The following is a 121,896-nucleotide window of genomic DNA, read 5'->3' as shown; positions in this document are numbered from 1 at the left end:
AGAGCACCCTCGTCAATGAGCACTGTCCTCACGGGTTCCATCCAGGATGACCTAGACTCTGGGTGCCTCCAAACTGATGAGTAAGGCTGGGGCCACATCTGCAGCCCCCTTCCCTGAGTTGACAAGAGGGTCCCTGCTTTGCAGTTGCACCTAAATATCGCCAGGAAAAACCACGGGGAAGCTAACCCCCAGCAGAGCCAGCATTTGGCTCCAGGTATGGAGCTGCTGTGAGCCCCTGTGACGTGTGAAATGGCATGTGTATTTTCCAGCAAAGACACTCTGAATTTAAACAGATTCTGAACTGGGTTTGTGACCTTCCCCATGACATGGGCCTCCCAGAACTCTGCAAGGGAGAGGCTATGTGGGCACGTCCTTTTAAAAAACTGACTTTATTTTCTCAGTCAATTGCTTGAGATATTGTGGGAGAAACTCTTTAGGAGGCCGAATAAAATCAGGATATGGTCGCAAGCAGAATTTGTGCTGTAACCTGCTTCTGTTAAAAGTCCCATATAGAAATAAATACTTCTCAAAAAAAGTTTACTATAGCAAATACAGTCATTTAAAACACACACACACACAATAGGGTTTTTAGTTGCCTTGTTTTCAAAGTCACAATGTAAAAGACCCACAAACCCTACTTCAGCCACAGATGGCTGGCAAGGAGGACTGCTTTAATCTCGGAAGTGGTACTAGTCTTGTCAGCGAGGAAATACCAGGCAGCAAATGTTGAGATTTTAGAATATTTTAATGTTCATTTCTTTGGGGCAGTGGGGGGTGGGGTGCATTTTGAAATTATCAGGGTTAACAATTTAAAAAGGGTAGAGCAAAGGAAAGATGGAGAACTCAAACAGTTGGTTCTCAAGAATTTGATTTCAGATTCTAGGCATGACGTGATTTTCCGAAACGACCACCAAAAAGTGCTTACCTCGAAAACCTAGAAATGCAAACGCGGACAGACCTTTGGAAACTACAAATCACGACAGCCCATGTAACGGGAAGCACGCGGCCCTTTGGCTCTCAGTGTCAAGTGCAAGTGTGCAGGCGTCTCCACAGCACGGTCAGGGTCACGGAGCCGTGGGGAGCCTCCAGGCTCTGTGAGGGTTTCATAACTGATGCTCTACGTTTGTCTGCATTGGATACAATTCTGTGTGCTTGTTTATATGGACTTGTACATGGAGAATTTGATCAGACCTGAGGCCAAGAAGAAAACAGCGACTGCAACTCAAAGCAACTATATTTACACACATTCAATTCTGAAGTATTGCTTCCTGCCCTAAGTTCACAGGAGGTATGCCGCTCTGAAGGACACCTCCACCGAATCGAATCGGGAGTGCCTGAGCCTGCTGCTCAGCAACTGGCTGTGTCAGAGGCCCAGTGCGGCCCCTGCGGACACTCCGTGGTTCTGCGCTGAGGTACGCTTCTGAGCAGTGGCTGGGAGGGACCCGAGTCACGAGTGGAACACCCAGAGGGAACACCTGCACTGGTTGCTTAGGAAGGCTGGGGTGTTTTTTAAAGACAATTTAAACCGTTCTTTGAAGGATCCCATTTGCACAATGCTGAACCGGACCAGCGGGGGTCACCATGCTATCCCTGTATCTGCAGCCCCTTGGCTTCCTAGGAATCACAACCAACCTTTGCAGGAGGGGAAGGAAAAAAAAGAGTTTGCTAGGGAGGAAGTGTGTGCAGAGATGAGCTTTGTGGAGCAGAACAGCAGAAAATTCAGCAACGGCCCAGCAGCTCCTGGCCAACGCGGTTGCTGCAGAGCCTGGAGCCCAGGGGTTGGGGGGCAGAGGGTGAGGGCCATACATGACACACACCTTAATACTGATGGAAGGAACCCCTGATGTGCCCACAACCCCGACGGACAGGCAGAGCATCAGGTAGTGTTTTTAAGAAAAAATAAAAATTCTGCAATATTTTATAAGAATACATTCTTTAGAAGCAAGAGGTATTGTCACAGTCATCCTTTCTCTGGCATTGGAAGACCAACAGTCTGACAGTAAAACCTGAAGGCAAATCCCCCTGGACGTGGAGCTCCTGGCTTATTACTACGCTGCTGGGGGCCATCCCAGGCACGTCACTGGGGACCTGGCTGATCCAAGTCAATACTTGATGGTGCCAGGGAGGGCAGATTCTGTGCGAGTTTGGCAAAGAGGAGTGATACAGGGACTTGGTGTAGATGCAAAAGCTACACAGAGATTTGCTGGGGATGAGAAAATGCACAGGGCACGTCGGTGAAGGCCTCACACAGACAAGGACCTAGCCCTCCCCTACTGCACGGGCTGCAGCCACCTTAAGAGGGAGGCGTCATGTGACTGTGACAGGACAGCTCTGGCCTGAGCTCAAGTCCACATAAACTGCAGACTCAGTGTAGCAAAACAATTACAAGGGGGATTATGGGATTAGTAACAAAGGGCACAGAAGTGAGTCCCTTGGGTTTTCTGTACTCCCCTGGGTTCCGACGCCTCATTTACATCCAGACGATTCTGCCCCTACTGACAGTGTAAGAGCTCCACCTAAAGAGGACTGGGGTCCACTCACCAGGCCTGATCCCGCCACAGACAAGCGCTGCGCAGGCTGAGAACGGAAAGCATGGAGAAACTTCCCGAAAGTGGAGGCCAAGCATTGCCTGCCAGCCCTGGTGCTCAGCCCAGACCTGCTTCACACTGAGTCGTTCTGACCCAGTTCCTGCCATGGGCAGACCCCATGGGCGAGGGGTAGGAGCAGAGCTTTTGCATTCGAAATGGTGGCCGAGGGTGCCCCGACCCAGAGCACGGGCCATGCCCACTGGGGTCCTCCTCCTCAGGGGAGACGGCCCAGGGTGGCTGGGGCTCTAATGGCCCCATCTTCATCCTTCCGCTGTGACCTACCCCCCACTCCAAGCCTAGTTTCCTTCGCTAGAGAGAACAGCCCAGCAACCCTCCCCGAGACACACACGGTTCCTGATAAATAAATAAATAAATAAATGCAACCCTCGGATGTTTATTTTCTGTTTCCCTCTGGGACGAGTCACCTTCAAAGACGAGCCACTGCACTCCAGCTGGAAGACCCCTCAGGGCGAGGGCAGAATGGAAAAGGGCTTTTAGATACCTGAGGCCGGGGTTCACAAGCTGTGAGACCGGTTGGCGTTTGGAATCTTGGCCTGCATGAGGAGGAAGCCCTAAAGCCGCTGGGTGTGGGGGGCCAGTGGGTGCAGCCACAGCCCCCAAGGGCCCGATCGCCCTGGAAGGTGCGGGTAGGGGGTTGCCGGCTCCTTGTGGTCCTCAGCCTACACCCCCAGCACCCAGCCCAGTGAGTTACTGGCACTTGATCTCATATTCATGAATACAAGTGTGTGTGCGTGTATGTGTTTACATAGAAAGGTCAGGTCACTGGAAAAAAACACTAGTATGTATACAGGAAAAAAAAACCCTCAAAAACATTATATTAGCAAAAAAAAAAAAAATAAGTGTCTCGTGAGAAAAAGCAATAAAAATCTGATTTTAACCACAGCTTCTGCTTTAACGTCCGCCACCATCCAGCGCCACACCCTAGCTGTGCCTCCCTGGACTCCAGGTCGCGCCAGCCCCTGAAGGCACTTGTTCTCCACGCTTCTGACGGTCACACCGAGTGCGGGAAGGGGAAGGAGGCGGATGAAAGTGAACCCTGAATGACTGTGATCCACACAGGGGTTAGGGCTGCAGTGACCACACGACACGCCGTCCGGGGACGGGGATGGTGGCGCCTGGACGGACAGAGCACCGCGGGTGGGCTGGGCCGCGTCACGCCCTCTCTGAGACGTTGAGCTTCGTGAGTTCGTTGGCTTCCTCCATCCCCGCTTCTTCACAGTCGCTTTTCTCTATGGCTTTGCCGAACCGACACCTTTCTTCGGCTCTGACGGGCTCCTTCCAGGGTCTCTTAGCAGACGAGTGAGCGTCCCTGGTCTGGGCATTGTTCTCGGAACCCGGGGACACCTGGTCCGGGTTCTGAACGGAAGGCACCAGGCTGGCTATCTCGTCTGTGGGGGAGCGTCCGATGCTGCCATCCACCTGGACCCGGATGTCGGGTGAGATGGACAGCTGGTGCTGCGGCACCAACCCACTGTCTGTGCACTTGGGGTACAGGTAGGTCTTCATCTGGCCTTTGCCCTTGACGTTTACCGTCCCTCGGTAGTCAAACTCATAGCCCATCTTGCTCAGGACGCGGTAGCTCTCCTCGCTGACCTGGATGCGGCACTCCACCCCCGTGGTGTCCATCCTGCTGGCGATGTTGACCGTGTCTCCCCAGATGTCGTACAGCAGCTTGGTGGTGCCGATGACGCCCGCCGTCAGGGGCCCATGGTTGAAGCCCACCCTGAGCTTGAAGTTGAACCACAGCATGTTGTTGTTGAAGTCATCCACCACACGCATCATCTCCTTGGCGAACTCAAAGAGGATCTGCAGGTGCTCCTGCGGGTGGCTGCCGTCGCGGCACTGTGTGGCGTTCAGCCCGGACGCGGCCATGTACGTGGCCCCGATGGTCTTGATCTTCTCGATGCTGCTGTAGTCCGGCTTGCTCAGGAGCTCATCGAAGTCCCCGATCAGCTCGTTGAGGACCCTGTAGCACTCCTTGCCGCCCTCGTAGTTCTCCTCGTAGAACTCACTGAAGTTGACGATGCTGGCGAAGATGACGCCGCCGCTGTCGTGGTTCTTGGAGTAGGTCTGGGACACCTTCAGCTGCTCAGCCACGTGGTAGGGGATGATGTTCCTCAGCAGCCAGTCGGCCTGGTCCCTCATGCTCTGGATCTTGGTGCGGTGCAGGTCCGCTTCCACGTTCCCGTGGTAGTGCAGGCGGTAGCTGACTTCGAACTCCCGGTTCAGGAACCAGACCAACAGGAGCAGGAGGAAGAAGACGAGAATCACCTCCTGGCCGATCAGGGTGGCTGGGCTCCTGTTGTCATGAGGCAGCGAGGCGTTGCACAGCTTCCTCGTGGAGCTGGAGGGGAAAGAGAGGAGAAAGGGCGTGCCTCCTGAAGTGTATCTTTAAGTAAAGTTTACTGCCCAGCACTTCCAGGTCCGAGCCAGCCCTGCCTAACCAGCATCCTGCACAGAGCTCTGTGCAGCTCGAACCTTCCATCACCTGCAGCTGCTGAGTGACCTCTTTCTGTTTAGAAAGATGTGGCAAGGTAGAGTCACTCTTGTAAGATTTCTATATTAAGTGCTCTGTTTTTCAGAAGTCTTTAGCTCCTTGATTTTTAAAATCTTGTCTGTTTTCCCAACTTTCTATTTTGAAAAGTCTCCACCTTACAAAAAAGGTTTAGGAGACTAGCAAAACACACATTTGTATACCCTTCTCCTGCATGAAACTGTTGTCAACATCGTGACAACTTTGCTTTCTCCCCCTTTGTCAATACACACTCCATCACACAGGCACACTTTGCTGAACATTCTGAAAGTAAGCTGCAGACACCAGGCCACTTCAGTCCTGCACAGCTCAGGACCTGTCTCCTAAGAGCAAGGCTATCTCCCTGCGAACCACACCACACTGCCATACCCAAAATATTTCCTATCCTCTGATACTTTGATACAATCTGCCTGCCCCCTCCTTCCCACCCCCCCTCCCCCGAGTTAGTTCTGTTTTGCCAAAGTCATTTGAGACAATTTTAACATTTTTTTAAAAATATATAAAATGTATACTTTTAAGAGTAACATACTGTAAGAAACTCAAACAAATTATAAGCAATGGAAAATAAGTGTCTTTCCTATGCAGTGCCCTTTTGCACTATTCTAACCCTTGGCTGTGCTGTCACAACCAGACGCTGGCTGAGGTGCTTGACTTCGCCCATCTTTGGGCTTCTAGGAACAAGGTTGCAGCTGGCATTCTGAAGTGCATCTTTGTCCATACGAAGCAGCCTGTCTGTGGGATATACTCCTGAGCATGAACCTGCTGAGTCATGTAAAATACCACACACTTAGAATTCCAGTAGAAATGTCCAAACTGCCCTTCTAAGGATGGAACCCATTTCTCTTCCTTCTGACGACTGAGTCTGCTCAGTCTGTTCTGCGGCTCCACGCAGTGTCGTGGAAGTGCCGTAGGGACACAGCTAGCACCCGAGGACTGAAGATGAGCCTGGGCTACTGCCTCTTCTAAAGTTTATTCTTTAAATAGATTTTTTTTCTCACTTAAAAATACTACAAACTCAGCACAGAAAGGTTAGGGTAAAAGTAGAAAGAAAGAAAAGATTCACCATCATTGCACTATCCAGAGGCGATCACTGTTAACGCTTGCTGAATTTCCTTCTCATCCTTCTTCTATCAGCTTACATGGCTGTGATTGCTCTGCTCATGTAAACTGTTCCCTGCTGTACTCTAAAATGCACAGAGTGGGCTGCTGGGTCACTTTTAGGAATATAATTATGTACAAAACAGATGGATTCTGAGTGTAGACAGAGCTGTGGCACAGAAAGCTCAATTCTGTAACCAGAGTCCTTTAAATGAGTTTTACTGTTAGCAGTAACTTAAGGATATTAAAAATAATGAAATTGACCAATCTGCCCATAACGCCTTCCATGAAACATAGTCCCAAAAGCCCCAGCCTTGGTGTAATGGCCAGGTTGGCTCCCTCTGAAGAGCTCTGGGACCCTTGGGCAGGTCACGCCACCTTTTCAGGTCTGTTTCCTCATGTGTAAACGGAAGATGGGCTGGAGTATGGCCAAGTCTCTACTGGCCCAAGGGCCTGTGCAGAAAGGGCCTGAGGCTGTGCCGTAGAGAGGCCCACGGGCAGGGTGCCCTAGGTTAGCATCGGGAGCTTGGCTTTGGGGCATTCCCACCAGTCCCTGAGGAGAGGGGCTCACTGTGCTCCTCTTTGTTTGTACAAACAAGAGTGTATGCTGAGCACTTGCCCTTTTTCCAGAAATCTGGGATTTTGGAACATGCCAGGCAGAGGGTGGCCACGTGATGCGCTTCCCTGTCACAGCTCATTGCTGGGGGATTCAGCGCATCCTGCACGACCCCACTGGGAGCAGACTCTTGAACACAGGCATCTGGTTTCCTCTGGCCTTTGTCTTATGCACCCTTGCCCCCTGATGATTGTGCTTTCTGTCATTTTTGCTGTAATAAACCATGGTCATGAGTACAACCATATGATGAGCTCTGAGTCCCCCAAGAGAATGATCGCTGGGGGTGCGTGGTCTTGGGGACCCTTACTTCATGCCTAAGAACCAGGAAACAAAAAAGACCTCTGTGGCAAGATTCACCACACTTAACTCATTAATTTTGCCAATTGTCACTTAAATGAATGGCAAAACATACTATGAATCACAAGCACGAAACATAACTATTTTAGGTACTGAAACAGATCCACGTGCAGCCCCTTAAGCCCTCTGGCTGGCCCAGAGGAGGGGAGAGTCTGCAGGGAAGAGTCTTCCCTGCGTGAGCTTCTTTCCTTGGCTGAGGAGTTGGCCTTTCCTTCATTTCTCGGAAGAGGTAACACAGAGGAACAGCATCTTTATGAGGCGATGTCACCAAGGCTTCAGGTCACCTTGGAACCAGGCATCGTAGAATCCAGAGGGAGAAGTGGGCAGGGTGTAGACACTGACTTCGCTGCAGCCAAAGCCAGCAGTGTGGCCTGAGCCTGGGACGGGCATGAGCCAGTCTGCTCTGGATGGAGCAGGGGAATGTGAGACGTGGGTGCTGGGAGAGGGAGAGGGAACCATGGCACTGCCAGCTCTGGCCTTTGCTTAAAAAGGAGGGAGGTTCAAAAGGGAGGGGATATGTATATACCTATGGCAGATTCTTGCTGAGGTGTGACAGAAAACAACAAAATTCTGTAAAGCAATTATCCTTCAATTAAAAAGAGAGAGAGAGAGAAAAGGAAGGGTCCTAGTGCACAGACTGTCATGTCGTGCCCTGGCTGCCCTGCAGCCAAAGAGATCTGCCGCCAGTGGGTGAGAGAATTACCTCCACTCTACACCTGTGTTTCTTCTACTGTAGAGGGATAATGAAGGCAATAGCTCTACTCCTAAATTCAAATAGTGAAGGGCAGTCCCTAAAGAAGGGATTTGATATGAATAAACGCAAGAGACAACTCAACAGGTGGACAAATGGAAGTTACAGTAAGGGTAGAGTTCATTACCATGGAAGAAAGGGATTACAGAATAGAGAGAAACAGAAAACAAAGACCACTGGTCATCCTAGCCAGCTCAACATGGGATGTGTCAACATTCTGGTGTATTTCAATGAGATTTAAAATCTACGCCTAGGACGGGTGCAGGGACCCAGGAGGAGACGTGATGGGGAGCTTCCGGGCTGCGGTACTGTTCCACTTCTTGGTCTGGGTGTCAGGTAAACGGGTGTGCTCGCTTGTGAAAATTCACTGAGCTGTTCTCGTCATCTAGGGACTTTTCTGTGCGTATGTATTCTACTTCTATTGTCACTTTAATTCTTCTTCCCAACATCTAAATGTACACAGATATTTAATTTTTAAATTATAGAAATAGAAAAAAATTACCACTTACCATTAGATCATGAGGATTACATATCTTACTTTTTAAAATATATAATGAAATACCTACCTGTAGCTATAAGACATATGCAATTTTACATAATAAATGAAAGATGAAAAAATCATGAATGCTTTCCATAACTTCCATATTTTAATGGCTGTAATATTTGGGTACATGTTTCATAACTAATTCTCTTTTACTGACAACTTAACTTGCTGATGAACTTTCAATATTATAAAACACTATGATCAATATCTGGGGGGATGTGGCCTTTACCAAATGCTGAATTATTTCCTCAGCAGATAAGCTTAAAAAATAGAATTATTAGGCTAAAGGTGATGAACATTTTTAGGACTATTTTTCATAGACTGTCAAGTTACTTTCCAAAACTACGGTATCATTCTGAAAAGTGTTGAAGCATGGCAGAAAAAGCATGGCCTGGCAGTGAGGTAGGCAAGGGTTTAAATACTGCCAGTTACTAGCTGTGTGTCCACAAGCAGGTTCCTTAACTTCTCTGAGCTTCAGCTTCCTTATCTGGAAAATAGGGACAAAGTCTCCTAATGTATCAGGTTATTGTGCAGATTCAACAAACCTGTATTAAACACCACCATCAATTCATAAATGTGCCATACCCTGGCCTACACTGGGTATCCACTTAGTAACATTTTGAAGGAAAAATTTAGATCAGGTCTTAATTAGTTCTTTATGTAACAGTCCCACAAATACTTTTCTCACTCTGCTGGTAACCATCCACTCAGTCAGTCTTATTTTTTTGTGAACGTGGTTTTATTTATTTAAGACTGGAAAGTTGTCTCTGTCTTAGAGACTTAAGAACTGATTAATTTTATTTTTTTCTTGATATTGACATACTTTTAGATAATTTTTAAAAATTTTGAGTTCAATTTATTTAGAATTAAATTTGACATTTATAGTAAGGAAAGGACCCAACATATTTTTTTTCAAATTTCTAGTCAGTTAATTTAAAATATTTTAGTGAATAAAATACTTTGATTTGTGAGATTTCCTTTGTAACAGTCATATAAAAAAGGTCGTATATAAAATTAAACCAAATCTAATACCAGAATCCTTTGCTTTTTGAAAGTTCGCTTTTTGCTGCTTTGCTTGGATGAAAGATCTATATTAGTACCTGTTTTTGCTAATCAAATAAATCTGAAGGGGATTTTGGCCTTTAGGGAAAAAGGCAAAAAGTAAAAATAGTGTTCTGCGTCTGTTCTGCAGTGAATGTTAGACAGCCAGCGCCACCCTGAACAGGGGGAGTTCCTCCCCAGGTACGACTCAGCATCGCAGCATCGGCCACCACAGCTCTGAGCTGTGAGCATCAGTGCTTTACCTCAACTCATTTTGTGCAAGCTGTGTCCTAAGGTAACTGCTTCTTCACAGTTAGGGTTAGCAAAGTTTTCACAAGAATGCTCCACTGTCAAGAGAGCAGGAGAAATCTGCCTACATCTTAGCAATCATTTATTTTCCCAATAAGGTATTCTAAATATGATCTGTTATTTTAATAAACAGATATTTTCCGCTTACTCTTTTTTAAGAGTGAGTATTTTGTTCTTTTTGTTCAAGACACAACTGTTTTCAGGAAGCTTAGAAATAACCAGCAATAATATAGTTACTCTCATTTATTCAGATATAGGCACAATGTTAAAAGCTTACCTGAAATTCTGCACTGCATCAAGGTGTGAAATTACAGTGGAACTGAAATTAAAATGCAGAAAACTATGATTATAAAAAGCTAGGAAGGCACTATACAAAGCAATCTGAGAACAGTTTAAATAAAAACAACTTTCCTATTTTCAAGGTGGAGTTCAAGGTAGACAGTTAAGGATAGTAAATTTTAATTATAATTTGATGCTGTGTGCTAATGAAGAAAAACAAAATGGTAAAGACAATGATGTAAAAGCTTTTATCAGGACTTCCCTGGTGGTCCAGTGGATAAGACTCCTCACTCCCAGTGCAGGGGGCTTGGGTGCAATCCCTGGTCAGGGAACTAGATCCTGCATGCCACAACTAAAGATCCCACGTGCTGCAACAAAAATCAAAGATCCCACATGCTGCACTAAGACCCAGCACAGTCAAATAAATAAATGAATATTAACAACAACAACAACTTTTATATTAGCCATGGAAGGTATGCACAGCCAACAAAGAGCAAAATCAGGAAAGGCCTCTAAAGCCTTCATTTTGTTGCTAAGAACGCATCCACAGTATCTACAGGCTGGAAACCTTGGTCATTTTCAGACATCGAAGCCTACTGAAAGAGGATCAATTTCAAAAGGCCCTGCTAGAGGTGCTGCTGAATCATTTACTCTGGAAGCTGAACTTTGCTATTGGTAGTGCCCAAAGCAATCAAATCCCAATTTTAGGGCATTGAACCACACGTACCTAACCTCTCTCTTGGTGCTGCTGGGGAAGGTGCCCAAGACACACAGCCCATCCTCTCCACAGCTTCCTTTGGGGTCACCTTACACCCAGCATCCAGTCAGGCCCACAGATCACCTGAACCTCGCCTCTCCCCGCGGCAAGGGCCCTGACACTTCGCTCTCCAGGGCCCCAGCCTTGCTTCCTGCAAAGGGGACCTCTTGGAGCACCTGGGAGCAGCTCTCCTGGGCAGCACAGGCCAGTGAGGGCTCAGAGTGGCTTACGTGATTATAGAAGCTGCCTTCACAGAGAAGGAAAGTGAGAGCTACACACGAAATGCAAATTCTAAGACTTTATGTCCCCTTCTCATCCAGTCCAGACAAGACTGTGACACTGCTATAACCCACGTGTGTGTCCCCCGCCCCCAGAGCTGGAAGAGCCTCCCATCTCCTCAAAGCTAGACGAGTCGTCCCTGCTTCATAGGAATTGAGTTCGTGTTTTGTTCCCTCTATGAACAAAGCTAGTGGAGGTGATGGAATTCCAGTTGAGCTATTTCAAATCCTGAAAGATGATGTTGTGAAAGTGCTGCACTCAGTATCCCAGCAAATTTGGAGAACTCAGCAGTGACTACAGGACTGGAAAGGGTCAGTTTTCATTCCAATCCCAAAGAAAGGCAATGCCAAAGAATGCGCGAACTACCACACAATTGCACTCATCTCACATGCCAGTAAAGTAATGCTCAAAATTCTCCAAGCCAGACTTCAGCAATACGTGAACTGTGAACTTCCAGATGTTCAAGCTGGTTTTAGAAAAGGCAGAGGAACCAGAGATCAAACTGCCAATATCCGCTGGATCATCGAAAAAGAGAGTTCCAGAAAAACATCTATTTCTGCTTTATTGACTATGCCAAAGCCTTTGACTGTGTGGATCATAATAAACTGTGGAAAATTCTGAAGGAGATGGGAATACCAGACCACCTGACCTGCCTCTTGAGAAACCTGTATGCAGGTCAGGAAGCAACAGTTAGAACTGGACATAGAACAACAGACTGGTTCCAAATAGGAAAAGGAGTATATCAAGGCTGTATATTGCCTGCTTATTTAACTCATATGCAGAGTACATCATGAGAAATGCTGGGCTGGACGAAGCACAAGCTGGAATCAAGATTGCCGGGAGAAATATCAATAATCTCAGATATGCAAATGACACCACCCTTATGGCAGAAAGTGAAGAGGAACTAAAGAGCCTCTTGATGAAAGTGAAAGAGGAGAGTGAAAAAGTTGGCTTAAAGCTCAACATTCAGAAAACAAAACTCATGGCATCTGGTCCCATCACTTCATGGGAAATAGATGGAGAAACAGTGGAAACAGTAGCAGACTTAATTTTGGAGGGCCCCAAAATCACTGCAGATGGTGATTGCAGCCATGAAATTAAAAGACGCTTACTCCTTGGAAGGTAAGTTATGACCAACCTAGATAGCATATTCAAAAGCAGAGACATTACTTTGTCAACAAAGGTCCATCTAGTCAAGGCTATGGTTTTTCCAGTATTCATGTATGGATGTAAAAGTTGGCCTATAAAGAAAGCTGAGTGCAGAAGAATTGATGCTTTTGAACTGTGGTGTTGGAGAAGACTCTTGAGAGTCCCTTGGACTGCAAGGAGATCCAACCAGTCCATCCTAAAGGAGATCAGTCCTGAGTGTTCATTGGAAGGACTGATGTTGAAGCTGAAACTCCAATACTCTGGCCACCTGATGTGAAGAGCTGACTCATTTGAAAAGACCCTGATGCTGGGAAAGATTGAAGGCAGGAGGAGAAGAGGATGACAGAGGATGAGATGGTTGGATGGCATCACCGACTCAATGGACATGAGTTTGGATAAACTCCAGGAGTTGGTGATGGACAGCGAGGCCGGGCGTGCTGCAGTCCAAGGGGTCGCAGAGAGTCGGACACGACAGAGCGACTGAACTGAACTGAACATGCCCCCTATCCTAGCTGGGCTCAGTAGTGACAGGGCGGATGGGCTGAGAGGATCCTGCGAGTATGAGGGTGGACTGGATCAAGCAGAGATTCAACCACCAGCCCTACTTCAAGATCTGCTTGATTTCTGGGTTCCCCATAGCTAATGCCCTCCAGATCCAAGTGGAAAAGGTCCATCCCTGTGACTGAATGGCTGATGGGGTAATTATGATGGACTTAAATAGGAAAAGGGGTATGTCAAGGCTGTATATTGTCACCCTGCTTATTTAACTTATATGCAGAGTACATCATGAGAAATGCTGGGCTGGAAGAAGCACAAGCTGGAATCAAGATTGCCAGGAGAAATATCAATAACCTCACATATGCAGATGATACCAACCTTATGGCAGAAAGTGAAGAGGAACTAAAAAGCCTCTTGATGAAAGTGAAAGAGGAGAGTGAAAAAGTTGGCTTAAAGCTCAACATTCAGAAAACGAAGATCATGGCATCTGGTTCCATCACTTCATGGGAAATAGATGGGGAAACAGTGGAAACAGTGTCAGACTTTATTTTGGGGGGCTCCAAAATCACTGCAGATGGTGACTGCAGCCATGAAATTAAAAGACGCTTACTCCTTGGAAGGAAAGTTACGACCAACTTAGACAGCATATTCAAAAGCAGAGACATTACTTTGCCAACAAAGGTCCGTCTAGTCAAGGCTATGGTTTTTCCAGTGGTCATATGTGGATGTGAGAGTTGGACTGTGAAGAAGGCTGAGCACAGAAGAATTGATGCTTTTGAACTGTCGTGTTGGAGAAGACTCTTAAGAGTCCCATGGACTGCAAGGAGATCCAACCTGTCCATTCTAAAGGAGATCAGTCCTGGGTGTTCTTTGGAAGGAATGATGCTAAAGCTGAAACTCCAGTAGTTTGGCCACCTCATGTGAAGAGTTGACTTATTGGAAAAGACTCTGATGCTGGGAGGGATTAGGGGCAGGAGGAGAAGGGGACGACAGAGGATGAGATGGCTGGATGGCATCACCGACTCGATGGACATGAGTCTTGAGTGAACTCCGGGAGTTGGTGATGGACAGGGAGTCCTGGCATGCTGCAATTCATGGGATCGCAAAGAGTCGGACACAACTGAGGGACTGAACTGAACTGAACTAAAAGGTTAAAAAGTGTATTACTGAATTTCATACTGTTGGAAAGAGCTTTATAAAGACCATAATTCCAGAAGGCTGAACACACCTTCAGAAGGAAAAAGGACACTTTGTTTTGCTTAAAGTAATTTAACTGTTCAGTAAAGTTTCCTTTCACATGCTGGATAGCAGTAAATTCCCTGAATAAAGTGAATGCTGAATACTTTGAATTCTCTTTTTGATCTTAATTTGCAGAGAACTTGAACATCTTTCATGTCGCTATTATTTTATTAAGTAAATTGAGGGAGGACACTCATTCTGTCCATTACTGACCACTGCTTTGGTAATATCCCAAACGCACTATGGTGATTTTATGTGGATATTGAAACAAATTAGACCATTTTCTACTTTTGAATTTATGAAAGCAGTGATTCTCAGTGGTAATACCACTCCTAGGGGAGCATTTTGGAGAAGGGAAAGGCTACCCACTCCAGTATTCTTGCCTGAAGAATCCCCATGGACAGAGGAGCTTGGTAGACTTCAGTCCATGTGGTCACAAAGAGTCAGACATGACTGAGCGACTAAGCACAGCACAGCACAGGGGAGCATTTTGGGAATACTCGAGTTCCTCCTGGTTACCATAATAATTTGGGGAGCCAGGAATGTTAGATGTCCTGCAGAGAACAATGGAGAAATGTCCCATGTAACTTTGAAATATCCTGCTAATCTAAACCCACTGTAAATATAAATAAATGGTTATTTAATGTGTGCTAACATAAAACATTTTCATAAGCAGTTACACAAGAAGTCCAACATTTAGAAACAGAAGCTTAATGATTTGAGACATTCCCTCCAAATTTCTGAATAAATTACTTACTATGTGCATTTTGCTGTCCAAGGTAGCATCATATTTCCAACTATATATTTAGTTGAAAAGGTTAAAAGCCACAAAGCCAGTTGCAAATGTGCAACTGGTAATTTAGGAGAATCAAAACACGACTTAATCAGTAGGACACATGGAAAGCAGGAGCCTTGATGGATTCATTAACAGAGGCTGTTTTAAACATAGCACCTATCAGCGCCATCCTATATATTTTAATTTTTATATTTTTCATAGCACAGAACAGATTCTGTCCCCAGGGGTCTTCACAAAGCTCCTGTTTCTTTTCCCCACATCACCAGTGAGAAAGCTTTGAAGGCCATTTTGAGTAAAATGTATGCTTCAATATGTGGAAGGATTCAAGATAAGAGATGTATTTCTCGTGATTTCTCGCTGCCCTAACGTTTCATGTCACAAGCTGGAGAACTGTTCCGATACCGGGCTTATGAACAGGGCCAGGTCCCTCGCGAGGCCATCGTTATTCCGCTCCTCCACCTCGACAGTCTGGGGCCTGTCTCAGCACACCAGCCCTACCACAGGAGGCCAGAACCAGCCACTTCTTCTCATCTGTGCGTCACGTCCACCTCTAACATTTTGTTTTCTTGATAGTCTTGTATGCAATGGCTTCTGGTTCTACTTTCTTAAATTCAAACTTCCTCATTGTGAATACAAACGGCCTTCTACATCCACAGGTTCTGCATCTCTGGATTCAACCAACCTCAGATCAAAAATCCCTTCTCCAGTGGATCTTCCAGACCCAGGAATTGAACTGGAGTCTCCTTCATTGCAGGCAGATTCTTGACCAACTGAGCTATCAGGGAAGCCCGGTAGCCACTCCAGTATTCTTGGGCTTCTCTTGCGGTTCAGTGGGAGAGACCTGGGTTGGATCCCTGGGTTGGGAAGATCCCCTGGAGAAGGGAGGAGCTACCCACACCAGTATTCTGGCCTGGAGAATTCCATGGACTGTATAGTCCATGGGGCTGCAAAGAGTTGGACACAACTGAGCAACTTTCACTTTCAGATCGAAAATATTATGAAGAAAATTTCCAGAAAGTTTCAAAAAAGCAAAATTTAAATTTGCTGCATGCTTACAACTTACAACATAGCACTTGTACTGTATTAGGTATCATAAGCAGTCTAAACAGCTTTGTAGGTTATATGCAAATGTGGTGCCATTTATAGGAGGAACTTGAACATCCTTGAATTTTGGTATTAGGGCAAGGGGTCTGAGAACCAATCCCCTGAGGATATCGTGGGACAACTGTGAGTTCTAGCATGCGACTACTGCATGACGTTAGCTGGGGGTGGTCACCCCATGAAGTCTACAGGTAAATACATATTTTGCTATTAAAAATTATTTCCTTTTTCTTTCCTTTGCATATTACTCTTTGGGCATTTCATCAAGTTGTTGACTTGATGAGGCTGAAAGCTATTTCCTGTTAAGACACTAAATGTCTGTTGGGGTGGAGGGCATTAGTACTGATGAGAAAGAACAAGTGACAGACACAATTCAATAGCAAAACCCAGAAATTTAATTGAAAAACAGGCAGAGGATCTAAATAGACACTTTTCTAAAGCAGACATAGAGATGGCTCATAAGCACATGAAAAGCTGTTCAATACCCCCCTAATTATCAGGGAAATGCACATCAAGCAAAACATCACCTCACACCTATTAGCACAGGTATAAACAAAAAAAGGATAAGAAGTAACAAGTGATGTTGACACATGGAGATAAGAGAACTCTTGTGCACTGCTGTGCTGGGCTTAGTCGCTCAGTCGTGTCCGACTCTTTGGGGCCATAAGCTCCTCTGCCCATGGGATTCTCCAGGCAAGAATACTAGAGTGGTTTGCCATGTCTTCCTCCAAGGGATCTTCCCAACCCAGGGATCGAACCCAGGTCTCCTGCATTGCAGGAGGATTCTTTACCAGCTGAGCCACCCGGGAAGGCTAAGAATACTGGATCAAGTAGCCTATCCCTTCTCCAGGGGATCTTCCTGATCCAGGAATCAAACTGGGGTCACCTGCATTGCAGGCAAATTCTTTACCAGCTAAGCTACCAGGGAATCCCCTGTGCACTGCTAGTGAGAAGTAAACTGGTGCAGCCACTATGGAAAACATTACGAAGGGTCTCCCCAAAATTAAAAACAGAAGTTAGCAGTTCTTCAGAAACATCTGAAGGGAACACAAACGCAACTTGAAAAGACACCTGTATCCGCATGTCCATTATAACACTATTTACAATAGCCAAGATGAGAAGGAACCTAAGTATCTGTCAAAGAATGAATGGATAAAGAAGACATGGTATATATGCAAGAGAGTATGATTCAGCCACAAAAAAGAAAGAAATCCTGCCATTTGTGACAACATGGACAGACCTTGGAGGCATTAAGAGAAATAAGTCAGACAAAGACAAATACCGTATGATCTCATTTACATATAGCCTCTAAAAACAAGCCAAAAAACACCCACCATGAACAGACTGGGTTGCTAGAGGCAGGGGTGGAAGGTGGATAAAATGAGTGAAGGTTCTCAAAAGGTACAAAGTTCCGGTCATAAAGTAGGTAAGTCCTGGGGAAATAATATACACCGAGGTCAGTCAGTTCAGTTGCTCAGTCGTGTCCAACTCTTTGCGACCCCATGGACTGTAGCATGCCAGGCCTCCCTGTCCATCACCAACTCCCAGAGTTTACTCAAACTCATACACCGTGGTAACTATAGTTAATAATACTGTACTATATATTTTAAAGTTGCTGAGAAGGTAACATTTTTTCTTTTTTTGGCTTCACATCACGGCTTGTGGGATCTTAGTTGCCCCACCAGGGATTGAGCCTGGGCCCCAGGAGTGAGAGTATCGAATCCTAACCACTGAACTGCCAGGAAATTCCCAAGAGTACCTTAACTAGACTTATAGTGGTCATCATTTCACACAGTACAGAAATACTAAATCATTACATAGTGCACCTGGAAACTAATACTTCTGTGTCAATGATATATCTCAATTAAGAGGAAAGGTGTGAGGGGGACAAAAGCAGTGTCAGGGCGGGTGACCCCCTGCGGGGGACCCCTGCGTGGCGAGCAGGGCTCACGTACCTGTCCGGGCACAGGGAGACGTAGAGCAGCAGCAGCAGGGGCCCGGCCCCGACGACAGTGGCCAGGGAGGACCGCATCCAGGAGCTGAGCTGGCAGAAGTTGCAGTATTGCACCACAGCGGTCAGCACGGCCGAGCCCGTGAACACGGTGGACTGAAACGAGGGGAGGGCTCGTGAGGACCCCAATGCGCCCACCAGCCTCCCCTCCACGTGGGAACCCCGAGAGCAGATGACACACTCGCTTACCTGTCCTTCTGTGAAACAGAACACCCTCAGTTCAGGGACAGATCATAAACCATGGGATTAATTAAGTTCCCACAGTATTCTCGCTTACAGGTGTGTGGGAACCACACACATCACCTTGGCGGGGAGGAAAGGTAGGCTGCCCCCATGAAGCCACCCTGTCATCAGTTCCCGCCCCAAAACCCATCCTCCAGGCACCCTGCTGCATGTCAGCGGAAATGAAACTGGGGTGTGTAACTATCGAACGCAGCCAGCCCTCCAGCACTTTGTGTTACACTTGCCGGCACCAGAAATACAATCTTGCTACAGCAGCGTGAATTCACTCTTTATGGGTGTAACTTGGAAGCGGCTTCCATGATCAGCAGCAGCCAGCTGAGGTGCCAGTGGAAGGCTGGTGCCAGTTCTACAGACTAAGGTTATTATTTTTACTTTTCTTTTAAAATAAAGTACAGTTGACAGACAACAGTGTATTACCCTATATCATCTGGATATGTGGGACAGATGCTTCCTCATAAAACATGTAAGGAAATAACTGACTTGGGATTTAGCGACACTCAGCCAGTGGGAGAGGACCCAGCTCCACGGGGGACTCTCCCCAGGCAGGCTGTGGTCTGACCACCCGGCCTGCTCCTCTGTCCTAGGCAAGTCTTTTAAAAAGACAAGTTCAAAGGACTGATAGGGTATGGGCCTCTGTGTTTAAATTCTTGTCCCAAGCCAGGAGACTTATTTAAAAAAAAAAAGTGATCCGTAAGCCCAGAGGAACCTGGACACAAAATCACTGCGACTCTACTTACGTGTATGTTTGTCTCAAATTCAGAGGTGACGTGTGAATACACCGACAGGGCAGGGAGGGACACCAGGATGGCCCCGATGAAATGGCGCGGGAGCCAGCCGGCTATCCACTCCAGCAGGCGCTTGGTGCACGTCATCACGTCCTCCAGGAAGAACACCATCCTGGGGAGCAGGGAGAAAAGAAAATCAGCATTTGGGTCTTTTTGGTGCCCCCCAGCTGAGAGCAGGCCCGCACAGGGCGCAGCTAGTTTGGGAGTGGGTCCCCAGCAGCTTGGCGAGGAGCTTGGAGCCAAGACATGGAAGGAGGCAGGCCCCAGAGCAGGGCTTGCTGTGGGCAAGGCAGCAAAACCCTTTGGCAAAGAGCTGAAGGGGCCTCAGGGGAGGCTGGAGGTGAGCGAGGAGAGGAGGGATCATGCACTGGAAGCTTCAGGGCCAGACCCGAAGCTATAGTTTCCTGTCCTGGGATGCTGGGGAGGTGCAGGGGGGATGGACAGGTGGGAAACAATGCCCCTGGGAGGCTCACAGCCTAATGGTGGGCAGACGAGGGTCTGAGATGGTGGTGTGGTCAGTGTGACAAAGCGACACACACGGGGTACTAGGGAATCACAGCAAAAGGGAAAAATGATGACAAAGCCGGAGTCCGAGAGAGAGGCCAGCTCCAAGCATCAGGTGGACCCTCGTGGAGACCGGCCTCACTCCACGCTCACACAGTTCTTGAGGAGGAAATGCTCTTTGTCTCGGGGCACAGGTCAGGGCCAGTCTCCCTGTTTCTCTCTGACCCCCAGTGTGGGGCCGTCCTGCTGAGAGCAGCAGGGCTGGAGGAAGGGGTGGGTCTGGGGCATTGATGGCATGGATAGAATCACTGTGAGCTCCTGGGGCTGGGGCTGCCCTGAAGGCAGGTTGGGCGGGTCCTGAGGGCCCTGCCTCCTAGAGGGGCCCTGATGTCTCTCAGACACTCTGTCCATTTTTAAACAGAGTGTCTTTTTATTATTGAGCTAACATTCTAGACCCTTGTTGTGGACACGAATACAAATACTCTTCTGTTCTGTATGTCCTCTTTCACTTGGGGGTGAAAAGTGATGATGGTGTTCTTTGAAACATGAAAGTTTTAGATTCTAATGAAGTCCAGCTTAGCTACGTTTTCTTTGGCTGCTTGTGTTTCCATGTCACCTCGAAGAAATCGCTGCCTGACCCGAGCCCATGGACTTGGGCCTGTGCTTCCTCTGGGGGTTTAGGGCTTCACTCTTGCATTCAGGAGAGGCCCCTCCCAGGGGCACACTGCATACCTCCTCTTCTCTCTCTCTCTGCCTTGCTTTCTTGCCCCTTATCTTCCCACTTTCTAAGTGTCTGGTTTGGGAGCTCAAGGGACTTAACTGGTGGCGTCGAGGCTGCAGAGGACACTGACCTGCAGGTAAGGAGGGAGACCCCCTGTGCTGAGGGGTTCGCGAGGGAGGAGTCTATGAAGCAGGGCTGGGCCAGGGAAGAGAAGAGGACTGTCCAGAAATGCACTCACGGAGCCGGCTGGCAGCTACGCCAGCAGAGGGAGCTGAAGGCTAACAGCTGTGGAGCTGCCTGCAGGTGGGCCTTTACCTGACAGAGACCACGAGGGACAGGATCTCCAGCAGCAGGGCCGCTCCGAAGACTGCCACAGCGGCCGGCGGGGGCGGCGTGGAGGTGGCCCCGTACTTCAGGAAGCAGGTGATGGAGAGAATCAGAAACACTGTTGCCGACAGAAGCACATCCAGGAGGGAGCTGAAGGTGGCACTGGCAAAAGTCTTCACGGGAGAATTCTTTATAACCTGTTTGGGAGGTGGTGGTGGGGGAATGTTAACAGACACTGCTGGACGTACCTACCTGGAGGAAGGCGATCCAGGCGGAAAACAGTGATGTCTGCTAAGCACTTGCCTCCTACGGACCAGGTGCAGGGTGAGAAATGCTTCACACAGCCATCTCCCTACTACTACCCCCTGCCCAACAGTGAGGAAACTGAGGCACAGAGAAGTACAGAAATTTGTCCAAGGTCACAGAGCAGCTGAGTACAAACCAGTAAATTCTCACAGGCGTGTGACACACTGAGCCCGAAGTATGCTGCTGACAGGAAAGTCACGTGCTAGAAGCCAGGTCCCAGACTCGGGGCTTCCTGACAGAGGCAGAAGGCGGGGCTAGAGCAGCAGCAGGTCAGCAGTAACAGTGATGGCAAGAGTCTGCTCTGGGCCTGGGTCTGCACAGGGTGCAGGGGGGATGGACAGGCGGGAAACAATGCCCCTGGGGGGCTCACAGCCCCATGGTGGGCAGACGAGGGTCTGAGATGGTGGTATGGTCAGTGTGACATGCACGGGGTACTAGGGAATCACAGCAAAGGGGAGAAATGATAACAAAGCCAGAGTCCAAGAGAGAGGCCAGCTCCAAGCATCAGGTGGACCCTTGCAGGGACCGGCCTCACTCCATGCTCACACAGTTCTTGAGGAGGAAATGCTCCTCGTCTCAGGGCACAGGTCAGAGGCCAAGGTGAGGGGCCACCCAAGGTCACACAGGCGAGGAGGAGCCCAGCCAGGGCTGTGGTGCCTTGACCACGTCACCCATTGTACCTGGGCCTCGTTTCTTTATCTGGGAACAAGGATGAACTCTGGACCAACACCTTATGGGCGATGGTGAAGCTTCACTGGGAAAACACTGAGTGCAGTGGGGGCCTAAGCGGGGACGGACCAGAACCTTCCACTGCTCCTGCAACCCTCCCCTCCTCGCCACCCTGCCCCAAGTTCCAGGGGCAGCACCCCACCTGCACCCTAGACTACAGGCTCATCCACTCTCATCACCTTCTATGGCTCGGCCACGTGACCTTTATACAGTACAGTCTGATGGTGCCACCCCCTGTTCTGGATTCTTCCCAGCTCCCCCTGGCCTTTGACATAACGTCCACCGTGCAGGAAGCTGCCCACCTGCCACCTCCACCCCATCTGCCAGATGGAAGCGCCCCCAGATCCCTGGAGGTACCCAGGCTCCATCTCATCTCCAAGGTTTGCAGCTGCTGGCCCCTCTCTGCAACGTTTCTTCACTGGGTTAGTTGCCAGCCCTCCCAGTAACAAGGGCTCCCTCTAGGCCCTCAACCTGGGGTCAGTGTGCTCTGAGGGCTTTTCAGGACCCAGGGGTCTGGGTTCTGACTTCTGCCAGGTTACTGCTTCCCTGAGAGCATCTGTCATCTCTCTGCCTCGGTCCCAGGAGCAGGATGCTCAGGGAGCATCTGGTGACGAGAGGGGTGGGTAGCCCGTGCCTGCTGCTAGGGAGGCTCTACACTCAGTACTGGGGTTGGGGGGTATTCCACTCTAGCGATGAGGTCTCAGCCCTCAACCTTCCCTGGCCTTGGCTTTCTTTTGGCAAAACGGGGATCATCGTAAACCTGCTTGAAAGGACTAAAAATGAGATGATGTTCTGCTCTCCAGGCATCAATCAACTGACTCGAAAGTCCACACGAGGAGCCCCGCCTGGGGTGTTCACAGGTATTCAGGTCCCAAGAGGCTCATGAAACCCAACCCCACAGGCATGGCCCACCCTGTCTGGTTCACCAGGACTTTTGAGCCTGGTCGGGCCCTGGATGCAGCAGACACTAAGGGCTGATCCTCTGGATGAACAAATGGAAGTCGAAGGAGAAATCCTTTCGGCTCTGGGCTGGGAGGGTATGTGTTTTTGACCTTGTAACACTAAGCCAGGTTAGGTCTGGGAAGACTGCAGGGGGCTGGCTGCTTGTAACTCAAACCAGGCCCTAGGCTACTGCTTCTGTCCACTGCTCCCATCAAGCCCCACCAAGCGCTTGCAGGTTTGAGGACTGGACACCATACAGAATAGAGAATAAGAGATGGGCTTCTGCCTCCCCAGGCTGAGAGTCCAGGGAGGGAGGCATATGATTCAACAGTCCCACAAGAAGAGGTTTCAAAATGGGATTCCAGCTGTGAAGACACGGTATAACGGAGGGGAAATCCAGTCTGCAGTCAGGGACTTTCTTGGAGGAAGTGAGGTTTGGGCTCAGAGTTATAGGACAGCAGGAATTAAGGCAGGGGAAGGCAATGGAGGGGAGCTCAGCCCTGAAGCATCTGGGAAAGCCCAGCGAGGTGGCAGGCCTCTGACTTGTGTCCCACCTCAGTGGGAAGAAAGCCAACAGGGAACAGGGAGAGAAGTCCTGCTGGAGAACAGAATAGGTGGGGCTGGAGCCCCCTCGCCATACTAGGCCTCCAGGGGCTGGAACACGGCCGGGGAGCCTGGGCACCCACCAGCTGAAGGGAAAGGAGACCAAGAGGTGACAAGCTGAGCTGCTGTAGACAGATTTAGGGTTTTCTCCCTTGTGGTGACATTCACATACAGATGAAATTCAGGGCTTACATACATTTCAGGGCTTACGTACAGACTGTGGGAGATCAAAATGAGCCTTCAATTTCCCATTGCTCAGGAAAATGAAAAAAGGCTGCCCAAGCACAAGACTAAGAACTACTGAGTAAAACTGGCATGTCTTCAGTAAAACTATGAGGAAACACACACCTCTTCTTGATAGCTGGTCCTGTAGGCCCGCTCGAGCTCCGGATCCAGGAAGTTCAAGCTGAACTGGTTAATGGGCGGCTTAAAAAAGTAGTCTTTCATCAGGCTAGAAGAGATGATAAACGCAGTCAATCAACATGCAGCACAGCTGCCACATTCATTCTCTCAGAGGATCACCGTTAGCTACGGAGATGCCATTTGTGAAGCGTGTCACAAAGGCTGCACCTGAAAGTCACTGCACAATAGACATTGTTCGACCACCCCTTTAGAACTCTCTGGAAAGTCCTTCATGCTTCTATACAGAATCCCATTTCAGGCTGCACCTCCATGAAAGAATGCCCATTCACCATAAATATAACAGACAGCAGTAGAACTGTGCTTTTGAAAACATCTTCTGGCATGCAGAATTAGAAGGAGGTGGCAGCTTTTTTTGTTCCATGAAACGCTCCCCTCTGAAGGACCAGCAGGTCCCTGCATGGATCGTGCTTATGTGGATTCGGAGGCTTCCTCGCACACATAATTCAGAACCGGCTGTCCTGTCACTCAGAGCACTGACAGTAATTACCACTGTCACCGCTAACAGGTTGTTATCACAAAATTGTGTTTACAGTCAGTGTAATTTTGGAGCTGTTGTCACATATGCAGATTGCGTGTGAAACCTGAAAAATGATAATGCTCGATGATTTTAATAGCAGAGAAATCAAGCCTGCTTTACATGGCTCTCTCATTCTTTTACGGATGGCTAGCAAATAGTCATATCCTTTCTATCCTGCAGAAAATTACTATAAATCTAAGGGGATGTTAATATAATTTTAAAACGAAAATATAGCTGTGGGCTGTCTCTCTGCTTCACACAGTAACTACCAGAATGATTAAAGCAGATAAAATACACGAAGTGCCTATCAGGCGCCCAGCACACAGCAAGGGCCACTGCACTTCCTCCTTTCCATGCTCAGACGGCTCCTGGTGCTAAGTGTGAGACTCCTTACTGGCTCTCAGGTTCAGAAGAGAAAAAAATGCCAGCCCCAAGTGTTGACCGCCACCCCATCTTCCCTTTCACTTGGTGAGTGTAGACAGAGGGAAAAGCAACAAGGCAGCTACAAGGAGGAAACATAATGGTTTTATTTCTGCAGTCAAGAGGCAAAGTGAAAGTGGCTCAGTCGTGTCTGACTCTTTGCAACCCCATGGACTATACAGTCCATGAAATTTTCTAGGCCAGAATACTGGAGTAGGTAGCCTTTCCCTTCTCCAGGGGATCTTCCCAACCCAGGAACCAGACCCCAGTCTCCTGCCCCTGGTGGCTCAGCTGGTAAAGAATCTGCCTGCACTGCGAGAGACCTGGGTTCAATCCCTGGGTTGGGAAGATCCCCTGGAGAAGGGAATGGCTACACTCCAGTATTCTGGCCTGGAGAATTCCATGGACTGTATAGTCCATGGGGTTGCAAAGAGTCAAGAGGCAGGATCCACACTGTAAGCCGTGCTGCTCGTTTGAAATGAATACTGGGCCGTCCCACTTCTGGGAACAGGGATGAGCTCGTGTTGGATCAATCCCTTCTCAGATAGCGACCACACACCCTGAAGTGTTAGTCACCCAGTCGTGTCCAACTCTTGACAACCCTATGGATGCTAGCCCACCAGGCTCCTCTGTCTAAGGGATTTCCCAGGCAAGAATTCAGGAGTGGGTTGCCATTTCCTTCTCCAGGGGATCTTCCTGACCCAGGAATTGAACCTGAGTCTCCTGCATTATAGGCAGATTCTTAACCATCTGAGTCACAAGGTAAACCCTGAACAAAATATAAAAACAACTGAAAGCACTGGCGATCGGCCGAAGGCAGTGAGAAAATGGAGCTACACTTGGAAGAAGTTGAATTTGTGGGGTTTTTTTCATCTGCAGAGAGCCATTAGTCAGCACCATGTGTAGGACGGCTACAACTCAGATAGGAAAGCTCCCATCTCACTGACTTGGAAAACCAGGAGAGAGAGTTCAGCATGCCCACAGATGGAAAATGAGGTTGGACATCCCAGAGGGAGAGGACCAGAGAAGGGAGAGCCCTACATTCTGCACACAGGCTCTGCTCCCATCCCTGGCAGACCCTTGAAATGCACGTGTGCAGCCAACTCCAAGCAGCCTAATAAAGGCAAAAAGAACAGCTGCTGCCCACCTCAGGGGAGACAGAGTTTAGCATTTGAGTTCAGATCACTTATCTGGCTGCTGAAACAAACAAAAAGTTGATACTCTTCAAAGCAAAGTAACAGAATGGAGAGTTTTGTATACAATGTGCACAACATAATCCAAAATTACTAGACAAGCAAGGAATCAGGAAAACATGGTCCCTCCTCAACAAAAAACAATCAAGAGAGAACAACCTGAGGTTACCAAGAAGTTGGAATTGGAGGTTGTTGTTTATAATGTATATATATGTAACATGTGAAAACCATAACATAAGGGATGAGAGGAGAGGTGATGTACCTACACTGATATAAGATTTCTACATTTAAAGTGAAATGATATAGTATTAACGATAGGAAGACTACAAAAATATAAGACTGCCTAGAGCAACCACTAAAAGAAACATAATGCAAAGAGGTATGGCTAAAAACAAAATATATTAAAATATAATAAAAAGGCAGATATTGTCAGAGCGATTTAAAACACAAGACCCACAGGAGATGTATTTCAAATATAAAGACGCAGGTTTTAATTTTTTTTAATGGAAAATGATATAGCATGCAAACAGTAGCTAGAGTGACTGTTAATATCAGATAAAGCAGTCTTCAAGACAGAGTATTACTAGGCACAAAGATGGACACTTCAAAATGATAAAAGGATTAATTACCAGGAATATATAACACTCACAAGTGTGTATGTACCTAAAAAAGAGCTTCAAAATACTTGAAACAAAGAGACAGAGACACAGACAATTCTGTGAGATAGATACAGACAATTCCATAACCATAGCTGGAGATTATTTATTATCTCAATAATTGATAGAAATAATCTTAACAGTTATCTCCATAATGGGTAGAAAAACAGCCCAAATTTTCAGTAGAGAGACACATGATCTGATCACTGCTGCCAATCACCTGAATCTAATTGAGGTTTATGGATTGCAACATCCTGAGAATGCAGAGTTTTCATTCTTTTTAAGTGTGTATCGTACGTTGACCAAAACAGACCACATGCAGAAATCACAGAACAAGTTCTAATGAATGTAAAAGGAATGAAGTCACATAGTGAGTATATGCCTTTGATTACAAAGACAATCAATCGAACATTAATAACTAACGTATATAAGTGCCATTTTTCACTAAAAGGAGCCAAGGCTCTTTGGAGAAATAGCTGATGCTTGTGCTGGGGCAGGGAAAATATAAAATGAGTTGTTGTGCTGGAAAGTAAGAAATGGCTCAAAACAAATGAAAGAGCTATGTCAAAAGGATGCAAGAGCCAGCCTGAACAGGGGCTTCCTATGGTCAGATTCAGGACGACTAGGGCATCACACTCATTAGGACAGTGATCAATGATGCCCTGTTAAGTAAACCAGGACTCCATGCGGGTTTACATGGATTTCTATGTCCATACATGGAGAGATTACGTGGTAAGTGGGGAGAGGCTGCTCACTGCAGAATGCCAAGTGTTACGTGGTGAATGCGCCGTCAGTGCTGCAGCAGGACAGTCGCCATGCTGCCCAGCACAGTAAGGACTATTACAGGCAAGAGTCATCAGTGGAGATGAGTCAAGTGAAGTGCGATGAGGAATGGGATCTCTACATGATCCCATGGGTAGCTGACTAGTCACAGGGAGAAAACAAGCACAGACTGCAGAAGCTGGCAACACTCTCCCAGATGATCAATTTCACTGCCCAACAAAGGTCATCACAAGGGTGCCTTGGGCCTCTGGGGCCGGAGAAGGCAAGTCCCCTCCATTGGGTGTGGACACACTCACAGCCCAGACAGAATCCTGAGGGATTCAACACAAATCCAACCTCAGGAAGATTTTATATACGAGCCTGGCCTGCATGCTTCAAAAACATCAATGTCTTGGAAGATGAAGGATGGCTGAGGAACTGCCTCCAGATTTGAAGATGGAAGAGGCCTGACAACCATGTAACACAGCATGTGACCCTGGACCAGGTCCCGGACCAGAGGAGAGGACATGCTGTCAGGGACACAGGGGGCCACCTGACAAAACCGGAACAGGAACTGCAGCCTGTAACTATGATCATATACAAGAACGCCCCTGTTCTCAGGAAATACAGTTTTAAGGGGTAGAGAGCACAATGTGTCCAATGTACTGCAAATGGTTTAGGAAAAAAAAACACCACACATAACTTTCACAGGGAGAGAAAAGAGGATGAAGCAAGCACAGTAAAATGTTAAACGTTGGTAAACTGGGTACAAAGGGAGTAAAGGGAATCCTCCGTATTATTCACTGTGTTAGTTTCAAATTATTGACACACTGACACTGGAGGGCAAACACATTGGGGGGCAAGGGAACTCAGAAAAGCAGCAGCGGGGGCGGGGGTGGGGGTGGCACGGTGCATCTACCTATAAATCTTGGCTCCCTCTTACCTGTCTTCCTTGATAACATCGACAAAGTGGGCGTCTGTTTTCTCCCGGATGTTCTTGAACCTCAGCGGAAGGAGAGCCGACTGATCCAGGCTCACGCCTGCCCACCTGCCCTTCTCCTGTAAGATCTCGCACAGAGAGGTCTGACTGTTGGTGAGCTTCTCCTCTGGGGGAGGGCTCAGAAGTCCATTTTGCGTTTTGGAGCTGGGTCCTCCGGAGGCCTACATCAGGACAAGTGGGGTGAATGCAGAGGCTGGCACGTGGGCCACAGTAGCACCGTCCCCCCGACGCAGCCACACCAGAGGCCCCTGGACTGTGCCCCACACGCCGCAACCTGCACCTCTGGGTCTCTGCTCTAACTTGAACAACCGTCTGCTTCTCCCCACTCCCCCTGCTCCTCCAGGCAACCAGGATGGTGGTGGGGACAGACTCCTCTCTCACTCTGAGGAGGCCCCTCTTCTCTTCCACATCCACCTTCCACCAGCTGCTGAGTCCAGCTTCCAGCCCCACAGAGCCTCCCAAACTCCCCTCAGCCACACATCCTCAGGCCTCACTGCCATCAGGGAGTCCCATCAGGTCAGCATCCATCCTGCTCTTTATCCGTCTGTCCAAACCCAGAGGACTAGAAGGTGTGCAGTGATGTTACCCAGGAGGAGTTACCCTCAGAACTGAGAAGCTGACCCGACAGGACATCCCCTCTGGTGGGCACACTGAAAGAGGCGCTGGCAAGGGACCAGGGTTGAGAGCCGGTACCTTGGTGCTGTTCTTGGGCTCCTCCTGACAGCCGTTCTGGACCGCTCCGCCTTCTGCACCAGCTTCTGGCTTGGGAGTGAACGTGATTCCACATGACGGGCAGGTCTACAAGAAGAGCACAGAGCGTAGAGCTCACTCGGGCAACACAGCTCACTACGTGACTCAGATGAGTCCGCTGCTGTTGCAATCTGTCACACAAGAAGGGCACAACCCAGTGGAAAGTTTACCAAACGTCTTAGGCAGCGTGAAAATGGAAACACATCCACACAGAGGCCTGTACGTGAATGCACCCTAACAGTGGCTACTCTTTAGCAGAAACAACTCAAATGTCCATCAGTGGATGAGTGATCAATGAAACGGGGGATGTCCATAGAACGAAACATTATTCAGCTCTCCAAAGGGATAAAGCCCTGATATACACGTCAAAATGCATGAACCTTGAAAACTCGCTCAGTGAAAGCAGCCAGACACAAGAGGCCATGTATCGTAAGACTCCATCCGTATAAAATGTCCAGAAAAGGTGACTCCACAGAGACAGAAAGGAGACTAGTGGTTCACAAGAATGAGAGGCATAAGGGGATGATGCAGAGTGACTGGAATGGGTGTGGGGTTTCTTTTCAGGGGAATGAAAATGTTCCAAAATTGACCATGGCGATGGCTGTACAACTTTACGAACATACTAAAAACCACTGAATTAGATGCTCTACAAGGGTGAATTTTATTGTATGTGAGTTATATCTCAATACAGCTCTTGTTAAACTAGCCGCTAACCCACACTCGAACCCTAAGTGAAGGTTCTCAAGCTCCCTGGGAAGGTGGGCTGTTCTTGTAAAGCAGAGGGACGAGCTTACAGACCCAGCCCTTCTCACACGTTTGCAGGAATTAGCTGACCTTGAAAAGACCCAACACTGCCAGGTATAGTATGATACCACACAGGGAATATAGCCTGTAGTTTACAATAACTACAAAGAGAAGATATGTCAACCGCTATACTGTATACCTATAATTCTTGCCTGAGGAATCCCAGGGACAGAGGAGACTGACTCGCTGCAGTCCATAGGGTCACAGAGCTGGACCCGGCTGGAGAGACTTAACATCACAACTTGTATCATATCGTACAACAACCATACTTCAATTTGTAAACAAGTACCGACCAGGACAGTATTGCATTGGCCAAAAAGCTTGTTCGGATTTTCATACCATCGTGCAGAAAAACCCAAACGAACCTTTTGGCCAACCAAATAGAAAGGGTAGGGATTTCGTTTCTCACAAACCAAAGTTCAAATCCCTTTTCTTTTCTGGGAGAAACTGTATTGATTCTAAGTTTAAAACAAATGAAACAGAAACCTTAGAGAAATATGTCTGCCCTGATGGAGATGTTCTCATATCTCGACATTCCCTTGATCTCTGAGGGGAGCCCCTTGTGCTCCATGAGGGTCTCACTAGGTAACAGTGGGTGGGTTTGATCCCCTGCCCCCTAGACACACAGCAACTTGAACTATTTGCCTGCTTTGCTTTAATTGGATTAAAACACCTTACATACTGGGTTTTGTCAGGCACACAAATACCCTCTGTGAAACGTTTGCTAGATCATTAAAGGCCTGTCTCTCCCCTTGAACAGCTGTCAGCATCTCTGACCCCAAGAAGCCCTTGCTGGGGGCTCTGGGGGCACGCCTGAACTGAGCAGCTGACATGCAGGGCAGCCTCTCTGCAGGCGCAGTAGGTCAAAGCCACTGTTCTAATGACAGCAGCTGCCAAGACATGGAGACACCTCAGTGCCTAGCATGTGCCAATGCACCCTGTCAGGTGCTTATCCATGTGACACCCATGATCTCGTGTGCCTGATCTCTGTTAATCCTCCTTTCACTGCTGCGAGGCAGAAGTGACTGGCCACAGTGGGGGGTCAGACCATGGGGCTCCTGACCCCTGACCACCAAGCAACAGCCTCTCTCTGCCTCTTTTCTTGGCACAAACGGGACCCAAGAATAATCCTGGCACTTTGATCTCCTCTGCTTTGTTCTCCTGAAGTGACCCGGGCAGTTATAGCCACCTCCTGGCTCTTTTAAGTGGCACCAAGCTTCACCAAGACCAGCTAAGGTCCCCGGGACAAGGGACTGTTCGCACCAAGCAGCGTGCTGGCTGTTGCCCAGGAAACCCAAGCTCCCGTGGAGACGGCCAGGAGCAAGCTCTGCATCTTCCCAGGTTACTCCTCGGCCACCCCCATCGGGACGAGAGCTCTGGAGGGGAGGTTGGAACTATTTCTCTAACACACTTGGGTGCCTCTGTATTTGTTTTTAACACATTTCACATTTCAACACACACACCTTACATTCTCTTTAGAATGTATGGCACGGAGCTATAAGATAGTTTCTTCTTCAAGACTACTTCTCTTCACAAGATAAAACCAGCTCTAAGCCAATAGCTGTCAGGGAAGGGGAGGGGGACAGGGAGACCTCTCTTCTGAGAATCAAGGAGGAAATATGAGGAAAGTCCTGCTTTGCCTGCTCAGTCTCAGCAAGCCTCCTAGGACCAGGAGAAGTGTCCCTTGCCTCCTAAACTCGAGACGCAGGTAGAACATGGCAGACAGGAGCACGCACGCAGCAAGAGCATGCATGACCCACAGGGGCCTGTGCTGAGTCCTCACAAGCACCTGGGTAACACTGCAATCAGCCCATTTCCCACCCGAGGGCACTGAGGCACAGAGAGAAGGGACCGGCCCAGAGTCACAGGTGTGGACCCCAACCACACACGTGACACCTCTGGGTGAACAGGGGCCACCTGCCACGTGGGGCAGAGGCTGCCCAGGCTGCAGCCTGTCCCGGGAGGGCCAGGCACTCTCCCCAAGCTAGTGGGTCGACACAGGCATGCACACTCCCAAATGGATGACTGCTGTTAACAAAATCCTAGAGAAAAGTAGAAGCCAAATATTAGAGGAAGACAGAAGCAGTAATTATTACAGAAAACGAAAGGCATCCAGAAGCGGTAAGAACAGCAAGCGGATGGCCTACAAATACTGGAGGCAAAGTAACAAACAAACGAAACACACAGCTGTAGGAACCAGGTGCGAAACCTCCAAGTCAGGGAGTGCAGAACCCTGGAAACCTCCTCAGGTTTCTGAGCCCTAAACGATCACTGAGTTTAACGACCAAGGCTGATAAGGCAAGAAGAGTGTCATTGTGCTATGATAAAGTTCCATCAGAAAGTCAAAGTAAGAAAATATTTGGTGTTTGGGGAAATTCCCTACATGTGCAATACTCTACCACCTGATGATGCCAACTGAGTGAACTGGACTAACCTTCCCATTTCAATTCACGTGTAGTGTAGTATATAACAATAATACCTATATTTGTAACAAAACAATACAAACATAATATTTTGTATGTGTATACTTAATGTTTTACTTTGAACACTTTTAGACTTAAACAGAGTGGGAAAGACAATTCAGAGAGTCCCATACGAAAACCCAAGCTTCACCGAAAGTTAGTATCGTACATGAACCGTGGTCCAGTTATCAAAACTAAGACCTTAACACTGGCACCATACTATTAACCACACTGCAGATTAAAAAAAAAAAAAAAATACTGATTTGTCAAAATTCATTCCACTATTTGCAACAGATTTGCTTTCACTGTATGTATTTTACTTTATTTATTTATTTTGGCCATGGCACATGGCATGTGGGATCTTTGTTCCCCGACCAGGGATCGAACCTGTGGCTCCAGCCATGGAGTCCTAACCCCTGGGAGTCTTAACCACTGGGCCACCAGGGAAGTCCCTGATGCAGTTTTCATTCAGATGTTCTTTCCCTGTTCCAGGATCCCACGCACATTTAGTCTCCTCCAGTCTGACGCTTTTGATGAGTCCTGGCCCTTGAACTTGGATTTAGCTAATGTTTTCTCAGAAGCTGATGGAGGTTTGGGGTTTGAGGGAAGAATCCCATAGAGGGGATGCGCTCTTCTCTGCACGTAACATGCGGTGGTGGGGGTTGGTTTCATTCATCGTGATGCTAACCATCATTGAAGGCGGGCTCTGCTAGGTTTTCCACTGCCAAGTTACTCTTCTTCCCTTTATTTGTTCATTTATTGGCTGAGCTGCACAGTTTGGGCGATCTTCAGTTCCCTGACCAGGAACTAAACCTGGGCCAGGGCAGTGAAAGTGCAGAGCCATAACCACTGGGTCACCAGGGAACTCCCTCAATATCCTTCCCTTTAAAATGAATAACTACCTGAAGGGATATGCTTGGAGGCTATGCAAATGTCCTGTTTGTCCCTAAACTTTTATCCACTTCAGTTAGAACTCACCAATGGATCTTGCCTGAAGCAATTATTACTGTGATGCTCTGAAGCTGATTTTCTTTCTCTCATTCTTTTTATAATCTATTAGCTGGAGTTGTTCTACAAGGAAGAGCTATCGATTTATATGTGATGTGCTTCCTCCTAATTGAAGAAAACATGCACATGACTAAAAATATAGACGCAACTTGAAAAGTCCTTTAAAAAAAACAAAACTGGCTTTGCATCCACATTTCAGAGCCAGCATTCAGATTACTATGTCCTTATTTGTACAGCAGCTTCATGGAGGTACAATTTACATTGTATCTATCCAACTCACCATCTAAGGTATATAATTCATAGTCTTTAGTATAGTCACAGAATTGTGCAACCATCACCACCAGTTAACTCAGACAACTATGGGTTGCCATTTCCTTCTCCAGGGGATCTTCCCAATTCAGGGATTGGACCCAGGTCTCCCACATTCCAGGCAGACGCTTTAACCTCTGAGCCATCAGGGAAGCCCTTTTACAATAAATATTTAATGTCTAAACTGACGTGAGTTCAATCCCTGGGTCAGGAAGATCCCTGGAGGAGGAAATGGCACCCACTCCAGTATTCTCACCTGGAAAATCCCATAGACAGAGGAGCCTGGTGGGCTACAGCCCATGGGGTTGCAGAGAGTCACACAGAACTGAGCATTCATGCACAAACTGCACACACAGACAGAGAAAGAGAAAAGTCTGTTACTTTTTCCATCTACTGATACAATGAAATAAAAGGCCCTCATGTCCTCAAACTGGATTGAGCCTATTCATAATGACTTCACATATAAATAACAAGGAGATCAAAGAGGTGATCATTTTCTTAGAGTCATTTAAAAAGCCACAGCAACTGAAACAGCAGGGTGGTCCCAGGTGTGTGTGTGTGCATGCTAAGTCGCTTCAGTCATGTCTGACTGTGCGACCCTATGGACTATAGCCCGCCAGGCTCCTCTGTCCATGGGATTCTCCAGGCCAGTATACTGGATTGGGTTGCCATGGTCTCCTCCAGGGATCTTCCTGACCCAGGGATCGAACCCACATCTCTTGCCTCTCCTGCAAAAGCAGACAGATTCTTTACCACGAGAGCCATATAAGTATAATATAACCCTTATGAGCTGGAACAGGTCCTGTCTGAATCGCCCCTACGTGGCCAAATCGATACCACTAGCCTCATTACCAACTGCAAACAGGGAAAAAGGCCCTGTGAGCACATGCCCTGTGTTCTGAATAAGGGACTGAGGCAAATGCACGAAGATCAGCCAAGCAGATATCTCCTGGGGAGGCCTTTCAGAGGCAACGTAAGATGCTCTCACAGCTCATGGGGCTCAGTGGGTGAGCGCCAGCACTCTAGGGCACCCCCTTCCCCACAATATGGGATGCCAGGACCTTCCTGAGCAGCATCACTCACAGCCAGTCACTCAAGAAGCCAAGGCCTGGGTGTGAAGAGTTCCCTCTGACCTAAAACCTCAGGGCCAAAGCCCTTGACCTCTGACACCACTACTGTTTCTTAGCAGGTCATCACCGTACTCAGACTATTTGATGAAATGTCAGGTGGCAATTCTCCAGCTGTGAACAGGCTGATAACTTACAGACACATGGGGTGCGAGTGACAGGAGCAGAAAACAAGACCTCTGCAGGCATTCGCCTTGGCTTGCTCAGCTCTGCCCAGGCTTCCAGTGCAGCCCTCAGTCTAGCTCTGCAGAGTTACAGAGCTAGTGCATCATGAAAAAGCTAAAAAAGCCAAAAGGAAGCTATACTTATCTACTTCATGCCAGGCACCATGCTAGGCACTCAGGAGAAACTGAAGTTATGTAACACATGGGCCCTGCGTGCAAAGAGCTCACAGGAAGGTGCATAAGAAATGAAAGCACATATTTCAGGTTGCGTGTGTTATAACCAAGTGGTACAGACTAACTGAGCTAGACTTCAAAGACAGGGAGGTGGCGCCACTGGCTGGAGGAATCACAGGAAACTAAGGGGGCTGTAGGGCAACAGCAAGAGGGGAGTCTGTGGGGACAGGAAGCAAGCGCATCACAGGAGAGAGGCATGACAGGACCAGAAGCATGGATTCACTCCCCGAGAGTTTATGCAACCCCTTTCCTCTAACTCCTTGGTTCTTTCTTGAAACTGCAGCTGAGTCACTCCAACACCGAGTTCCCCTGCTGAGTTTATGATCATTCTCTCTATCCAAAACCTTATTCTCTTTCCTGCGCCCTCTGACCTCGATGCTGGGCTAACTGAACACGCCTCAGCCGTTGTCAGGAGACTAAGACGGTGTTGCCGACAGCATCATCAACGCGTTGAATCGCTGCTGTTGGCGTCACTGTCAGGTTGCTTTTTCCAGGGCAAGATGAGCCACAGACCCCAGCCACAGGCCACCAGGGACCCCAGGCCAGAGAATCATGAGCCAGAGCCATCCTGACTCCTGAAACCACAATTAAGAAATGCCGAACACAGACTAACTCCAGCTTCACTAGTCTTCCCTCTTTAACTCAGAGACCAAGCAGGAGTGGGTCTGAGGCTCATCTCCCACCATATTGCTTGGCAACTGCAGATAAACCCTGACTCTGTTGCAGACACAGGAATCCTTGGGCTTGGTTATAGAACCCCTTCCACTAGACAAGCAGGCCCCCAAAAGGTACAGCTTGAAAGAAGAAATCTGTGGTGAAGAAGCCAGAGAACTCTGCATACCACTTCACTCTCTGGAGACCTATCTGTGCACGTTACTGTGCTAAGCTCTGAGCAGGCCTAGAGCAAAGAGACACTTTCAGTGTCACTTAACCCACACTGACTTGACTGCAGAACACTTTTCCCATACTTGACACCTATGCCATCCTGAGAAACTACTGCTCAAGGGAACCTACCTGGGGAAACCCTCTCTCTGACAGGCCCCTTCAGCTGGGCAGGGTTTCCCGTGCTGGGCAGGGGTCGGGGGATATAGGGAGATAGAAATGCCCACGGGAGCCAACTCTTGATGGCCAGGGTGGCAGCAGCCACCAAGGGAAAGAAGCCTGTTGACAGAGAGAGTCTGTAGATCCTGGGAAAGGACAGGGAGGAACTTGTCTGTGACCCAGTGAATTAGAAAAGCTCACGGTAGTGTGGATGACACTGGCGACAGGCCAGGGACCCACGTGAGGCACTGCCTGCTCACAGGAGGAATCCTCCCAGAGGCCTGGGCCCAGTGAGTGCTCATGCACTTGTGCCTCGTTCACAGACCGAGGGGAGACCTTGCCTGCCAGATCATAATCAACGTATTCTTTACAGCAAACCTCAGTTTTCTGCCTTTCAAGTCTAGGATGACAGTTCACAGGGACTCACTCTGGTCTCCGGAGCGAATGACTCTCAGTCGCATGCCCTGGCCCAGCTGACGCCCAGGAACCAGGGCCCAGAGCAGGGCTGTGAGGAGGCACCCTGAGTGGCAAATCCTGGCATAGAGACCAGGCCTCCTGTCTCCTCCTGCTCCTTCCACTCCGTGAATCTAGGAACATTACCTTAAGGGTGTCCTCGTCTCAGGATGGGGATATCCTGTTCTCCTCCCAAAACTAATTTGAGAGGACACTTCATATGCTCTCATCGTCCCCTCCGGGAAGAGGCACAGAGATCCTTCAGGGATCACAAGATTATCTGGAAAACTTACACATGGCAACAGAGTATGCTAAATTGCTTTTGCCTAACCAGACCCAAAATACCTAAGTATATAAGTAGATTTAGAACTAGAATAAGAAATGTTGTCGGGAGGACAAAACACCTTCGTAAGGCAACTGAGTGCAGAACCGCTGTCACTAATGCTGCAGGCATGTGGCGCACCAAGGTCCACGAGGGCCCCGCCTCACAGACACACGCGCACATCATCTTAAGTGGCACACAAATGCAGCGAAGCGTCTACTTCTGGCTTGAGCTGTTTCTCTACTTGGCTATAGCCCAGCTGGAAGCCTGAGGAAACACCTTCTCCTCCAGTAAGAAGGCTGGGCTTGGAAGCCACGTTTTTGTCCCCTGCCTGCTCTTCCCGGCCTGGCCTTGCTCAGTGCTGGCCTCTGAGCTGTGGGGTGGCGTGGGAAGGGGGTTCCTCTCTCTGATTCCTGGAAGACAGCCACCCAGGCAAAGGAGCTGGCTCCAAAGTGTGCAGGCATTGTGGAAATCTCTGCCACACCCACTGTGACACACCCGCCAGAGAGAGTGGGGGAGAAGCGGGGCTAACACCCTCTCCTCAGCAGGGGTGACTGCACCTTTCCCCTTCTGCTAGGGGCCACGGGGCTAGGCCTAGAGACCGGGGCTGACACCCTGGGAGGAGGGGGTGCTCCTGGCATTCAGTAGGGGGAGGCCAGGGAGGCTGCTTAGCATCACACAGTGCACAGGGTGCCCCCGTCCAAAGAGTTCTCCACCCAGAGTGTCGATGGAGTCGAGGCTGAAGCTGACACCAGCAGTATCGAGACTGAGAATCCCTGCACCAAGGAAACAAGTGATGCGTGTGCAGTCCACAAACCTGAACACGGGACCCACACGTGGTACCTGGAGGAGAGGCACCACGGAGTCCAACACAGTGAAATAAGCTGGAGACTGCAGCCAAATGCCACACCATGAAACACCAAGACCGCTAGCTTTCAACTGTGTTAATGGACGAGGACACGCGGGAATGTGCTGGTCACAGCCACACCGGCAGGCCATCATCCTGACCACACATCACAGTGTTATTTGAGAGCACAAAACAGTGAAGTGAAAAAGTGTTAACTGTCTCTTAAAAAAAAAAGAAACAGCAAATATGTAAACTGTAAAAATAAACAAAAGGTATCAGTGCAGTACTGGAACTACATCAACTAAGGAGCGACTCGCACATTAGAGTGATTTTGGAGGCTCAGGGTCCATTGTGTTAATTCCTTGGTGGCTTGTTAGGACAGGAATGGGTGCAGCGGTGCAACCACCAGGCCATCTCTGTCCCACTGATGAACTACTAGAATGTTCTTGGCAAGCCTGCACTCTTCCAGGGAGCTATACAGCACAGGCTTTACCCACACCAACAAACCCTAATGATATAAAACATTAGATTTCAGGAGACGTATGAGTAACTTGAGAAAGTGGTCTCTGAAATAAGATACGAACTAGGCCTCAAAGCAAGAGGCTGAGAGAATCACCTTGACTATCATCACGTTTCGTGATCTTTCAGAAATCCCCCCAAGACATCGTAGCTCATAGAGAAAGGCAATAGTAACTCAAGTTAGAAGCAAGTCTATGTGTAAAAAGAAAATGGTGGTGCATAAAATATCATAAAAGCAAAGGTATTAAAAACGCAAAATGCTGCTAACCTTATACTAAATTTTAAAATGTTAAAAAAAAAAAAAATGAAAGGGCATTCCAAGTCTCTGCCACAGACCTGAAGGCTGCTTATTACTTCACATGTTCTACTGCAGAATTAATATCATGTTTTAGAAGTAGGAAAAAAAAAAAAAAAACTAACCTTAAGGTTATCAAAGGTTTTGACAGTCTGCGCCAAGTCACTGACACTCCCTGGCGACGCTGTCCCCTGTCCCCTAGGGCCTGAGGACACCCGTGAGCCGTCAAGGACCTCAAAGCCAGAAAGTAAGGCCTCTGAACAGCTGCAGTGAGACTCCTTCGCTCTCTGACCCGCTATCAGGTATGTCTTCAAACCTATGGATAAAAATTACAGTCAGCACAGGTGACACCAGCGGTGGTCGAAACGCAGCTCCGTCTTGCTCTCTACGCAGGACACTCTCCTGGAAAGTTAAGAGTAAAGTGAAAATGAGAAAAGGTCATATTTTTACTACTGCACCCGTGAGCTTCCCAGAGACGCACAGCCTCACGGAGAACACCCGCCTCCAGGACACACCATGTCTTCCAGCTGTGTTTGCTCTGAGTGGTGGCAGCTCGTGTCACATTCTGGGGCTGAAATGGGGGTTAAAAGTCCCTCCTTGGAAGGGTCTCATGGCCTCTTTCTGCCAGCGGCAGAGCCCACTGATGGTGGACCCTCTACAATTCTGTGGTTTGTTTCTATCTGTATTGTTGCTCTTCACATTGGCCACTCTAGACGTGAGGGTCATTACAGACCGTGTTACCTACATCAGGGACTGCCAAACACTCTGAAGGGGAAGACCAGGATGTGTGCCATCGGGGAACTCAGCGCCCCCTCGATTCACGTTCATCGAGTCTCTATGGGATCCAGACATTCATGGCAGGAACATCAGCATATGTCAAGGTGCCGTCTATGGGAATTTTATTCTCTCACCAAATCCTCATTTAAAACAAACAATAAAAGCTGGTTAAGTGGACACCTAGCCTACAACTTTACAATGCCCACTGAAGGCTGTGGTAGCAGTATACACTCCCCTGGGAAGCCGCTGTGACGGGTGGTGGGCCCTGCTCTGGGTGTGCAGGACTATCTGATGGGAAGGTAACAAGGAACAGCTTTTCCAGATGGAACCAAAGGGCTTTCTGTAAAAGAAGCAAGCCTGACTGAAAGAAATCCATTGTTAGTCCTTACTGGAATTTGACCCAGACTGTGAATTTATGAAAGGGAGTGACAATATGATTTATTCAATAAATATTTATTTTAGGCCTGGTGTATGCTGTACACAGAGAATAAAATAAGAACAAAGCAGGGTTCCCATCTTAAAGAGTTTAAGCTGCAGCAGAAGGTGGTAAAGAAAAGTCATCATCAAGAGACTCAATCAAGAGGTGGCCAGTGTCTACACTTCTGAATCCATAGTTTCTCACAATCAATTCATATTTAATAAATACTCTAAAATTAATCAAATGACCCTGGACTACTTCCTCAATAATCCTTAACCATTTTATAGCTAAACCATCTTGCCACTTCACCTTTCTTTCTCTCCCTCCCTCCTTGTAAAGTACTGTATGGTGTACTTTTTTTTTCATGTATGTTTTTAAGTCAACTATTCTGAGAATCTGTCGACGACCTAAAGACACCCAGGAGTGCAGCCAACTCAGAGGTGGGAATCCAAAGACTGAGATGAATAATTTTAGATACTGACTGATTCCAAGGAGAGTATTAAATGCTCACTCTTAACCTGAGGTCCTGAACGTCCATGTATTTTTCCAAAATATACATCCCAAATATGTATAGGATTAGTCACAGTCCTGACTGACTGCGCATAAACTAGAGAGGTAACGTTAACTAGAATACCTCTGCCCAGGGATGCAGGGCACGGTGCCAGCTCCACAGCGTAAGCTCTGACTCCTGCCTTGGGGGGGACACCCCTGAGGCTTGTTGCTGTTCTCGCTCTGAATTATAGCTACCGAGCTGCCACTCACCGAGCAAACGTGTATCAGGAGCCTCTGTTTACGATACACTCTGATCGTGCTGGGGGGGACAAGTGTGAACACAGTGGCCATGGCCCTCCCCACACAGGGCGGCTCCGCAGGGGGACCTCAGCAGCGGGTCCAGGCCCAGGAGGCATGGGACGGGGTGCACCTTGCAAAGACTCAGTGGCTCAGGGAGCCTCCTGGGTGACGTCTCCTCCATGCTGAGGAAGACATGATAAAGAGAGGCCTGCCCCGTGAGAGCCACCAGGACCAGGGGCTGGGGCAGCCATGGTCAGGCCATGGGTGTCGACAGAATAACTGGGGAAGTGGCCTCCAGAAAGGGAGTATTTGGTGGGCAGAGTTGGGGGTGGAGGTTGAGTGTTGTGTGGCTGGAACAGAGGACATGTGGGGGAGAGGGGTGGTCACAGAGGTGCTGGAGTCCATGCCCTGTGCAGGGCAGGCCAACTCCAGGAACCTTCACGCTGGGGCCATGGGGAGAAGGTGGAAGAAGCAGGCAGGAGGCTGAGGAAAAACCGGGGAGCCCTGGGAACACTGGCCACAAGTGGGTGCGGAGGGACTCGGGACAAAGGAGGTGGGAGACAACGGCAGGGGCAGAAACCTCCCACCCAAAGTGTGGGGCAGCGGGCAAGGCTTCATGGCCAGTAGGTGGGACGGGTGAGGGCACGTGGCTTCCAAGGGCAGGGGAGCCCAGGGCTTCAGGCTCCGTCCCTTCGACATGCGTGACAGAGTGAGACTCTTCATGGCTCTGCGTCCCGCTGAGAACAGGACTCACCCCACAGGGCTGACTGGAGGATTAAATGATTAGCACACGTGTGGCCTTCACAGCAGCACCTGGCACATGGCAAAAAGTCAGTAACATTAGCTACTACTATCAACCAGTGTGTTTGGCCTGCTTATCGCTGGGAGTCTTTTTTTACGCTCCTTCTGTGTACAAAAGCATTTGGAGGACTGTTAAATCAATAACTCCTCCGAATTTGCTCCTAACTAGAATTTTCCTCTGGTGAGCCCCTAGGGAACCTGTATTAGTAAGACAGCAGTGCTAGTATGCCAAAGGTCAGACACATGGATGTGTGAGCAAATCGGTAACCAAGTTAAGCAACTTTCAATTTATGCTTCAATATGAAAAGTTTAAGTTTAAAGTGTACCCTTCTGCTGAAACTGGAGTGGCAACAGTGTGATACAGCCAGGCCAGATGTGACCTATCCCAGGGAAGGTACTTGGGCCAGGTGACTGGGCTGCAGCCCCTTTAAAGTCTTCAGTCAGGAGAGGTCATAAGACATAAGGATTTAATGAGTAACCACACAGAGAGAACCAGGGGTCCAAGTTCGTTAGGACGGCTCTCTTTGAGCGGAAGGTCAAAATAAGGCAGCTGAATTATTTATTTTCTTACGTACAGTGTAAACAGGAGAACAATTAATAAGATTTCTTATACTCTTTCCTGGTAATTGACTTTGAACCTCACCAGTGTGGATGCCTTCCATTGGCTTAATTTCACAGCAGCTAGAGAAGGTACCCGGAGCTTCCAACAGGCAGAAGTGCCCTCTGTGGCGGCATGTGCTCAAGAGGCTGACGTGGTCAACAGCCTTAACTATAGCAGGAGGAGGAAACCTAAGCCTTGCACACAACTCATGTCTAGTTTTCGTGAGCTGAGTGTAATTTGAGTGAGTGCCAAAGTTCATTTTGGAAAAGAAAGACGATTCTGGCCTCTTTATTTCTGTCTTTTTCTGCAGGACTTTTGCTCTGGAGGGCGATATCCCAACCCAAGAACCAAGGACAGGAGTGTCAACCCGAAAGAAAAGAGGAGACTAATCAGGAAGGAAAGAATGCCTGGAGGCATGACCTTGGGAGTTAGAGGCATGACACAGCAGATGGCTGGGAGCTTAAAACAATAAATATAAGGGGAGGCCATCGGCTTGGGCTAATTCACAACCAGTCTAAAAACTCACTTCACTTTGTAACAAATTTTTCCTGCTAACTAGGTCTGTGATGACCAAGTAACACGAGCATTATTTAAACTAAAATGCAGTCAGTCAACACAGAAAATAAAGATTAAAACTGTTCAACCTTAATCTACCAAATAACCAGGGCCTACAAAATTATAGATATTTCATAACTATCTATTGCTTCTGCTTAAGACGACCAAAAGTTTTGGTGGGGAAAAAAATTTTTTTCCATCTTGTTAACATCAAAACATTGTGGATGGGCCTAAGCCCTCTCTACTCCTACATGAAACAATTAATTAATTGCAAGGAGGTGATTCATCTTGATTGTCGCAACACTTGACAATAAATCACAAGTTCTCAAGATAGCAAATGGCTGTGGGTGAGACTTACCCTCTTCTTAAAAATTGAAGTGATGGGCACTGTGCCTACGTGGCTTGATCCTGACTACACATTTAGCCCAACCCGCAAACTCTTACAAGAACACACATGTGCACACACTTGCCCCATACCTGCTCCTGCGGCTGGCACCCCATGTGCCAGCCTTCATTGTTTTCGTAGGAATGGGTACATGTAACAGCCAAAGGTGAGTGACCGGGCAATCACCTGGTGACCACGTTCCCATGAGCTGTCTTCTGAACTTTCCTACTTGGCAAGAGGAAGTGCTACCCTGCTCAGTGTTGGAAACCAGCGCAGGGAGAGGCCAGTGTAACCACCTTCAAAGACCCACTCCCTGCACCTCTAAGAAGCTCCCGAATTAGGGTTTAATACTACAGGTCTTCAAAAGCTACAAAATGACTTCTTTGAAAGATAGCATTTGGCTCTTTATGGAAACAGTCTGCTGGGTACTAACCATCTCTTTCATTCATTGGCTCATTCTCACATTCACTTACCCAGCAAACAAAATATTTATTGAGTAACCTACTGAGGGCAGGGACCTGGGCTGAGTATTGAAAGAAATGGATAAGAAAAAGGACTGCTCCAGTGTTCGCAACAGTGCAGATGAAAACCGTGACCTAAAATGGAAATACAAGTCACCTAATGATGACCCACTTCACAGGGCTGATGTGAGGATTAAAGAAGTCAGTGCTTCCCCTCGGGGTAGCTCCAGGAACACTCAAGACGAAGTCAGAGTGGAGCGAGGAAGGGCATGCAGTAATGCTCACGAAGAGTTAAATGGGAAGACGGGAAGCTGGCAGTGAGGGGGTGAGGGGGAGGACAGAGACCACCAACAAGAAGAGAGAATCACATGCAGTCAAGTCTGTGCTGGCAGGAGGTTCACCAGTGACAAAAGGCATATTTACAGTTAGAAAACAAAAGGAAAGTGAGGGTCTACGATAACTATTCTGGAATACTACATATGACAGAATTTAACAATCAGAAGCAACTACGAAACAAGACAGCTAGAAGGAAAGGTGTCAGGAACTAAGACGAACTGACAACTAATGAACTGTTATTCACCTAACGGTGACCCTGAGTGGCCATCAGACATAGGCGAGCACGTCGGGTCACATCTGTGGCAGTTACAGGAGACACAGACTGTACTCTTCCCCCTGGAGACCTGAGAAATACTAGCTAATTTTAAGATTTTAACTTAATAGTTAAACTAATAGTTTGAAAATTAATTTTAAGAGTTGCAGATTTGCACACAGAACACAGATAATGGAAGATAAGTTCTAGAAAATAAATAATAGAGATTTAATTTAAGATCTGGGAATAAGCTAAATAATTGAAAAATAAAACCCCAAAAGGGGAATATATTGAAATGGAAATAAAGCTATAGGACACTAAGCAAAAGAAGCTAGACACAAAAGGCTGCGTCTGACATAGTCCCACTGATGTGAATTGCCCAGAATAGGCAAAGCCACAGAAAGCAGCCTCGTGGTAGCCAGAGGTCTGGGGGTTGAGGGATGGGGAACGACTGTTAATGGGCCAGGGTTCCTTTTGGGGGGAATGATGAAAATATTCTAAAGTTAGATGGTGGTGACGATGGCCCTGTATACTTTGGAAGTGTGTACTGTACAGTATGTTAATTACACCTCAATGAGGGTGCTTCTTTTTTAAAAAACAAAACCTACACAAACATTAAGATGCAACAGTCCTGAGATTTGAAGGAGAAATGAAAAAAAAAGTCAGTAAGAAATACACTGTCCTTGGGAATTCAAGGTAAAGGAGCAGGCAGTAGCAGGTGAAAGAAAAATATTACAAAGAAAGGCTTGGAAGTAGATAACACAGTAGAGCTACGGTGGAAAAACATATAAATAAGAAATAAGGCTAAACATCCTTGAAGAACTAAAAATTCAACATGGCAAGAGTTCAGAAGTCTGAGAGAGATTAAACAAAACACAACAGAAGTTTGACCTTCACGAGATATCTCCAAGAATCAGCAAATTTGCAACACTCACTGCTACAGGCCAGTCCAGAAGAGCTGGGCTGACACTCAGGTTGTCTTCCCAGACCACTGACGCAACATCCATCAGACGACAAGTGCTCACCGCGCTGCACAGCAAGCCTGCCCGAGCAGCAGGGCTACAGCCTCGCCACGCTGTGGCAGACGGCGGGGCTCTGCCAGCCCCCCAGCACTGCCGCTCCCCTCTCACCCACCAGGACCTTCATCTGCAGAGGCAGGGGAGCCACCACTGAGACATTTCCTGGGAGCATCTACAGCTGGGACGGAAGGCAACGCTGACACCTTCACCCTCCCTCACCTGGAGACTTCATCTTATGCAAAAACAAAACCCCACAGTTCTTGCCACTCCTGACTAGCCTTTCCTAGGAGTGATGGCATGCACCTTCTCCACCTGTTCCTTCGTGGGAATGTTTATGCAGCCTCTGGCAGACTCCCAGATCACACTTCCAGCACAGTCACACGCCTGCTGCGAGTGTCCTCACTTTCCAAGTCAACCAGTTTTCAGGTCACATCAAAGTTTTCTCTCTTTCGATGAGTGTTTTGCATACCAGCTGGAATGCTGCCAGAAACGGTTTCCCAGATGGCATTTTCTTGCCAGAAGCAGACTTGCGCAAGCCCAGAACTGGGAAACCCCAATCTCTACTTCCTGATCAGGAAGCAATATCGTCTTGGACATCTCCGGCTTCTCTAATTTCACCTCAGCACTAGAGGTGGTCTTCCTTTCTTAGATCTTTCTCAGCTGTGTTTGTGTGGTCTGTTCTTGATAACCTGAAAAGTATTGCTGGGCAACAGAAGAGAGGTCAAGAGCAAACCCCTCCACGGGGTGGGGGATCACCAGCCAGGGGTTCCTTCTCCCATGCTAGCCTCCCACTATAATTCCTGCCTCAAGAAAATCACAGCTATGCTGTAGACTCTCCCAGAGGCAAACTGGAAGTGAAACCAAGGCAGGGAGTAGTAAGTGCCCACCTGTGAGAAGAGGTCAAGGGACAATGCAGGGGGCACATGGACACGCAGAGATGCGACCTACATAAAAATGTGGCCTGGCACTGCAGCAAACAACCTCTCATGCCCAAGAAGGGTGGATGAACCTTGACAAGTCCCCTCATCTAAGGGTGGAGAGTGGGGCTTTACTAAAGGAGAGGTAGACCCGGGCAGAAGGCCAGGGGTTCAGACTTTCTGGGGAGCGGGGGCAGACACTCCAGCAAGCAGGTCCCTATGCTGTAGAGGCGCTGGCCCAAAACCCCACAGCAGAGTTCCTGGACAAGAGGAGGCATAAAGAGCAGCTGGCGTCACAGGAAAGAAAAATGTGTTATTCCCAACACCACCAAAAAATGGGCTTTCTGGGTAGCTCGGTGGTAAGGAATCCACCTGCCAATGCAGGAGACACATGTTCAAGCCCTGGGTTGGGGAGATCCTCCAAAGAAGGAAAGGGCAACCCACTCCAGTTTCCCACCTGGGAAATCCCATGAACAGACAGAGTCTGGTGGGCTACAGTCTGTGGAGTCACAACGAGTCAAACATGAAACTAACAGCTAAATCACTATGTTAAAAATACAGAAATACAGTTTGAGGAGCTAACGTAAACTGTGGTGACCACAGCTGACAATACCATATTATATAACTGAAATCTACTAAGTGACTAGAACGTAAATGTTCTCTTATACACAAACACAAAAGATAAATACATGAGATGATGAACGTGCTAATTAACTAGACAGGGGAATCCTTTCACAACATATTCATATATCAAATCACAATTTATACTTTACATATCTTACAATTTTATTTGTCAATTATACCTCAATAAAGCTGAAAAAATTTAAGGAAAGAAAAACACACAGAAATGTACCAAAAGCCATATTAGATTTTTTCTTATTTACATATATTTTAAATAAGCACCAGGTTTTGAGTTTATGATAAAATTTCTCAGACATAGAAACATGTAAGGAAAAGCAGGCTGAAGACTTGCAGTCCCTCCAGTCCAAGCAGCACAGGGTCGTCTGCAGCACCCAGGTTCCCTGCAGGCCTTCCCCACCTGATTCCTCCCCCCAGCAGAGCATAGAACCATCCTGAACACCACGGTCAGGGGCTCCTCCTCAAGTGTTTCTTTAGGTTTTCACTAAGTACATATGTAATGCTAACAATACTCAGAGTTAATATATTTTTTTTTGCCTTCACCTAAATGATATTATTTTACAAGTATTCTTCTAAAAGTTGCCTTTTTTTTTTTTTGGTGCAGCAATATGTTTGAGAGTCCTCCATACTGATACATGTGATCCACATTCATTTATTTTCAATACTATGAAATGTCCCACTGGATAAATCCATCATTATTCAATAAAGAAAATCTCTAAGTATTACATTAACACCAATGATAAATCCTGTGTTCTGTTAAAAATAAGAGAAATATGATAAATCAATAAAGACATATTGAATGCAAATATGCCACTGATTCAAAGAATGCATCATAAATATACATTTAAGAAAGAAATGGAACTTATGAAAAGAAATGGAACTAGTTAAAAGAAAAAAAAAATCAGGAGAGGAGCTCAAGAATGGAAGTTGCCCCCCAAAAGTCAAAGAAATCCACCTCAGCTAAGATGGCAAGCCAAGCACCACAAAACCATACGGAAACAGAAAAAAAGAAACTAGAGAAATGAGAGGAACACAGACTGCCTCAGACTGTGACTTAAGGAGGCTGAGGGGTGACAACTCCGTTTCCCTGGTTCAGAGACCCCCTGGGACTGCTACAGAGTTAGGTCGTGTGCCTTCCACCCTTCAGCCACACACAGCTGGGCTGGGAGGAACAGGAGGAAAAAGTCCCGGAAAATTGAAGAGGCTTTCAGGGGGTTGATGAGATAATACAGGAAGAGCACTACTGGGGTAAGAAGGTACCCCTGGCAGTCCAAGAGAACAGTCTCTGACAAAGGAAATGTCCTACAGCCATTGGTTCAGCAGTCACAAGCCACCAAGCACTCAAAATGTGGCTACATGAGTGAAAAACTAAATTTCTAATGTTCTCTCATTATAAATTATAGACAGCTACATGTGGCTCGCTACTAGCACACTGAACAATGAAGATCTAGACGCTTCCTTATTAGAGAAGCAGTTCAGGCAACAGAAAACTCCTTATCTTTATTAACTATAGAAGAGGTATAAGATTAAAAAAAAAATGGCTAGAGAAAAGAGGAAAACTAAATGTGAAACCAGTATGAACTTTTTTATAGATGACATTTAGTAGCAAAGACAAGGGGCACATTACCCTCCACACTAAGAGCAGCAAAGGCAAACTGGAAAAGCAAGGTAGAAACAGATACATATAGAGACAGAAATTGAAAGCAAACAAAATGGTAGGCAATCTTTAAGAATAAGGAAATAGGAGAGCTTGGAAATTTGCTTCAGGATTCCTAAAAGCAGTTTGTAAAATGAACACTGAGCTCGGTGATCCTTCACACTCATTAAAAGCAACACATGTAGTAAAACACGCCCCTGAACAAATGACCATCCAGCGGGGGGTGGCTTCTCTGACTGCACTGGCCTGAATGTTGAATTAGGCACGTGGCCATGTTGCTAATGGGTTTGTCACAAGCGGCCAAGGCCAGGCCGGAGAAGGCGTCTCATGAGCCGTGTTGCTGACCGGCCCCTGCAACCCCAGGCAACTTGTGAAGCAGGTAAACTGACTGGTCACCTCGGCCAACCTCCCCTCTTTCTTTTCCTCCCGGGTCCCCTACGTCCTGTCACCTGCTGTCCAAATGTCCACTGGCATCCAAGGGATCAAGGGTCCCAGGGGGCCATGACATCACCTGTGACAGGAGGGCGGGGTGAGCCCCGGGGACCCCACTCTTGCCTCTGCTCTCACAAGGCAGCTGCCCACAGTGATCAAGAAACTCACCCCTGAAGCTGGCTGACCTGCATGGTATGCGTTCCTGGTGCAAACTTGGTGAAAATATCTGGTCCCCCGTCACAGCCCAGAAACTCTGGGGTCACCAAGAGTCAGGTCCAGATTCTGCCAGGTACCGTGGGAAGGGACCTCCACGCCAAGGGCAAGTCCCAGGTCCCAGCATAAAGCTGAGCTTCATCTGGAATCATCATGAAACACAGCATTCCCAGTGGATCCTCTGAAATACTTTAAGTTCCCTGAGGACCCATACTGACACCTTCCAGAAACCAGATGGTTCTCAATCCAATCCACCCCAATGGCCCTGTGTTATCCCATTTCTACTATATACTTCCTTTGCAGTGCCCTCTTTATCTTCCTGAATAAAAATAAATTCATGGACAATATGCAACCTTCACCACCAAGATCGTCAGCCACACTTCTACCTATCTCCCACCACATGGCCTTGTGTCAAGCCACCTTGGGACACAGCAGGGGGTGTCCAGGAAAGTGGGTGCCAGGCCACAGCAGGGCCCCTGCCCCACAAGCTGCCAGAAGTCCTGCAGTTCTCTTTCCAAACCTCCCCCTGCCAAGAGAGAACCAGCTGAAAGGATATTAAAAAAAAACTGAAAAATTCCACAATGCTGCATATGCGTCTATTACATCATTGTACATATAATGTGTGTGTGTGTGCATGTACGTGCATATCTGCAGCAATTTTAAAAGGAAAAGATTCTGAACTTATCCTCCTCACTCCGTCACAAATAGTGAGCTCCTGAGATCTGCCAAGCATGAGGCAAGGCCCAGACAAAGGCTCTTAATACCGTACATGGCCTCTCCCTTACTCATCTGAGGACTGACAGCACTGGCCTGGAGGCCTGGCACACACGGCATCCAAACGCGGCAGGAACTGACCGCACCCCTGCAGCAGTGGTTCATTTACATGGCATGAAAATCAAGCTGGGACAGAACAAAGCACTGAAAGTACTGTACTTGCTCTGAACAGGAACAAGAAGCCACTTGTCTACTGATTCTATCTGAGCACCCACTATATGCCAGGCGAACACTAATGACAAAACTGCGTGCAGGAGAGACCATTGTCCCTGACCCCCTGGATCTGGGAGTGAAGGATAAACAATCAGCTGCTCCTCACTCGAGCAGAGTAAGGGAGGAGTGTGGCCTGGGTGAGGCTGGACCCCCGGGCAGGGTTGGACCCAGCGGGCGCACCCTGAATCAGCGCATGGAGACCTCGGCGGAGTTTTAAGTGCGGATGCACACAGCCCAGTTTTCCCTGTTTTTATTTTCATTTTCATTTTTAAAAACTTTTAGTTTGAAGTAATTTTAGACAATACAGAAAAGTTACAAAAAGAACTAGGAGTTCCCTTTTATTCCTCACCCCTCTTGTCCCAGTGTTACTATCTTATTGTGCAACGTCAAACATAGAACAAGAGGAGGGAGGTGGGAGAGGGGTCCAGGACTGGGAGACATGAATACCAATGGCCAATTCATGTTGCTGTATGGCAAAAACCATCACAATATTGTAAAGTAATTATCCTCCAATTAAAATAAATTAATTTTTAAAAATACAGACCAATAATCAAGAAAAGGAAATCAACTTTGGTATAATACTGCTAACTGGACTACAGACTTTATTCAAATGAAATGTCACCAATGCTTGATCTGATTTTTGCTCCAAGACCCTACCCAGATCCTGGCTGGCTGGGACGGGTGAACGGCTGGAAGGTATCGAGAGCCAGCAGTGGCTCACCCTGACATTACTGCTGTGACCCAAGCAGAGGGTCAGAGCAGCCTGGCCTGGGGTCATCACTGGGTGGAAACAGGCAGATTCATGAAACAAGTTCCAGGCAGAACCAACAGGCTGGACATGGGGGTGAGGAAGGGGAACAAGGCTGACTCCCCGTGTTCCACCCTACTCAATGGCTGAGGAAAACCGGGGTAGGCACAGGTTTGAGGGGTAAGATCAGAAGCTCAGTTCTGGACCCTTTAATTGTAAGACACTTGCAAAATCCCCCAGTGAGGACGTCAACAAGGCAGTCACAACATCCCAATCAGAGGGGAGATCCAGACCAGAGATGGGATGTCCCTGCTACACCCATGGAGAGGATGACGAGAAAGGAGGGGCCAGGAAGGGAGCCTGAGGACCTCTGAGTCAAGAAGTGGTAGGGGAGGGAGTCCAGCAAAGAAGTCCAAGATGACAGTCAGACAAACAAGATTCTTGAGGAAGCCAAGCCAGAAGGAACAGGCCACTCTGTCAGTTCAGTTCAGTCGCTCAGTCGTGTCCGACTCTTTGCGACCCCAGGAATTGCAGCACACCAGGCCTCCCTGTCCATCACCAACTCCCAGAGTTCACTCAAACTCACATCCATCGAGTCAGTGATGCCATCCAGCCATCTCATCCTCTATCGTTCCCTTCTCCTCCTGCCCCCAATCCCTCCCAGCATCAGAGTCTTTTCCAATGAGTCAACTCTTCGCATGAGGTGGCCAAAGTACTGGAGTTTCAGCTTTAGCATCATTCCTTCCAAAGAATACCCAGGACTGATCTCCTTCAGAATGGACTGGTTGGATCTCCTTGCAGTCCAAGGGACTCTCAAGAGTCTTCTCCAGCACCACAGTTCAAAAGCATCAATTCTTTGGCACTCAGCTTTCTTCACAGTCCAACTCTCACATCCATACATGACTACTGGAAAAACCATAGCCTTGACTAGACGAACCTTTGTTGGCAAAGTAATGTCTCTGCTTTTGAATACGCTGTCTAGGTTGGTCACAACTTTCCTTTCAAGGAGTAAGCATCTTTTCATTTCATGGCTGCAATCACCATCTGCACTGATTTTGGAGCCCCAAAAAATAAAGTCTGACACTGTTTCCACTGTTTCCCCATCTATTTCCCATGAAGTGATGGGACCAGATGCCATGATCTTCGTTTTCTGAATGTTGAGCTTTAAGCCAACTTTTTCACTCTCCTCTTTCACTTTCATCAAGAGGCTTTTGAGTTCCTCTTCACTTTCTGCCATAAGGGTGATGTCATCTGCATATCTGAGGTTATTGATATTTCTCCCAGCAATCCTGATTCCAGCTTGTGCTTCCTCCAGCCCAGCATTTCTCGTGATTACTCTGCATATAAGTTAAATAAGCAGGGTGACAATATACAGCCTTGACATACTCCTTTTCCTATTTGGAACCAGTCTGTTGTTCCATGTCCAGTTCTAACTATTGCTTCCTGACCTGCATATAGACTTCTCAAGAGGCAGGTCAGGTGGTCTGGTATTCCCATCTCTTTCAGAATTTTCCACAGTTTATTGTGATCCACACAGTCAAAGGCTTTGGCATAGTCAATAAAGCAGAAATAGATGTTTTTCTGGAACTCTCTTGCTTTTTCGATGATCCAGCAGATGTTGGCAATTTGATCTCTGGTTCCTCTGCCTTTTCTAAAATCAGCTTGAAGATCTGGAAGTTCACGGTTCACGTATTGCTGAAGCCTGGCTTGGAGAATTTTGAGCATTACTAGTGTGTGAGATGAGTGCTGAAAAGCCATCCTGGGGTGGGCAGCATGGAGACTGGCAGCACCATGCCAAGCAGGGATGCACCTGAGTGGTTAGACTCGGTGGGCTGAGTGTGGAAAGTACAAGTCAATCCTTCAGAGAAGTGTGGTCATGACGTGTAGCAGAGAACTGGGGTGATGTGGCATTCTGGCGGGGATTTGTGCAGGGCGGAAGCACTCGAGAAAGCTCTGGCTGATGGGGTGGTCCAGGAGAGTGGGGAGGTTAAAGGTGCGGGGAAATGAAGGCAGCTCAAGGAGCAATGCTGCTGAAAAGGGGAGAGAAGACAGAACCCATAAGTCAAGTGAAGGGGCTGGGGAATTACCAGGAGGAAGCAAAAGTCTTCTATAAAAGGAAGAAGAACCAACTAGATGTAACCTTTCGTAGGCTTTTCGGGAAGGGACCAGGAGCGGGTGCAGGACTCTCAAGGTTTGGCTGTGGCTGTGAGGATGTCATGTTGGGTTCAGGCTGGCATACATGCTCTCAAGGGGTCATGAAGGTGACAGCGCTACCAGCCAGACAAACAGCAGCGGGGGCTGGCTCTTTCAGGACAGCACTCGAGGGCAAAGAAAGAGCAAAGGCACAGGTGACACACTTAAGTACCTGATGAATAAAAAATATAGAAATGAAGGAGGGAACAGACGAGCTGACATGCTAATTCGCCAACTGACAACCTGAAGCCTATTTGAAGGTAGAGTAAGAGGCGACTGGAGAGGGGACTAGTATGATGGGCTGTGGATGACCGGAGGTGATGTGTGCAAAGGACTCTCATAGTCAACACCGAAACAACAAATAATCTATTTTCTGTAAAGGCAAAAGGGTCTGAATAGACATTTCTCCAAAGAAGATAGACAAATGACCAGTAAAGCACATAAAAAGATGCTCAACATCATTAGCCGTCAGGAGAACGCAAATCAGAACCACAATGAGCTATCACATCACACCCGTTAGGATGACTATAATTTAAAAGACACACAGTAACAAGTGCTGGCAGAGATGAAGAGAGACTGCAGTCTTTATACACTGCTGGTGGGAAAGTAAAATGGGGCAGCCACTGTGGAAAACACGCTGGCAGTTCTTCAAAATGCTAAATATTGAGCTCCCAGTGATTCTACACCTAGGTGTCAGCCCAAGAGAAATGACACACGTGTCCACACAAACACTTGTGTACTAATATCATAGCAGCATTATTCATAAAAGCCCCAAATGGAAACAACCCAAAAGTCCATCAACTGATGGTCTAGACACACAATAAAACATTCAGCCACAAAAAGGAATGGAGTTTTGATCCATGCTACACCATGGATGAACCTTGAATCTTACGCTAAATGAAAGAAGACAGTCACAAAAGATCGTCTACTATATGATTCCATTTCTACAACATGACCTGAAGGAAAACAAGGGGGAAGGCTTGTTTTACAGGAATCCAACAGGTCTTACAACAGGTCTACATCAGTTAAGTAGAGTATCAACACAGGGGCAGACAAATATTGATAGAGGAAAGGGCAAAGTGTTCAGAAACAGAATCACACATATCGACACAATTTATGACAAAAGCAACACGGCAGAGCATGGGGAAAGGATGGCCTTTTCAAGAACAGTGCTAAGCTCTGAGTGGATATCTCTTGCTTCCTTTCCAGCCACCCTCAGTGTTCTCAGCTGGTAAATACGCACGTGGAAAGCTACTGAATATTATCAGCCGCTTAGGAAATGCACACTAACGCCATGAGCTGGGACTTCTCTGGTGGTCCAGTGGTTAAGAATCCACCTTGCATTCTATAAAGCAATTATCCTTCAATTAAAAAATAAATAAATTTTTAAAAAAAGAATCCACCTTGCAATATAGGAGACATAGTTTCGATTCTTGGTAGTGGAAAAATATGATCCCAAATGCCATGGGGCAACTGAGCCTGTGCACCTCAACTACTGAGCCCAAGTACTACAACAAAGATCTTGTGTGCCACAACTAAGACCCAACACATCCAAATAAATACTTTTCTAAAAATTCATACTAGATTGAACCATGTGAAACTGCCAGAATTTGATCACTGTGATCTCTAAAAATGGCAATTTCATAGTAAAAGGCAAGACCATAGTGGAGAAAGCATTTGTCTCACATATCACTGACAAAGGACAAGCAGCCTGAATATAAAGAGCTTCTAAAAATCAATAAGAAAACCAAACCAAACAAAACCAGAGCACTCCATGGAAAATGGGCAAGCTACTCAAGTACACACTTGACAAAAGAACAAAACCAGATGGCTGGCTGACGTAAGAAAAGGCACTCAACCAGAGAAACGCGAACCAAATCAGGGACTCACAGATTAAAGCTCCCAACAGAAATTCCACACACCAACCAGAGTGGCTAGAGCCAGACTGACTGACAGTGCCCGTGAAGACATGGGGCAACAGGAGCTACAGGTGGGAGAAAAAAAATCAGTAAATTCGCAGTTGGGTGTCAACTATCTATTAAAATTGAAGATACTCATATTCTATGATGCAAGACTCCCACTCCTGGATGACTATTTACCCAAAAGAAGTGCATGCAAGTGTCTCCAGGACACAGCACAGACATGTTTGCAGAAGTTCAGCAGGAGTCAGGATGGACCATCCACATGTCCATCAACAGGACAGACACAGATGGCAGTACAGACCCAGAGAGCACGTCATAGCAGTGAGGGTGGACAGACAACAACCACGATGAACGTCTGGATGGTCCAACAGGGATGAGCCCCGGAAGCATACTGTGGAGTGACGGAGCAGCCCCAGCAGAGGGCATCCTGCAGATCCCGTCTGTATGAAATGCAAACACAGGCAAAACCAGCTGATGGGGCCAGAAGTCAGGGTGAGGTCCCTGCAGGAGGAAGAGTGAGCAGTACTGAGGGGCGCACAAAGGGAGGTTCAGGGGGGCTGGAAGCATTCCATCTCTTCTGGGTGCTGGTTGTGCAGACAGGTCCACTTTGTGATAATTCTTCAAATGTACGCTTACAAGTCATGCATTTTTATTTATGCAAATTATACATCAAGGTGGAAGTCTGTTTTTAAAAACAGGCATTCAAAATCTTCAAAAATGCCAATATCATTAGAAACAAAAAAGGCTAGGAAATAGTTCTGGGTCAAAGGAGGCTACACAGATGTGGAACTAATGCAGTGAACAGTCCAATCCCTGACTGGACCCTGGATGGAAGTAAGAAAAGCTCTGAAAGCTAGCACAGAATAACTGGGGACAACTGATGGTGAACAACACATCTGCCTGGAGCACTGTGTTAATGTTAACATTTCTTGATGTGATAAGTCTTTCTATGCAGGAGAAAGTCCTCGTCCTTAGGAGACACATGCTAAGGAATTTAAGGGGGCAGGGTCATAGTGACTGCAACTTATTCTCAAATGGTTCAGTGGCTCAGGAAAGAATAAAGAGGAGATATACACACACACATAGATACATATAAAGAGCGTGCATATATACACATATATAAAGGACATACAGATATACGTGTTTGCATAAATATACACATACATACCTTTATAGAGCAAAAGAAAACAAATTTGGTAAAATGTTGAGTTGGTGAATCCAAGAGAAGGGCAAACTAATGTTCACTACACTATTCTTTCAACTTCTCTGTGGGTCTGAAATTTTTCAAAATAAAAACTGGGGGGAAAGCAAGAGGGAACTAAAAATCTGGCAAAACCAAACAACCTAATCAAGGTGTTTAGAGAGGCACTCTTGGTAAGAAAGGGCTTCCCAGATGGCCTTAGTGGTAAAGAATCTCCACCTGCCAGTGCAGGAGACATAAGAGACCGAGGTTTGATCCCTGGGTCAGGAAGTGACTTGTTGGAAGTGATCCCCTGGAGGAAGAAATGGGAAATTCTGGAATTCTGGTATTCTTGCCTGGGAAATCCCATGGACAGAGGAGGCTGGTGGGCTACAGTTCACAGGGTCACAAAGAGCTGGACACAATTGAAGTGACTTAGCACACACACACACTTGGTAAGAAAACCACAAAGAAAAGAAGTGGCCCCAGGAGAGGGCAACACCACAGTTATTTCTGGCAGGATGAGAGAGGTTGGGGGCACATGGGCAGTGGCAGAGCTCTCTTTTTTAACTTGGTCCAGAAACACAGGGTGGACACTTTAATCAGGTCGTAGGTGTATTTTATGCAGTCTTCTGCAGCTGTGTTGTTTCATGATTTTTACAAAGCTGTGGTTTTATGAAAGAACAAAGCGATTGAGCACAGTAGAGCTGTGTCTGCAGTGTGAGAAAAGCAATTATAATCAAGCAGGACGAAGAGAGACCAGCTCGGTCGCTCAGCTCCAGCTCCACGGCCTCTCCAGGCCTCACCGCGTAGCCGCATCTGGCGTGGTAGCTGCTGGCATGGTTACACGATCATAATAGCATTACTGCCTCTTCACTGCCAAATGTTCTCACAATTTGGTTGCTATGAAAACACACCTAACTTACACTGAAGGATGATTTATTAAAGGTGTTTCAAGATGGTCGGTTTTTTTTTTTAATGAAACAAAATTGTTTCCTAGCAAGTCATTTTCCCATAAATCGCAAATAAAAACTTAGCAAAAATATTTAAAACTCTCATAGGTTTTGGTTCTTAATTCTCTTCGGACAGTGCTATGAAGATAACTAGAAACAAAATGTTTATTGTTTACAGCTGCCTTGGAATTTAACTCCAAACGAGTTAGTCAGTAGACAAATTAACTGGAGAGCTAAACCTGCATGATTCCATGTTGAGGACAAACCCTCTCCACACACAGATGGAGGAACCCTCCATAGCCTCTCAGTGAAGTCACTTCCGACAAGTGACAACAGTACCTGTGTTCCATTTCAGCTCACAGACTCCAGCGCCAAGTTGCTTGGGTTTGGAACTTTCTACGTGCAGCCTGTGGCATCTCAAGCAAAGGACTTGAGCTACTCATGCCTCTGTGTCTTCATCTGAAAGGACGTAATACCACCTACTTGACTGGGTTGTTCTGAGAATTACACGAGTAAATACACTCAGAGGGCTGAGGGTCATGCCGGGCACATACAGACATCACACAAGGCTTTGACCAAAGACCATCTTCACGTGAAAGAGGGCAGTGGCGGCACATGGTAATAAGCTGGCCGAACCACCACGCCCAGAGAATGCGGCCGAAAGCATCCCATGTGAAGGAATGGGCTCTGGCGGGTACACACCACTCTGGAATCTGAGAATGCTGGTTCTAGCATCAGGCTGTTCAGCTTTAGGTACCAGTTCTCCCACCTCGAAACTACCTGTTGTTTAACACTCTTGCTCCAGTTTACTCATTTGTAAAACTGGAGCAATAGAGGTTGCAAGCTTACAGGACCAGTTGTGAGGATTAAAATAATGTATGGAAAATGCCTGGCTCGTAGTGAGCACTCAGGAAACGTTTGTTTCCACTACTGTCACGCAGGATATCTGCAGTCTGCAGCCTGAAAGAGTACGGAGAGCTGTGCCCCTGATGCCGACCTGTTAGAAAGTCATGTTACTGTTTGGTCAACAGTGTGGATGAAGACACAGAAAAGTTGGTTATCACGAGTGCGGATGGGAGGACCAACCAAAGATGCTTGGGTGTCAGAGGACCTCCTGCCCCACTGACCAGGGCAGCCAGCAGGTCAGGACCACACGCTCCAGGCCCTGCACTGACTGGGAATGTGAAAAGAGTGTGGCCGCTGCTTCACCTCTTCCTTCCAGAGCCTGTGCAGATTGCCTCTTATGGCCCAAGCTGCATACGCAGAGATCCAACTTAGCCAAGCTGACACATGAGTCCACTATAGTCCACCTGTCGGCTTGGCACCCATATATACACATTCTCTGTGTGTGTGTGTGTGCACTGTGTGGCATGCAGGATGTTAGTTCCCGACCAGGAATCGAACCTGTGCCCCCTGCAATGGATGTGCAGAGTGTTAACCACTGGACCACCGGGGAAGTGCCAACGTGCACCTCTTTTTAACCACAATTAATGAAGTCAATGGTAAAACTGGGCTTCCACCTGATGTAACGCAACCATCCCTCTTACAGCCAAAACCACGCTCACCCTCTCCTCCAAAGAGAATCTAGGTTCATGACCTTAGGCGGTGCACTTAGCATAGACTATGGTGGTCTGTTGTCTCATTGCTGAGGCTTTCTCTCTCTCTTTTTTCATTCTTTCTTAACCAAGAAAGCCTCTTTGGCAGGAGCAGGCAAGTTACAAGGTGATACTCTCCTGCTCTGGGTATCTCTGCTCTGAAGACAAAAGCCTGGTGAAGTTTCTGGGTGCTATCAGATTCCTGGTTCCTTCCTTGAAAAGGAACTGCTCATTAAAATGACATTCAATTAAGCAAACATTTAAGGAGTGGCTACTGAGTGCAAGATATTGATTCCAGGTTAAAGTATTAAAACAAGCCTTTCACCTGCTGATTGAATTGTCTTTAATAACTATACCTGTGTAGTACTTTTCATTTCCATTACCTCATTTGATTTTCCGATGAGATAGGTGAAATAATCCTGCCACCAATAGAGACGGGTGGGGGGGTTGGCAGGGGTAGTACTTAACCACCAGGTCCAGGTTTAAGCTGGAGGTAAATATCCATCCAGAACGTCAGGATGGAAAAGACCACGTAAGATAAGGCAGAAAATAAAGGCTCAGAGAGCAAAATCACATACGGAGCATTAAAGACCAGCAATGTCGTCATACTTCTCCAAGGACAGAGGGTTCCATGAGGACCTCACTCTCACCAACAAGGGAGCTGCCTCTACTTACCATTCTCTATGTTTCTATCCATATTTTTTCCTTCTAAATGGCTAGACTCTTATCTAAATTTTTAGATTTATTGCCAGATTCAAGGAACACTTGACTGCAACAGCATATAACTCTGAAATCACGAAGTACTAGCAAATTCCATCTTCATATTCTATCATTTTACTGCTGTGCAAGTACCAAAAAAAGAAAATGATGTGTAAAGGAAAAGCTGATGATGATTTATAAGTTTAAAGTTTCCTTTTGTTTTTATTTATCTGAATTCATTTTATTTTTATTTTTTGGCCATACCACACAGCTTATGGATCTTAGTTCCCCAACGAGGGATCAAATCCACACTGCTGCGTTAGAAGCTTGGAGTCTTAACCACTGGATGGCTAGGGAAGTCCCTGAATTCATTTTTAAAAATAAAAAGGAAAAAACGTAGGACTCCACCACACTATTTTTAGATTATCGTATAATTTTATATACAGACAAAGTATCATAAGAAAAGGAATGTACCAACAGAACAAAATCAAAATCTCATTCTCTCTTGATAATTTGGAGTCTTTGATTCTTCCCCTAGAACTTCTGCTCATTGTACAAAGGAGTACATTAACAGTGTTGCTAAAAAACCTGTGTGACCTAGGTCAGGACACAGAGGTTCTACGATCTCAGTTTCTCCCTTAAAGAAAAAAAAAAAAAGACAGTTTAACTAGAATCATCTAAACTACAAAACGCCTTTTACTAAATCTTTTTAAAAAGGATTTATAAAACTAATAAAATTAATGATCTGATGCAGGCTTTTTTGTCCAAGACAAAAGGAAATCTAAAACACGGCTCCTGGAGAGTAAGACCTGTTTTAGAGACTTGGTCTTCTCATAAAGCTATGTTATCAAACTGTTAACAATGTAGCCACCAGCAACAGCACAGCTCAATGTCAACAAACATACTGCATTTAATCCTGGAAACAGAGGTATGCAGCTGTTTTTCATGGAAATCAGCTTTGTCTCTGGCTAGTCACAGATCCCAGGTTAGAAAGCTGATCTGTGTGAAGCACGGAGACTGTCACTTCTGAACCTTAATATATTTAAATACAATCGCTAGATTGAGCGGGCATCTAAGTCCTACCAATCTTCCAGGACCTCATCGGAGGCCACTCCAGCCCTTCGGCCAGGCGGGTGAACTCTCCATCCCGCCTCTGTCACCCCAGGAACAATCTGTCTCTCCCCAGACAAACACTCCTCTCCCAGCATTCCAGTGACTGGCTCCCGGCTGCCCTAACCAACTATAAATTCTCTGACACTGCGCTGGCTCTGCATTGTTCACGAAGCAACCACGCAATAAACATTTGTTAGCATAAACTCCTATAAATTAATACAATCTTCTTAATTTATGGGCATGAATACAAATTATAAATCTTTATAAGTGACTCTGAACAGAGCCCTGAATTGAAGAGCCCAGTTCCATCTTTTAGACCATTTGACAATATTTGAGGGGAAGCTGAGAACAGAAATAAAACCAAAATAAAATGGTTACTGAGAAAATATCAAAGCCTAAGTAAGAAGAAGCAGTTTGGGGACTTCTCTGGGGGTCCAGTGGCTAAGACTCCATGTTCCCAATGCTGGGGGCCCAGGTTCAGTCCCTGGTCAGGGAACTAGATCGCACATACCACAACCAAGAAGAGATCCCACGTGCCGCAACTAAGACCTGGTGCAGCCAAAAAAAAAAAAAAAGAATAAGCAGTTTGTGCTCTTTTATATAAGGAAGAGCCAAACAATTTTGCTTTCTAATTTTCTTGCTTAATGTTAGACAGGAAAAGGACCTCAGATAATAACTAGCTTTGAAAATTCTTATGACTTTGTGATTCATTCGAATGATGAAACTGAGGCTAAAGCTTTAGGTAACTGTCCAAGGTCACCTTAGTAGTAAGCAGCAGGGTTTCAGTTCAGTCGCTCAGTCGTGTCCGACTCTTTGCGACCCCATGAATCGCAGCACGCCAGGCCTCCCTGTCCATCACCAACTCCTGGAGTTCACCCAAACTCATGTCCATTGAGTCGGTGATGCCATCCAGCCATCTCATCCTCTGTCGTCCCCTTCTCCTCCTGCTCCCAATCCCTCCCAGCATCAGGGTCTTTTCCAATGAGTCAACTCTTTGCATGAAGTGGCCAAAAGCCTGAACCAAAGCACATCGGTTTTCCTGTATTTCCCATGGTTATGTTAATAGATATACTTTGTGAAGAGCCATGTGTGAGCACCGCTACATTGTTTATATTAGCTTTGTAAATAAGGACAAAATTGTATCAGCCAGGCAACTTTGTTGCTTGTGTGTGTTCACAGTGCATGTGTATTTTAAGCACTAAGGATATAAAGGGAGAAACCAACAATGTTTCCACTCATGCAGAAGGAATCAATTTTAAAGGACAGCGCTAGTGGTTATTTCCAAGGCTATGTTAGATGCCTATACTTCATGGAACAGGGTTGAAGTTAACTGTTCTAGTGTCCTTTCACTTAAATCTAGTACTTTGCTCTCTCTAGCAGAGCTGGAAAGAAAGTAAGAGTCTCTAAAAATTCCAGGCAAGTCATCAGTGTACATAGTCTTAAACCAAGATTCTTTACTAGTCTCCTTATCAAGGTAGTATTTCTCTCCAGTTAAAGACCAGGGGATTTATATATCTGTTACAAAGTCACTATGTAAAAACATCTTCAGGGTTGTTTTTTTGTTGTGTGGAGGGGAGGGGGGAACTGGATTGACAAACAGGCTTCCTTTGCAAGCAACTAAATTCTGTGTGGCCCCTGAGACACCGGTGTCCACTCAGGATGGAAAGGGAGATGACATGGGTGTGTACAATCACAGGTCTTTACAGCTTTGCCTGCAGGACGTTGCTCTTTACAGCTTTGCCTGCAGAGACGTTGCTCTGAGCAGGAGAGTTTCCTTGTGAGAGCAGCCAGGTAACCACAGTCCTACCCCCTCCAACACACACTTCTTTAAACATAAATAGCATTTAGACATCTTTCATTCTTAGCTTTCAACACTGCACACACGCAGGTTCCAGGACTGGCAGACGGCCTGCTTTCCTGATCAGTGGCGTGGGAGATGGGTCCAGGGCTACGCACAGACTTTGCTGACAGTGTCTGAAAACCATACAGTATACGCTCAGAATACAAGAGAAACAGACCTTGGTCCTGTGATGAACTCGCATCCCCTGGTATGTCTGCCATTGTTTAAATTGCAGATCCATCTAACCTCCCCCTGGACCTCTCACTAGATGACAAGGGGGCCTCGTGGCGGCAGCGGCTCTCAAGTCATACTTCTGTGCTCCTCCGCCCCACCCTGACCCACTTGGATCTGTAAGGCCGTCCTCCCCTCGGCCCCAAGGGAGGACTCAGTTCTCCACCAAGCTCCTCCCAGGCGGAATCAGGTCTGAGGCTGGGAAGCACGCCAAGCAGAGATCTTTACGTGGGTTTTTATTCCCTGCCATTTTTCAGGGAAAAAGAAACACGTGACGATCAGAAACTGTCAGATAGACATAAAAAGAGATTTAATTAATCAAAAATACTCCTTTAAAGTTGTATTTTCACTGCCATTTTAAAAGGAGATAACACTAATAAGATTAGAATGAAGTCTCTATTAAAGGAGAGTGACTGCACATTGTTCAAATCTCAATTACCTCTTTGTTCGACGCTGAAGAACCATCCTCAGTGAGTTATACACTCTTACTGAGACACACAGCAGTTCATCTTTCTGTCATGTTCTCGCCCTTCTGTAGCTTATGCAACTTCTCTTTTTTCAACAAATGGTGGTACAATGCCAAGATGGAGTTCACTATGAAAACTGAGCTATTAAAACCTACCTAAGAATAACGCAACACTATCTCCTATGATTTGAAAAGGTGAAAGAAACGTCAGCATGCCTTCAAGCACGGCTCAGGCTGGCACCTCGCCCCACCTGCAGAGGAAGACCAAAATGGGAGCCACAGGGCTGTGGCCACAGCCCAACCCCTGCCTTCCAAGGGCCCACCTCTGTCCTTTCGAGATACAGTAGGAATTCCCTGAAGCGAGGAACGCGTGTCGTCATTCACCACCCTCTCTTCTTCAGAGCATGACTCGGTGTCCAGCACAGGGCGCGTGTTCGGTGATGCTGGTTTCCCATCGTTTACACTGGCCACCCTCCACCTCCAGCAGGGCCGCTCCAGCTCCCAGACCACTCACAGCCCTGGGGCTCTCAAGGAGCTATGTGGGCAGGGCTTCCGGTCACTCATGGGATAAAACCCAACACTGTCCCCATCAGAGGAAGCCCCTGGTCTCCAGATCATGACCTGAAGCCCAAGCAAGTGACCAGAAACTCCCCGGGGCCATCAGGACTCGAAACGACCGAGGGGCCTTTGTCAGCTATGAATCCGATAAGGAACAGTAATCCCATATCAGAAAGGTTCAAATACACGGAAGTGGGGACAGGGAGAGCAAAGGTCAGGAGGAGGCAGCACTCACCACAAGGCGTTACCGATGGGAGCTGCCAGACAGCCGCTGCCGGCGTGCCACCCACCACGGGTCTGCTCCCAATGCCGTGGCCTACTCAGGGCCACCTGCTCCCCCACCTCCCACAGCTGAGCAGAACCAAACCTGGGCCACAAGAAGCGACCAGGGAAATACAGCCCCAGGTGTTCCCTGCCATGAGGGCACCGCTGAGAGCAAGCACCCAGCTGACCACTCAGCCAGGCCCAGGCACTCCGCTGGAGTTGAGCACCACCAGGCGTTCTTGACCCTATCAGGCCCAAGCCAAGCTCAAGGATATCAGCTAACAAAACACTGGACATTTTCTGCCAGATCATCCTCAAAAACAGTCACTGGAATCTCTGCAGTAACTCTCTGAGCTACTTCTGTGGTTAAGCTGAGTGCAGACAGAATTTTCCTCTGATGCTCCAGGAAACCCAGCCCACACTTCAACCCAGCTCTGCCAGGGTGTTGTCATCTCCACGGGCCCCTCATCAGCAGCGCCAGCTGATTCTCCCAAGTGTCAGCATCTTTGGGCTTGACTGGGCTTCCCTGGTGGCTCATATGGTAAAGAATCTGCCTGCAATGCAGGTCCCAGGTTTGATCCCTGGGTCTGGAAGATGCCCTGGAAAAGGCATGGCAACCCATTCCAGTATTCTTGCCTGAATAATCCATGGACAGAGGAGCCTGGAGGGCTACAGTCCAAGGGATCACAAAGAGTCAGACACGACTGAGCGACTAAGCACAAGACACAAATACCAATAAAGACCTTTTGCTGACTTTATGCTAGAAATGTTCTGTTCAGGAAACCACTATAAAGAATGTCCCTAGACGAACAGAATGTCTTTTTCAGGCAAGAGTTAGACCTAAAAGTATATGTACTGCTTGCTGACACAGGCTGGAGGAGTCTGCTCAGTACTGGAGGCACAGGTGGGTCCTGGGCTGGGGAGTACGTGCCAAGGTCTAGACGAACCTGTCTGTAAGACTGGTTATATACGAGGGACTGATCAAGCAAATGTATCACAGATGATGTGAGAAGAGAGGGAGACCAAGGAAATGGGGAAAGAGGAGATGAGCCATGTGACCTGAACTGTAACTGTGGTGTGAACATTGTGGCTCTTACAGCCACCTCAGTAGATAAAGAGCTACAAATGCATGTGTGCACACAGGCATCTATAAAATGTACATTCTTATGCACATGTTTGGAGGGGAGTTCGCACATGCACAAGTTTCCTAATTACATCCAATGAGAAGGCCTAGTTGCCACAATGTCCCCGCGCGTGTCTGCTAGTTGCTCAGCCATGCCCAAATCTTTGCGACCCCATGGACCATAGCCCGCCAGGCTCCTCTGTCTATGGGATTTCCCAGGCAAGAACACTAGAGTGGGTTGCCATTTCCTCCTCCAGGGGATCTTCCCAGCCTAGGGATCAAACCTGTGTCTCTCACATCTCCAGCACTGGCAAGTGGATTCTTTACTGCTGAGCCACTAGGGAAGCCCCCCCACCCCCGATACTGTCCCAGTAGCAATGCACATACACGGCACTCAGAACTTGGTTTCTGAAAACTATTTTCTTCTCAAAGGAACCAGAGCTTCTTGGAGAAATGACTGATTCCAAGGCTGGGGAAAAGAAAGACCAGGATCCACCTGAGTGTGCTGTGCCAGAAGAGGAAGGATGTACTCCAGGAATGACGCAGACATGTCAAAAGGACACAGTGGCTCCCACTGGCCAAATCCGGGACAATCGCAAGGTCAGAGCAGACGGTGACAGAAAGGATTATAACCCAATGAATAAAGTTAAGATCTACGAGTCTGCTGCTGGAAAGAGAGGGAGTGAAGAAGGAATAAGGCTTCACCTTACAGAGGGACATCAACCAACAAATGCAAGATAAACCATGTGATTAGAAAATTGCCATTCAGCCACCACTGCACCAGTTGATTCAGGTAAGACTCATCAAAGGATGCTGAAACTAGTGGGTAAAAGCTGAATGAAAGACAGTCTCACAGCCTTACACAGCCTCAAAATATTTCTCATCAAGTAGTTATTCAATAATTACAAAATGCTAATTAATTTTGTAGCAAAGAAACCTGGCAGACACCTTCTCAACCAATGATAACCCCTAACTAACATCTATGGAGATGGGACAAATCAAAATTGTGTGCCCTTCCACTGACACACTTAGGAGGACACAGCCCCACTTCTGCAGTCCTGCCAAAAAGGCACAACCTGAATTCCATTATGAGGGAACACAGACAAAACCAAACTGAGGGACATTCTGCCAAAGTAACTGGCCTGTTCTCTTCAAAAATGTCAAGGTCATGGAACAGAGACAGGGAACTGTTTCAGACTGAAGGTGACTGAAGAGCCATGACAGGTGATGTAATGTATGAGCTTAGACTGGCTCCTGGGCCTGTAAAAGAAATGACTGGATAAGTGACAAGTGTGAAGGGGGGCTGCAAAGGGTATGGTGACAGTGTGCATTTCCTGACTTGGTGGGTGTACAATAACTACACATGATGTGTCCTTGTTTTTAAGAAATACACAGGGAAGGGACTTCCCTGGTCCAGATGTTAAGATTCCACCTGCCCACACAGGGGACATGGCTAGTCTGGGAAGATCCCACATACCTTGGGGCAACTAAGCCCATAAGCTGCAACTCCTGAAGCCCATGCACCCTAAAGCCCATGTTCCACAACAACAGAAGCGAACACAATGAGAAACCCACACACGGCAACTAGAGAGCACCCCTCACTTGTCGCAACTGGAGAAAGCCTGTGTGCAGGAGCAAAGACCCAGAGCAGCCATAAATAAATAAAAAGAAAAAAGTATACAAGGAAGTGTTTAGGGACTCTAGGGACTCTTGTCAGCAATCTGTTCCCAAATGGGTCACAGAGGGAAAAAAAAAGAATGTGTGTACGTGGTTTGGAGAGAGACAAATGTGGCAGAACATTAACATTTAGGGAATCTGGGCTAAGGGCTTCAATGGACCCGAGACCCCAACCACGCAGTTCTGGTCACAGCCACTGGGCACAGCTCTTAAGACGACCCACTCAGGCTGACCCACTGGACAAAAACGTGTGTCAGTGGTGCCCTTCTAACTGGAAATGCTAATCAATGACATTTGATCATCGATGCCAAGAGTGGAAACTAGGACATCACCATCCCCTAAGAGAAAGGCTATGTCGCGTACCTCTGAACCCCTTCCCCACGTCACATTTAGGGTCTTGTAAATGCTCAAATAGTAGGTGCTCAAACAACGCATGTTGAATGCAAGCTCCCTGTAGTGGACTGAAAAGTGTCCCCCCTGATTCATGACCACCAGAACCTCAGGACATGGGCTTATTTGAAAACAAAGTGTTTGCAGATGTGATTATAAGTAATCATATAAGGTTCAAGGTGAAATCACACTGGATTTGGATGGGCCCTAATTCCGATGAGTGTCCTTACAAGGGACAGAAGAGAACACACGGAGACCCAGAGTAAGCCATGTGAAGATGGAGAATGTTGCATGTACCACCAGGGAGCACCCAGAATGGTCAGTGGGCCCAGGAGCCAGATGACACTCCTGGGATGGGTTCTCCTGAACCTCCAGAAGGAACCAACTGCCTACGCCCTGGCTCTGGACTTCTGGCCTCCAGCACTGTACAAGTGGCACTTTATTGTAGGAGCCTGGGGAGTGACTATATGACTCCAAGAATATGTACAATGGCTTTGCAAACAATACTAAGATCTCCCTTACCATATTTACATAATTAAGGTAAAGCATTTGACATATTCCTATCTCAGCTGAGTGACTATGGCATAGTATCTTATGCCACACACCACATAAGCACTGTTCCTTTACGACTCTTTATGAGCTGCTCTTAATCTGCTCTGGAAGAGTGGAGACTGTCAGAAGTGTGTGCTGTATTTATTTTTTCTTAAGAGACAAACTGATTTCTAGATTACTGACAGCCAGTTTTAGACATTCTGACATGTTACAAGTAAACTACAATAAAAACTTCCTAGAATAAGGGTGAAAATGTGGGAATGAACACGATATTTAACAGCTGGGCATTCCCAGCCATGAATCACACCACACACAGCACAGAGATATGAGAGGACTGGAAAGAGTTAAACAACACAGGGCTTATGCAGAAACACAGTTGCTGTCCTTGTAGTTCAGTCAGTGAAACATAAAATAATATTGATGTCTGAGAAGGGCTTTCGATGGGAACAGCGGCTCACATTCATCAAGAGAGCACTTGCCCTTCCTCGGGAGCGTTTCACGTGGGGCCGTGGGTCTATTTATAACGGCTGGCATCGGGCGCCACAATGGGCAATTGTATTGTGCAGCTGTTTGTGTGCATCGAGAAGGGCAGCCGTGGACAGCCTGCACTTTGATGTTTCCCTTTTTTGGAGATTTAAAATAACATTTAAAAAATTGCCAACCAGCAAGGTCACAAAATATTTTTGGATGGCACGGGAATGAGCACACAGTCGTGGGCCCTTCAGACCGGCAGCCTGGGACTCGGCCAGCGAGCCTGATTGCACAACCTCCCGTCAATGCCAACTTTGCGAGTTATTTGCCTGGGAGTGCTCACAGACCATTCCTTCCTGGTAAAGAAACTGCACTGGACACATCTGCTGAGGGTCTCCCTGACAGGGAAGACCCAACAGAGCAAGGATTTCCTTGGCGGCCTTACTTCCCACAGCAACCACTCTCTCTAAGCCTCTTTGCTGCCCTCACCTCGCAGCTCCCCCAAAGCCTGGCCCCCTGGCTGAATCTTCTCTGACACACCACGTATTTCCCTAAGATATGTGTTCACCTTTTGACACCCTCATCCTACACGTGTGGTCCACAAAAGCAGGGACAGACAGAGTGTCTGTTCCCTTCACTGATGGATCTGCAGAACTGAGACATGGGGCTGGCCTACACTATTTACTGAGTATGTCCCTGTGAAGTGACTTAAGTAGCAGACAATAGTTTCTGAAAGCACATGGGAATCCTGAGGACCAGGGTCAGGTTCCAGAATTCTCCCCCAACCATAAAGATTTGGGTTTTATTCACATACACTCACAGCATGCAAAAACAAAAATGGACTTCATACATACTTGATGTCCTCAAAGTGGTAAAATGCCAAGAAAGACTAAAACCTCACAGGGTTCAATTCTGAAATTGTATTCATTCAAATTGTGTCTCTGACACTATTTGAATCACTGTTTATCCATTGGGCAAACCCTGCTGGAGGTGTCCGACTCGGGAGGCACTGGTGCTAATTAAAAGCACGGCGAGTATGAAAAAACATCAACTAAGGCAAAAGGACACTCTGTTGTGCACAACAAATGACCCGAGATTTTAGTCTTTTTCGGGGTCTTACGGCAGTATGCATCTTCCCAGGTGGCGCAGTGGTGGCCAACGCAGGAAACACAAAGAGACACAGGTTTGATCCTTGGGTCAGGAAGATGCCTGGAGTAGGAAATGGCACGCACTTCACTCTTCTTATCTGGAGAACCCCATGGACAGAGGAGCCTGGCGGGCTACAGTCCATGGGATTGCAGAGTCAGACATGACTGAGCCACTGTGCACACACACACAGGGTGGGAGACACACTCTAGACGTGAGGTTCACTCCACGGGCAGCCACTGTGTGCTTTCGCAGCAACATCCAGGTGGTCGCAGTCACTCCAGCACCACTCCACAGCAGTATATCATGAAAACTTGATGAAAAGTGAAAGTGAATGTCACTCAGTTGTGTCCAACTCTTTGTGACTCCGTGGACTACACAGTCCATGGAATTCTCTAGGCCAGAATACTGGAGTGGGTAGCCTTTCCCTTCTCCAGGGGATCGTCCCAACCCAGGAATCAAACCCAGGTCTCTCCTGCATTGTAGGTAGATTCTTTACCAGCTGAGCCACAAAACTTGATTTTAGGTAAATAAAATTCAAATCACCACTGGGAAATTCTGGAAGGTCAGGAAGAGGCAGAGATCAGGGTTCCAGTGAAAGGGGAGAGGGCACAGGCAGAGGGAGGAGAAGAGTGAGTGGGGACATGGTGGGGCTATCCTGGGAGCTTCTGCTGAGCCTCCCTCCCTTCCACACTGTGCAGGCACAGCCAGACTCAGAAAGCTGATTCTACTCAGCAAATTCATAGGTGAGGAAGTCTTTAGAAATGCTTCTGGGGTGGAAATTCACTAGCAGAATAAAGGTGTGGCTTCTTAAATGTGAGTAACTTCTTATCAAAGACACCTGAGGAATGATAAAGCCTCTGCAGGTGGTCAGCGAGATGGCTGGCTTGCTGAGGACCTCTGGCAAATAAATGGCTTTGAAGCCACTTCTTAAGCCTGTCAGCACTGTTTGAAAGGCACTGGCAGGGAGCTCTCAGTCAGGGCTTGGGAATCTGAAAGTCAACAACTGAGAAGCAGCGGGTCAACTTCCCCCACAAACTCCTCTTCCCGCACCCACAGAGGTCATCTTCAGAAAAATCTATGACATCCTGGGTTCATAAATAATTTCCTCAACATCAGAGCTCAAAACATTTATAGACCTGCTGCCTCACGCACAGCTATCTTCCTACCTGCACAAAAATTCTGTGGCTCCAAAGCAAATGTAAGTTGGGGGAGGGGGCCGGGGGGGGGGTGGTGTGTGGCACAACAGTCCTCTCAGGAGTCAGAACCAGCCCTCACTGTAAAAAGCAGAATTCTAACCTCAAAGTTGGTCTCCTGGGACCACCAGGAGGCAGCATATGATCTACAAGGGCCAGACCAATAGACACCCCAGCTGATCTCTGCATCAGCAATATTCAGTGCCACACCTGCACACAATGGGTCCTCAGGAAACATACTTCCTTGTTACATTCGAGCATGATGAAGGCCAGAGATGTGCAGAGCTCTACACGTGTGTTTTTATTATCGGTTCCCACTGACAAGCAGTCCACACACACGCAACCCCATCCCACCAGTCGCGACCCCTGTGATTTCTGAAGTTGCCACACCTGAGCTGCTGCAGGCCTGGGGTCAGACAAGAGTCAGTCTCGAACCCCTGCCGTGAGGGTCACGGTCGGTGCTGGTGCAGGGCTGGTTCCAGCTGAGTTCAGCCCAAGACCTCAGTTCTTTCAGGTCACCTGCACTCGTGAAACTTACCTCAATCTTATTCTGCTACTATTTTATGTCTATCATAAGTCTTGGCAGATAAAATAACGTGATTTTTAAGAAACTGATGTTTGGGGCTTCTTGGTGGTCCAGTGGTTAAGAATCCACCCTGCAATGTAATGGACACCAATTTGATCTCTGGTCTAGGAAGATTCCACATGTTGCGGAGCAACTAAGCCCGTGCCTCGGAACTACTGAGCCTGCACTCCAGAGCCCATGAGCTGCAACTACTGAAGCCCACGTGCCTGGAGCCTGTGCTCCACAACAAGAAAAGCCACCTCACTGAGAAGCCCGCCTACCACAACAGAGTCACCCCTGCTCACTGCAACTAGAGAAAACCTGCATGAAGCAAGAGACTCACCACAGCCGATAAACAAACAAATCTTTTTAAAAATTGATGGCTGTTTTCTCATTTCAAAGGCAATAAATATATTTCTGCTGGAAATACCTAAAAAAGTGAAAAGTGTAGTGTAATGGAAAAATAAAGATGATCAGCAACCCTAACCAGAGAGATCAACCACTCTTAACTTCCTTACTTCTTTAACACCATTTTTAAATAGTAGCTTTATTGAGATAAAATTCACACCTCATACGACGTACCCATTTAAAGTACAAAAGTCAGACACTTTCAATGTATTCACAGAGTTGGGCGACCACAGGCCGATCCATGGAGAACATTTTCACCGCCCTGAAAACAAACCCTGTGCCCTCCAGCAGCTTCTATGTCCTATGTTCTATGTGCTTCTACGTCGCCTGGCCTTGGACCTCTGCCGTGTGCTTGCCAGCAATGGCCCGCTCCCCGACCCCTGTGCCCCTGCAACAGCACCCCCCACGCCCTGCCCAGTAGAAAAGCCTCAACTCCACTCAGAGGTTCAACTAAGCTGCTGTGAGCACAAAGAGGCCTCATTTTAGATATCCTCTCCTATCTGATTCCTAATTTGTAATAAAGAACAACAAAAAGATGATGATGAACAAAGGGACAACAGGAGGAGAGACAGGGGAAGTGTCTGCTGCTTGCTCCAAAGTCCCAAGCGCTACCGCAAAGCCCATGACAGAGACTGCTGCTACCTGCTTCTCAAGGCCAGGACAGCAAGGACTGTTACCAGACTCATTGCAGAGACAGGAAAACCGAGGTCACAGAGGCTTAGAGGATGGAGAGCTGAAATCTGAACCTTCGGCAGCATGATGCCAGAGCTCAGGCCCTAACTCTGCTCTGTGTCCCCTCTTCTTTCCAAGAACTCTCTAAAATCCAGTCACGCCAGAGTGACATCACAGGGGACATGACTGATGGGCACTTTCCCGCAGAGCCTGGGAAGGCATGCACTCTCAGTAGGATAAAGGGCAGCAAGGCGGGAACCCAGCAGAGAGGGGACCAGGCAGGCGAGTGCTGTGAAAGGTGCAGGCAGAACTAGAGTTACTCACAAGCCACAAGTCACACCAGTCTGAGTATTCTGTCCCTGCTAGGAGAGGGCCCCTTGTCTCCTTCTAGTCCAACTAATTATTATTAAGTTTAACTCCTTGGAGCTAAAAGGAGTCCCTGAGTTAAAAACCACTGTGGCAAAGGGTAAGTGAACTGTGTGGAGAGGGGATACAACCAAAAGCACAATGGCTAAAGCAAGCCTTTGGTCTGGAAGCCTCTCACTGGCCTATCAGCAGAGGCTGTCTTTACCAGAACAGAGGATGCTTTTCATTTCCATTCTATACACCTTACACCTCATGCTGCTGTGTTTTTATAACTAACTTAACACCACCTAGGACCCTGGGGTGGGGGGAAAGATACCAAAAGGCAGCTTGGTAAAAGGGAGTGGGGGGGAGGACAGAACTTCTGGCATAATAAGTGAGAAGCTTCTCCAAAAGCAAAGAGAAGAACTGGATTGTCAAAGGCAACGATTTCAGGAATGGAAATCAACCAAACAACAAATCAATCAGGGTTCACTCAAAGAGAACTACAGAACCTTGCATTAGAGCAGTGTGGATGCATGGCATTCTAGCCCCGTGGTGCTCCCACCCCTCTCCCCAGCTCCATCACGGTGTTGGATCCACTAGGGCAGGACAGGCTATGAAAACTGGTGTCTCCACTGCTGGAGGAAATGACTGATGGAGCAGAGCACACGCCCAGGGCACTACCATAAACAACAGTGATCTCGGAAAGTTATACGAGGCCAACATCTCAGAGAGCCTTAGGCTGCAATACTGATCAGGGTAAGAAATGGACCAGCAGACTACCCAAAAATACATGAGATAGATGCTAAAAACAAGAGAGCTATAGTGGACAAGGGTAGGCTCCCACGTGTCCCTGGCATCCTGAAAGGGAAAAACATGCAGGAGAGACCGGAGAGGGCCCTAGTTTTCTATTCCTCCCTGGCTGAAGCGAGGCGGTGGTGGAAAGTAAACCAAGCTAGACCTAAATGGCCTGCACCTTGCACATATTCCTCAGTGTACACACACATTCACTGCAAAATGATGACGTTCTGCCAGTTCAAGGTGTTTAAACATAACTCTGATCAATCACTGGCTGACCATTAAGCTATGCTGACACAGGGGCAACCCTTAGGAATCTGGGCTTAAATATAAAAATAAGAAAAGAACAGGATCAGCAGCAGCTGCACACTGCTAAGAAGACATAATCTACAGAATTAATCCAGGCAAGGCAAAAAAATAAAAAGCAATGAAAACAAACCTGGATTTTTGTCAAGGGTGATCAGAATCTAGAGTTGCTATATTATGTGAACTAAAATATCCAGTTTAAAAAATAAAATATGAGACATGCAAAGAAACATGAAAGCATTGTGAACAATACTCAGGAAAAAGAGCCATCAACAGAAACTCTAAAGGGGGGTTCAGACATAGAACTTGAAAAAATTCAAAGTAACTATTATAAATATGGTCAAAGAAATGAAGGAATCTGTGTTCAAATAAAAAAGGAAATATGAACACAATGATTCACCAAATAAAGAATATAAAAAGAGAGAAAGAGAGAGAAATTATAAAAAAGAACCAAATAGAAATTCTGGAGTTCAATAAATGTAGTAGAAAATTCACTAAAGGCTCAATGATAAATTTGATGTGGGAGAAGAAAAAAAGATCAGCAAACTTGAAAGTATCCAATATGATGAAGAAATAAGAAAAAAATGAAGAAAAATGCACAGAGTCTCCAAGACATGAGGGATACCACCAAGAATAACAACATATATGTAAAGGAAGCCCCAAAAGGAGAAGTCAGAAAAGAGCACAAAAGCTGTTTGAAAAAAAGGCCAAAACTCCCCATATTTGATTTTTTTTAACTGATCTTCAAATTCAATAAACTCAAAGTAAGTTCAATAAACTCCAAGAAACACAAACACAAAAAGATCCACTGGATTCAGTACAGTCAAATCTTCAAAAGCCAAACACAAAGAGAAAAGTCTGAAAAGCATCAAGAGAAAGATGTCATCATATAAGATGGACCCACAAAAAGATTAACAGCTGATATCACATGAGACATGATAGAAACCAGAAGGCAGTGACAAAATACGTTCAAGATGCTAAAAGAAAAAAAAACAACTGAAAACTGTTAACCAAGAATTCTATATCCAACAAAACTATATATCAAAAATGAAGTAAAAACAAGGACATCCCTAGATTCCAGATACTGAGAGAATCTGCTGCTAGCCCTGCCTTACTAATACCAAAGGATATCCTTCAGTCTGGAAGTCAGCACCAGATGGTAATCTGAATCTACACAAAGAAAGAGCGAGCACCAGTAATGGTAATTACATAGATAAATATAAAAAAGAGTTATAAATAGTCTCTTGCCTTTTTCTCCCCACAGGTAATGATTTAAAAGACATGAACATAAAACAATAACTATAGACCTTTACTCTAGACTTCATAATTCAGTTACATAAAGATGTAATATATATGACAATAATACCACAGAGACACAAAGGGGGGAAGAGGAAGCAATTTAATGGGGAAACTTTCTGTATCTTACTGAAAATGAGTTAGTATTAATCGAAAGTAGATCATGATGAAATGCATACTGTAATCTCTAACCACTAAAAATATAACTCAAGAAAAATCTTGTTAAATTAAATTTAATTCATTTAACATTAAGTTTATGGATTAAAATAGAACCTTAGAAAATATCTATTTAACACAAAAGAAGACATAAAGGAGCAATAGAAGAACAAAAAAAAATTGTGACACAGAGAAAACAAATAGCAAAATGGTAGACATAAATCCAACCATATCAATAAAGACACTAAACTTGAGGGGGTTAACCACTCCAGTAAAAGGCAAAGACCATCCAACTGGATAAAAAACAAAAACAAAGCAACAAGCATTTACTGTATATCACAAGGAATTATATCAAATATCTTGTTATGACCTATAGAAGAATGTAATGTGCAAGGAAAAAAACTGAATTGCTATTCTGTACACCTGAAACTCATGCAATATTGTAAAATAACTATATTCAATAAAAAAATAAATTTTAAAAAATTAAATAAAAACAAAACCCAAACATATGTTGGCTACAAGAGACATAAATAGGTTGAAATAAAATGATGGGGAAAGATACTATGCAAACAAAACAACAAGAAAACTGCAGTCACTATACTAATATTAGAAAAACTAACTGTAGGACAAAAAAACGTTAGACAGAGAAATTTTTACAATGATAAAACAATCAGTTCATAAGGGAAATATAACTATTATATACACATAAACACTTAAGACAGAACCCCAAAATACATGGAGCAAAAACTGACAGAGGAGAAGAAGACAACTCAAAATAATATTTTAATTGATATAACAATTAAACAGAAAACTAGCAAAGATATATAAGGCTTGAACAACCAACTTAACCTGACATCTACAGAACACTTCCAGCAACAACAGTGAAATACATATTCTTTTCAATTACACGTGTAACATTCTCCAGTGCAGACAATAGGCTAGGCAAAAAAAAAAATTAACAATACATTTTAAAGGATCAAAATCATCTAAAGTGTGTTGTCTGCTACAATGTAATTAAACTGGAAGTCAAGAAGAGAAATTTGGGGGAACCTCAAATATTTGGAAATTAGAAAACATGCTTAAATAATTCAAGAATCAAAGAAGAAATCACTTCAAACTGATTGAAAATTAAAACACACCAGATCAAAATTATGGAATTCAGCCGTGGAAAGTACTGAGAGGGAAATTTAAAATTTTTATAAAAATCCTGGAGGGGAAAAAAAGAAAAGTCTCAAGCCAGTAATCTAAGATGCCACCTTAAGAAACCAGAAAGAGCAAATTAAACCCCAAAGAAGCAGAAGGCAGATGTGAATAAATATTAAAGTAGAAATCAATGAATTAGAAAAAAACTAGAGAAAATCAATGAAACTGAAAGTTCATTCTCTGATCAGAAACAAAGCAAGGATGTCCATTCTCATCACTTCCAGTCAACAGTGTATTTACTGGAGGTTCTAAGCTGTGCACCATGGCAGGAAAAGAGAATTTTAAATATATTAACAGACGATTGGAAAGGAAGAAGCTAAACTGTCCTTATCCACATATGCCAGGATCCTGCACACAGAAAGTCCTAAGGCAACTACAAAAAAAAATTACTAGAATATGTGAGTTTTAACAAGTTCACTGCATACAAGATCAATATCCAAAAAAAACTGTATTTCTACATACCAGCAATGAACAATCCAAAAATAAAGAAACAACTCCATTTTTAACAGCATTAAAATTAATAAGTATTTACAGATAAATTTAATAAAGAAGTACAAAATTGTTGTATGCTAAAAAACATACTCACCTAGAGCTGGACATCCTGGAATGTGAAGTCAAGTGGGCCTTAGGAACAAAGCTAGTGGAGGTGATGGAATTCCAGTTGAGCTATTGCAAATCCTAAAAGATCATGCTGTGAAAGTGCTGCACTCAATATGTCAGCAAATTTGAAAAACTCAGCAGTGGCCACAGGACTGGAAAAGGTCAGTTTTCATTCCAATCCCAAAGAAAGGAAATGCCAAAGAATGCTCAAACTACCGCACAATTGTACTCATCTCACATGCCAGTAAAGTAATGCTCAAAATTCTCCAAGCCAGGCTTCAGCAATACGTGAACCGTGAACTTCCAGATCTTCAAGCTAGTTTTAGAACCAGAGATTAAATTGCCAACATCTGCTGGATCATCGAAAAAGCAAGGGAGTTCCAGAAAAATATCTATTTCTGCTTTATTGACTATGCCAAAGCCTTTGACTGTGTGGATCACAATAAACTGTGGAAAATTCTGAAAGAGATGGGAATACCAGACCACCTGACCTGCCTCTTGAGAAATCTATATGCAGGTCAGGAAGCAACAGTTAGAACTGGACATGGAACAACAGACTGGTTCCAAATAGGAAAAGGAATACGTCAAGGCTGCTTATTGTCACCCTGCTTATTTAACTTACATGCAGAGTACATCATGAGAAACGCTGGGCTGGAAGAAGCACAAGCTGGAATCAAGATTGCCGGGAGAAATATCAATAACCTCAGATATGCAGATGACACCACCCTTATGGCAGAAAGTGAAGAGGAACTAAAAAGCCTCTTGATGAAAGTGAAAGAGGAGAGCGAAAAGGTTGGCTTAAAGCTCAACATTCAGAAAACTAAAATCATGGCATCTGGTCCCATCACTTCATGGGAAATAGATGGGGAAACAGTGGAAATAGTGGCTGACTTTATTTTTCTGGGCTCCAAAGTCACTGCGGATGGTGACTGCAGCCATGAAATTAAAAGATGCTTGCTTCTTGGAAGGAAAGTTATGACCAACCTAGATAGCATATTCAAAAGCAGAGACATTACTTTGCCAACAAAGGTCCATCTAGTCAAGGCTATGGTTTTTCCAGTAGTCGTGCATGGATGTGAGAGTTGGACTATAAAGAAAGCTGAGCGCAGAATTGATGCTTTTGAACTGTGGTGCTGGAGAAGACTCTTGAGAGTCCCTTGGGCTGCAACGAGATCCAACCAGTCCATCCTAAAGGAGATCAGTCCTGAATGTTCATTGGAAGGAGTGATGGTGAAGCTGAAATTCCAATACTTTGGCCACCTGATGTGGAGACTTGACTCATTTGAAAAGACCCTGATGCTGGGAAAGATTGAGGGAAGGAGGAGAAGGGGATGACAGAGGATCAGATGGTTGGATGGCATCACTGACTCAATGGACATGGGTTTGGGTGGACTCCGGGAGTTGGTGATGGACAGGGAAGCCTGGCATGCTGCGGTTCATGGGGTCACAAAGAGTCAGGCATGACTGAGCAATTGAACTGAACTGAAAAAACATATTATTATTGAGATATTAAATAACATCTAAATAAGTGGAAGGAGACAGATACTGGTTCTTAGGTTGAAGCACTCAAAATTGTTAAGATGGATTTTCTCCCCATATATACAGATTCAACACAATCCAGTAAGTTTTTCTTATAGAAATGGACAAGAATGGGCACGAGTAGATAACTGAAGCTGAGTTATGGGGACCTGAGTTCATTGTACTGTTGTCTTCACCTTTATATGCTTGAAGTTATCCATAATATAGCGTTTTTTATTTGTTAAAAAAAATTAACATAACTTTTTTCTGCTAGATGAGATGCTTCTCAATTCATGCATCATCGAACAAAGCCAATGAGATCTCAAAAATTAAATTAAAAAATTAACAACTAATTCAGGGGCTGCCTTAATACTTGTCACTCTTCATCCTCTGCCTATCACTCAGCTCCAGATTGATCGTGGCTCCAAGTCCACTCTTAGTACAATGGCTAGTGGATGGATGGGTGGGGAAAACAGGAGGACAAACATACAAGGTAACAAAGGAAGGATAAGGGAAAGATCGGAAGCATTAGCCACAGCGGTTCCTGAAGTCTAGTCAGTCACCAGGCTTAAGTTTTTGGCAGCTTCCAGCCAGCCACTCCACAACCTCACGTGTCAGTCTCTAATGACCTATGTGCTGGACTGGGAGCTCCTAAAGTCTGCTACAAAACGCCCCTCTACTGTTATGTCAATTATACCGTAATTTACTTGGATCTGAGCTAAGTACAAATTAGTGGTGCTCTAAGATCAAAGCATCCAGGGTTTTAAAGTTGTCATCTTCACTGCCCCGCCCCACCCCATCCTGTCTGGAACACCTGCACACGCCTTTCACTTTCCATTCCCAAGTGTACACTATAAAGCCCTCACAGAAAGGGAAAGTAAGCTGTGTTTTAGTTTCCTCCCAAACATTTGGTGCTTTCCAATTTTCTTTCTTTCTTCCCTAATGGAATAATACTTTACATTTGTCATGCATTATTCATCTCCTCTTAAGATCCTTACTACAACACTACAACAGAGACAGGGAGGGCATTAAATCTGAAATAATGGTGAGGTCCAATGTTACATAGTAGCAATCAGCCTCCTGTACAGGCCCCTTTGACAAGTGGGTCATGTTTTCTACTTCCTGCTGCTGCCTCCCAAGGCCTGGGGGCACTTCCAAGCAACAGACAAGGGGCCTGTTCCAAGGATGGAAATGACATTTGCTTGAGTATCTGTGACGGGCAACTGGGAAGTTACATCTACATCTCATCATGGAACGCCCTCAAATTTACAAACGTACACTCGAAGTTTTAAAAAGTATTAAGTAGCTCAATTATAATACATAATACTGTGTAAGCCTTTTGTCTGGAAAAACCACTTGGTTTTCTCATCTTGATCAACTACAACAAACTCCTCTTTGCTCCTTGACTAGATATTTTTTTATATTTTATTTTTAGAATTTTATTTATATTTTTGGTCAGGGCTTGTGGCATGTGTGATCTTACTTCCCAGGAATCAAACCAAACTCTGCATTGGAAGCTCAGAGTCTTAACCACTGGACTGCCAGGGATGTCCTTTGACTATTTTTTAATTTTCTCTCCCTAAGCTACAACCAATAGTTCTACTATTTAATGACAGAGATCACATACCCAATAACATTTCCATAAGCCCCAAGAAGAAGGTGAATATTACCTCTTTAGAACAACAAATAATTCATATCAAAAAACTTAGTTTCAAACAGGAGCAATTTCACAACTGCCCAGTTAAACATAACCTTGTCCATCCCAGCTTTCTTATTTACATACAATTCAAAGAAAGTATTTGCTTTTCCATAAATTTCCATTTTCTTTAGATGCAGGAAAGATTCTTTATTACATCAAAGCAAATGCAACTTTACTAGTTCAATTTCCTTATCTGTTATACGACTAAACTGAAAATCATCATCCGAGACAGAATCAAGAGAAAATTTTTGCTGATGCCTAGCTCTTATGAAAAAGAGTTTTAAAAACTAGCAACTTATTTTTTTTAATTAGAATAATGAGTGGGAGGGGAGGGGATGAGGAAAATGTACCCCAAGGTAGAAACTTGAACTCTTGCCCTAAGTGCAGGTTTTTTTAAAAAACTGGATTTACGAAATAGATTGAAACAGTATGTATAACCAACATTAGTTCACAAGCAGATTAAAAACACTAATTTTTAAAATCCTTCTTCTTGTACCACGGCTATTTTTATGTTGGCCAAGCAAGTTGCTTCCTCTCCCCAGGCTTCTAACAATGCACATAATCTGACGGCATTACACATACCACAACTCCACTGCAGACCAAGATGGTTCTGGGTCAAATCCAAGCCTATGGTTCAAATTAGGATAGTTATCAAATTAAGATAGTTCTGGCTCAACTGAGTCATCCTGCACACAGGCGGCTGAGTCAATTTCAAGGCTAAGTGCCCGCTCTGGGGTAACTCTGCACAACCCTGGCAACCCTCCCAGAGGGCTGTACTTAGGGTCTGTCCTAAACATAATTGGGCCCCCAGAGGAATTCCAAAATCAATGCAGCCTCCAGGTGACTCTGGAGAGCAGGTTAAGTCAGGGCCCAAGCTGATCAAGAGGATGGGCTCTCTGCCACCGGCACTGAGATATCACTTCCCAAGATGCACTCTCCTCCGTGAGCTAATGCATGCAAATATTTACTTTGTGAATTTGTACATCTTCGCTATCTGAGCCACCAAGGGCTTCCTTGGTAAGAGTTGGCCTACAATGCGGGAGACCCAGGCTCAATCCCTGGGCGAGGGGAAGATCCTCTGGAGAAAGGGATGGCAACCCAGTTCAGTATTCTTGCCTAGCAAATTCCATGGACAGAGGAGCCTGGCGGGCTACAGTCCATCGGGTAGCAGAGTCAGACACGACTAAGCAACCAACACACCTCACTTCATGAACAGAATCAAATGTCTGAACCTGTTTTTGGTGACTGAACTAACTCCACAGTTACACCTTTCGTGAAAAATTGATTCCTTCTTTCATTAAATAGGCTAGAGAAAAAAAAAGGTAGCAGAAACATTTTTTTCCCCTTTCGCTTTTGAAATTTGAAGGTGTTTAAGAAGTTTTCTATTTGTGGGGAAAACCAAGACTTTGGATATTATGATTTATAATTCAAGCTACTTAAGAAATAAAGAATATATAGAATGTGATATTTTCACCCCAGGCCAAGTTCACCCCTGATCCACACCCAGCATACAGCCAGGGTTTATTCTGAATTCACTTTGCCTCACCTGTGCCTTCAATGCACATTTCTACTAGCTTGTGCTAAGTTGCTTCAGTTGTGTCTGACTCTTTCCGACCGCATGGAGTGTAACCTGCCAGGCTCCTCTGTCCATGGGATTCTCCAGGCAACAGAACTGGAGTAGATTGCCAGGCCCTTCTCCAGGGATCAAACCCAAGTCTCATACGACTCCTGTGTTGGCAGGCGGGTGCCACCCGGGAAGCCCCGTTTGGCGGCAATGAGCACTTAAGAAATAGGTCAGCATTTCCTTTATTATTATTTCCTGCACTTTACATCATCCTTTCTTTTCTTAGGGAGAGAATACACACACACCCTAGAGCCATATGTTACAGTAACTCTAAGCAGAGAAAAGGCACATGTGGAGCCTGTACATGTCAGTTCAATTAAAAAGAAAAAAACTATAAGCACTGAAAAGGAAGGGATTTTAAATTTATATGAATCCGTACCAAGAAAATCTAAAGACTGGGTGAGTTTTAAACATCACAACAAATAAGCATTCAGTTAAGAGGACTGTTACACAGAAAAAAAGCTTTATCAGTTTTAAAGTGTCATATGAAGTGGTAAGAATCCCCCTGAAACGCAAGAGAAGGCCTGCATTGCAGGAGACATGTTTTCAATCCCGGGGTCTGGAAAGATCCCCTGGAGAAAGAAATGGCAACCCACTCTAGTATTCTTGCCTGGAGAATTCCATGGACAGAGGAGCCTGGTAGGCTACAGCCCATGGGGTTGCAAAGAGTCGGACACAACTGAGCAAACACACGCACATGAAATTAAATACACATTCACCACACAATCCAGTAATTCAACTCTGATGTATTTAACCAAGAGAAATGGAATTATGTGTCCACGAAAGACCTGTGAATGTTCATAGAGGCTTTACTCATCACAGCCAAGGACTGAGAACAACCCAAACAGCCATCAGCTGATGAGTGGGACTTTTTAATTGTGGTAGATCTATCTATACAAGGACTATTACTTCACATAAAAAGGAACACACTCTGGATTCATGCAACAACATGGATGAATCTTGTTTTTTTTTTAAGTTATTTATTTTGACGGCACTGGGTCTTAGTTGCTGCATGAGAACTCAGCAGCATATGGGATCTAGTTTCCTGATCAGGGACTGAACTCAGGCCCCCCTGCATTGGGAGCTCAGAGTCTTAGCCACTGGACCACCAGGAAAGTCCCTGGATGAAATCTTAAAAGTGTTATTCTAAGCGAAAGAAGCCTGTCCATTTAACTAGCTGTGTGTTAGTTGCTTAGTCGTGTCCAGCTCTTTGCAGCCCCATAGACTGTAGTCCACCGGGCCCTTCTGTCCATGGGATTCTCCAGGCAAGAACAATGGAGTGGGTTACCATTTCCTTCTCCAAAAGGAACTATGGAAAGAAAGAAAATGAAGTCATTCAGTTGTGTCTGACTCTGGCTTACACTAAATTCTGTGATGCATCCGATTTGAGGGATGTCTGGAAAATGCACCTCTCAGTAGTAAGACAAAACTAGAAACAATCTGAATTTCCAACAAGGGAGATTTCCTGGACAAGTCATAGTACACCAGTGATAAAAGTTTATAGTCATTTAAAATAATGATACAGATGTATATAAAGATTAGTGATGTAAAGACGCTCACAATCTATTAGGTGAACAAGTAAGTTATAAAACAACATGTTTACTGTGACACCCTTTGTTAAAAGATAATTATTGGTATGTACACCTGAACTGAAAAGGTCTAAAAGCTTTGTACTGAGAGGTTCACAGTGGCCATCTCTGGGTGGTAAGCAGTTTTTTAATCTTTTGTTTGCTCTTCTGTCTTTTGTGAAGGTAGACCACAAACATGTTTCATTTTTGTTATTAAAAACATGTAAGTATAAGATATCCGCCCACCTGGTCATCTGTCTAAGCATACGTCTTCAAAAGTCACACAATTCCTTCAAGATGCAATACTGACAGAAGGGGAAAAAAAAGGTGAAGCAATCCAACAGCTCAGGCGGGACACCTTTACACAAATCACGGTCATTCGTTTCAAGGGATAGTACGTCCTTACAAATAAGAATATGTGAATTAAAGAGATGCACGAGAAATCTTAAACAAAATAGCAGCAGACATCAATTTTAACCAAGAAAAAAATCACTGCCTGTACCTCAGGATGTGAAGGAGTTATGGTCTTACAAAGAGGTCACTTCAGGTAATGGGTGTTATATAATTCTTTGTTTTTATCTTTTTGTTCCGTTTTTCATATAAAATTAGATAGAGGCAAAAAATTAAGACCTCCCAGAACCATGTTAGCATTTCATAGGTCTCTAACATTACTCTCGAAAAACATTCCATGTAGAAACCAACAGGCAGCACTCTTTCTGCATCTTGTCTAAACTCCTTAGTTCACAATTTTGTTTTTCTATAACCTGTCCAACAAAACAGCAAATTTCACACAGAAATGCCTATGCTCTAGGGAAATGTACCAAGAAGTCTCCTTCATCTCTGTGTGTGCTTCCCCCCTCCCCGCCCCCAGCCTATTTTCTGGTTAAAGAAAACATTTGCAAGTTCATAAAAACAAGGAACTAAAATTAGATAGACGAGAACTGAACCTTGACTCACGGTAGGGAAAACATTATTTTTAAACTGCGAAATATTTATAGGCCTGTGCTCTATGGAAAAGGAAGACAGGCGTGCTAATGTATGTCGACGGAACAGCCCGGGGCCAGGACAGGAGGCTCAGGAAAAGAAAATACTTTCACTGTGTGTTTATATTCCAGGGGCCACAGGCACTTCATGTATTTTTTTTTTCTCATGGAATACAAATTAGAACCAATAATCGCAGAGTATTTGAGAACCCTGCTTCACTTAACATTAAAGAAAATGCTGTCAACAGTTCACAGCCCACAGTAAAACCATCTTCACCTCCTCTTGTTGCCATCCTTGGGACCGAGAGTGCTCCCCAGCTCCGGAAGAACTAGCTTTGCTCTAGACACTTCATCATCCCTACAGGACAACCAATACTTTCCAGCACTCCAGACAAAAGTTTAAGAAATATGTTTGTTGCAGGTTTGTTTTTTTTTTTAAAAAAAGAAAAAGACACAGAGGTGAAATCCAAGACACTTAGCAGGTGACTATGAAGGAATAAATCTCTTACACATTAAAACCACATTCATTATGACATTCACAACACTGCTCAAAACCTTCAAGAGTGCTTACCTCTTATCACATCAAGTCTAAATGTCTTCATTCATTTACACCCATGGGGTCAATGGCAGAGCACCTGCAGTGAGCCTCCATCCAGAGAGGGAGGAGAGTGGCTATGTCTGCAGGGGCCAGCGGGTCAGAGCTGATGTCAGGGGCCAGGAGAGTGGCAGAGGGGGACGTCCTTCCAGGGGGCCTGCCCTTTGAAAAAACTCAACCGGTGAGGGTGTGGGCTCAAAGCAGAAAGAACTGCTGTGCCAGGTCTAGGGACTGGATCCATTTGGGGGAAATGAAGAGAAGACACACAAAGTCTGAGTTGGTTGCATGATCCAGTTTCATAAGTTTCTCCTAAGAACAAGCACCTAAATTTTCATCTTAAAAATACTGTGTTTTCTCTGAAACCACAGCCTTAACGCTGTACATCCCTAGGGACCATTTTCTTTCTTCAGGCACTGCCTCCAACTGTTCTCAACAACAGACGCCTGATACTCTTTGGGGGATCTCCCACTTGTTCTGGAAAGACACCCCTGGCCCCAGTTGATGAAGCAAGTTAAGTCCAGGCCAACAGGGTCTCACTTCCCTTCTGGTGACTGGTAAGATCATGGACATGGTCCTGCTCTATCCAAAGGGACCTGAGGGAGGTCTGCTTGGGGACACCAAGGAAAAGTTTCATTACTAATAAAACAAGACATGCATGTGAGGGAAAGGCCCTCTTCCTTGATGGATGTCATGAGTCACCTGGAATGTCTGCAACCACCTTGTGCCATGAGGGAAGACATTTCCCACACAGCAAGGACAGCAAAGCACAAAGACAGACAGCACCTGGGCCCTTGAAAATATCATCAAACCTCTGACTTAAGCAACCCTGGAACTGTCACACTTCTTGTTCCATGAGATTTTTAAAAAATTCCACTATTTCTAGCTACTTTTAGTTGAAGTTAAGTGAACTGAAAGTCACTCAGTTGAGTCCGACTCTTTTACCACCCTATGGACTATACAGTCCATGGGATTCTCCAGGCCAGAATACTGGAGTGGGCAGCTGTTTCCTTCTCCAGGGGGCCTTCCCAACCCAGGGATCAAACCCAGGTCTCCCGTACTGCAGGCGGATTCTTTACCAGCTGAGCCACGAGGGAAGCCTAACTTTTAGTTGGGTCTTCATTAGTTCACACACTATTAATTTGAAACTATCTTCACTTTACTTGTAAGCTTTTCTACATATGTTTGCCTCCCTTATGAAGTAGGGAGCGTTCTACTTTATGGTGAAGCTTTGTTTTATTTTGCAGCATCTCCTCTTCTTTAAGGAAAGCACAAGGTAAGAGCTCTGGCAGCACCTTACGTAGTTCGGAGAAGACATTCGATCTGGTGGACATAAGTGTTCCAGGTCCTGGTGAGAGGTACACACTGTGATCCCCCATGGCCATGTAAAGTGTCGCATGCTGTAAGATCCTTCACTCTACACGACCCTCCTTAGCAACCTTGTTCCTATTAACCAGGCCCCCACATATCTTGAGTTCATGGAGGAAATGCCCTGGGCAGTAGTTAAGAATATTCTAACCCTTAGAAAAATACACTATATTCCCCAATGTAAACCAACACATTGGCACCGAGCTTATAGATCACTCTCATGACCAGCATGAATCAGTCAACTTAAACTTCTACAACGCAGAATGATGATGGAAATGAAGGTTCTGAATGACTGAAATGGTGAACCAGATCCCCCTGGAGCCCATGGACTCCCCCCGGGACTGCTGGCTCTCCCAAGAGGCTTCAGCAGCACCATCCACCTCATCTCCCTCCGTTGTGCAGAGATGAGGTACAAAACCTCTCTACTTGTGGGCATCATAATCCAGCTGCCCTACAGGGCATTCCAAGCTGTGCACAAGGGCAACTTCTCAGGGGGAGCAATCAACACACCTTGAGGCGGTGACACCACTTCCCAGAGTTGGGGGCCGAGGTGGTGCTGGAGCATCTGCCCACCCCACCTTCTGAGCAAAGGGACTCCACCCTTACCCTCCTCACTATGGAGGTGACCCTTGCCTCCTCCTCTGCCCCGAAGGAGGAAGAGTCATTTTCTGATTAGAAACTCACTTGTCTCTTCTTCTGCCCTGAACAGGACTGACGCTTGGTAACACTGACAAGTTCACATACTCTTTCTTGTTTTAACTATGTAAAAACAAATACACACGAACTATGAACCAATGACCATGTTTGGGAGCTGAGCTCTTTCAGCGGCCAATGTTTTTTTGGAAAAACGTTCTATATTAAGGCCGTGCTGTGGGAACACTGCTGGCTGTGCACAGTAGTCGGCATCCCCGCGCTGGAAGGACAGCTAACAGGAGTGTCCACACAGCACTGGAGGCCCCGGCTCACTCGACCCATGAAACCAGAGGGGAAGCCTGATTCTACCATGCCGTATTTATACAATTTGGATTCATTCGAACAAGGAAGTTCTTATTCTTAGAGCTGTTTAGGGCTTCTTCTTCTTTTTTTTTTTTTGGTCAATATTTAAATAGCACTTTTTTTTAAAGCTTGCCCTAGATACCAACTGTTTATCTAACACACAATTCCAAAGTTGCCGAATCCAGTGCCAGCCCGGAGGGGACAGTTCAAACCCATATGTTTATCAGAAAGAAAAGACCTCTAAACACGTGTCATCTACGTTATCCTTTCCCTAATACCACAATACCACTCCAGCTCACAGGGAACAAAGTCATGATTTCAATCAGGACCCCTCATTCATCATTACCTATTCCAGCTTGGCTCTCAACCTGGAGGATGTTTGCTGAGACATCTGATTGCCAGATGTGACTCATAACACAGTCCTTCTTACAAGTTTCTCATTTTAAAAAGTTGCAGAGGTTTGTCCAAAAGCTAAACATAGAGTTCCTCTATGACCCAGCAATTCCACTCCTAGGCATATACCCAAAAGAACTGAAAACATGTGCTCAAAAAATAGAAGGTTCACAGCAGCACTATTCACTGGAGTCAAAAGGTGGAAATCGCCCAAATGTCCATCAGCAGATGAATGGATAAACCAAATGTGGTCCATCCACACAGTGGAGTATTATTCAGCCACAGAAAGGAATGAAGTTCTGATACATGCTACAACACGGATAAACCTGGAAATTATTATGCTACGTCAAAGAAGCCAGACACAGAGGCCACAGATGGTCCATCCACATGAAGTATCCAGCAGAGGCAAGTGCATGGACACGAAAAGTAGACTGGATGCCTGTCAGGTGCTGGGGAGAGGGGGGCACAGGGAGCAACTGCTTAATGAATGTGAGGTTTTCATCTGGAGCCATGAACACGTGCTAGAGTTGGAGGTGATGGTTGTACAACACAGTGAATACACAAAATGCCACTGAACTGTCGACTTAATTTTATGTGATGTGAATTGCATACCAATTTTTTTAAGTGAACAGAATATCAGAAAACGGTAGGATTACAGCAAGGGGATGGGCAGCAGAACTTGGAAAGTTCTTGTGGTACAGGAAGTCTGGCATCAGTTTATAAAAGCAACAGGGGCAGCACCACCAGGCTTGGGAGCCAGTCAGGTTTAAATAAATCCCAAGTACCCACTCAAGGACTTTCCATGACAGTCTTACAACAATTATCATTAAGAAATGTCGACCCCCTCCTCCCAGGCTCTGGGCAAGCAGCTCGGGAGGCCCCATGGAGAAGCATGAACTGAGCACTTGATCTGTGGAAAATATCTTTTTCTCTACCTGTAAAAGGGGACAAACAAGTTGAAGTGCTGCACCAACGGTCTTAAATCAGCCACAATATTAATGAACGTCTCTTTGGAGAGACAAATGCACCTTCCGCCCACCAGACACAAAATCACTACCCACAGTGACTATGCCCTCACCCTGCTCCACTCATTCATGGGGCCCCACTGTGTCCTGCCTCCTGTTCTCTGGTTTACAGTCTCCCTGACTGCCACTCGTCCTGATCCGCTGTGCCCGGAGCTCACTGCAGGAGAGACGCATCTGCAAAGGGCAGGCGAGTGCCAAAGACGAAAGGTAAGCTCCACCCAGGTATGAGGGAAGCCTGTAACCGACATTACCATCGACTGCGTGGGTTTCATCGCTGATGAAACAGGTTGTGGGGAGGGGAGCAGGGTGAAAACCAACATCTGCTGAACACCTACCAAACACCAGGCACTCTTACATGCACAATGGCATTGGACTGACTGAAGCTAGAACCTCTCAGGTCAGATGACACACTTCCCTAAAGAGGAAACCAGTGCTCAGATGGCATATGTTAGCGTGTTGACTACCTGGACAGTTAAGACACTGACAACCCATCCTCCTACAGATGGCGTCTACCTTAGTTTTTAACCTCAGAGAACAACCTTACTGAACCAGAGGTCAGAGACACGGGAACATAACCTGAGGAGTGAGATATGAGCATGGATCAGGTAATTCTGGGGTTGCTTGGGCCTGCACTGGGCACCTGGGCCCTTGCCAGGCCCTTTGGGAAGAACAGACCGTTCTAAAACAAACCACCATAGATTAACCTATACTAAAGGCCAGACAACTAAATCTGGGGTATGCAAACCCAGGCACACCTTCAGCTAAAACCAAAAAGGAAGAAACAAGGCCTCTCTTTCCTTGGCAGTGGATTTGAGGACACCGGACACACACGGCTTCTATGCAAGGAGCTCTTCTTACCGAATGTTTCTTGGGAAAGTCTGCAAAGTACTTTCTCAAAATTCTGGTAAATCTCAACAGCAATCAACACTTTCCAAATTTAACGTTCATGTTTTACCTTTACAATACAACCAGTTATAGAATTAATGGTTAGTGAATTCTAATGAATTCATTATTAGTTATAGAATCTAATCTATAATTCCCATTTTCTATTTCTACACACTCAAAAGAAATCTACTTCAGTCTTGTGGAAAACATGCTCCATTTATGAAGGCGCAGATTTGATTCAAATTTCCCTTTCTCCTCCCCTTTAAAAATATACTAAAAATAACTGTCATAACATCTTACTCATCCTGAACTCAGTACCTGGCAACTTATTCAGAATATAGCTGACAACCAAAAACAAATCACACAAAGGTGGAACTCAGTCTTTTTAATCAAAGTATATCTATCTGCAGGGTTAATGAGTTTCGTTATTTGGGGTTTTTTTAGTGGAATAAAGTGAAAACCAGGAGCAAACCTGTCACAGGAAAGCATACTGATAGCTACATTAGCTGATAGCAAGAGAGCAAGCAGAAAAAGTATTTAAAAACATAAGAAATGGAAAAACAGAACAATCTTAGTTTATCTAAAGTAAAAAGCAAATTTCATATTTTTATAGGCAAAATGCTATATCAATAAAAGCCAAACAACAAGCAATAAAAATAACTGAGTCAACAACAAAATTAAATTTTATTTGGTATATTTCATTTTAATGAAGATTAAAAAAAGTATTTCATACATTTCAGAAACATAAAACCAAACATTTAAACTGGTTAAAATAGGAAAACATCTGACTGACTATAGAGGAAAATCTCCAACTCTTCACTTGACAAATTCCAAAAGATTTACTATATTTGATATTTATATCTAACAACATATCAAATGAGGCTGGTTTCAAAGTCAACCACATGCTACTCCCAAGGCTGTCTATTCGGTAACTGGCTGGAGAAAGGAAGAGCATCGGAGAATTTAATATTTAGTAAATCCAAATCAAGCTGCTGGAGAAGGAAATGGCAACCCACTCCAGTATTCCTGCCTGGAAAATCCCATGGACGGAGGAGCCTGGTTGGCTACTGTCCATGGGGTCGCAAAGAGTCAGACACGACTGAGCAACTTCACTTTCACTTAAATCAAGCTTAGAAAAGAGGAGAGCTGTTTTGTTTTGTTTTTTTTAAAAGCTGATTATGTGAAGCATTTACATTAAATTATAATTCAGCAATAAATCTCATTTAATTATCTTTCAGGAAAACTTTAAACAGTAGTGAAAATGAAATAGCTAAATTTTAGTCGAGTTATATTATTAAATTAAAAAAGAGACTTTTATCATTTCTATTTGTATTCAGTTTGTTGATTTCAAAAAAGGAATCACTTTTCCATCAACTGATGAATGGAAAAACAAAATTTGGTCTATCCATACAATGGACTATTATATGACCAAATACGGGGAGGAAGTAAAGACACAGGCACAACACAGGTGAGCCCTGAACAATATGCTCAGTGACAGAAGTCAGACACAAAAGGCTGCATACCGCATAATTCTGTGTGTATGAAATGTCCAGAACAGGCAAATCCACAGAGATGGAAAGTAGACTAGTGGTTGCCAGGGGCTGGGAGGTTTAGGGGGGAAATGGGGATAGAGTGCTAATTTGTGCAGAGGTTCATATGGGAGTGATAAAAATGTTCCAGGGACTTCCCAGGTGGTCCAGTGGTTAAGAATCCACGCTTCTGGGGCTTCTCTGGTGGCTCAGTGCTAAGGAATAGCAGGAGACACAGATGTGATCCCTGATCCTACATGCCGCGGAGCAGCTAAGCCCATGTGCCACAATTATTGAGCCTGTAATCTAGAGCCCACGTACTGCAGTTACTGCAGCCCATGAGCCCTAGAGCCCGTGCTCGACAACAGAGAAGCCACCACAATGAGAAGCCCGTGTACTGCAACCAGAGAAAAGCCCAAGCAGGAACAATAACCCAGCACGGCAAAAATAAAAATAAATAAATAAAATTTTTTAAAAATAATCCATGCTTCCATTGCAGGGAGCATGGGTTTAATCCCTGGTTGGTAAACTAAGAGTCCTCATGCTGCAAGGCACTGTCAAAAAAAAAAACTTTTTTTAAAGTTCTAAGACTGATTATGGTGATGGTTGCACATATCTGCGAATATACTAAAAAACAATCACTGAATTGCATATTTTAAACGAGTGAGTAGTATGGCACAGTATATGAATTATACATCCAAAAAAGCTGTTATTTAAAAAAAAGAAAAGCTCAAAATCATCCACCCTAATACTCCTTGTTCAGGAAAGTTCCACACACCATAAGCAATGTTGTTGAAAGAAACAGAAACCTTAGTGAAAACTGGAACGCCTCCAGGGCAGTATATGGAACTGGAAATTTAATAGCTACTAAATAAAGCAACATCATGACTAGAGCTATGAAAGCAAATATTTCCATTTGAAGTTCAAATGGCAGAGGGACAAAGTTGTTATCTTAGGATCGTGGGCTCCAAGAGTGTTCATAAATCACCATTTCTTTCAGGAGCCAGAAAGAACACAGGGTTAATTAAGTTATTCCAGCTGAGAAAGTCACTCTGAAATGTGTGTGAGAGACCAGAAAAGTCCTTTGAGATGTTTTACTTGCATGGTAGTTCCACAAGTTTTTAACCTCCTGCAGTGACTGACACACTGAGTCAGGCGCTTAAGTCAGTAGAAAACATATGACTCCAGCAGGCTGTGAATAACAGCTTCTCTAAGGGAAGCTACAGTTTCACAAGTTGGGCCTTTGTTGAGGTGAAATTCTCTCTCAGGTCGGATGACACATGTACTCAGCGTCAACGCTAACTTTCAGGACAGAGTAGTAGACTGTTTCTCCTTTTTACTTTGTTTCACCAACCATGCAGATCACAGAAAATGTCATATTACTTTCCATGAGCTGCTCTGCAAGGCTTTGCTATTTTGTAAGAAGAGAGGATAAGAAAACCATTCAAATCTTTTATAAATCCTTTATAATGAAATCCAAGGGTTTCCTTTTATCACTATGACCTGTAATTTCTAATTAACAGGCCTAAGGTAGACTCTTCCTGGGCGTATTAATTTGGGGCCTACTGAAGTCACACTAACTATAAAATATATAGGACCTTGGCACCCTAAAAATACAGTCAGCTGATCTAGGAACCCACTTCGGGAGCAAGTGAGTCTTTTATTAATGGAATAATCGGTAAGCACATTATTAACCCAGTGTTTGCTCTGTTCTATTAGGGAGAAACTTGCCAACACAAGTGAAATTCATTTTACTGGCAAGTAACCTTTCAATCTCTCTCCCAAATAATGTTCAAACAGGAACTGAAGCACATTTTTTAAGTATTATTTAATCACTTCACATTTTCTCCAAGCCATTTCCAAAGAATGTCTCAAACTTTCAAAATCAAATTGGGCTCCTCTAATGATACCCTGCTTTATACAACAATTGTGATTTTTCAAAAAAAAAGTGTAAATTACACTTCTATAACTCAATCTTTATTTACTTATATTTGAAGGAAGTAAAGAATCCTTTAGAACATTAAGCATTTCACCATGCCCTGCAATCTAGTGGTTAGGTAAATCTGAGTTTCCATATGCTAAATTTATCTAAATGAGGGTTCATAGTTTAAACAAGTGGATGAAGAAGAAACCAGTTCCTCATATGAAGAATGTGTACTGTGTTCCAATCACAGAGCTCAGCTGTTCTTAAAGAATGGTGTGGAATTTAAAGCACATCTAGTTCACACTTTATGCTTTACAAACAGGAGGAAACTGAGAACCAGAGAGATTATTTTCCCAAAAGTGCTTATCTAGTTAGTGGAGAAAACATTTTAAGATGAAAAGCTAATCTACTAAACAAATTTGTTTTTTCAAATAACAAGATAATTCTATAAACATACTTTTCCTTCAGAAATACTCCCCTCTCCTGGTTTTAGACAGCTCATTCACAAAACAAAAATCAATGACCACAAGAGGCATTTCTCATGGAGAAGAGAACACATTTATGAAGTTACAGAATGCAGTGTGATCCACACTTGCGATGTTAACTCTTGATAGGGCAAAACTAACTAAATTCACATGCAGTAGGCTCTTCCACTTAAAATGTCAAAGCCTTACTAGGATATTGTATGTTGATATCCATAAACAAGAAAATAAAATCACCTGCATGTGGGTTTTCTTCCTTTCTACAAACTACGTGGTAAAAAACCAAAGTTGATATTTCCTACATGATTCAAACACAAATATAAATGATCCAAAAGCTGCTTTCAGTAGCACATTTTTCCTTGGAAGGAAAAAAAAATGAATAGAATTTAATAACATTACATAAAAATCCTGGAAATTATGTACAAAGATTATGCTGGAGCTTTGCCCAAAAAAGGATATGCTGGCTTTCCATGTGCATAAATGATAATCGAATAAGAATTTTAAGGAGCTACAGTATTATTAAAGATAAATATACTTATTGAAATCTCTGTCTTAAAAAGCTTAAAAATTATTGCCTAAACTAAGCCATTCAACCCCACATTTCCTGGGCCCTAAATAAACACTTGGGTTTTCAATCCTCTGTGCTCCTGCTTGGCAGCCTTCCCCACAGACCCGGGAGCCCAGGACTGCCCCCACTCCCCACCTGCGGCCCGTCCACACTCCCAGGCACTCTCCCATCTCGTTGTCTAGGGCCTTTAAAGACCGTGCTCTCAGCCTCGACTCAATCAACCACACAGCTATTTCTGAAAGGCCAGTTGCTGCCTTCTCTCTGTCTTCCATGCTGATGTCTGGGGCATGGTTTTCTACACATGTCTGATGCTGGGAAAGATTGAGGGCAGGAGAAGTGGGTGACAGAGGATGAGACAGTTGGATGGCATCACCGACTCAATGGATATGAGTCTGAGCAAACTCAAATTGTGAAGGACAGGGAAGCCTGGTGTGCTACAGTCCATGGGGTCGCAAAGAGTCGGATGCAACTCAGTGACTGAACACCACCACCCATCTTCATTCATTCATTTGTTCATGTCACAAATATTGAGCCTCTGCTGTACACCAGTTATGTTTCTGGCACCAGGAATACAGCAGTAAATAAAATATGCAAAAATTCCTGCTCTCGAGGTACATTCGAGTGCGGTGGATACAGATCAGAAGTCAGATGAACATTACTATACAGCACGGAAAGGGGAGTGGAGGGGCATCCCTCCAGGAGTCGCCATTCACAACAAGGGGCCCAGGAAGGGAATTCCTGGAGTGGGGCTGCCCAGAACTTTCCACAGCTGTCCTGGGAGAAGCAGCTTGAGAGGTAGGGGGTATGCACTTCAGTCTGCAAACAGGTGACCTACATTTTGGTCTAGGATTCCTTTCATTTTCTTATTCTGGATCCTTATTTATCAACATTCGAGGGCACCTGTCCTTCAACAAGCAGTAGTGAGAAGATACGGGAGACAGAAAGCTGTGTTGCTCTATAATTGTAAATTGTGAGAATGTAAATTAAAGCTTCTGAGGAGCTCGAAGAAGCACAAACCATTTGTTCAGAAGTGCTCTTTCTCCATATAAACAGGCATATACTATTAATTTTCTTTTCAAAAAGGGAGAGGGTAAAGCTTAGTTCAGTCTTGCTCAACAAAAATACCAGACAAACAGAAATAATGAGATTTTCATGCCTATTATTTCTCTAATCCATAAAAATGTTATGAGGTAAGTATGAGAGCTCTCAGACACTGCCAGTTTGTATGAAAAGGACTCAGGGGCTAACTCAAAAGGGTTTTCCCGGGGGGCCAAGAAGGGACAATTTGAGCATCAAAAAAAAAAAAAAGATATCTGTAATCGAGTGAAGAATACACCAAAGAATTAAACCAAAGAGTTTTAATTCTTGGATTAATTCTTTTTTAAAAAGCCACAAGTCCTCTTCAGAGGATGTTAAGAAACCAAGTCAGCCTGAAAACTAGTGGACAACAGGGAGGAATCAAGCAAATGAAACATAAACTTCTAAATATACACAGATCCCAAGATCCTAGGATTTCACAATGGTTGAGATAATAACACGCCTGAAAACATTGTGTGAACAGCAAAGAGCTGAATGAAGAAAGGTATAGCTGTTTTTCTGTTGCTGCTGCTACTAAGAAAACATTCCCCACTTTCAGTAATGCTAGTTAGTGAATCTAATCTCTACTAAGTACTATGTGCCAAGTACATTTCTAAGTATTTAATATTATTTTCTCCTTTAATCCTTACAACAATTCTGTGAAGCAGGTACCAATGTTTTCTAATACAGTCCTTTGGGAATAAATACTGGCCCCATCATTTGGTAACTTCTCTAGCTGGATGACCACCACTTAACCTTTAACCTCTCAGTACTTCAGTTCCCACACCTATAAGGAGGAAATGGTAAGTCTCCCTACCTCCAGACCTTTTTGTAATAAGATCAGCAAGGCTAGAATGTATTTGTTTAGGTGATTTTTTGATTCATATCTACTTAGCCTTCTAGGTTGTAGGCTGTTAAGGAGGGCATCGTGCTCTATCTCCAGAACCTAGTCGAGCCATTGCAAATAGTTTTTTATAAAAAAGTCACTCAATGTTTATTGAATAAATAAAGGAATTTATAGCAGAACACAGTAGAGCTGAATAACTAACTGGTACAAATCTCATCCAATATCTCCAGAGTCCCAGAGGTGAAGATTTTCCCATAATTTCTCAACTATCAAGGGTCACGTCGCCTTAAGTACCTCTAAGCTCTGGGGACAAGAAGCAGCCCAAGAACAACACTGTCTGAACTCCCTCGAGCTTTCAGTAACAAAGCTGCCAAACTTGGCAGCTACAGTTTAACTAGGGCAAGTTATCCATGTTTTTGTATTTTGGACACTTGCCCTTTTTCATTCAAGAAACTGTCACAATCACAGTCCCTGGTGTGTTCTCGGTTTCAGTACCCAATTACACAAGAGGTGCACCATCTAGATAGAGGGCAGGAAAAAACACACCACTGACTGCAATATGGAACATGACTCCTCAGGCAGAAGAGTTGGTTATTGTTTACTGAACGCCTCTTGCAGTCACGTCGCTATGCTAATAAGTGCTTTATTTGAATGATCAACTCGTTCATAGTCTTCCAGCAGGCCTCTGACAGAGGAAGTCAATTCCTGGCTTCCTTGGGTTCCACGATTCAGAACTGAAAACTGATTCCAAATGTATGGGAAACCAAAACCCACGCACCGACCGCTACACTACTCCACCAAAGAGGGAGCTCGGCAAAAATAAATCAAAAAACAAAGCTGACGTTCTTTATCCTGACCTCTAAACACCAGGAGCAGGGACTTGGCAGAGTCACAAAGGAATTTTTTTTTTTTTTTGAGAAAAAGGAAATGCATGAACTGAAGTCACTTGCTACTTCCACAATAAATGTCACACGTCCATCCTAATTCCAACATGAACTCTACCATCTACATGAGAATGTGTCCGAGAAGTAGGTACAAACTCTCGCTCTTCCTTTCTTACCACTCAGGGAAGCAGTTCTCAGAGCAGTATGCAAACCCTCAATGGTCCCTAAGACTTCTACAGGGCATCTGTGAGGCCGAAACTATTTTCATACTAAGACATGATTTGCCTTTCTCCGTGTTGACATTGGGCTTCCCAAACGGTACTAGTGGTAAAGAACACCCCTGCCAATACAGGAAACACAAGAGACACAGGTTCGACCCTGGGTAGGGAAGATTTCTGGATGGAGAAGGAAGTGGCAACCCACACCAGCAGTCTTGCCTGGAGAATTCCATGGACAGAGGAGCCTGACGAGCTTCACTCCATAGGGTCGCAGAGTCAGGCACAATTGAGTAACTCAGCACACACCCACATGTTGATATTGGCCTTGATGATACAAAAGCAAACGTGATGACACAAAGCCGACATTCTTCATCCCGACCCCTAAAGAGCCTGCCGGTGCCTGACCATGAATCTGGGCAGTAGCACCAAACTCTACTGGTCATTAACCAGCTCTGTCACACCACACACTTGCAGAAGGAAAAAACAGTCATTTGCACTTAAGAATGTCCCCTGATGAAGCAGTAAAATCAAATAATTGTGTTAAATGTTGAGTGTGTTCTGCAGGATGAGGTTGGAATGCACCTACAACTCTGCCCTAAGAACCAAAGTGACCGGTTGTCCCCAAAAGCGTCTATGCTCCTGTTTCAGCTGCTTTTTTGATAGAACATCGTTTATACTTTATGCACAGACAGACTCTGGTCATTCACTTGAGTATCTGGCAGACTGTTCCTAAGAAATGAATGAAATGAGCCTGTCCCTTCAATGAAAACAACTGAGAGTATTTGTTGCCAAGGATGAAACTCAAACTTTCAAGGGAAAACCAGAATTTTGGAACGTTTTTATCAGCCACTGTGAAGCTGACATCGTCCTAATATTTAAAGACTTTATGCCGACATTTGGAAGATCTGCATAACTCAAGAAACCGTAATTTTCTAAATGACCAATGCATGATGTTACAAAGTCACACTTGGGTAAAAAGTTCGTTCAAAAATCCAACAGAGTTTTGACAGCAGACAAAAAACTGATTAGCTATTGTAACTAACCCTCAATAAACTACCACTTCTTGGGTGTTTGTGTAGTACCAAAGAAAAATATCCACAGCTATCTAAATGGCTATTAAAATGCTCCTCCACTTTCTAACTATATATCTCTGTAGAGTCAGATTTTCCACACATTCTTCGACATACTGCAACAGACAATGCCAAAGCAGTTAAGAGAATCCAGCTGACAGGCTTAAAAATGGCTCATATGGTAAATTTTTGTTATGTTGTACGTAATGACCATATTCTCACAATATCAAAATCTAAACAGAAATACCAATACTGAAATCACCAATCAGCAGAGAGATTAAAATTTAGGCCCATGTGCATACACCATAGAAAATTCACTGTGTTCTTCTTTTCAAGATTATTACTCCACAGCAAAGTCCACAGGAGACACTGACCGGTATAGGTAGAAACACAATTATGTGAAGGCTGGTTAGTAGACGAGAACCCTGAAATTTCTTTACCTATTCTATTTGCTTCTTTTCAAATTTTTCCTTTCTTAGTTATCCTGCCTGAAAAGATTACTCTCTTCCCTTCATTCCACCTGCAATTCAGCGAATCATATCCTTAACTTTCTTTGCCAGAGGCTAATTTACTCAAAAGCTGGTCCTCAGGATCAACAGCTGTGTGCTCCTTCTGGAAGCCATATAATTTGGTCTGAAGGAGTCTGAATAAACTGTCACCAGGGCTGCTTGAGCACCAACTCCACAGCTGTTTGCCGTCTCCAATCCCAGATGTCAAGTCAGATTTTCTGCTTCATCTTATCTCTGCCTCCTTGCTACTCCAGAGGCTGTGGGCTATGTGCATGAGAGTCCACTCAAGGATGCAGGCGAGCATGGAGTTTCTGTTCAACAGGACTTAAGAGGGGACACCAAGAGGTCAGCCATGGGCAAGCTCTACAGTAGCAAGTTGTTGTTGTTCAGTCACTAAGTTGTGTACAACTCTCTGTGACCCCATGGACTACACCAGACGTCCCTGCCCTTAATTATCTCCTAGAGTTTGCTCAATCTCATGCCCATTGAGTCAGTGCGGCCATCCAACCATCCCATCCTCTGTCGCCCCCTTCTCCTCCTGCCCTCAATCTTTCCCTGCATCAGGGTCTTCTTCAATGAGTGGCAAGGGGTATGGGTTAGGCTGGGGACAAGCTATCAAGTGAATCCAGGGGTACAAGCAAACTGCACCCAGAACTAGTACATAGCCAGGGATCCTAGCTGTAGCTAGCAGGGAACCAGGAGCCCAGACTCCCAGTTTGGGACAGCTGCTGGCAGAGGCTGAAGTGCTGTGTGTCCCTGCCCACTGTCAGATTGAGGTGAGACTCCAGACAGGGTCTAGATAGGAACTCTCCCAAGTGACACCAGCACACAGTGAAGGAGTCAGTCACCGAAGTGGCCAGTGGGTGGCCATCTCTCCCACACACATCAACAAATCTTTCCCGGAGCTGCTCCACAAGTCCAAAGCTTGGTTTGGAGGGAAGGTCTTATTTTATTTAGCTTATAACAATGCAATATTGTTGGTATTCCCTCTATAAATACACAACTGTTGGTGTCGATTTAGGGTGACTGAGCACCTTTATCTTCCTAGATCAATAGCTAAGGAGGGAAAATAAGATGTCTGTAGGTATTTTCTGAGTTTCACTTCCTTTGTGACTCTGCCTATGAGAGGAAAAACTGTAACAACTGACAGTACTCCTCTTTTTCGCTTGTGGCCCAAGACAGAACACAACAGCCAGTATCCTCTTGGGCCCAGTGGAGTGGAAGGACACTTCTTCCTATCACTCAAATCGGACTATTTCTTCCTAATCTTTAATAATAATTGCCCCTCACTTTCTGGATCATTTTCAAATCCTAGTCTTCTGCTGAAAATTCTTTCAACCTTCTCTCTCAGTGACTGGCCACTCTCTCTAAAATTTCACACACACACACACACAAACACACACACTCTCCATAGTCTCCTTCCCGCTGTTTGTCTTCCCCTTAGAACTGAACACAAAACAAACTATCTTCTACTTTTACAAAGAAGAAATTTTTGTGTTTTGTTCACTGCTGTATCCACAGCACCTAGAAATGTGCCCCAAACAAAATGCTGAATGAATGAATGGACAAGCCAGGGCTTCCTGGCCTATTTCATATTCTACAACTCGATCCTGCACTTTCCATTCACACCACAGATTTTTCAAAGGCCTCCCTCTCACCCATTCCTGATGCCAAACGATCCCCACATCAATTCCAGAAACCTGAAAAGCCTCTCAAACAATCAAGCCCCACGCCTGCCCTCGTCCTCTGTTTAAATGTGGCTGTGGATCCAATTCAGTTGATCTGACTGCTGCTCACATCGGTCACCTCATCTCCATTGCCATTCTTGTTACCTTGGTCCAGGCCACCAAGGATTTACTGCAATGGCTCACTAATCTCCAACCCACTAGAACACTCCCTAGAACTTAAAGGGTAAACTTTCTAAAACTGCAAGTCAGAGTACCTAAGCTTCCTGCCTAAAGCCCATCATGGTCCCCCATTACCTACAGGACTGAACCCAAACTCCTTCCCAGGTAATCACAGCTGCCCTTGTCCTGATGAACTACTTAAACTGCCCAGTCTGCCACGAAATGTAACCCCCAAGCCTTTGCCCAGGCTTCCTTGATAGTTCAGACGGTAAAAGAATCTGCCTGCACTATGGTAGACCTGGGTTCGATCCCTGGGTTGGGAAGATCCCCTGGAGGGCATGGCAACCCACTCCAGTATTCTTGCCTGGAGAATCCCTATGGACAGAGGAGCCCGGCGGGCTGCAGTCCATGGGGTCACAAAGAGTCGGACACGACTGAGCAACTAAGCACAGCACAACAAGCCTTTGCCCACGCTTCCCTCACTACACTGAATGTTCTTTTCTCCCCTAGAGAGCCACTGCTTGACCTCAAGACCCACCCTGGGCACGTGCACCTCTCTATCGCATTCCCAACTCTGTGGACTCGAAGAATGTTTACAATCTGCACGCTCACCCAGGTCAGGAACCATCACGACTCCACCTGTGTGTCCAAAGGGCCAGGTGCCATGAGAGAACAATAAAGACGTTCGAGGGGTGAGTGACAGTGCAGAAATAACGACAGACCACTTTTCCACAAAGCCCATTCAGACAAACCGCCTCCCACACTGCCAGGCTAGCGCTGGAACCCCCAGTTTATTCCACAGATCTTCATTTCTACAGGGTACTCGACTGAGTATTTTTAGCCCCAATATCAGAAAAGGGGAGGAGAAGAAACGCTAGCATTCAGCATTGCACAGAGAAAAATACCTGCCACAAACCCAAAGATGGGCTAAAAGGAATCTTCTGTGTATAACCTTAACTCCTTTTGTGGAAAGGGTCTTCTACAAACTATGCTAACATCCCAGCTGAGTAGATTTGTACAGCGTCGGGAGAAGTGAACTGTGCAGTTTAAAAAAAAAAAAAAAAGAGGTCAGGAAGTTGTGTAGACATCCTCTATTACTGGGGTCCTGTCCAGAGGGTTTCAAAATGAGCTGAATAAAGCAAAAATCATGGTCTCAGGGAAACTGTTAAAGAAGAGAATATTATATTTTTAAAAATCACCAGTTTGGCTAAGGCTTCTATCTTTCCCCATCCTCCATCCAGCGCTAAAATCTTCCCTTATAAATATACAGTGCACACAAATGTAAAGAAGAAATTAATTTACCAAATTTACACTATGTGGGTTTTAAAAAATTCACTCTAGCTTTTTTTTGGTGGGGGTTGGGGGGTGTCAGTGTCTTTGAGACCTTTGATCTGTAAGTTAAAAATAAAATTACACATAAACAAAAATGGGTACTGCCAAAGAGTCAAAGACCTGGCAATTTCCAGACAAAATGATTTACATCTGTCTTTATTTTTGAAATTCAAGTAATACACTGCTTAGAGCACCACTTACAAAATTGCTATCATCGTCACACTTAATCTAACATAGCACAGTGCTGCTCCATTCTCTGGAATCTGTCCCACAATCCCTGGGGATGGGGCCGGGGACACTCAGATCCTAAAGGTATCAAAATGATACCTTTGATATCATATCTGTATCAATGATACAGAGCAAGGGTTGCATCTGTACCCTACTCCACTGGCATCTCCAAACTCCAGAGCAGGGGCCACCGTCCTACAGATGAAGACACTTGTCACAGTAGAATCTCAAGCCAACTGTAAACTGCAGTTTCTGACCTCATCAATGTAGCACTGCAAGCTCTCTGCTAGCGTTAAGTCCGACTCTGTGTCTGACTCTGTGCAACCCTATGGACTGTAGCCCGCCAGGCTCCTCTGTCAAGAATACTGGAGTGGGTTGCCATGCCCTCCTTCAGGGGATCTTCCCCACCCAGGGATTGAACCTGTGTCTCGTGTGTCTCCTGCATTGGCAGGAGGGTTCTTTACCATTAGCGCCACCTGGGAAGCCCCCTTCCCTGGTCTGCAGCACTGCTAATAATGCTGTGCAAAACTAACACAAAGGAGAGGCAGAGAGAAATTTGAGGAGGACAAAAGGAGAGAAAGTATTTAGCAGAAAGCAGACACAAAGCTCTCTAGGCAGAGAGAATTATCAGGTGAAAATATTCTTCTATTCTACCCACAAATTCTTCAACTGTTAGCAAAATTAACAGAACAAAGACAGATCAGGATAAGGATAAAGTACCCTCACCAGATAACAAATAAGTAAATGATAGGGAGAACAAAGGAAATATCAACTGAGCACACAGGTGGTGTAACGATCCATCCAGGCCCTCAAACTCAACCACTTACGAGCACAGATTTACACCATTACTTCTCCTGTCTCTGATTTAAGATGTTACTTCTCCTTCTGAGTACTCCCTTTCCAGGGGCTTTTCATCATGTAATTATACAATGTGGGGTACCACAAAACACAAATACAGTTTTACAAATGTTGGCTTTTAAAGATCAATGTTATTGTCTCTACATACTTCCAAAATAGATGTTCCTCTTACCCTGAAGACCTTAGTAAAACAGAAGGATTTTTTTTTTAAAGGAGGGGAGGATGTTACTTAGAGTTCTTACTTTTGATCCCAGTTACTTATAAGTCATCACTTCCCAGACCTCAAAGACTTTTGTCCTAAGTGAAAAAAATAAAATTAAAAGAAGCAGCTTGGTGAAAAAACAAGAATAGCAGTAAGGAACTTAAGACAGGGAAAATCTGAGGAGCTGGGGGAGGAGGTCTAAAGATGGCTCTGGGTATATGTCCCACTTTCAAATCACCTGGTGGTTTGAGAAGTTCAATATTCTAAAATGCTGCTGTCCATAAGGTAAGACAAATATCATGATTAGAAACCATAATGAGATATATGAAAACTGAAAGCTGAAAATCAAACATTTAAAAAAGAGACCTAGGCAAAAAGCAGTGTGCACTTGAGGGTACATAATTTCATCTAATTCTCAAGGATCCTGCAGGGCTTAGCTGACTTCTCTATTCCAGCGAAGTGAGGCCTAGAGAGGAGAAAGGCATAGAAAAATGTTTTGATGGGGCTTAAGGGCAACCTAACGGAGCACAAAGGCAATTTTTTATGGTGCTTCAAAGTTCTGCCCACTGAAGGGCTCGGATCCCCTCACACTCATTGGACCTGCCCCAGCATCTCAGAGACATTGACAGCCGGCTGGCGGGCAATACATTTTCAAAGTTCTCCCTCCTTCTAAAGGTGTCATCTAGGTCAACACTGTCACAGTGAACAGACCTGTGATATCTGACTCACTGGGGGAAAAGTCCCACTGGCCCTGGGAGACAACTGATCTGCCTCCAGATACTGATACTGGAAAGAGATTGTTTTGTTTTTCCAACACAAATGGGATAGGGGAGGGAGATGATGAGGCAAAGAAATGCACATACCTTTCAACTGGTCAGCAACAACACTCTGGCCAAGGCGTTCGGTAACTTTCCCATCCTCCATTTCGTACCGGTCATCTAGGTATTTTGCGGTGGCCTCGGAAATGTGGACCTTGCCAGCCACTCCCAGCTGTTCCATGAGATTGGCCAAGTTCACATCATTGGACCACACATCAAATTTAAACCTCCTCATGCCCAAGATGCCACATAGGACGGTCCCTGTGTGAACCCCAACGCGCATGTTCACCATCTCTTTCTTCTCTTGGCAGAACTGCTCAATGGCTCTTATCATGCCCAACCCCATCTCAATGCAGCAGTAGGCATGGTCGGCCCTTGGCTCAGGACACCCAGCCACACAATAGTAGCAGTCTCCCAGGGTGCTGATTTTCTCACATTTGGTCTGCTCACACAACCGGTCAAAGCGGCCGAACAGATCGTTGAGGAGACCCACCAAGGCATGGGCAGACTTATTGGCACTCATCTTGGTGAAGCCCACGATATCTGCAAATAAAATACTGACTTCTTCGATCTGCTGCATCTTAAATGGGCGAAAGGCGATAGGGGCTTTCTGGATGGAAGACTTCTTCTTCCTGTTCTTGGGGCTGGAGGTGGCGTGCCTTTTGACAGAATTCTCGCTCTCCTCATCCCCCTGTTTCATCAAGTCATCAGCTATGATTCTTGGCATCACAGAATGAATCATCCTCTCTTTCAGGGCTTTTTCCACTTCCAGATCCTTTCCGTGCATAATAGACTGGCCCACCTTGAGGAAGGTGCTCCTGGATCTCACCTGGGACATGATGAACAGGTGGATCCCGATGGCATGGATGCAGACGTGGAGCAGGGCCCGGCTCAGCAGCTCCCAGTGCAGCGCCTCCGGTCCAGGTGAGGGAAAGCAGGCTTCACCTTGGAAGTGGTAGCCAAAGGTCTCAAAAAGAACAGAATAGGCCACTCCCAAAATCAAGCTCAAGTACAAAGGTAAGTGCATGACGGTGTAGAGCAAAAAGAGCACTTCGATGCACATGGAAAAGCTCCCCACTTGAGATAAGCAAGTGTCTGTGGGCCTGGCAGCCCGAGTATGATTGAAGTTGTCAACTCGTCCTGAGAGTGGCGTCAAAACCTGAAACTGGGCAGCCAGGGTCAGGGCGAATACCAGGAGGGTGAGAACCAGCGAAGTCCACACGTAATGGCGGGCGTACAACTTGGTGAAGGTAAACAGAAAAAAGCCCACACACACCACGAGGAAGCACAGAGCAGGGGCTACCATGACAATCAGTTTTGATTTCATGTGGACCCCAAAATAGATGCTCCAGAGCAGGCAGGCGAAGCCGATGTAGAAGAGCGCATACCGGAAGCGGCGCTGGGTCTGCGGGAAGCAACGCTCCATGCAAGCCTCCTCCAGGTTCACGGAGTCGAACTTGGGGTCCCACCACCGGCTGGAGGCCCGTTCGAACAGCTGGGGCAGCTTCTTCCTCCTGCGCAGGCGGCCTCCCGCGCCCATTCTCCGGGGGACCCCTCCGGAGTCCCCGGAGCTGCTGCAGCTGGAGGAGATGCTGTACTTGCAGTGCTTCGGGTGGCTGTTGGAGGACGGCTGCTTGGGGTTGATCCTGACCCGCACGCTGTTGCTGTCTCCGCTGGAGTCACAGCTCACCTCGGTGCTGTGGTGCTGCAGCAGCTGCTGGTGGGGCGGGGAAGCCATGTTGCCGAGCTCGGAACCCTGCCGGCCCGGGTCACCGGGACCTGTCGGCGAGACAGCCAGAGTCAGCCCGGGGTCTATTCCTGCAGGAACGCGCACCTGAAGGCCACCAGCCCTACCGGCTTCCTCAGCGGGGGCCCCGGCGGTCTACTGGGAAAGCCACCGTCTGCTCACGACGACTGGGGAATGTCTGAGCGCTGCTCCACCGTCCCCCCTTGAGGCCGACAGCAGCCACCCGGCCGGACCGGGAGCGCCCGGGGGTCCGCGGGCGGCCGCCCCCGCGCCCGTCCAGCGCCACCCGAGCCCGCGGCGCGTTTCCTCCGCGCGCACTCGCCTGCTCCGCCGCCCGCTCCTGAGGGAAGTCCAGCCGAGCCTTCTCACGCCGCGGGCCGCTCTCGCAAACACAGCTCTCCCGGCTGCGGCCGCCGGCCCCTCATGCTGCGCATGGAGCGGCGCCTCAGCCGCGTCAAGGCCGGCGGCCGGACCCCCGCCCCCGCCCCGCGCGCGGCGGCCCCGCGGGCGGCGGGCGGGCGGGCGGCGAGGCCCGGCGCCCCGCGCGAGTTTGCGGAGCCTGGGGCGCTGCGGCCGCCTCCGTCGGCGCGGCCCGTCTAGCGGGGCCTGACCCGGCCGCGCCGCCCCTGCCGGCCTCCGGGGCCGACGCGGCGGGCGGGGATGCCCCGCTCCCCGGAGCGGCCGGGCGCCGAGCGCAGGGCGCGGCGGGCGCGGGCCCCTCAGCCGGCGGCCCGTGCGCGGCGCTGCCGCAGAGCCCGCTCCCGCGACGCCGACCCGGGACGCCCGCCCGCCGCCTGGGGCCGCCTCCTGAGCTAGAGATGCCGCCCCGGCCGCGGCCGCCGCCGAGCCCCGCGCTGCCGCTGCCTCATGTCGGAAGAGCCGCCGCCGCCGCCGCCGCCGCCGCCACCACCACCATCTCCGGCCCCCTCCCCCTCCCGCTGTCACTGACAGACTCGCGCCCGCGCCGCCCCTCGCCCCGCCGCAGCGCGCACGCGCGGCCCTCGCACGCCCCCGCCAGGTCCGGGGCACGCGCACGGTGCGCGCGCCGGGACGGCTGGGCTGCGGGACAAGGGCGGGCCGTGCGCTGAGGCCCCGCCCTCCGCCCTGCGCCCGGGGCCGCGCCGCGCCCTGGCCGCGGGCTGCGCGCGATGCCGGGACTGCTAACGCGGCTCAGAGACCGCCGTTCCTCGCAGGTCGGCTCCCAGACCCGCTCGGGGAAACCTGAGGGCATCTACTAGTTAAGGAGCTGCTGAGGTGCGACGTTTGGGACGTGGAAATGTTTGCCCTCCCGCTCAGCACACCTTGTTTATAAATGGAAGTTTGCAGCTCTTGCCTGTGCCTAAAGGGAGGCTTCCCTTTCTTCATAAGCAATGAGCAAGTGTCACCCGGGACTCGAGACCCTCCCTGAGCGTGTTTGTGGCGACCATCGCGGTGCAGTCCGAGTCCCAGCCTCTGCTGGCCAGACAGACCCTCAGGAGGCCGTGGTTGACCCTGGAAAGCTGGTGCCACTGAGACGCAACTTCTGTGGCCCCAGGGAGGGTTTCCCTTCCCGTCCTTGGGTTGTCTCTCCCTCCTCCTGGACAACTGTTTTTCCGTTTCCACAGAGAAGTTTTCAAAGCAACAGTGACCTGGTGAGCGCTGTCTGCAAGGTGAAATACAGCCCTCTGTTCCCCAGGGCAGAGTCCTGACTTTGTCCTCTACACACCTCACAGTACCTCCTGCCAGTCACCAGGGTCTGTGACCACCTTGCCTCACCAAGTTTCACTGCTAAATTAGAAAATAAAGTAAAATGCCGTTTGTCTGCATGGTGGAATATTATTTGGCCATGAAAAGGGAGTGGTGTGCTGATTCACTGCTGTAACCTGGGTAAATCTTGAAAACATGATGCTAAGTGAAAAAAGCCCATCAGGAAAGACTTCATATTGTACAATTCCAGTGTATGAGATGTTCAGAATAGGCAAATCCAAAAAGATAGAAAGCAGATTAGTGATTGCTGGAGACTGGTGGTTATGAGAATGTTCCGGAACTACATGGAGGTGGCAGTCACACAATACTGTGAAAGTACTCGGTGCCACTGAGAACTGTACACTTTGAAATGGTTCAAATGGTAGATTTTATCTTATGTGTATTTTATCACAACAAAGGAAAAAGAAAAAAAGTAACAGTAACTTTGCTGTGGTATTTCTGCAAAGAGTGAGTAACCATCTAATCCTGAGAAAAAATCAGACAAACCCCAAGTGAGAGGTGTTTCTCCCAAGTTATTGACGAGTACACATAGAAAAAGTCAACATCATGAAACACCAAAGTACACTGTCACAAGTCACAGGAAACTAAGGGATACAACAACTCAATGGGATGTAGGATCCTGATTTGGGACCCAGAATAGAAAATGCCGTCTTAGGGAAACTTGAATAAGGTCTGTAGTTTGGTTAATGGCATTGAGTTGTGAGATGTTGATTTCCTGGTTTGGATCATTGTACTAATATGATTGCATATGTGCGTGCTCAGTCACTTCCAACTCTTTGCAATCCTAGACTGTAGCCCACCAGGCTCATCTGTCCATGGAACTCTCTGGGCAAGAATAGTGGAGTGGGTTGCCACGCCCTTCTCTGGGGGATCTTCCCAACCCAGGGATCGAACCTGCATCTTCTGAGTCTCCTGCATTGCAGGAGGATTCTTAACTGCTAAGCCACCAGGGAAGCCACTAATTTGATTAGGTACCATGGTAACATTAGGGGAAGCTTGGGTGTAGGGTATAGGAGAACTCTACTTTTTGCAACTTTAAAATTGTTTCAAAAATAAAAGTCATAAAAAGTTAGAAATAAAACCTTTATTGAGCTTCAATGATGTGCCAGGCACTCTCACATATTCCATTTTTTGCAGATAAAAAAAATTGAAGTTCAGAAGAGCAGTCAGTGAAATAAGCATAGGAAATTTACATTGAGCAAATGTGGCGTAAGTACCAGAAACCACTGGATGCTTTCACTTGTGACCTTTTTGGTCCTCACCACAACCCTCTGAGGTAGATATTATTGTCCCTATTTTAGAGATGTGAAACTGGGAGCTGGAGAGTGACACTCTCAAAGTCAGACAATGGGCTAGGGACAGAGTTCAGATTGAAAACCAGATCAGAGTCCTGCGGCCAAGAAGCTCTGAGCAGCCAGGCACCACTCTGTGAGCTTCCAGGTAGCCCTTTAACCACCCCGCTGCCTCCTCTGTTGACCAACCTAGCTGGACAGGAAGCCCTGGGAGACAGTGCTAACTGCACTACCGCCCCCCATTCAGTGCTATCCCATGCTCCTCATTTCTGATTTCCTTCAATAATCTGAAAGTTGGCCTGTCTGAGCTTTTCCTCCTCTCTGCAAATCATTTCAGTCCACCCACTGTTGCTGGTGACTTTGACATCGTAAATCAGTCATGTCAGGTTCTTAGACACAGGAAATGGTCATATTCACCTTCTCTTTTGTCTGTCTTCTGGAAGCAGTTAGGCAACATTCCTTGCTGTTGAAACATATAAACTGCAAGAGCATCCTCAATCTCCAGGTTAGGGCTTAAGTCATTCCATAAACCCTTGAGATTGGGGACAATGTGCCTGGCATTGTGTTAGGTCCTGGGTTTATAATGATACCCATCTTCCCCCATGGCTGAGCTGGTAAAGAATCCACCTGCAGTGCAGGAAACAAAGGAGACGTGGGTTCGATTCCTGGGTTGGGAAGATCCCCTGGAGAAGGAAAAGGCAATTCACTCCAGTATTCTTGCCTGGACAATCCCACGGACAAAGGAGCCTGGCAAATTTCAATTCACGGGGTCACAAAAGAGTAGGACACAACTTAGTGACTAAAGAACAACAAGCAAGTTTCTTTAAGTACATTTTAAATCCCGAAACATTAAAAGCTTAGAAACCATCTTTTCCTCCTTAATTGAGTTACACGAAGGCATAAAGAAATGAGGTATAAATGCATCAAGACACAGATAAACACCACGTGAACCATAATACAAACATCTTGGGTTCATGAAATGACTCTATGGTTAGCAAGAGGCTGGTGCCCAGGGCAGCAAGCAAACCCAGTATAGGGCTACACGGAGCAGAGATCACAGCTTCCTGAGATTCAGGGAGGTCAGGGATAGAATGCTAGTTCCCAAGGCCCAGGCAGCCTTGCCAGGACAGAATAAAACCTCATTCCTGGGCTGCTCAAGTATTCTGAGAAGGCGGAAGTCCTGTTATCGCCTGTGCTCCAGCTACAGGGCCCTGCGGGGAAGAGGGGCCAACCTCACTCGACTCAGCGGCTCAGAGCTGGTCTTCCTTCTGACACTTTATCAGCTGAGCCTGTGGTCACAGTGCCATTTGCAGGACTGTGGTCTGGCCTCTGCCCCACCAGGGACAGTAGCCATGCAGGAGTGCCCTGGCTGCTAAGACAGAGAGCCGGTATGTCTCCTTCCTCCCTGGCTCAAAGTGGAGTCAGAGAGGCCTGGCTGCAGGCAGTTCTGAACTTTAGTACTTCAGAAACCTACTGCCTGCTCCCAACAAGTAGGGGAGTCGGGGAAAGCACGGGAGAGAAAGGGATATTCCTCAAGGACCAGCAAGTCCCAGTGGGGCTGAGGGAAGAGGCCGGAATCTCTTGAGGATTCTGGGAGAGGCAGCAGGACGGTGTGAGGCCAAAGCAGTGGGCTCTGCAGTGGGACTGCCTGACTTCAAACCCCAGCTCCACAGTTTGCTGTGCAACCTTGGGCTAGTTACTTAACCTCTAGGAACCTAAGGGCCCTGCTCTATAAACTGAGGCTCAAAATAGAACATACTTCATACAGTTACTATGAGGATTAAATCATATGAGCCAAAGAAAGTGCTTTATGCAACAACTGGTATGTCAGCCAGTTCGCACCAGCACCATCAGAGATGAGCCTTGCGGGAGGGTGTGAGGGTTAATTTCATGTCAACCTGTCTAGGTCATAGTGCTGTTATTGGTCAAACATCACTCTAGATGTTGCTGTGCAGGCATTTCTCAGACATGCTTAGTAACATCTAAATTCATAGCCTCTGAGCCAGACAGACCACCTCCCCTAATGTGGGTGGGGCTCACCCAATCATTTGCCAGCCTTCAGAGAAGAGACCAAGGTCCTGTGAGGGGGAGAGAATTCTGCCTTCAGACTGCAACGTCCACCTATCTGACTTTCCAGTTGCTGCCTCCCCCACGGATTTCCAACTTTCCAGTCCCCACCACCTCCCTCTGTAAACACACATTCCACTGGCTGTTTCTCACAAGACCCCGACTGACACACCAACACTGAGTCTTCCAACTCGTATGCGTGCCCATGGGACTGGGAAGCCTCCTTGTGTGGGAGGAGCCCTCGCTCCATCACAGGAGAGAAAAGGACATCCTAGCCAAAGAGGTGTCCGCTCCACTGGGGGCTTCAAGGGATGGGAGGCGAATGTCACCACCTCACAGAGGAACCCGAAGCTCTGGGCTGAGGGACGTATTCAGGGTCATCAGCTAGGAACAGAGCTGCTGGGCTTGAGCCCGGATCTGCCCACCTCACAAACTGTGGGGCTTCTCCCATCAACCAAGTGAATGGCATCCATCGGAGGAGGAGAGGAGTTAGCACGTCAGGGAAGGGGGTGGAGGGCAGGGCGGCGATGTGGGGAACAGACAGAGGGTCAGAGAAACCACAGGAACCCAAGCCAAGAAGACAGGGAGGGTGAGCCCAGTTCTGCTTTAGAGGGCTGACTGCATTTGATTTAAAGATGCCTGTTTGGACTCAGTGTCCACTCTCCCCTGGGTCTCCAGCCTGCTGCCTGCCCTGCAGACTTTAGGTTTGCCAGCCCTCGCAATCATGCGAGCCAGTTCCTTAGAATAAATCTCTGTGGATGGATGGACAAGTGAACAAATAGTTAGATGGACTGAAGGGTGGACAGACCTAGATACACAAATATATGACTGAGCATAAACACAAGGAAGGATAGATAGATCTGGATCCGTCCATTTACCCTACCTATCTACCTACCCATCTATTCGTCCATCTGCTATATGCATGCTTCTGTTGGTTCTGTTTCTCTGGGGAGCTCTGCCAGTGGGGTCAGCAGAACCAGGGCCCAGGAGCCTTAAGGACAAATGTCCCAGAGAAAGGCCTGAGCAGGTGGTCTGCACCCAGGAGGTTGAGCAGGCCAGCTGGGCAGGGCAGAGGGGGCGTGAGGCAATTAAGCGGGACAGCCAGGGTGGGGCCGTGCTGAGGGGAGGTGTGTGGGTGTGGAAGCAGCCCTGGCTGAAGCAGCCACACACAGAACCCATCAGCAGACACCGCCCCTACCATATAGATCTGCTTTCATGGGTGGAGCCAGGGCGGCTGCAGAAAAGTGCTTGGGAAGAGAAAGGAGCCTACCTCTCCCATCCAATGATGTCACCACATAGATGATGGGACCAATGATGTCACCTATAGATGCAGACGCATCCCTGCCTGAGGGCATCAGGGCTCAAAGTCAGGAAGAGGCAGAACCGCTTGGGAGGCAAGTCTGGGAGGCTTTCTTTGGAATCTGGGCGCAGCTGCCAGGCATGGGATCGGCATCCAAGAAGGGACCGTCTGCACATTGTTGAAGCTCAGGCGATTCCAGAGGTAGGGGCTGGCGTGAAAGAATAGCCTCCTGTAGACAGAGGCTCCAAAGGCCAGCAGTGGGAGCTGGTTTCGCCCAGAGCCCTGCTCACACCCTGGGGCAGAGACACTGTCCCCACCAGATGCACTAAAAGCCGACCTTGGTTACACAGGGCAACTGGACAGACCTCATGACCCGTTAACGAGAGAAAATGGTATGGTGGCAAAGTGGAGTCTGTCAGTGCCAGAAGCTCCTCTGATCTTTATTAAAAGGGTTCCTGTGGCTGGCTGGACTTCCCTGGTGGTCCAGCGGTTAAGAGTCCACCTGCCAATGCAGGGGACACAGGTTCGATCCCTGGTCCTGGAAGATCCCACATGCCTTGGAGCAACTAAGCCCATGTGCCACTATTGAGCCTTAGGTCTAGAGCCTGGGAGCTGCAATTACTGAGCCCTCGTGCAGCAACCACTGAAGCCCAAGCACTCTAGAGTCTGTGCTCCACAACAAAAGAAACCACCCCAATGAGAAGCCTGTGCACCGCCACTAGACAGTACACCCCGCTTTCTGAAACTAGGGAAAGCCCACACAGCCAAGACCCAGTGCAGCCAAAAATAAATGTTCAAAGGCATTCTGCTGGGAATGGACCCTCTGCCTGCCCTTTCCAATAACTGCTGTAATATCATATGCTTGCACCCAGTCTTTCTCCCAACGATATAAACGCCGAGAGAGGACAAGCACAGAGCAGATCACCAAGCACAATGGTTTAGAATGTCAGGGCCTGCGTTTTGTTTCTACATGGAGGCCCAGCGACACTGCAAAAAATGCTCCTGCTCCAAACACCTAACAAGAAATATTTTTTTATTCCAGAAAGAAAAAAAACACAAAACTTCACCATTTTAACCACTTTTTACAGTACAATTCAATGACATTAAGCACGTTCATATTATTGTGTAACCATGACCAACCTCCAGCTCCAGAATTTGCTCCTTTTCCCAGACTGAAACTCTGTCCCCATTAAACACTAAGCCCCAATTTCCTTCCTGTCCCCAGTCCCTGGTAACCTCTATTCTACTTTCTATCTCAATGAATGCGACTGTTCTAGGTGCCCCATCTAAGAAGAATCATACAATAGTTTTTTTTTTCCTTTCGTATCTGGCTTATTTCACTTGGTATAATGTCTTCAAGGTATACCTATGCTGTAGCGCCTGTCAGAATTTCATTCCTTTTTAGGGCTGAATAACATTGCATTGTTTTTTTGTATGTACCACATTAATTCAATGTACTGTACTTTGGAAATTAGTTGCTTATTGTTTGCAAATATTTTCTCCCATTCCTTAGATTGTCTTTTCATTTTGCTTACAGTTCTGTTTGCTGTGCAAAAGCTTTTTAAATGTCAATGTATTTTTCAAACTTTCAGCAAATTAGGAATGGAAAGAAACTTCCTTAACCCAATAAAAAGTACCTACAAAAAAAAATCTATAGCAAACCTAATACATAACAGTAAAATGTTAAAAGTAGACCCTTTAAAAATCAGGAAGGATAAAAATCTTTCTCTGCTTCTTTTCAACTTTATTCAGTGTATTCCAGCCTGTGTAATAAAGCAGTTAGAAAAACAAAAGGTATAAGATTGAAAAGGAAGAAACAAGCCTGTCAATCAGTCATTCACAAATCTGTAGTCAGCACCTACTCTGTGCCACACACTCTTGTAGATGCTGGCAACTTAATAGTGGGGGAAAACAGACAAAATTCCTAACATTATGGAATGTATATTTAAGTCACAGGTGGGAAAAAGCCAGACAATGAGCAAGACAAATAAAATTTTGTAGTCTTCTAAAAGGTGGTGAGTGTGCTATGGAGAAAAATAAAAGTGGAAGTGGGCTGGCTGGGCTGTGAGTTGGACTAGCTCAGAGAACACAACTCGCTTCCTCATCTGTGGGGAAGGCAACCCTGAGATTACACAGAAGGCGTGCTGGTCAAGTGATTACAGGATTGCTGCAGTTTTTTAACAGGGTGACCAGGGTAGGTCTCACTGAGAGAGGCATGTTTGGGTAAAGATTTGAAGAATGTAAGGAGTGAATCATGGGGCTTTCTGGGAAGAACGAATGGGCGGTAGGAATTGCTGGAGATGGGAGCCCGTCTGGTGGGTTCTAGGAACAGAAAGAAGGCCCAAGGGAGTTAGCCAGGGAGACAGTCCCAGGAGGTGAACTCAGAAAGGTCACAGGCATTACAAGCCACCATAAGGACTTGAGGTTGTTCTCTGAGCAGGATGGAGATCTGGAGAATTTCGAAAAGAATTGAGAGGAGTTATGTAACTCGTCTTACATTTTTACAAAAGGATCCCTCTACTCATGTGTTGGGTGTGGATTATAAGAAAGGGCAGAGGCAGGAAACCCAACTAAGAGGCCATTTCAACAGCCCAGGTGTGAAATGACGGTCCTTCAGCCCAGTATAGTAGCAGTGGACAGAGTTAAAAGTGGTAAGGTTCAGGACTTCCCTGGTGGTCCAGTGGTTAAAACTTCACCTTCCAATGCTGGGGGTTCAGATTCTATCCCTGGTCAGGGAGCTAAGAGTCTACACGCCTGGTGCCCAAAAAACCAAAACATAAAAAAAATATTGTAACAAATTCAATAAAGACTTTAAGAAAAAATGGTCCACATCAAAAAATCTTCAGAGAAAAAAAAAAAGTGGTGAGATTCTACATACATTCTTAAAGTATAGCCAACAGGACATGCTCATGGATCTGATAAGGAATATGAAAGAAAAAGACGTCAACCTAACTTCAAGGTTATCAGCCTGAGCAACTGATGGAAGGAGCTAACATTGTAACTCTTTGCAACCCTATGGACTGTAGCCCACCAGGCTCCTCTGTCCATGGGATTCTCCCATGGAGTGGTTTGCCGTTCCCTTCTCCAGGAGATCTTCCCGGGGATCGAACTCCAATATCCTGCATTGCAGGCAGATTCTTTACCATCTGAACCACTAGAGAAGCTCTGGTGATGGAGAAGACATTTCGGGAAAAGGAAGGCTTGACCCTGGCTGCTTCCACTGTTTCCATGAAAGCGAGGAGCTGCAGACACTTAAAAACTCTCTATCTCAATATTTACACCCAGCGGTGATCTGCCGGCCACATGGCATTAAGTGCGGGTATAATAGACTCACCAGGCAGCCCCTTGATTTGCGTTGATCAGAAGTTAACTGGCACCCAGCAGGCAGCCTGCTTGCTCAAGTCAGGAGCAAATCCCATTCATATGTCAGACCACTAGTAAGAGTGGAAAGAAGTGATTATCATGTGAGGTTTCCTTGGTGAAAGCAGATGTAATTTTGGGCTTTCTTCTCATTGGCAACTCTGCTTTGACAATGGTTTATTCTGAAAGATTATTGTGAGTCTTGGAATAACCACAGAATACCCAGGACACTTTTAAATTCTTGGTCTGATCATCGTGTCAAAAAGTCCAGCAAGCAATTCCTCATGTCAGCTTGACTCCCAGGGTTATTCAGGGAAAGTTTTACTGAGTCCCTACCATGTGCGTCCATATTTTGAACTGAGTTACAGCAGGTGGTGGAAAATTCATCACAATACCAATCCACTTACTGTGTGACTATCAACACTTTCTTAACCTAACACAACATCAAAATATCACACTTTTACATTTAAATGATTCTATTTATAACCAAATGCTGCTGTCCATTGTGCTCATCTATTGGGTGTGGCCAGAGCCTTTCATGTCTACTGTGCTATACATCAATGGGCACTTTTCTCAAAAACTCATAATCCAGGAACCGAGGTAGCAGCTTAGAGCCATGTTCATCATTACATACACAGACTGTTAGAAGATGAGTGAGCTACAAGACTTCCCTGATAATCAGGTGGCTGAAACTCCGCGCTCCCAATGCAAGAGGCCGGGGTTTGATCCTTGGTGAGGGAACTAGATCCTGTGCCTCAATGAAGAGCGTGCATGGCACAACTAAACATCCCACATGTGGCAATGAAGAGCCCGCGTGTGGCAACTTAAGACAGAGCACAGCCAAATAAATATATTTTTTTAAGAAAATGAACCAACTAGGGTTTTTGTGTTTTTTTGGCTAGTTTTTAAAAAACCTATATTTGTCAATGCCAACAGAAAACTCACTTGGACCTTGGTTCTCTCCCCTTTCTTTACCAGGTGATCAGTTTGGGTTGTCAAAAAGTGTCCACCCCTCTATTAGCTGTGTTCAAGGAGAGGAAGTCTCACCTTTCAGTCTTGAAAACTCCCATTCAGGCAGCTGGTCCCTAGCCGGAAGCAGGGCTAGAAAACACACACACAGAAGGAGGGAAACTAATTGGTAGAGAAAAACCAGGCAGCCCACCTCTGCGTGCGCAGTTTATTCCAAGACAAGGGGTTGGTTCAACACCTCGGAGTCCGGAACACACCTTCCCACTCCTGGGACGGGGACATCAGGACAGCCCCCCAAAGCTGGGCCTATGGAAAGCTGAAGCATATGAAGTCAGGCTGTCCCTTTTCTTTCTGTGTGCCTGTCTCCCGCAGTGAATGGACCCCACCTTGGCTAGACCCAGCCAGCAGACTCCACCAGAGTTGAGATGAAATCCCAGCTCTGAAAACTGCCACATGAGCCCTTGGGCAAGTTATTATTTATCTCTCTGAATTTCAAATTCCTCTTCTGTAAAATGAGGATAAGCTCTGCCTTGTCTTGCTCACAGAGTTTTATGTGACCCAAGAGGAAAAAGTAAATGAGAAAATGCTGTGTATACACTGATGAAAATAGACTGGGAAAAATGCAATGTTATTCTTGTTAGTCTCAGCTCTGCTCCTAACAGTGGACACTTGTCACTCTTGGACAAGTGACCTAAGATCTTTAAGTCTAAGTCTCACCTTTTTTTTTTTAAATGTTTATTTATTTGTTTTATTGTTTGTTTGGCTGCTCCCTGTCTTCCTTGTGGCACAAGGGATCTTCTATCTCCACTGCGGCAAGTGGGATCTTTGGTTGAGACACATGGGATCTAGTTCACCCACCAGGCATCAAACCCAGGCCCCCTGCATTGGGAGCGCAGAGTCACAGCCACTGGGCCACCAGGGAATTCCTAAGTCTCCTCATCTTTAAGGCAGGGAAAAGATTACCTGCCTCAGACAGTTAAACTAGGGTATCAGAGACATACATTCATAGGTGAGGAAAACTATAATGTTATTGTTATAAAACAATAAAAGTTATCAAACTGTTTGCCACTGGAAAAGATCCTTTGGAGAATACTTCTGTTAAAAGTAAATGAAAGGGACTTCCCTGGTGGTTCAGTGGTTGAGACTCTGTCCCCAGTGCAGTGGGTCCAGTTTCGATGCCTGATCAAGGGACTAGATCCCCCATGCTGCAACTAAGATCCAGAGCAGCCAAATAAATAATTTTTTTTAAAAAAGTAAATGAAGGACTTCCCTGATGATGGAGTGGATAAGAATCCGCCTGCCAACACAGAAGACATGGGTTTGGTCCCTGGTCCAGGAAGATTTCACGTGCCGTGGAGCAACTAAGCCTATGAGTCACAGCTACTAAGCCTGTGCTCTAGAGCCGGGGAGCTGCAATTACGGAGTCCACACACCACCGCTACTGAAGGCCGTGCGCCCTAGAGCCTGTGCTCCACAAGAGAAACCATCACAGGGAGAAGCCCGCGCACCACAGCGAGGAGTGGCCCCTGCTCGCCAAAACTAGAGAAAGTCCTCTCAAAGCAATGAAGACCCAGCACACCAAAAATAACAAATAAATAAATAAAAGCCTTTAAAAAAAAAAAAAGTAAATGAACATGACAGAAGCAGTACAGGCTTATAACGTGAAACTTAAAAAATATTACAAACCCAAAAGTAAACTGACAATACTGTGGCCCGCCGTCTATACTCATAATTGAAGGAAATGCTGAACATCCATTAGGAGTTAATAAAAATAGAGATGTAATTTTTTCCCATCCAAACAAAGCCCATAAAGATAGGTATAAAATGTGCGGTTCCTGGCATACAGTAGGTGCTCAATAAGAGTTAGTTATTATAATTATTAGTGGACTGCCCAGGAATGGGCTTCCCTGGTGGCTCAGATGGTCAAGAATCCACCTAGAATGTGGGAGACTTGGGTTGGATCTCTGGGTTGGGAAGATCCCCTGGAGGAGGGCATGGCAACCCACTCCAGTTTTCTTGCCTGGAGAATCCCATGGACAGAGGAGCCTGGAGGGCTACAGTCCATGGGGTTGCCTAGAGTCTGACACAACTGAGTGTCTGAGCGCTGAGCACTCAGCCTTCCGACAGCCACAACTGATGACTACGCAAGATCTGAGAAACGGACTCAAGCAGAGTTATCAGTGGCTGATGAAGCCTCGTCACGTCCCTTCCCTTCCCTTCCCTTCCCTTTCTGTCCTTGGGCTCTATCACACCTAAGTCATCCACACTTGCCACCCATGAATGTGTGTGATACAACATGGACGAAAAGGTCCCACTGCCTCCCAAACTCTCTCTCCAGGAAGTGGGAGGGATGGGTCTGAGCTAAGACAGTGCCATCTCCATGGCAACAAAGCAAACTGGTTCATCCCAAGGGACTGGACTTCTGACCTGGACCCCAACACAGGAAGCAACAAAACAGTCAGCTTTGGGCTCTCACAGCCTTGGCACCCACCCTTGCTGACACCCCAGGCTCCACCCAGATCCTCCGCCCTGGGTCCTATACTCCCAGCCACACTCGACAAAGAGGCTAGGCTGGGGAGACCTAGGGCGCCAGCCACACCCAGATGTTCTCACCACTCCCCTGAGCCAAGACACCCTGGCTGAGAAACAGAGAAGTGAAAGCCCTATAAGTAATCAGGGCTTGTTTCCAGGCCTCCAAGTTCTCCCACCCTGACCCATCCAGTGTGCATGTGTGTTTAGACAGAGGTCTGTAGATGACAGACACATGGACGACACAGGGAGAGCCCAATTAGATGCTCGACACACACTTTCTCATTTGATCCTGTTGAACTGGGCAGAAGTGTTTTCCTGATGAGAAAACTGAGCTTTTACAGAGGCTTAGTTAACTCAGCTGAGGTCACCAGCTCACAGGAGACTGAGGTGAAGCTGGCACCGGATTTGAAAACTCACCGGGCACTGAGCACCCTACCTGAGCTCCATTGGGCTCCCCCACTGTCTCCCAGACTCACCAGACAATGTCAGGACCCCATGCCTGTGCCCAGCGCTGGCGCCCAGTGGCACAGCATCCCTGCCTTCCCGAGACCCTCCTTACACAACGGGCTAAAGCCAGATCACTGTCTCAAACACCAGGAGGAACTGGTCAGTTCTTCTTTGGTCTCCACCAGAGCGCAAGCTTTGCTCATGGCATCAGGGGTTCATGAGCCAAGTGTTCACCCTCAGAATGCAGGTCTGGACGAGTAAGCCTGGACTGGATCTCTGAATCCTCAAGCTTTGGTTAAGGGGCTCAGGTAGAACTGGCAGCTGAGGGAATATTGCTTGAATAATCGAGCAAAAGCAGCAATGTTTTCATCTGCCAAATGTTAGCTCACAGTATTATGATTATGTGCTGTGCTTAGTTGCTCTGTTGTATCCGACTTTTTGCCACCCCATGGACTGCAGCCAGCCAGGCTCCTCCACAGTTTGAAAACTTAGGACACTGATCAGATTACATGCACACATAAACTTTTTACTCTGCTAAAATATATACAGTAAAATGTACCATTTCGATCATTTTTAAGTGCACAGCTCAGTGGTGTTAAGTGTACTTACATCATTGTGTACCCATTACCACTGTCCATCTCCAGAACAATTTCATCTTCCCCAACTGACGCTGTATTCATTCAGCAACCCCTCGTGCCCTATTCCCTCAGCCCTTGGCAACCACCATTCTACAGTCTATCTCTATGAATTGACTATTCTAGGTACCTCATATAGGTAGAATCATACTATTGTCTTTTGGTGTCTAGTTTATTTCACTTAGCATCCATGACCTCAAGGTTCATCCATGTTGTAGCATGTGTCAGAATCATATAATTTTTAAAGGCCACTCAAATGCTGATGACCTCTTGCTGCAATCAGGGCCCATTCTCAATGCTCCTGATCAAGTCAGCCAATGAAATCAGGTTTAAAGGGTCCAGTGTGCTACTGAAGGAGAGATAGCCAACATCCACCCTTGAACATGGCCTTCCTCTCCACCCTTGACAATGGCTTTCTACACTTCAGCCTGTAGACTGTGGACTGAGTAACAAGTAACAGATGGGGTCCACTACCCACTCCTCGGGTCATACTCTGGAGCAGCATAAAATGGCCACTTTGTCTGTCCGTGGATCTTTCTGTAAGTTCCAAAGGGTGCCAAGCCTTCCCATGCAGTAAGACAACTCCTTCGGCACCACAACCGTCGGTATGCCTGCTGGGTGGCTCCAAGAAGGCCTTGGAATGAAGACAGAATGGAGATCGAATTCCAGGCAGCGGTAGGAAGAGCGAGGGAGGCAACATTCACTGAGCCTCTGCTCAGAGCAAGTACCACGCCAGCTGTGTCCACACACAGCACCCCACTCAACAATCCCATCACCAGTCCAAGAGACGCCATCACCTTCTGTTCATAGCTGCAGAAACTGAGCCTCAGATGAGTGGATAAACTACCAAAGGTCACAGAGCCAATTAGCCTTGGAATGCGAAAGCAAATTCAGGCTTGTTCAGACTCAAAGCTCCTTTCTGAAGCCTGTGATGCCTCACATCCCATGATGGGGAGTGGTGTGTTCCTCACCTCTCGCCCCCATGCTCTCCCCCACTTAAGACCCTGGGCATGAGACACTTTCAAGGTGGGACCTGTGGAAATCGCAAGGAAAGGGTGTTATCTTCTCTCCCACACAGAGACCATGAAAGGGGTGCAGAGTCCCTCTAAAAAGGACATCTGGAAAGGACAAGTCTCCTACAAGACCTTACATGAGAAAGAGGCCAATGCCTACAGCATCGACAGCTTAAGCATGGGCAGGGCTGCTGGCTGAAGTGAAGGAGGCTCAGGTAGTCTAATTAATGATGGTTGAGTCATAAGAAGAAAGAAAAGTTGGCTCTGAGCTGATGCTGAAAGAAGGGTACCCTCTGTGAAGTGCTTGAGTAGACAATATTGCTGAGATGTCAATTCTCCCCAAATTGATCAATAGATTCTATATAAATCCAATCAAAATTCTAAAAGGCTTTTTTTTTTAGAAGTTGACAAACAGATTCTAAAATTTAAGTGGAAACAGAAAGGACCTAGAATAGCCAAAATAACCTTGACAAAGTTGGAGGACTTACAGTAGCCGATTTTAAGACTTACTATAAATAACAGTAATCAAGACAGTATTAGAATTAGGATATACAAACAGATCGATGGAACAGGAAACAGAGTCCAGATATAGACCTACATATATATGACCAATTGACTTTCAGCAAAAGTACCAAGATAATTCAATGGAGAAAGAAAAATCTTTTTAACAAGTGGGCTAGAATAACTGTCTACCCAAAAGGAAAAAAAAAAAGAAACAACTCATTACATTACACCAAAAAATTAGGCTTAGGGCTTCCCTGATGGTTCAGTGGTAAAGAATCCACCTGCCAATGCAAGAGACACCGGTTCAATCTCTGATCCAGGAAAATCCCACATGCTGTAGAGCAACTAAGCCCGTGCCCCACAACTATTGACTTTGGGCTCTAGAGCTCATGCTCTGCAACAAGAAAAGCCACCACAATGAGCAGTCCATTAACCAAAACAAAGAGCACCCCCTGCTCACTGAAGCTAGAGAAAGCTCACGCCTAATAATGAAGACCCAGCATAACCATAAATAAAACAATTTTTAAAAATAAATAAATCCTAGACCTAAATGAAAAACTGAAACCATACAGCATCTAAAAGAAAACAAGAAAATATCTTTATGACCTTGGAATAGGCAAATATTTCTTAGGCAAAACACACAAAAAATTAGCCACCAAAAATATTAGTAAACTGGAAATAATAAAAATGTTAAATTTCCAACACACCAACCCAAAGTACTACAGTTAAACAGACTGACAGCACCAAATGTCAGTGAGGATAAGTGAAAGTTAAAGTTGCTCAGTTGTGTCTGACTCTTTGCAACCCCATGGACTATACAGTCCATGGAGTTCTCCAGACCGGACTACTGGAATGGGTAGCCTTTCCCTTCTCCAGGGGATCTTCCCAACCCAGGGAT

The 121,896-nt window shown here is 46.1% G+C and overlaps 1 protein-coding gene across 2 annotated transcripts; it reads right to left on the bottom strand.

Moving 5' to 3' along the window:
* Positions 1 to 726: 726 nt before the first annotated feature.
* On the bottom strand, positions 727 to 105,592 carry ADCY9 (adenylate cyclase 9). Of its 2 annotated transcripts, XM_052635924.1 has the most exons (11): positions 105,456 to 105,592; positions 103,432 to 105,165; positions 38,559 to 38,749; positions 28,792 to 28,896; positions 28,042 to 28,259; positions 23,476 to 23,578; positions 20,536 to 20,744; positions 18,948 to 19,107; positions 17,912 to 18,063; positions 10,136 to 10,177; positions 727 to 4,953 (listed from the first exon to the last, which is right to left on the bottom strand). In XM_052635924.1, the coding sequence occupies exons 2-11, from the start codon at positions 105,122 to 105,124 to the stop codon at positions 3,762 to 3,764; spliced, it is 4,065 nt and encodes a 1,354-aa protein (XP_052491884.1). In that variant the 5' UTR covers positions 105,125 to 105,165; positions 105,456 to 105,592; the 3' UTR covers positions 727 to 3,761. The 2 variants fall into 2 exon arrangements, with proteins under 2 accessions (XP_052491884.1, XP_052491882.1); XM_052635922.1 differs by lacking the exon at positions 105,456 to 105,592 and having other exon boundaries at positions 103,432 to 105,303.
* Between the last annotated feature and the right edge of the window lie 16,304 nt (positions 105,593 to 121,896).

This window comes from Budorcas taxicolor, chromosome 2, assembly GCF_023091745.1.
Source record: "Budorcas taxicolor isolate Tak-1 chromosome 2, Takin1.1, whole genome shotgun sequence".
NCBI lineage: Eukaryota > Metazoa > Chordata > Mammalia > Artiodactyla > Bovidae > Budorcas > Budorcas taxicolor.
The sequence above is the reverse complement of the archived record's forward strand: the minus strand, read 5'-3'. Positions and strand labels throughout refer to the sequence as shown.

What these genes read in the sequence shown, in the direction of transcription:
- ADCY9 (XM_052635924.1), bottom strand. Translation starts at nt 105,124, where the DNA reads ATGGCTTCCCCGCCCCACCAGCAGCTGCTGCAGCACCACAGCACCGAG. An exon ending in AAACCTTTGATAACCTTAAG is followed by an intron (nt 28,897 to 38,558) that starts GTTAGTTTTTTT and finishes CTCTTCTTGTAG; the next exon opens with ACCTGCCCGTCATGTGGAAT. An exon ending in GATGTTATCAAGGAAGACAG is followed by an intron (nt 23,579 to 28,041) that starts GTAAGAGGGAGC and finishes CATCTCTTCTAG; the next exon opens with CCTGATGAAAGACTACTTTT.